Source organism: Mustela erminea, chromosome 17 (assembly GCF_009829155.1).
Source record: "Mustela erminea isolate mMusErm1 chromosome 17, mMusErm1.Pri, whole genome shotgun sequence".
NCBI classification, from domain to species: Eukaryota; Metazoa; Chordata; class Mammalia; order Carnivora; family Mustelidae; genus Mustela; species Mustela erminea.
The window spans coordinates 29,334,042-29,455,838 of record NC_045630.1 but is presented as its reverse complement, the minus strand read 5'-3'; the positions used below and the strand labels follow the sequence as shown (position 1 = coordinate 29,455,838).

The following is a 121,797-nucleotide window of genomic DNA, read 5'->3' as shown; positions in this document are numbered from 1 at the left end:
CATTGGCTTCTCTGGAGCTGTTTTAATTCAGCAGACCCTGGTTTTGCGGGAACCGTACAATTTGGGGGACCCCAGTAAGAAAAAAATACCCCAGGAGTACCTGGTGGCTTAGTTGGTTAAGCTACTGACTCTTGACTCTTGAACTCAGTTCTATTCTTGGTCTCAGGTCCTGAGTTCAAGCCTCTACATTGGAGCCTACTTAAAAAAGAAAAATACTGGGCGCCTGGGTGGTCAGTGGGTTAAAGCTCCTGCCTTCGGCTCAGGTCATGGTCTCAGGGTCCTGGGATTGAGCCCCGCATTGGGCTCTCTGCTCAGTGGGGAGCCTGCTTCTCCCCCTCTCTCTGCCGGCCTCTCTGCCTACTTGTGATCTCTCTCTCTCTCTCTCTCTGTCAAATAAAATCTTTAACTCACTGAGCCACCCAGGAGCCCCTCTAATAAAATCTTAAAAAAGAAAAATACGCCAAATTATGTGCATAAATATACTTAGAATGAGAAATCACAAATGACACTTTGAAAAGTTTAAAAAAAAAAAAGCCACATGCGGGGCACCTGGGTAGCTCATTTGGCTCAGGTCATGATTTTGTTGTCCTGGGATGGAGTCCTGCTTTGGGCTCCCTGCTCAGCAAAGAGTCTGCTTCTCCCTCTGCCCCTCGCCCAGCTCTTGATCTCTCTCTCTGTCTTAGATAAATAAAATCTTTTAAAAATTAAATAATTAAGCCACAAGCATCACACACAACTGTAAAGCATTCATTGACTTCCTGACACACTTCTACAGGGTGTCCAAAAGTCCAGAAATGTAATTATTTTATTCTTTAGAAGATAGAAAATGCCCTTGACAGCATTGCATATATGTACCTGTCTAGACTTTAAGGGCACCATTTATGATAATCTTTCCCACGCTTTTTGGCTGCATACTTTAAATCACCTCTTCCTACAACATTTTGTGATTTTTTTCTACAAAGAAAATAGAGGGGTGCCTGAGTGGCTCAAGTTGTTAAGTGTATACCTTCAACTCAGGTCAGGATCTCCCGGGTCCTGGGATCCCCCGACCCCCCACCCCTCAGGTTCCCTGCTCCGTGGGGAGCCTGTTTTTCCCTCTCCCACTCCCCCTGCTTCTGTTCCCTCTCTTGCTGTGTCTCTCTCTGTCAAATAAATAAATAAAAATCTTAAAAGAAAAAAATTAGAAAGATCAGTGCTCTTTTTAGCATTGTGCTCAAAAGTATTTTATTATTGCTTATGTTTCAGTTTCACAACTCATTGTTATTAGTGTGTACTTTTTTTTAAAGATTTTATTTATTTGGGGCGCCTGGGTGGCTCAGGGGGTTAAAGCCTCTGCCTTCGGCTCAGGTCATGATCTCAGGGTCCTGGGATTGAGCCCCGCATTGGGCTCTCTGCTCAGCAGGCAGCCTGATTCCTCCTCTCTCTATTTGAGATCTCTGCCTATCAAATAAATAAGTAAAATCTTAAAAAAAAAAAAAAAGATTTTATTTATTTGACAGAGAGAGAGAGAGATCACAAGCAGGCAGAGCGGCAGGCAGAGAGAAGGGAAAACAGGCTTTCCACTGAGCAGAGGGCCTGATGCAGGGCTCTATCCCAGGACCCTGAGACCATGACCTGAGCAGAAGGCAGGGGCTTAACCCTCTGAGCCACCCAGGCACTCCTAGTGTGTGTACTTTTTAAAGATTATTGTCAAATTTGGAAAAACCAGTATCAGGTTTCTTTCACAGATGAGCTATGGTATTTTGGGACTGCTTTGGTGGCAATTTTTTGTATGGCTTTTACTTGATCCCTAGTGGTTTTCAGAACAAGATTGGTCTGTTCCCTTAAAACAGGTTCTGATCCATTAGGATGAATAAAACAAGTGACTTCACCTACAGACAGACACACTGACTTTACTCTTGATGCCAGCCATCAAGGATTTTCTATGGACTAGTTTCTCCTTTGCTTTCACATCCTGTCTCCCCCACCACTACCCACGTATTTTATGGGCTGAGCAGCACAGAGCTCTTTTGCCCTCTGGCCCTGCACCTTTGTGACATAGGGAGGGTTGAGTTGGCATAATGGGCAGCAGGTGTACCTCAGAAAGCGTTCCTACACCCACGGACAGTGATGATTTAACAGTACCCGGAAATGACCGCAAAGTGCAGAAATGCTTGCCGCTAAACCCCAGTTAAATGTGTCCCTTACTCTGGGCGCCTGCGTAGCACAGTTGGTTAAGCATCCAACTCCTGGTTTCGGCTCAGGTCCTGATCTCAGAGGCGAGGGTTGGGAGTTGTGGGAGCCCGGTGTTGGGCTCCGCACTGAGTGCTATGTGCTGAGTTGACTTGGAACTCTCCCCACCGGCTCCTCCCTCCCGCTGTGCTCGCTCGCTCTCCAAAATAAGTAAATAAAATCTTAAAAAAAAAAAAAAAAAAAGTATTTCTTAATTGATTTATTGTCCCTTTAGCAAGATCCCAAAGAAGCCCTTGGCCATTCCTTAAGCACCAAACACAGAGGAGTCACAGAAGTCAGAATGCAGAGGGACAGTGTTCTTAAACATCTTACTCTAGAAATTCTTATAGAAACTTTGGATTAGGTGAATATATTGCTGGGATCCTCCAAAGTCCTTGGAAGGAGCTATGTACGTGAGAGCTCTGAAAGGGGTTTCATTAATTTATGGTAAACCTGTTTCTAGTTGTAGGGGGCTTGAAAAATCAGCGTATCCTTTGTACCAAACAATTAAACCTCTTCCTACTAGAGCCATCAAGAACTATCTTGCAGGTAGTTAGTTGCTCTTAGTGAGCTAAAAAAGATTAGGCAATATAACTTCCCTTTACTCATTATGGGAAGTGAGTTCCAGACATTTGCTATAACAAGAGGTCAAACTTTACCGTGCATGCGAATCACCTGAGCGGCTTGTTAAACTGAGAAGGGAGTCAGAAGGGAGGCATTTCTAATAAGCTTCCTGGGCTGCTGCTGTCTGTAGACATTTGGAATAGCAAGAGTCTGGGACACTTTTTTGCACAGTTTTATTGAGATATAAATTGATGCCCAATAAACTGCAAATACTCCGAGTCTACAACGTGATGTGTTTCGACAGACACATCTACCTGTAAGACCACTCACCACGATCAAGATAACATATCCAGCACTCTTTCTATACTTTTCAATAGATGTTTGTTCTAATGTCCTTGTCACAATAGAATCTGACTAGTAGAAAACAATTCAGAGAAACCATCTGTATTTCCCATGCTTCTCTCTTTCATATGTAAAGACACAGAGAGTTAACAAACGGTACTTCCCCAAAACCTTTCAAATATCTTTCCCAGTCTGTTCCTATACAAAAGAGCGTACTTTTCTTCTTTTTAAAGAGATTTCATTTTTAAGTCGTCTCTACATCCAACGTGGGCCTCAAACCCACAACCTCAAGATCAAGAGTTGCGTGCTCTACTGACGAGCCAGCCAGGAGCCCTCTTCTTTTTTTCCTTTCCCTTTTCCCTTCCTGTTTCCTTTTTCTTTCCCTTTCCCTTCCTTTCCTTTCCTTTTTTTTTTTTTTTTTTAAGATTTATTTATTTGAGAAAGAGGGAGGATGAATGGGGAGAGAGGGAGAAGCAGTCTCCCCGCTAAGCAGAAGCCCTACATGCGGGACTCTATCCCGGGTCTCCAGGGTACTTTTCAACCAACTTACTTTGCAGTGTGGATTTCAGCGGAGCTCCATTCATTCAAACACTTGCCAGGTACGTATTACCCTTTCTGAAATGCTTTCGGAAGTTTCCTCCCTAAGGTGACTGCTTCCCTCTGCCCTCCACATTATGTTCATTTTCTCTGTGACATATTATTAGATTTCCAGAGATGGAGTACAATGTCCTGCTTTCTCCGGTGTTAGTCAATAATCGATACATGTTTTGCCATCTGTCTTAGAAATGCAGAATGCCTTCGTAGTGGTTATCATTTTGTGCCCCTGGACTGCAAGTCCCTGGAGGGCAAAGGCTAGGCCTCTGACCTCCCACAGTCCCTAACACAGGATGGGAAAAGGGGTAGGTGCTCAGAACTTTGAACTGAGTGAATGAATTAAGGTCTAATTACACCTGTTCCACCCATACAACACCAGTTCAGCTCAACATGCGGTTAAGGAGTGACTCCGACATGGCATGCTGGGGGAGGTACAAAGGTGAGGGGCTGTGCTTGGTGTCTGAAGCCAAGGAGTTGTGGTCCAGTGGTGGCATTGGTGAGAAGCCCTCTCTTAGGTGTGACCTTGGGCATGTGACTTCACTTCTGCCTCCTGTTCTGTAAACTGGGGATAAGAACAGCACCCACCTCTTAGGCTGTTGAGAAGACGGGATGTGTGAATCCACATAAAGCACTAAGAAAAGGACCCGTCTGGCATGCAGTAGGTAAGCTTTTCAGAAATTTAGGCCACTGCTGTGTGCCATATTCCATTAAAACGCAGAGGAAAGGCTGCATACACTCCAGAGGCTCGCAGGAGGAAGCTGGCCAACTTAGTGTCTTTTCCTTGGCTTGCAAGAGTGGGCACCTACAGTGCTTTGCATGGGAACTGGTGGTTGGCATTTTAAGATCTGGGCCTGGCCTTGGCGCTGGACAACAATGAGGGGGAGGCTGCCGCCTTCAGGAGGGACATGTGGTCTCAAGTTTGCAACAATAGCCCCAGCCCCGCCCTGTCCCCCACCTCCTCCATCCCCATTGTGACAGATACAGTCCTTGCTCTTTATCCTGGGCCCCATAGGAGGTGCTAGGGGTCATTTGACACCAAAGCCATCTATTGCTAGCGCCACCTGCTGCCACTGTAGGCATTTGTGTCTGTGACTCCCTAATATAGGAGATAATGATATCTTGTCCGGAAGGTTTGAGGAGGTCCTTCTATGGATCCCTGTGCATGTTTATATTTGAAGAAGGTAGAAATGACCTTGGAGGGAGAGTGAGTACCGTTCATGAACACCCTGTGGGTTATGAGAACCTGGCATGCTTGCTTAGCCTTGGCCTGAGCAGAAGCTGCAAGGGGAGAAGTGGCACAGGGTGAGCCTCAGGTAGTAGAAGGAGAACCCAGATGAGCGGGGGGGCAGTAAGGGGCTTGGGATGGAAGCTGCTCTTAGCCCAAGATGATGAAATCCTGAGAAGGGGTAGCGTAAGGACATGACAAGGAAGAAATGGATTTCCAAAAGATGTGCGCCAGAGCTCACAGAGCCAGCCAGGGTGGGGGAAGGGAGAGGGACTGAATCTGGCACCTTTTAGGCGTCATGACCTTAGGCCCACTTTCTGGCTCCCTGTCTCTATATCTGTAAGAAGTAGGCATCGTTTCTGCCCTGGTTCCATCACAAGATGTTGATATAGGAATGGCCCTAAAATAATTGTAATCTGTGAAAGTGCTTTAAATACCTGGAAAGATAAGATATGATTCCTGTAGCTGCTGTTACCATGCCTTTCTGACCTTCACATTCGAGACACTATTTTTTTATTAAGATTTTATTTATTTATTTGACAGTGAGAGATCAGAAGCAGGCAGAGCAGAGGCAGAGAGAAAGGGGGAAGCAGGCTCCCTGCTGAGCAGAGAGCCTGATGCGGGACTCACTCCCAGGACCCTGGGATCATGACCAGAGCTGAAGGCAGAGGCTTAACCCACTGAGCCACTCAGGTGCTCCAAAAATATGTATTTTTAAAAACAACCCTCCAGTAATCCCATTACCCAGATGTAACCAACATTAGCCACATGGGGTCCAACCTTCCATTTTCCTGTTTGCAAATGCTAATATCCACAGAATAATATCGATAATTATGACTGAATAGTATCCTCCACTGACAGTAGGACGAGATGAAAAGGCAAAGAGAGGCCCGTGATTCCAAGATCTGTTCCAAAGATGTGGAGACAAATGCTTAAGCTTGGGGGCGGGGGGGAGGGGTGTCCTTTGGCGCCACCTGCCGGCCGGAGGCGGAAGTGCTGCCGCAGGTGAACTCACCTGCTCCTCCTCCCCCTCCACCCCCACCTCCAAGGTGGAGCAGGGGGTGGGGGCATCTGTAGGTGGGGAGCAGCCGCTGTGGCCCCGCCTGGGACTTGCAGAGCCAGAACAAAGGCTGGGGCTCTGGGAGGATCTGCTGACACTGAGCATCATGACACTTCTCTAAATGATGGATGTAAAAACCCAAACTCAATCAGCCCTTCTAGAGGAAAGACCGAATTATCTTCCCTTCCCCTCATTGGAAAATTTAATTTTGGAATTATCATATGGAGAACAAGGGATATGCAGCCAAAAAAAAAAAAAAGGTAGGTAGGAAGAAAAATAAGTATAGAGATGTATCAAGAAGTCAAGTAATATGAATAGTAGTGGTTATTATTACCATGTCATTTTTTTTAAAAGATTTTATTTATTTATTTATGTATTTATTTTAGAGAGAGGGAGAGAGTGTGAGGAGGGGGAGGAGCGGAGGGAGAGGGAGAGAATCTCCAGCAGACTCCCCGCTGAGTGCAGAGTCCAACGTGGGGCTCGAACTCACGAAACCAAGAGTTGGTGGCTCAACTGACTGAGCCACCCAGGTGCCCTTATTACTGTGTCCTTTGAATTTGTCATATCAGCTTTCTCAACATTTGTGATTCATTGGGGTTCCATTTTGCGTTCTAAATATTCATTTTCTAAAATTTATTTTTAAAATTTTATTTATTTATTTGACAGATTTCAAAAGTAGGCAGAGAGGCAGGCAGAGAGAGAGAGAAGGAAGCAGGCTCCCTGCTGAGCAGAGAGCCCATGTGGTACTCGATCCCAGGACCCTGGAATCATGGCCTGGGCTGAAGACAGAGGCTTTAAACCACTGAGCCACCCAGGCGCCCATAAATATTCATTTCTGTACCTTATTTTCTCTTCTTTGTCTTAAAGAACTCCCCTTCCTCCCATCATTGACGAAGCTTCAAGCCCCACGAATTCTGGATGTGCTCACAGGCCTGGCCTGACCCTGGCACAGACAGAAGGTGTCCACTCTATATTTGCTGACCGAAAGGCACGCACATTTCACAGCAAATGCAAGGAAGTTTCAGGAGACCAACTGCAACTAAGAGGAAGAAGTTTCTTAAATTTGAACGGATCCTTGAAGAGGGCCACTAGTAGCTCCTGAACATATACGTGCGAAGAGCTAGTCCAACCCCCTTCTATACATTGTCTTATTTAAGCCTCAGAGTAGCTGTTTGAAATAAGCATCATTGTCCTTATTTAAAGATGAGGAAACCAAAGCACAGAGGTGAAGCACCTGTCAGGTCCTCACCCAGCACTGGTGGAGGGGCCTCCTCGGACAGCCAGGTGTGTCTGGCTCCGAAGCTCCATCAGACATGACCCTGAAGGCCTGCAGGTGCCTTCAGCCCAGCTGGCCTGGGGCCTCTGAGTCTCACTGACTCTGTAGGGCCCTTGCATTTCCTATATAGAATAGGCTTAAAGAGGCGCTGTCAGGCAAGGCCAGCCTGTATCACGGATGGATAATTTGGACACCACAAATCCAGCTTCTCTGTGCTCTGAATATTGCTGCCACAGAGCCAAAGCCTCCTGGAGCTGTCACCCTCCCTCTGCAGGGCAGATCATGAACATTCCTCAAGAGAGTATGTCCTTATAAGACTGGGTTCACAGACAACCCACCCCTGGAACCCCCATCCTGGTAAAAAGGACCCCCCCACAATATTAATGATGGTCAGTTAATTTATTTCACACATATGATGCCTCAAACACTTCACATGCTTTATCTCATTCATTTCTCAAAATCACATTAAGTCGGTATTATGAACCCATTTTACAGAAGAAGAAACAGAGAGTCAGGGAGATCTGCAATAATAAAACATTATTTAACAGAAAGGGAAGGGAGTATAGTATAAGCACGCAAGACTCTAGAGCCAGTCTGCACAATTTGGGGACCTGTTCTCCCACCACCCCAGCTGTGTGATCTTGCGGGTGCTACGCAACCATTCCGTGCTTTATTTCTACAGCTGCAAATGATAAAATAATTCGTATTATTATAAAGGAGGAGCAGCAGAGGGAGAGGGAGCATCAGGCTTCCCACTGAGCAGGGACCCTGATGCTCGATCCCAGGACTCTGAGATCATGACCTGAGCCGACGGCAGACGCCTAACAGACTGAGCCACGTGGGTGTCCTAAGTAAATCTTTTAAAATAATCTTTTAAAAAATGATTTAAGGGGTACCTTGGTGGCTCAGTGGGTTAAAGCCTCTGCCTTTCGGCTCAGGTCATGATCCCAGGGTCCAGGGATTGAGCCCTGCATTGGGCTCTCTGCTCAGCAGGGAGCCTGCTTCCCCTTCTCTCTCTGCCTGACTCTCTGCCTACTTGTGATCTGTCAAAATAAATAAAATCTTTAAACAAAATGATTTAAGATAAACTCTAGGTTTAAAAAAAAAGTCTAGGTTGTTTTTTTTTTTTTTTCTAAGTGTAAAAGTTCCTGTTTGTTATAGAAAATTTCATCAATACAGAATAATGTAAAGAAAACCAGTCACACAGAATTCTGCCTCCCCAAGAGCCATGTTGATATGGGTCCTATTAGTCGTATCTGGTTGTTTCTAACTGTGTGCTCTCCTGGCCAAGCCCAGCAGAGGTTGCTATTGGAGAAACAAAGTCCCCCTCCCATTCCCCTGGCTTTGCCTGGGACTGGCCAGGGGAGGACAACATTCGATTCCAGTCTCTTGGCAAAGGGGTGCAGACAGTCCCTCAAGAGGGTGCCAAGATATAGGCACAGGAATATTTATTACAGCAGTGTTTCAATTTTTTTGAGATCTATTTTATTATTATTATTTTTTTAATTTATTTGAGGTCGAGGAGAGAGCACAAGCAGGCGGAGGGGCAGAGGGAGAGGGAGAAGCAGGCTCCCCGTGGAGCAAGAAGCCCGACGCGGGGCTCGATCCCAGGACCTCGGGATCATGACCCGAGCGTAGGCGGGCACTGAACCCACTCAGCCACCCAGGCACCCCAACTGTGTTTTAAGAGAAAAAAAATTAATAGCAACCAAATTGCCCAGCAATAAGAGACAGGCGGTGCACAAATGGTACCTCCACTCGGTGGAGTTCTAGTAGCTGCTCATAAAGATGTCCTGGTATGGGGACACCCAGCCAGCTCAGTGTGTAGAGCACGCAACTCCTGATCTCCGGGGTGTGAGTTCAAGCCCCATGTTGGGTATAGAGCTCACTTAAAAATAAAATGAAGGAAAAAGAGAAAAGATGCCCCAATATGGAAAGAGCTCAAGAATGTTCCTATGTTACAAAGGCAAAGGGCAGAGTCATGGTCAAAATATGGTTCTTCCGGGTTAGGATATCTACATAGTACGGAAATCAACATATATGCGGTATGTGAGGGAGGCTTTAACCCTTCATTTTCTACCTGTATGAATTTTCTAATTTTTTTTTAAGATTTTTGTTTTATTTATTTGACAGACAGTGATCACAAGTAGGCAGAGAGGCAGACAGAGAGAGAGAGGAGGAAGCAGGCTCTCCGCCAAGCAGAGAGCCTGACGCCGGGTTCGATCCCAGGACCCCAGGATCATGACCAGAGCTGAAGGCAGCGGCTTTAACCCACTGAGCCACCCAGGCACCCCTGAATTTTCTAATCTTATGCAGGGCATTATTTTGTTAAATTTCGTTCAGTCATCGCTGCTCCCAGCATGGGGCTCGAACTTGGGACTCAGATCAGGAGTCCTGTGACTGAGCTGGCCAGGTGTCCCCAGGGCACAATTTTTTTTCAACGTCACAGAGGATTATCTGGGAAGGACGAGGATGGCTATTTTAAAAAATCTTCCTATTGTACATTCTTGTAAAAAAAGATGTGAATCTTCTATTTTTATATTAAAAATAATCTTCTGGGGCACTTGGCAGGCTCGATAGCATGACCCTGGGATCACGACCTGAGCCGAAGGCAGACATTAAACCGATTGAGCCACCCAGGTGCCCTGAACAAGGTTATCTTAAATGGAACCTGTACAGCAATCTTCTTCTTCCCAAAACTCAACCATTTTCACATGTTTATTGGAGATACATCTATTGGCCCCTTACAGGACAGAGCAAGGAGCTGGTGTCAGATTCCCTGGATTATTTCATAGTTAAGTTAGTCATTGGACAAATATTTCTTGAGCACTTATCATATTTTCTGGTGCTGTTGATCTCAACCCTATCGGACCCAAAGCCTCTTCATAAATTGGATCATTTTTAGTATCCCTTTTGCTGTCCGAAAGACAGTCCACAATAAAAGAGCATAGCTACACCATCATTTTCTTAAACGTCTTAAATGTAGCATTAAGTGGAAATGCAGGTAAAGCAACAAAGGTGTGTGCATTGGGCATGACTTCCAGGATATTAGTGAAGAGCTCCAAAGCTTCACCCATACGTGGGACCACCTTGAGATCACTGGCTACAAATGCAGATGGGTAAAGGGATTGCTGTGGGTTGCTGTGGGTGATAAGATTTTCGAAATCATGAACAACTCTAAAAAACCACTTAAAAAAAAAAAGATTTAATTTATTTATTTGTCAGAGAGAGAAATAGAGAGTACAAGCAAGCAGTGTGGCAGGCAGAGGCAGAGAGAGAAGCAGGCTCCCCACTGAGCAAGGAGCCTGACGGGGGACTCGATCCCAGGGCCCTGGGATCAAGACTTGAGCCGAAGGCAGTGGCTTAACCGACTGAGCCACCCAGCGTCCCTAAAAAAATCACTTTATGTGTAGATCCTTCCCTGGAAATATCAGCGTGTATTAAAACTGTGCCAGGCACCTGGGTGGCTCAGATGGTTGGACGTCTGCCTTCAGCTCAGGTCATGATCTCAGGGTCCTGGGATCAAGCCCAGCACCGGGGAGTCTGCTTCTCCCTCTGCCTGCTGCTCCCCCTGCTTGCATTCTCTCTGTCTCTCTCAAATGAATAAATGAAATCTTAAAAATAAATTAGAAATAAATAAAAATAAAAAATAAAACCATGCTGTTTTATTTGTAAAATTTGCTGTTTATTTGTAAAATTCGGGTTCTGCACTCAGATCCTTACAGACTGGCTCTTTGTCTCCAGGACAATCTAGCAGGAAGTGGGAGGTTGGGTGAAGGCTTGGAACCTTGCAGGACAGACCTCCGGTGTCTTCTACCCCACCCATAGATGGATCAGCTCATCATTGTCCCCAAGGCTGAGAAAAACAGAACTGCCTGGAGGGGAGGCACTGCCCGTTAGGAGCTCTGGATCTACGGTGGCCGGTGGCCGGCTGTTGGGAGGTCTCGGGGGCAGGACCTCTGATGACTCGGGACAGCCCCATCACACTGCATATCTTCAAACTGCAGCAGGAAGTCCTGACCCTTAGGAAAAACTGTGGTGTATGAGCTCCAGAGCGGGGACTAGGGGCCTGGCTTTCCAGGTGTCAGACAGCAGGATCCCGGCTGAAGCAGACATCAAGGTGATAATCAAATAAAAATCTCCCTTAAAAAGGACCTTAAAATAACTACCCAGAGTATGCCAGCTATGGCCTCCCCGTGGCACAGAGCTGTGTGCCAGGCTATATCTAGTTATTTAAAAAAACTTTTTTTAAGCGGCCGGGGAAGTGAGGCTATGAAGCTCTTGCGTCTGGGTGTGGAACGCCTATCAGTCAAACCCAGGCGGTGGGAGCAGGCGACATTTTCTTATTCTTTTTACTCCTTATAAATTTTATTTGTTAATCTTTCCTAATATTAATTATCATCTGTGCATCTCCATATATGTTGTATTTCAACAGATAGAAAGTATATACCAGTGAGATAAGCATTAATGAAATTCTACAAATACAAAATGTATACCTATGAGATAAGAGTTAATTCTACAAATATCAATAATGATATGCATCCTTACTAAAGGAATAGCCATTATTCCTTATTCACTTCGCTCTAATATATTTACTTTTTAAGAAATCACAAAATAGTGCATATTTGGAGTAAAAATATACTCACACGGCACCGAAAGATAGAAGGTGAAAAGTAAAATTCCCCTCCCCCACCCCTAAAAGCCCCAGTTCCACTTCCCAGAGCTTAGAGCTTCTCATGCAACCTTTCCTGAAATTTTTTCTGTACATATGTAAATATCCACATGTATATATAGCACAGAGTCTTTTGAAAAACACAGATGTGTTCCTAGTGTACATCCTGTTTGGTAATTTGTTTTCTGCATTTCACAATATCCTGGAGGACTTCTTTCCATGACTCTTTCCAACTTAGAGCTACAGAATTCCTTTTGGCTGGGTCTAGATTTTCTTTCAACCAATGCACCCCCCATTTATTTAACCAGGAAGCAGGCACGCTCTGGAACCTTGGGTGGTGCAGGGCATAGCAAACCCCACAGGTTGAACTCACATGTGCAGGTGTCTCTCCAGCACACCTGGGGAAGGGCGGGGGGCCACGTTCCAGGAGGGAGATCCTGCTGTGTAGTTACCCATTCTCCCCATACAACCTAGGTAAGGGTTTGAGTCATGGAGTTAGAAGGGACCTGGGAGCCCAGTGTCCAAACTACAGGGATGGGAAACCTGGGGCTAAGGGTTGGTGAAGTCACTGCCAGCTACTAGAGGAACCATCCTGGATCCAAAGTCCAAACAGCCCCGTGGATCCACCGACCCTCCCTGTGGCATCATCCTCCCCCGCCACCTGATGCCCCAGCATCCCAACCTTCCCTCAGAGGATTCTCTGCCCTGGGGAGAGGTTTGAAACCATTGGGGAAGCGGGGCTCCTGTGCCCCAAGGAGAAAGGTAGGTGGGGTGGCAAGCAGCCTTTGAGGTCGCTTCTTTGGGGAGTAATCCATCTAACAGATGAATTTTTTTTTTCTTAAAGATTTTATTTATTTATTTGACAGAGCGAGATCACAGTAGGCAGAGAGGCAGGCAGAGAGAGAGAGAGAGGAAAGCAGGCTCTCTGCTGAGCAGAGAGCCCGATGCGGGACTCGATCCCAGGATCTTGAGATCATGAGCTGAGCCGAAGGCAGTGGCTTAACCCACTGAGCCACCCAGGCACCCCAGATGAATTTTTTTTTAACTTTTTTTTTATTTAAGACTTTATTTATTTATTTATCACAGAGAGAGAGCCCGAGTGGGGGCAGAAGCAGGCAGAGGGCGAAGCAGGGTCCCCGCTGAACAAGGAAGTGGACCTGGGACTTGATTCCAGGACTCAGGGATCGTGACATGAGCCGAAGGCAGATGCTTAACCGACCGAGCCACCCAGTCAACCAGTTAATGGTTGCAGAATATTCTATCTTATGAATGTACCCTAATTTGCCCAGCCGGTCTCCTGGGGCTGGCTTATCACCAAATCAGTGGGAGGCTCCAGTTCCCCAGGAGCGTGTGTTTCCGCGCAGCTGTTCTGGGTCCAGGGCAAGCTGAGCGAGGGCAAGAGTGGCCTGGGGAGCCAACCAGCTGCAAATGCGGACCAAGCGCACAGGAGACCATGTGTGCTTACCGGTAGGGTAGATACAAACCCACAGGAGTTGAGAGAAGGGAGAGGCAGAGTTTGCCTTGTTTCATTCTCTTCCTTGACCAATTCCTTTTTTAAAACAGGGCTACTAGGAAATAATCCCATCAGGCCGTTTTGGGTCCTCCGTTGCCTCTTTTCTACTGACCCTCTCTGGTGGGAACCCTAATGGGCCCTGAGAGGGGATCCCAAACCCGTGGCCAGGAGGGACGAGGTGCAGGAATGTGACACTGCGCTGGTGGTCTGCAGTGGGAGGGGCTTCGGCCTGGTTTCGTGGTACACGTGCAGGGCCCTAAGTCTGCTAAGAAGGTTTGTACCTGGGTCTGCGGTGAACCATGCTACTGGTCAGAGCTCAGGAGATCTTAGAGTAAAAGCTTCAAGTCTGATGCCGTAGGGGTTTTCAGCAGTTGGCAAGGTGGCTGCATCTCCCAAGAGAGGGGACAAGGAGGGAGCTGCCCCGACAGTCCAGGGTCAGCTTCAGTCCATCAGAGCCTTGTTGCATGATGTGACACAGGTTTAGGATGTCCCCCAGGACCTGCTACAGAGCCTCACATGTGGAGGGTGGGGGAGATTCTGGAATAGCCTGGAAGGGCAGTGATCCTAGCAACAGGAGGGACCCAGGGCCAGAGAACTCGGTACAAAAGAAAAGCCCACAGGGTATTGGGCTACTGCTGCTCTTTTCCCTCTGTCCCTGAAACTCCAGACACAGCACTCACTCTTTTCCCATGTCCCTTAGCCACGGGGACAGACAGCCTGAGGGCCGCTCTGGGTCAGGAGGTCCCTGCACGGTGTGCTCGAAATGGCCAGACTCTCAAAAGTGACCTCTGTGTTGAAGAAAAAAGGATGGGGGCGCCTGGGTGGCTCCACCCGTTAAGTGTCTGACTCTTGGTTTCAGCTCAGGTCATGATCTCAGGGTCCTGGGATTGAGCCCCATATCAGGCTCTCAGCTCAGCAGGGAGTCTGCTTCCCCCTACCTCTCTGCCTGCCTCTCTGCCTACTTGTGATCTCCGTCTGTCAAATAAAAAAATAAAATCTTTAAAAAGAATAAAATAAAATTACATTCCATTACGTTTGGGGGGTGGGGGGAGATGGAGGGAGTTGGGGATTCTGGCTGAATCAACCCAACAGGCTCCTCACTGAAGACAGGCCAAGGGGGTCGGACATCACCTGGGGACAGTGAAGAATGTTGGGGTCGGACACGGGGGGAGGGAGGGCATGTTCTTGCCAAACCACCCCAGCAGGGTCCTTGCCAAATATGGATGTTATTTTATTATTTTTTAAAAATATTTTATTTATTTATTTGACAGAGAGAGAAATAGCCAGAGGGGGAACAGAAGCTGGGGGAGTGGGAGAGGGAGAAGCAGGTTTCCCGTTGAGCAGGGAGCCTGATGCGGGGCTTGATCCCAGGACCCTGGGATCATGACCTGAGCTGAAGGCAGATGCCCAGCAACTGAGCCACCCAGGCACCCCTTTATTAAAGATTTTATTTATCCATTTGACAGAGAGAGAGAGAGAGAGAGCGAGCGCACAAGCAGGGGGAACGGCAGGCAGAGGGAGAAGGAGAAGCAGACTTCCCACTGAACCAGGAGCCTGATGCAGGACTCGATCCCAGGACCTCAGATCATGACCTGAGCTGAAGGCAGATGCTTTACCGTCTGAGCCACCGAGGAGTACCCCAAAACCGGATTTTACGCAGAAGTACACAGAGGGACTTGGGAGAAGTTTCAGGAGCCTGACTAAAGTTTGGCCAAGCAAAGAATCCTTGTTGCTGTTCCCTTTCTGTGCGCAGGGTCCTGGGGCAAGTCCAGAGGCCCTCGTGGGAGGCGGTGAGACTCTGATGCCAGTGCCCCTCCAAGCCTGTGCTGGGGCAGGAAGGAGGGCTGATGTGGCATCTCCCCAGCAGAGAGAGGAGAGGAGCCAGGCCCCAGGCCCTCCTACAGTGGACCACCTGCGCCGTGATGCGTTCCTGCACCTCCTCCCTCCTGGCCGCTGGTTTGGGGTCCCCTTTCACGGCCCATCGGGGTTCCCACCAAGGAGGGTCAGTAGAAAAGGAGCAATGGAGGACCCAACATGGCCTGATGGGATCATTTCCTTGCAGCCCTGTTTTAAAAAAGGAATTGGGGGATGCCTGGGTGGCTCAGTGGGTTAAAGCCTCTGCCTTCAGCTCAGGTCATGGTCCCAGGGTCCTGGAATCGAGCCCCGAAACAGGCTCTATGCTCAGCAGGGAGCCTGCTTCCCTTCCTCTCTCTGCCTGCCTCTCTGCCTACTTGGGATCTCTGTCTGTCAAATAAATAAATAAGTAAATCTTTATAAATAAATAAATAAATAAGGAATTGGTCAAGGAGGAGAATGAAACCCAGCCGACCAGAGAGCTGGAGGGATTTTGGGGGGATTTCAGGGTGGCCCTGGTCTGCCTTCCCATAGGTGGCTGAGAGGGCACTCAGACACACAGGTTAAGTTTCCGAACCCCTCTCCTTATGCCCCTCACCTAAGACTCCTCATGTGGTGCAAAAGTGCCTTACAATTAGCGAATGGCATAATTCTAGAAATCTGGTCCAGCCCTCCACCAGCCTGCACACTGGAATCAGCCGGGGAACTTTAAAATCTTCTGATGCCAAGGTCTATCCCCAACCCTTGGGGTTCAGCTTTATTCCGTCAGGGGTGCAGCTGGGAGTCGAGGTTTTTAAAATCTTCCTAGGTGAAAGAAATAAAATCTTGCTAGGTGATTGGGGTGTGCAGCCTAGTTGGGGGACTATTCCTCCGCTTGGCTTTCTCCTTTCCCACATGGGGAAACTGAGGCATGGGGGAAGGGAAGTCCTCGTCCAAGGCCCTGCCTTTCTGGCCTCCGCTCCTAGGCCCAGTGTCCTCATCACTTTACCTCAAGGCCCCTCCTCCGAGAAATGACAGGTTTTCGCCCAAGATAAGGGCCCCCAGCTCCCCCACCCCCTCTCGCCCTAGGTGTGGCTGATTGGCATGCTAATTCCCCACCCATCACCCTCTGGGGCTTCACAAGTACCCGGCAGCTGACCACTTCCTCCAGCCTCCTCCTGGGCTTCAAAACTGCGAGAAACTTAATATGGCCCCAAGAAGCTTTCATCCCATCCATGCCTTTCATCTGAGCCTTTTAAAGTGCCGTGAAAAGCTTCAGCTGTCAGAGAACCTCCAGGAAGAAGGTGGGAGGCAGGTACCACTTTGCCCATTTCCCTGCCGGCAAAACTGAGGCTCTGGGGGGAAGCTGTCAGTCGCCCCCGCTGAGCCCCCTACCCCCAGTTCCTCTTGAATACATCAGTTGACAGAAATCTGCAGGGACTCACAGAGACCCCACTGAGTCTTCCAGAAAGAGCCGGTAAAGCCAGGGCTGCTCGTGCACAGACACCATCCCGTGTCCACTCTCTCAGCACCCTGCCTGGGGGCTATGTGACTTACCCCTTACCCTGGCACCCCCAGGAGCCCACAGCCCTCATGCACCCTTTGAGTGGGTCCCAGAGTTCCACACACTCCTGGGGCCCTAGCCACCAGCCCCCGTCCCCTGGAGCTTACGGGCCAGGTGAGCGCCCAGATGGGCCCACCTGGAAAAACACTGCAAAGTCGCCAGGGAGGTGTGACACATACACAAGGTGGGCCCCGGGGAGCCCAGCCAGGCCACGGAGGGTGGGAAGGGGGAATGGGCAGAGCCAAAGAGCATGTCTGGGACCCTCGCCCTCACCCAATGTGCTGCATCACCAATGCCAAGGTCTGGGGAGAGGGTTGTGGGGGGCAACCCTGGGGCCGCATTCTGGAGAGCCTTCATACCCATGCACTGCACGGGTCAGCCAGGGCGTGCACTTGGCCTGACTACACGGCCAGGCAAGCTCTCTCCTAGGGAAGCCCCTGTGCTCCTCGGAGACTCATTTAGCAGAAGAGCAAAGCAAAGCTCAGAGAGGTTAGGGGACCTGCCTGCGCGCTGACAATGGAGAAGGGACTAGAGGGAAGACCCGTGTGACCGTCTGTACCCTTCCTGGTGTGAGGCTGGGGTGGGGGGGCAGTCGGCCTGCACTCATGGAGCATGGCAGAAGCAGAGGCACCCTGGCCCCTGAATGCTTATTCATAAGGAAAGGTTCCCTGAGCCTGGGTGATACACCAGTCACTGGGCTGATGTGGCGGGTGCAGGACAAGCCAGACCCAGCTCCTGCCAGTCCAGAGGGAAGGCGGTTAGGGGAGAGCGGCGCGCAGGCAGGCAGGGGGGCGGGGAGAGGTCCTTTCCAACCCACCCCCCCACCCCCCGCCTGCAGAAGACCCTGACCCGGCCTTGGGGCCAGGACTCCTGTTGGGCAGCCACGCTTCCGTGTGGGACAGAACCCCAAGCCGTCCATCGCAGGCCAGGAGCTTTGGCAACCTCGACCCGGGAGTGGATGGTTGTCCCTTGGGTGAGGCTATGCACAGGTGGAGGCCTCCCTCTCCGGCCCCAGGCTGCGCAACAAACAGAACCGTTTCTGAACAGACTCTGGCGTGCGGCCGAAACAGGGAGAGGGCTTCTGGAGTGCAAGATGGAGGCTGGCCTAACAGCCCAGCTGGCCCCTCCTCAGCCAGCTCTGGACGCCACTCCCAGCGCTCGGATTCCAGGGTCTCATGGATCCTGAGTAAAAGATGTTGGCTCGGCGCCTGGGTGGTTCAGTGGGTAAAAGCCTCTGCCTTCGGCTCAGGTCATGATCCCAGGGTCCTGGAATCAAGCTCCGCATCGCATCGGGCTCTCTGCTCAGCAGGGAGCCTGCTTCCTCCTCTCTCTCTGCCTGCCTCTCTGCCTACTTGTGATCTTTCTCTGTGTCAAATAAATAAATAAAATCTTAAAAAAAAAAAAAAAGATGTCGGCTCGTTAGCAAAGTGAGCCCTCCACTCAGAAGTTTCAAGGTTCAGATCCTCTCTGGCCGTAAGGGCTTTTGGAACACCTTGACATATGGCTAACACACAGGCCGGGCCCAAGGCCCCAGCTTAGACTCCCAGGCCCTGTCTGAAGGGCAGCCCATTCCGGGCCCATCTGCAGAGCTGGCTGGTTTCAGTCCAGCAAGGCGTTCCCTAAACGGGAGTACCTGGGGGCACCCAGGGTTTTCCCCTGGGGCATCCCGCACGTGGCCCCGGTCTTCCCACACTGAGAACACATGCAAAATTATGAGAGTTTGAGTTGCTGCTGTATGAGAAATATAGATGTTTTCTTTATTTTTAACAATTTTATTTATTATTTAAGATTTTATTTATTCATTTGAGGGAGAGGCAGTGAGAGAGGGGCAGAGGTAGAGCGAGACGCAGGCCCCCTGCTGAGCAGAGAGCCTGACGGGGGACTCGATTCTAGGACCCTGAGATCATGACCTGAGCCGAAGGCAGACGCTTAGCAGATTGAACCACCCAGGCGCCCCAAGAAATACGGATATAGATAGATAGATGATAGATAGATAGATAGATTTTTAAAAAAAGATCTTATTCACTCATTTGTCAGAGAGAGAGAGAAAACACAAGCAGCGGGGAGGCAGAGTGAGAAGCAGACTCCCCGCTGAGCAGGGATCCCCGGGATCATGACCTGAGCCGAAGGCAGACACCTAACCTACTGAGCCCCCAGACGTCCTGAAATACAGATATTTTATTTTATTTTTTTAAAAAAGATTTTATTTGGGGCACCTGGGTGGCTCAGTGGGTTAAAGCCTCTGCCTTCGGCTCAGGTTATGATCTCAGGGTCCTGGGATCAAGCCCCACATCGGGCTCTCTGCTCAGCAGGGAGCCTGCTTCCTCCTCTCTCTCTCTCTCTCTGCCTTCTTGTGATCTCTCTCTGTCAAATAAATAAATAAAATCTTAAAAAAGAAAATATTTTATTTATTTGAGAGAGAGAGTGAGAGAGAGAGAGCATGAGAGGGGAGAAGGTCAGCGGGAGAAGCAGACTCCCTGCTGAGCAGGGGGCCCCACGCCAGACTCCATGCCAGGACCCCAGGATCATGACCTGAGCCGGCAGTAGCTTGACCAACAGAGCCCTTCAGGCGCCTAAATGCAGATATTTTAAATGTACTTAATGTAAAGCAAAAGCACGAGGCTCCCTTTCCTCGTCCAGCTCTCCCTCTGCAGGGGAGACCGCCCACGAGGTCTAGACTATGGGCCCTGAAAGGTCTTTGAACGAATCAGTCAAACACACTTTGAGAACCTGTTCCAGATTTGATGCTGTGCAAGGCACAAAATAGTATCATAGCTTCGTGCTCACAAAGAAATTCTTCTCAAGTTCGGTAAACAAGATGTGTTTTTATAGAAACCATGCCCGTGGGACACCTGGGTGGCTCAGTTGGTTGGGCAGCTGCCTTCAGCTCAGGTCATGATCCTGGCATCCTGGGATCGAGTCCCACATTGGGCTCCTTGCTCGGCGGGGAGCCTGCTTCTCCCTCTGCCTCTGCCTGCCATTCTGTCTGCCTGTGCTCTCTCACTCTCTGACAAATAAATGAATAAAATATTAAAAAAAAAATTAAAAAAAAAAAAAAGAAAAAAAGAAACCATGCCCGTGTGGGTTTCTTGTAGGGCTATAGATGTGGAAACGTTACACACCCACACTCAGAAATGGTTTCCTAGGAAAGGACTGATCTGGCTGCCCTCAGACAGATTTCCTCACGGGTCTCTCCTTTCCTCTGTGGTTGCATGGGATTTCCACAGAGAGTGGGACTCACACCAGGAATGGGGCGGGGGGGTTGCGGGCCATGGAGGGCAGGCCCAGGAGAGACTGGGGGTTCACAGCCAGAGGCTTGAACGGGGCCTGCGGAGCAGGTGGGATGTAGAAGCAGCCTGAGTCCTGGGAGGAGGAACCCAGTCCACTTAGCCCAAGTTCAGGAAGGGGAGACCCACGCAGGACCCCGGCACTGAGCAGCGCCTCGTAAGCACCCCTGGGAGGACTGCAGGGGGCAATGTGCAGAACCTACAACAGGTTCTCTGATGGCTGTAAACCAAGGGCAGCCTTGCCTTTTCTGGAAAGTTCCTGGGGTAGGCTTCTCGGCTCCCACCCCAGGGCCAAGCGCAGCAGATGGCATGTTACTCTCGGCATGCCGGGGTGAGGTCAGCACTCAGGGCCTTCGCTGGCCCCACTGCCTTGTCCCCCAGAGTCCCGCACTACTCCTGCCTTTCTGACTTTTCTCTTATGCTCTTCTCTCCAAGGCTTTGTCCCAGCGCACCCAGGCCCTGCCTCTGCCCCCTGTCCAGGGAGCTCGGCCAGCCATGAGCACTCAACCCTGACCCAGTGGCTGGGCTTCATGGGACCTGAACCCACTCCCTGCACTGCCCCTCCTCCAGCCCCAGCCCCAGTGAGGAGCTCCTCCCCTCTCCTCTGCCTGGGTTCCCAAAGCAGCAGACCCCATCTTCCCAGAATGATGTTCTTGTCCTCCCATTCAGTATCCTCTTCCATGTCTTTTTTCTTTTCTTTTTTTTTTTTAAGATTTATTTATTTATTTATTTGACGGACAGAGATCACAAGTAGGCAGAGAGGCAGACAGAGAGAGAAGGAGGGGAAGCAGACTCCCTGCGGAGTAGAGAGCCTGATGCGGGGCTCGATCCCAGGACCCTGAGATCATGACCTGAGCTAAAGGCAGAGGCTTAACCCACTGAGCCACCCAGGCGCCCCTCTCTTCCATGTCTTTCAAAGACACTGACTCTTGCTTCTCTTTTCTTCTCTCTCTCTCTTTTTTCTCAACTTTTCATTCTGGAAAAATCTCAAACATACACAAAAGTGGAGAGAACGGCCCTGATGTTGTCAGTTCATATCCAGTCTTGCTTCTTCTATATTCCCCTGCCCCCAAACGAGGTAACTGTGGAGCAAACCCCAAACCTTGCATTATTTCATCCACCAACATTTCCATGTATCTCTAAACAACAATGAAAATACAGCACAAAATCACTACCATAACTAAAAAAAAAGAACCTTGGTTCCATAATATCATCTCATAGCTAAGGTTGAAATGTCCCAACTGGTCTTAGAAATGAATTTTCCTCAGAGGTGCCTGGCTGGCTCCCTCGGTGAGGCACCTGACTCGGGCACTGGTGATGATCTCAGGGTCCTGGGATGGAGCCCCGCCTCTGCTTCCAGCCCACGCCTGCCTTTGCGCTCAGCAGGAAGTCACTTTGTCCCTCTGCCCACCCCCACCTGCACTCTAGCTTTCTCAAATAATAAGTAAAATTTAAAAAAAAAAAAAAAAAAAAAAGGAAAGGCATTTTTCTTTTTTTTAAGTTATCTCTGTGTCCAACGTGGGGCCTGAATTTACAACTCCAGACGTGGAGAGTCCCATGCTGTCCCGATCAGGCCAGCCAGGTGCCCTGGAAGTGAATTTTCACAGGTGTTTGTTCTCATCAGGATCCAAACACTGTGTCGAGTTTATCTGGCTCTTCGGTCCCTTTTAGTCTACATGGTTCTCTCTCTGTCTTCCTGTGTCTCCAGTTTACTGGGGAAAGCGGCTGGCGTTTGTCCTGAATCTCCCACAGTCTGGTTTTTGTTGATTGCCTTGCTGGGGCACTGGGGGACCTGCTGCCCTTCCCGATACTTCTCTAAAATGGTAATGAGCTCCGGTCACTGGCTGCCATTCTGGTTCTGTGTTCTGGGGAGAACGACTCGTTCATGGGCGGCGATGTGTGCTTCTGCAAGCTCGGAGCTCTAGAGGCCACAGTGATCGTTGCTGGGGCTCATTACGTCATCAGAGGTTGAATATGAGGAGATTCGAACTCTTGCATTCCTTCTCCGTTCATCAGCAGAACACGTCCAGAAGGAGAAACTTTTCTTTATCAAGTTTGTTTACCTTGAGCTACAGTCATACAGAAAAGGCAGGATAAATATTTGCTTTTTTGTTTACCAGTTCTTAGTATACAGGAATTGTTCCCCAGAACTGTTAAGTGTGATAGATTTTTGTTTTTTATAAAAACATTATGAAATAATGGAATACACCCACATGCCCGTGCGAGTGCATATGTGAGCGGGGAGGTGGGCAGAGGGAGAGGGAAAGAGAAAATGCGAGAATCCCAAGCAGGTGCTACACCCAGCACAGAGCCTGATGTGGGACTCGATCCCATAACCCTAAAATCAAGACCTGAGCTGAACCCAAGAGTCAGATGCTTAACTGACAGAGTCCCCCAGGCGCCCAGTTTTAGTATATTGGATGTGTCTCAACCCATTGCTTTCATTATTCTTATTGACGCTCAGATTGTCCTGTTTGGCCAGCGGGAGCCTCTTCAACTTATTTCCCGAGAGGCTAGCTCAGTGGTGTTGAATAGTTTTGTCCTCTGCGGATATGACTGAATAGCCCAGACTCATGTCATGCCTTTGCTGCCCTGGACCTGGAATGAGCCATTTCTCAAAGGAGAATTTTGCCCCCCTTTGCGCTGGAAATGGTTCATAGAGACCACAGTCTGTGAGTGAATAAGTTTAAATAATCCCAGTGTAATCAGCCAGGTTCAACGAAGGGCCCTCTCTGGCAGTTTGTTCAAGTGATACAGCCAAAGGGAAAGTCTCTTTGGGGCATCACAAGGGACGGGTTGAGTCTGGGCCAACACCTGCGCCGTGGAGTCACTGGCTGGGCTCCATGAGGCAGGATGACCACTCACCCAAGAAGCCAGGCTGCTGAACAGAAGGCCTGGTGGTAAGGAGACCCTCCTTATGGTTCTGGAGCCGGGTGCCAGGCACGGAAGTGGCACTGAGAGCAGGTCGAGTGCAATCTGAAGGAGGCCCAAAGTGGAATCATTTCTCGAAAACCGTACATCCTGGTGCAAATTAAAATGGGGTAGTATCTACTTGGGAGTGCCTTCTCTCCTATATCCGCCGAGAGTCTCTGTCTGATGGGACCAACTTAGAGTGGCAGTGTACCCACTCAGATGTTTCTCATCTGCTGTAGGCAATAACACCCAGTGAAAGGAAGTGTTTCAGATATACACACACGCCACTTGCTGGCTGGAACTCCAGGTCCAGAATTGATCTTGGGTTACCCTGGGGATCTGCTAACGCTTTAATGAATTATTTGGGAGTAGAAACGACAGGTGTTGGCAGATCCTATGTTCTGATGGCCTCTCTCTTTACTTGTCCTTGTCCGGTGTGGCCGCCTGCAGGGTAGGTGATGTTCAGTAACTCAGTGTCAGGCTACACCTCGCACAGAGACATTGAACTTTGGAAGCAAAGTTTCACTCTATGGGAAGAGAACAAAATTGTCAAGACAACACAGGGTTTGAGTCCAAGAACCATGTTAAAGAAACCTGCAGCCTCGGGGCACCTGGGTGGCTCAGTGGGTTGAGCCTCTGCCTTTGGCTCAGGTCATGATCTCAGGGTCCTGGAATCGAGCCCCGCGTCGGGCTCTCTGCTCAGTGGGTAGTCTGCTTCCCTCTCTTTCTCTGCCTACTTGTGATCTCTCTCTCTCTGTCAAATAAATAAAATCTTTAATAAAAAAAAAAAAAAAAGAAAGAAAGAAACCTGTAGCCTTGAAAAGCTTTCACCAGCCTGTGTACATTTGAAGAAAGACCATAGCAAGATTTAAAGCAACAATGACCTGTGGCTATGGGGGGCTGCTCAGTATGAAGCTGAGGTCATCATTCTGAGGATCCAGAGTTCTGTGTAAGCAACAGAAAAGGAGAGTGAAGAATTCAAAACTAGTGTATGATTCTGAGTCAACTAAATACCTCCTTGCATCTGCCTATAAGCAATGATCAAAGAAGAGGACTTTGCTGGCCTTGAGCTGGCCTTTCATACCCATCGCCACTGCACACGCTTGGCTGCTTATGTTGCAATTAGTTAACAGGCAATAAAGTAAAAAACAAACACATAGAAAACAAAAAACCAAAACCCAGTTCAGGGGCACTAGCCCCCTGTAAAGCACTCAATAGGCATGTTGCGGATAGAAATAGAGACAAATGTTGGCTGTGAGGGCCAAATATTCTGCTGTTCGATCCGGTCCTTCGTGATCAAGTGTGCGGACACAAACTTGGAAAATCTAGGGTTTTCTCTCTCTCTGAGGTTGAGCTGTTTCTTTAACATCCTCGCTCGTGTGAGTCTGGGTGGTAAGACACTGTCCGGAGGCTTTGGGGAGAAATAACTGAAAGAAGCAAAGAAATTGTGCTTTTCAAAAACTCAACGTGTTGGATTCCCAATCTCTTTCCCGTTGGTTATTGGAATTTATTTGGTGTTAACCGAACAACAAAAGAGGCTGCTTCACCTTTTATCACTTTCCCGGCGCATTAATACCTTTTGGGGGATGTGGACTCTCCATCTCTTGTAACCTCTGCTTCGGAAACTCAGGAGGCTGGGGCTGCAGAGAGAGAGAGGAAAGGAAATCAAAGCCAGGATCAAAGGGGCAAACAGCTTGGGGGCTCTGGGTGGAAGCAGAGCCATCAACTTTCCTTTTCCTGGTTCTCTCGTCAATAAACACCCAGCACAGAGCAAGGGCCAGGTCTCAGGGCAGTGCCGAGGGCCAGACTTGAACAACAAAGCCGGGAAGAGGGTACTTAGCACTTGGAGAGGAAAGGCAGGCATCTGTGATGTTCAGGGGAGCCGGGGACAGGAGCTGTGGTGGGAAATGTTGGGGATACAGAGCAGGACGGTCATCCCAAGTGGCTCCCATCTCCCCGCTGGGGCTGCTCCAAATAATGACACCTTTTTTTTTTTTTAAAGCTTGTTACTTTTTCTACTGAGTCCTTACTGGCCTTCCCTCAGGATACAGAGTGTGTCTCTGAGGACTGTCTTCTGTGTCACCTTGCTCTTCCCCTTCTGTTTCACCGGATGTCACCAAGGGACAAAATGCCAACAAGGACCAAAGCCCTGAGCAAGTCAGGTGGTGAGTGAGCAGAGCCCAGGTGTGGATAAGAACCCCTGATCTCTGCGACCCTGGCCTTTGGCTAACCCTGAACTTCAGTGTGCTATTCTGAAACGGGTAACCTGACTGACTTTGGTACAGGAAAGTACCTCCTGGAGCCTATTAAAAATGTACTTGGGGTGCCTGGTGTATAGTAATACACTGTAGTTGGGCAGTGTATTAAGCGCCTGCCTTTGGCTCAGGTCATGATCCCAGGGTCCTAGGATCAATCTCAAGTGGGGGTGGGTGGGGTTGTCCTTGCTCAGCAAGGAGTCTGCTTCTCCCTCTCTCGATCTCAGTGCTCATTCTCTCTCTCACTCTCTCTATATATACCTAATAAATAACTAAATAAATTTAAAAGCAGTTAGATTTCACAGATTATGTACTTTGGGAAAATAACTCGCCATAATCATTTTTAAAAATATATTTTATTTATTTAGCTGACAGAGATCACAAGTAGGCAGAGAGGCAGGCAGAGAGAGAGAAAGAGAGAGGGGAAGCAGGTTCCCTGCCAAGCAGAGAGCCCGATGTGGGGATTGATCCCAGGACCCTGAGATCATGACCTGAGCTGAAGGCAGAGGCTTAACCCACTGAGACACCCAGGCACCCCGCCATAATCATTTTTTAAAGGATTTTATTTATTTATCTGACAGAGAGAGATCACAAGTAGGCACAGAAAGAGGGGGACTCCCTGATGAGCAGAGAGTCCAGTGTATGGCTCAATCCTAGGACCCTGAGATCATGACCTGAGCCGAAGGCAGAGCGGCTTAACCCACTGAACCACCAGGTGCCCTGCCATAATCATTTTTTTTTAAAGATTTTATTTATTTATTTGACAGACGGAGATCACAAGCAGGCAAAGAGGCAGGCAGAGAGAGAGGAAGGGAAGCAGGCTCCCCGCTGAGCAGAGGGCCCAACGTGGGACTGGATCCCAGGACCCTGGGATCATGACCTGAGCCGAAGGCAGAGGCTTTAACCCGCTGAGCCACCCAGGCGCCCCAATCATTTTTTAAGATGTTGTCAAGGATCGGGCTCTTTCCGTTTTCCATTTGGTAAAACAGGTGCAGAAGAATTCACGAAAATATTCGTTGTATGCTTGCAGCAGGATAACGGAGTAAGGAATCCAGAACCTGGGTTTCGTGGAAACCACTTATGATTTTAGAGGTGTGTCACGCCCCAGAGGAGCGGAAAGTACCTGTGATTTTGAGTGAGTGGACACATCAGAGCTTCTGAAGAGAGCTGTGGAAGCTTAGAGCTTCGTAACCCTGGTCCGAGTTCACCACGGAAATGGGAACTCTGTTCCCAGTGAAACAGTTGTCTCCTTCCAGACATATTACTTGCATTCTCTGCTCCAGCATTGTAATGTTAGTTTTATAAAACCATTCAGATTTTAACAATGTTCCCACTAATATCCTTTTTTCTTTCCTAAGAATCCATCCCAGGGCACCTGGCCTGCAACTCTTGATCTCCCGGTCATGAGTTCCAGCCCACTGGGTGTAGACTTTATTTAACAATAAATAAATAAATAAAAATCCAACCCAGAACACCACATTGGACCAAGTCATCACACATGTGATTAAAAAATCAGAATAAAGCGGCACCAGGGTATAGAAGATAGTCTCCCGCTCTAACTCCTTGCTCGAAGTTGCAATCTTGGGTTTCTGCTGATCCCCACCGAGGTGATGCCCTAGGTATATACATACAAGAACACACAATGAAAGCTTCATATAGAGCACAGGAGGAGAGAAGGGGAGAGGCAGAAATCCTATTCCACTCCAGATGATCAGGAAGCCACAGGCTCTCCAGAAGTCAGGAAGGGTAATGCTAGCTTTGTCTGTCTGCTGGACAGACCTGGCCACACCCCCAAGGGCTGGTGTCTCTTGCCGCCAGGTCAAAAGCAGAAAAAAATGTGTGTGTAGGTGGCTTCATCTACCTGTTGCATCCCCTGACCAGGCATCTCATTTCTCTGGGCGGGTCCATTCCAGGCCTGCGAGGCCCCACTGGGAGCAGGTGCTGCAGAGGCTTGGGGCTGGGATGCAGGACTGCTGGAGGGGTGGGGACAGCCAGAGATTTCCTGTGACTCCTGGCCCTGGGCCATTTCTGGCTTTCTGGCTCACTGGGCCCTCTCTGCTGTTAAACCCCAGCCTCCTTCAGAGGTTGGCCTTCTGGTCCCAGTAGCTTAGCTGCAGCTATGGAACTTGGGTCTGCGTAGATCTGGGCCCATTACCACTGCCTGTGACTGGGACCCTCTTGAGGCCAAGGGGCCTGAAAGACAAAACTGGAGGGAACAGGGGTTTTGCCCTCCCCCCCAGGGTGCAGGGGAACCGAGTGGTGAGCCCAGGAGTCTCAGTGGCTTCAGAGACCTTTGGGCCTCATCTGGATTGTGGAATTAGTCCTGATCTGTAAGACTGGGATGGGGATTCCTACTTCATATGAACACATGTGTAGCATGGCCTTGCCCGGAGACACTTCATAAATGGTTTTGGGGTTGGGGCGCCTGGGTGGCTCAGTCCGTTAAGTGTCCACCTCTGGCTCAGGTCATGATCTTGGGGTCCTGGGATTGAGCCCTGAGTCAGGATTCCTGCCCAGGGGAGACTGTCTCTCCCTCTCCCTCTGCTCCTCTCCCGGCTTGTGCGTGCTCTCTCTCTCTAATAAATAAAATCTTAAAAAAAAGAAAGAAAGAAAAGGTTTTGGGTTAATGAAAGAAGGACGGAGCATAGGAAAATAGAGGGTCTGCCCACCCATCCCGTATGCCCTCTGTCCGAAGACCCCAATGACCCAGCAAAGGAAGAGAGAGGGGAAGGGACCAGGAGGGAGAGAGAGGAGGTGTAGGGGTTGGGAGATGGAGGAGCAGGCTGCCCAGAAGAGCTTTGGGGTTTGAAATAGTTCCTGACAGCTCAGCCACCTTCCAGGAGAAAATCAAGCTCTGAGCTCCTGTCCCCTGCAGACTCTCTGCTTGGACACCGAGGCGGTCCATCCAGGATGGAAACATCCAAGGCCTTTCGGGGTGGTCTTAGACATTCCAGAATGGACAGACAGGCAGGGACAGTGCCCTGAAGGACCCTCCCAACAGAGAGCAAGCTTGCAGGGTCCTAGTGAAGTCGAGGCTCGGGTTCCGGGAGCAGGAAGCCCGGGGCCTTGGGCTCCCCTGGGTGGAGCGGTTCCCACGCAGGCCTCTGCATCTCTCTCCCCACAAAGTGAATTCGGAGGCATCCGGCGCGAGAGGCGCACGGGTTGTGGGGGGCGGGAGGGTCTAGCACCGTGCCTCTCTCACAGTGGGGAACTGGGGTGCCTGCGCTCTCTGACGTTACAGTCGGAGTTGGGGGGAGGCAGAGACGCAAACTAGGGCCACAGCACACACCAATACCAACCGGGTACTTGGAACGGGGCCCCTAGGGCAGAGGCAGGCGGGCGCGGAGACTTCCCAGGTCAGTCGGCTTCCGAGCAAAGCCTGAGCCCCCGGCAGTCACGCGTCTGTAAACGTGGGCAGGCTCGCAGGGCCCAGGAGACCCTCGTTCCTTGGCCTACCGGCATTCCAAAGGGTCCGCACCCTGCCCCCCCCCCCTCCAGGTGAGGTCGCGGCCTCCCTCGGCAGTCCCTTAATCCACACCCCCCTCCCGGTTCAGGATGCGCCGCGGAGGCTCGTGGAGGGCAGGGGCCGGGCTGTTTGACCAACCTGGTACCGGGTCTGGCACGTACCCGGGCGGGGGGGGCGTGCGGGGGGTGCGGGGAGGGGGGAGGAGGGGTCTTAAGTAAACAGCTTCTGAGGACGCGGGCAAGGGTCGCTGTCCCGGCCTTGCGCGCCGACAAGCGGGACGCCCGCCCCGGGATGTGGATTGCGGCCGGCGGGCCGGGCGGGCGGGGGTCGCCGGGGGAGGAGGGGTAGGGGGCGGCCCAAGTTCACGCCTCCTCTCCTCCTGCCGGCGGCGGCGGAAGCGGCAGTTCCCACGGCGTCTGGCGGGGCTGGGGGTGGGTCGGCCCCCCGGGGGGACACGGGCCTCGGCTCGCCCGGCCCTTTGAGCGCGCCGCCGCCCCTCCCCCGGCCCGCGTCCTATAACCCGGGTCCCGCGCCCCTCGGACGGCGCACAGGCTCGCCCAGCGATGGCCGCGTCTCGGTCCCAGCAGCTTGGCTTCGGGGCGGCTCCCGCGCTCCCCGCGCTCCCCGCGCTCCCGCCCGGCCCAGCCGCTGCCCCACCGCCACCCCCGGGCCCCGGGCCCTTCGCCGGCTTCCTGAGCGGCGGTCCAGCGCCCCCCGCGCCCCCCGCAGGCGCGCCCGCCCCGTCGGCGTCGCAGCGCCGCAAGCGCACGTCGTTCAGCGCCGAGCAGCTGCAGCTGCTGGAACTCGTCTTCCGCCGGACCATGTACCCCGACATCCACCTGCGCGAGCGCCTAGCCGCGCTCACTCTGCTCCCCGAGTCTAGGATCCAGGTGAGCCCCGCGCTCGGCGCGCCGCTCCCCGGGCTGCCCACAGAGGGTGGCGTCGCGACCCGTCGCTGGGGCAATCGTGGGGCGGGGGTCGGGGGGGGTGGGGGGGGCGGGCCGCACGCAGCCACTTCCCTCTGTCGGCGTCCCGTATGGTCGGGGCCCTTCCGAGGTCGCCCGCCGGCCCTTGGAGAGAGTCACAAAGACCATCCCGAGCAGGAGGGCGAGAAGGAGTCCTTTTCTGCTTCTTCTGGATCCAGGAAGGGACACATGAGGCACGGTTGGGGCTTCCCACGGGGCGTATGGGGGGGGGGATGGGCTGGTCTCTCGGAGAGGGCAGGGCTGGCTCTCCGGGTTGGCCCCCAGCGCCCCTAAGTCCCTTTTCTTGGCGGGTATTGGGTCTGGAGTTTTGGTTCGAAGGGTCGTAAAGCCTGAAGTGCGTGGGGCTTCTTGTCAGGGTTTGAAAAATCCAGTGCCAGGCATGTTTATTGCCAAGGGATTTAGATCAGAACCCAGGAGCTTGCTCGTGACCACGAGCCTGCCTTTTTGCGCGCAGCGCTCTGTGTCCACGGTTTTAAGTCGGAGCCCTCGCTTTAACACTGGGGGGAGCGGGCTTGTTCTCCTGCGTGCCTGGTGGAGCCCATCTGTGGGCTCCAACCGATGGCGTCGGGGCTTCCTGAGCAGGACGCCCTAGCTATTTGTTGGGAAACGGTGAGCGGAAAAATGTATTTACCAAAGTGAAGTCCGCGGGCAAAAACCCCTTCTCCACTGATTTGACAAGAGACTATATTTCCAGAAATTGACTTTCTTTCTTTTTTAAGATTTTATTATTTATTTGACAGACAGAGATCACAAGTAGGCAGAGAGGCAGGCAGAGAGAGAGGAAGGGAAGCAGGCTCGCTGCGGAGCAGAGAGCTGGACACGGGTCTCTATTCCAGGACCCTGGGATTATGACCTGAGCTAAAGGCAGAGGCTTTAACCCACTGAGCCTCCCAAGAGCCCCCAGAAATTGCCTTTCTAAATTTTCTTTTTTTTTTTTTTAAAAGATTTTATTTATTTATTTGATAAAGAGTACAAGTAGGCAGAGAGGCAGGCGGAGGGGGGGAGCAGGCTCCCTGCTGAGCAGAGCGCCCAGTATGGGGCTCGATCCCAGGACCCTGAGATCATGACCTGAGTGGAAGGCAGAGGCTTTAACCCACTGAGCCACCCAGGTGTCCCGACTTTCTAAATTTTCTTAACTGACTGTCATCTTTAAGCCATCTATCCTCAAATGCTAAGTGCTTCTGTTTCTGCCACCCTACTTTTCCCTGCGGGTATCCCTATATGATGCCCAGGTAGAGGGAGGCGGGTTCCCCATTTTGCAGCTGGGAAAGCCAAGGCATGGAGAGCCAGGGACTCTGAACTCCTGGCCACCGATTGGCCCAAGTGCTTGGGGAAAACGGAGGCTCGCAGCAGGGCAGCAGGGCATATTGGATGGGGACTCGGGAGCGGTGCCGGAGAGTAAGGGACTCCAGCCTGGAGCAGCTTCTCTTCCCTCTTCCAGGTGTGGTTCCAGAACCGGCGGGCCAAGTCCAGGCGACAGAGTGGGAAAGCCTTTCAGCCCTCCGCCAGGCCTGAGCTTTTCCTCCACCCTGCCGTTCAGGGACCCGAAGCAAAATGTCTGAAGCCCCAGCTGCCTCTTGGAGTAGACGTGACCTGCCTGCCCAGTCCCAGCAGGATTGGGGAGGGCACCCCCCACCCGAGCTGCCAAGGTCAGCGCTTCCAAGCCTACTCTCCCCTCTCCGAAGACACTGGTTCCAAGCTGGACTCGTGGGAGGAACACATCTTTTCTGCCTTTGGTGACTCCTGAGGAGTGTGGGTGAAGTCAGGACAAGCTCCGAGGAGGAGCTGAGACTGAAGGCGGGGACATGCATACCAGGAGGCTGTCCCTTCTGGCGAGGGACACAAGCCTGTTCACCTCGGTAAGGGTGTCACCCGCGGCTCTCACCACTGAGGCTCCCTCCCCCGTCTCCTGTGAGCCTTTTACCCCCTCTTCTCCCTCTATGGGCCCCTCCCCAGGAGTCCCACGGCCCTTTGTCCTGGGCGTCTCCAGACCCACACCTCGGGTTCCATCGGGACCCCTGCTCCTTCTGGCGGGTCGCCCACTTCCCTTCCAGACTGCTTCGTCAGAACTCCCTCTCCCCTTCCCAAGAACCAGCAGCCAGGCTCCCTCTCTCCTCACTGCCACTGCCTCAGCTGGCTTCTCGTGCTTCCTCCAAGGCTTGTGACCTTGAACTCATTCAGACTGGGTCCTCAGTCTGCCCCCGAGATTGACCCCTTTTCTGTGAGTGTGGCCTGTCATCTTTACACCCATTCGTAGCTCTGGCGATTCTGCATGCAGATTACTTCTAGAGCACCCCGCCCCCCCGCCAGCTTCTCAGATTTTCACACATCTTTAGAAATCTGTGGTAGCCTCCTGTGGCCGCCAGATGGAAAAAACCTTTCCGTTACCTTCCTGGACAACCAGCGGACATCTCCCGCGACAGAGCAGCCATGCAGATCTTCTTGAGGCCTGTCCCTGAGCAGCCCCCCTCGTCCGTGTTCTCAGACACTCAAGGTCCCGTCCCCCCGAGTCTGAACCCTCCTCTAATCCTGATTTCTTACCTTTTACTCCATTCACTCCCACATTACCCTTAGCACTTGTCATTGTACTTGGTGCAACTTGAATGGGTTATTAAATGCTTTCCACAAACGCTTCGCTGTCATTCTGTTGAAACGCGCGCGGTCGGTCCTTCAGACAGCACGTCGCCCAGCATCTCCCTGCTCCACCTGGGGAAGGTCAGAGTCTCTGCATGTGTGGCCGCCACTGGGCTGAGAGTTTGTTAAATTAGTCGCAGGAGTGTCTGGCTTCCGATTTCTCTCTCCCAACTTATACATTAGAATGTATGCAAATTAGGGTCTAAGTTAGCCTGAGCTCCGTTAAGATCCTGTCTTGATATTCTGAGGGTTTTCAAACTCCGGAGGGCCAAGGGCGACTGTCTTGTGGGGTGGCTGTAGGGGAGGTGTTTCCCCACACAGCCTTTGGAGGAGACCCACAGGAGCAGTGGCTGGGGCCAGGACTCCTCTCCGAAGTTGCTGGAACAGTCTGAGCGCCATGGAATGTCCTCGCGTTTACACAAGCCAGTCACCCTTATTTTTTACCAAGGTGTTATTCAAATGACTTGTATTTTTCAGAGTAGCGAAGGTGTTGTGAGAAGCAGCCGGGAGACAGTTCAGGCTTTATGGCAGACCTGACTTCCGAACCCTTGAGAACAGCCTGGCACCAAGAGGGTAAACATGAGCTGTGGTTATTTGCCCGCGTGCTGCTCTGCACTCCCTTTGCATCGGGACTTGTAGACCTGACCTGCAGACATTCCCACTCACAAGACTGAACACTGGACACTTGGAACTTACAGTCCAGTAAGGGTCATGTGTAGAGGTGAACCTTGCAATGAGATTATTAATTAATAGGATTATCGCACTTACGTATATTTTTCCTAGCGAACACCTACAAAATCTATAAATATTTGGGGTGCTGGGGTTTCTCAGTGGGTTAAGCCTCTGTCTTCAGCTCAGGTCATGATCTCAGGGTCCTGGGATCGAGCCTCGCTTTGGGCCCTCTGCTCGGCGGGGAGCCTGCTTCCCTCTCTCTCTCTGCCTGCCTCTCTGCCTGCTTGGGATCTCTGTCTGTCAAATAAATAAATAAAATCTTAAAAAAAAAATTGGGGGACGCCTGGGTGGCTCAGTTGGTTAAGCAGCTGCCTTTGGCTCAGGTCATGATCCCAGCATTCTGGGATCGAGTCCCGCATCGGGCTCCTTGCTCCACAGGGAGCCTGCTTCTCTCTCTGCCTCTGCTGCCACTCTGTCTGCCTGTGCTCGCTCTCGCTTTCTCTCTCTGACAAATAAATAAATAAAATCTTTAATAAAATAAAATAAAAAAAAATTGGGGGACCCTTCAGAACACTAGTCTGCACCTCTATTGAACTCTTGAGAGACCCTAACTGCTAAATATGTTACAGGCACTGTGTGTTTAATCCTTAGGATGCTGTAGAGGTAGGGGCTATTGTTATTCTAAAGAGCAAGAAACGTTATGGTTTAGATCACAAGTGACTCAAACCTAGGACTCCGTCCACCCACCTCTCCACCAGCATATAATGCCTCCAAGTTGGCTTGGCCTTTTTAGTCAGGACCAGGACCAGTGATCATGCTTAAGGGCAACCCCCCAAAGCAGAATTTCTGCATTCAAGGAATTAGTCTCATCTTGCAAAGCAATTACCATGGAAAACCACAGGTATGCTCTAGTGACACTGGTGTTGCTTTGAGGTCTTTCGAGACTCATTGGTTCACTGCACAAACATTTGCTGCCTATGAACAGGCACTTTATCTGGGCCTGGAAATAAATGGTGAGCCAAGCCAAGAGCAGAGGAGTTAGCAGGTGGGTCAAAGAAGAAATGTAAAATTGCAAATGTTGCATGTGCCATACAGAGAGATATAGGAGGGCCTGGAGACAGCGTGCTGTGGTCAAGGAAAAGCTTCCCTGAGAAACTGACATGGAGGATGGTCAGGAGTTACCAAGGTGAGGAGCGGGACCTGCACATGCAAAGGCCCTGTGGCGGAAGCAGCAGGAGTGAGAAATTGTTAGAGGATGTCAGACCATACATAGCTCTCTGGGTCTTGTGGAAATGTTCTGAATTCGTTCTGAGAGCCCTAAGACCTGAGATGGAGAGATCATGGCCAATTCTGCAGTTTAAGACTATCGCTTCCCCAAGGCTGTGGTTGAGGCGGCAGAGTGGATGCTGCAGAGGTCAGGATGACCGATGACTTCCAGGCTGGTGGAGACAGCGGCCGGTGCCAGCAAAAGAAGTGGTAATGACATAGGCTCAGAAAGTGCCTTGATTCAAGATAAAGAATTTAACAGGCAAATCTTTTGGTAGATTCTCAATGTTAGCAAGTGAATCTGATTTTTGGGACTCAGGGGAAGTAATTCAGAACCAAACTTACGCAGCATGTGGTGTTGATGGCTCTCTTTAGAGCTTGCAAAATGTGCTAGGCGGAGGCAGCATCATTCGGATGAATGTGCAGCTGACCCAAAATGACTAGTTTGAACGACACAGATTTCTTCTTCCCTAAACAGAAGTTCAAATATATTCTCGGGCACAGTTCCTGCCCAAGCACCCCTGCCAAGTCAGTCTTGAGAAACAAAAAAAGAAATGTGAAAAGCGAGACACCTGGGGGCTTAGTTAAGTGTCTGCCTTTGGCTCAGGTCGTGATCCCGGAGTCCCAGGATCGAGTCCAGAATTGGGCTCCTTGCTTGGCAGAGAGCCTGGTTCTCCCTCTGCCCCTCCCCCAGTTCTCTCTCACTCTCTCTGACAAATAAGTACAAATCTTTTTTTTTAAAAAAAAGGGAAAAATGTTTATTCTAGGTAGTATATATTAAAAACCACATCTCAGGATGCCTGAGTGACTCCGTGGGTTAAGCCTCTGCCTTCAGCTCAGGTCATGATCTCAGGGTCCTGGGATCTAGCACTGCATCAGGCTCTCTGCTAAGCAGGGAGCCTTCTTCCCCTTCCCCCTCTGCCTGCCTCTCTGCCTTCTTGTGATCTCTCTGTGTCAAACAAATAAATAAAATCTTTAAAAAACAAAACAAAACAAAAAACCCACCTCTCACTGGGTCTACAGGAAGCCAAGAACTGAGGTATTTTTCCACAGTGATTTGTGGAGATGGAAATAACCCTCCCTTAGAGTCATATTGGATGATATGGTAATTAAAAATGACTTGGTAATTAATCTGTACTGTTTCCCCTAAAAACATAATTCAGTGGAGGGGCACCTGGATGGCTCCATAGGTTAAGTGTCTGTCTTCGGCTCAGATCGTGATCCCAAAGTCCTGGGATGGGGCCCCGTGTTGGGGGTAGCAGGGAGTGTGCTTCTGCCTCTCCTGTCCACCCCCTGCTCCTGCTCTCTCACTCTCTCTCTCAAATAAATAAAATCTTAAAAAAAAAAAAAAAAGAGTAGTATAATTTAGGTTTTAATCTTATAAAAAGTATGGAATTGTTCTTTAAATGCAGAGAGTTTAATACTCATTTTGGAATATTAAAATTGAATAACTTTCTAGATATTATAAACACTATCTGCAAACATGTAAAGGAATGTGAAGAAACAGTTTTCATACTATTTCTTTCTGTTAATATTTTCATTAATGTTTTATTTACTATATATGAAATCTCAATACACACATAACTGATTTCATTCTTTTTTTGTAATAGACTCAACAAACAAGAAATATATTATTCAAGTCACCTGAGTATTTTTCTTTCTACCTTTGATATCTAGATAAATATACACTTTATTTTTTTTAATTTTTTAAAAAAAGATTTTATTTTTATTTGACAGACAGAGATCACAAGTAGGCAGAGAGGCAGGCAGAGAGAGAAGAGGAAGCAGGCTCCCCACTGAGCAGGGAGCCCAACGTGGGGCTTGACAGTGGGGCTCAATCCCATGACCCGAGCTGAAGGCAGAGGCTTTACCCTACTGAGCCACCCAGGCGCCCCGATAAATATACACTTTAAATGTACCTCTCCATCACAGGCTTAGATTGTTTATGCTAATTAAACCCATTAAAGATAGCTTACTTTTTGAGGCAATGCAGAGCTCACCAAGAAAACTAAAATTAAGAAATGTTTGAAGGCCAGAACTTTGGCAAAACTTAAGAAATTTGGGTATGAATTATGCTAATGTAGATTAAAATGATTATTTCCAAAAAAAAAAAATAGTACCTCTCCATAGCACATCCCTAAGAATAATGCTTCTAATGATGTCTTTAAAACCCACAAATATTTTTCAATGAATTTTTCAGATAAAGAAAAATTTCTTCTCGACTTCATTTCCTTTAACCTAGATCTATTAGATTACTCTTTATGGTGCCATTTAAAAGCACTTTTTTATTGATCAAAATTGTATATTTTAGATGAGTTGGAGATAGTCTTAAAAATTTTTATGAACTAAAAAAAATGTGTTTTTTTTAAAGATTTTATTTATTTATCTGAGAGAGAGATAGAGATCACAAGTAGGCAGAGCAGCAGGCAGAGAGGGGGAAAGCAGGCTCCCAGCCGAGCAGAGAGCCCGACGCCAGGCTCGATCCCAGGACCCCGAGACCACAACCTGAGTCGAAGACAGGGGCCTAACCCACCGAGCCACCCAGGCACCCCCCCCAAAATTTTTTTTAATAAACTATTAACATTAACTGAAACACACAAGTTGAGAAATAATATTTAATGATATCCCACTAAAATACAGCTATTAAATATGTAATACATTAAAGCTGCATAAAATATGTTTTCATTGATGTTTATGAATTTATTCTGCCGTTTGTACCTGAAAAGTAATTAAAATTTTAAATTACAAAAAAAATATATATATATAGTTCAGTGGAAATTACAGTTCCTTAGAACTTCAAAAAGAAGGAATACTCATCAAGTTGTATTAATTAAATGACAATGGTAGACAATATTACTTTTCATAGATCAATTTATTTAGAATTACAAATATTAAGAATAAAGGATTTATGCATTTCTTAATTAACATAACAGTTTAGCTAAATATAAACTCTGCACTAAAGTTCTGCAGTGGCACAATACCAACAAAGAATATGGAAGCATTTTTAAAACTATACAAAAATTTCAAATGGAAAATAATCTCGTTTTAGTTTTATTATACATTAACATATAAAAAGTCCCATTTAATGAGACATCTAAAGGAATCAAAGCCACGTCTACAGCTCTATCTTAAACTCCAAATCTGAAAACAATTTTATTATATTTTGACTTTATAATATTCTATATTAAAACAAAGAAAATCCCAAATACACACTTTTTACAAGATTAACATTTTAGGTAGGGTTTTTCCTTTAAAAAACCAAAAAAACAACCAAAAAACCCCACAACCAAATACAAACCTTTTTTTCTGCATTTCACAGCACTGGTTATTATATCTGTTTTCCTTATAAAATCTTTTGACTTTATAAATTGTGTATGGTTAGATTTTAACCAGTTATCTGGTTCAAAAGTTGTGCAAATAAACAAAATATGAAAATAGTGTGTTATCAGTCTTTTTAAATAAGTCTCATAACAATAGCATTTTTTTGCCCTGAATTGACGGGAAAAGTCAGGCCAAATCTACTTGCTGAATTGTAGCATTTTGCAAGTAATTTACTTTTTTCCTGCTCCTTCATTTTCTTTCAACAGACAAACAACAAAGGTTTCTTTTATAAATTATGATAAATTAAAATACTTATTATTATAAAATGATCTCTAGAGCCATGTCACCCTGCAGGTGTCCATCTCGCATACTTGTCAAGGCCGCAGCTCCGTGGCTGTTCCGGTGGCTTCCTGAAACCTGACTTCCCGCCTCCCCGGGGCCCTCTCTTCCAGAAGCCTGGCAGGGTGAGGAGCTGAGGGCCCGTGCCGCAGCCCTCTAGTCGCAGTTCCAAGCAGGAGGCCCATGTCTGCTCGCGCCTGCCCAGGGAAGCAACTGTCTGCGCGTGTTGGCGGAATTCATGCACGTTGAAAAAAGGGTCAGCACACTCTTCCGTGACAGCATCTTTTGTTCAGACAGTTTCGGTTGAAAAATCCTTGCCGATAAACGTGTAACATAAGTGATGCTACTGCAGCAGAATAATAAGGAGAAAAATAAATAGAATGCTGGTCAGCAGTGCTGGTTCAAGAAGCACGATGGTATGTTCCAGTGCCTTCGCTGGAGATGCACAGTTCCCTTGTTTTCCAGCACATGGGTCATTTGGTGTTGGAAGCCGAGGGGAACGGACCGCAGTGTCCTGTGCGGCTGGAGCAGGGAAGACTGCTCCTCAGTCCCTGTTGGTGTCATTGGCGGCAAAGGCGTGCAGGTTTCCCATCTGGCTCAGGCCACTCTGAATGTGTGCAACATGGATTTCGACATTATTCTGAAAGCAACTGAAGAAGAAACACAGTTACATCCCTTATTTCATGATGTTAGGGAAATACTTGTTAAAAAACGAAGAGCTGAATTTTAGTCCAAAAAGCCACTAAGATCAAGCCTCGAGGAAGGAAGGAAGCTCCCCTACCACACCAGCTACACCCGCCCCCCCAGCTGCGGTTGTCATGGGAAGGGCTGCTGGAGGGGGCAAAGGAGCCGTGGGGGTGCCAGCGAGAGTCTGTCTCTCGGGGAAACCCTACTCAGGGGAAATGCCACACCAACCCCAAACCCGAACACTGGGCGTCTCGAGTTCCTTCACATAAACCAAGTCCATGGGAAATGTCTACTCCATCAATAGGCAGGACATAACTGAAAAGCTCTTTGGGAATCTATTTACGGCATAAAAATTATATGAATGCTTCACAAATAGGCATAATTCTTAAAACCTGTACTGGAAATCCCCATGGACTTAGAAAAATGACTGAGGTGCATTTAACAAATTACCTGATATTGGAAGCATCTATCGTACTCTTGATATCATTTAATGAATCTGTAAGGGATTTGAACTCAAAGGAATTCAGGTCTCCTCCTTCTGCCAGACACTGAGGGAAAAAATAATTCAAAATTTAACTGAATTCTAGCCCAAACTCAGACATAAAATACTGACACGATCTGTGTATTTTAACTGCTTAGCCACAAATGAGCGTGTTTGTGTAGGTGTCAAAACGCAGAGAATGGTGTTCTCTGAGATGTACCTTAATTTGTAATAAAATAGCAGTGAGCCTGGAGATTAAGTCTGTCAGATTTTCATTCTCAACACAGGGCTGCCCAGTGGAGGAGTTGGCATGCCGGACAATCTCCTGGGCTTCTTCCTCACACCTCCGCCTCATATCTGTGGGCTGGTCTGCAGGCTGCAGGCCCTGGTCTGGAGCGAGCTGGAAACAGAGGAGTCGAGTGTGAGATGTAGGCTCACCAGGCCAGATGATTTCTGTGGGGTCCTGTCGTGTTTTCAGAGGAGAGGTTTACGAAACTAGCCTTTATAATGAAAATGGGCCTCATTCCTACTTTAGAAATGTTTCTTCTCAAACGGTTTTCTTTTCTGGATTTTATATTTTTAGCAACTTTTAATTCTGATATAATTTCAAACTGCTAAAAAGAAATAGAACAAATAATTCCTGGAAAAATTTTTTTTTTTTTTTAAAGATTTTATTATTTGACAGAGAGAGACACAGTGAGAGAGGGAACACAACCAGGGGGAGTGGGAGAGGGAGAAGCAGGCTTCCCGCTGAGCTGGGAGCCTGATGCAGGACTCGATCCCAGGAGGCCTAGATCATGATCTGAGCCGAAAGCAGACAATTAATGACTGAGCCACCCAGGCGCCCCTCCTAAAAACCTTGTACCCAGATTCACTGTCTGTTTCTGGTTTATTCTGAGTATGATCACTTATCTGGAAGCCCAAGCTGTCCCAGATCTAGTCAGTGGGAATCACGGTTCAGCCAGACTCTTGAACATGCTCCCGTAAGCTGGGGGGCACAGTGAGACAGTCTGGGCTCTGGAATCGGTCTCTTTTTCAAGAAGCCCTGCTTCCTTTGATTGGACAGCACCATTTGGAAACCACGGTCGGGTGCTGGGGTGCTCGCTGCTGTCGGGGTGTGCAGAAGGGCTCTCTCAGCCTGCATGCATGTACACACACAAACACACACCTGCATCTATGTCGTAAAAATAAACTGAAGCACAAAGTCAGACCGATTCTCCTATTTTAACCCAACAGCATGGGGTTCGCTGTAGTCTCCCTGTCTTCGTAACTGTCTTCTCCGGAGGTAAGAGGACAGGCCTCCCTGATTGGCGATACCCAGGTGTCCCATATGCTTTTATTTTATAATCAATATTGTAGGCGCATCTGGGTGGCTCAGTTGCTTAAGCAACTGCCTTCGGCTCAGGTCATGATCCTGGAGTCCTGGGATTGAATCCCACATCGGGCTCCCTGCTCGGCAGAGAGTCTGCTCTCCCTCTGACCTCTCCACTCTCACACACACTCTCACTCTCTCAAATAAATAAATAAATAAAAATTTTTAAAGATTTTATTTATTTATTTGACAGACAGAGACCACGAGTAGGCAGAGAGGCAGGGGCGGGGGAAGCAGGCTCCCCACTGAGCAGAGAGCCCGATGTGGGGCTCGATCCCAGGACCCTGAGATCATGACCGGAGCCGAAGGCAGAGGCCCAATCCACTGAACCACCCAGGCGCCCCAATAAATAAAATTTAAAAAAAAATCAACATCATAGGGATGCCTGGGGGACTCAGTTGGTGAAGCGTCTGCCTTCGGCTCAGGTCTTGATCTCAGGGTCTTGGGATCGAGCCCCATGCTAGGATCCCTGCTAATGGGGGAGTCTTCTTGAGATCCTCTCTCTTACTCTGCCCTCTGCCCCGACTTTCTCTCTCAAATCAGTCAACCAATCAATCTATCCTTAAAAAGTAAAGCAAATCAACACTGTACTTCCCCAAGAGCTTTCTGAAAATCAAGTTGTTTTACTTCATGGGGAAATGAGCCTATCACAAAAGGCCCTGTGGTACATACTGCAATTACACGAGACTGATGGACCACCCACTCGTGTACGTGTCCTCAGCTTTGTTACGTGCTGTCTTGGACTGCTTGAAGGTTTGCCTCTCTTGTGGGTCAGCTGCTAGTCTGAAGGGAGAAAGCTATCCACTAGGGCAACACCTACTGCTATGTAGGTGACAACTACCGGGAAAATAAAAATAAAGGATGATAGATGGCTACAGAAATGAGCAGAATATTCTCAGAGCATAGTCACAGGCAACCACAGTGCATTTGCCTCAGCTCCAGGCAGATGGATCAACAACATGGTCTATGGCAGAACTTCGGGACTCAACTAGGAGGCTAGTGTCAGAAAGAGCCAACCATTGGAGAACCTCGTGTCACAAATGGAGGCGGCTCACAGGAAACATAAAACCTCTGAAAATACAAATGCTGGAGCACCCTAAACTCATCTCAGTCATGTAATTCTTACCTGGTAAGAAAATCAACTGAGGTGAAACCACTGAACTGTCTTCATATATATAATTTTATATAGATGATGACAATTCACAAATAACTCCATGCTCTGCATATTTTAAGTTCAAGAATCCATAGTTCTAATGTAAAGTTTAAAGAAGGAGGAAAAAAAATTGTGTACACAGCCTGATAACTTTGTGAGAAAAAGCAGGTACACACACACATATATATACACACAAGATTAAGGGGGAAATAAACCAAATAGAGCATTTGGGATTGTGGGATTAAGAGTTGAAGAATAATCATTTTTCTTAAATTTTTTTCAAAAGCTATACCCTTGTAATTGAAACAAGGTTTCAGAATTGAGAGCTCTCTGTAAAACACTCTTCGGAACGAGTAAAAATATATGTAAAATATGGTTCTGCTAAAGGACCCAATAGAGATGTTGGCTTTGTTTGAATTTTCTAGCATGTCAAGGTAACAGTATTTAGCTTCCAGCAGAAGAGTAGGGGGAGCGCAGGCCCTCAGGGGAAGTGTCTGCACCTCGCCTACCTCATAGCAGTACTGCTGAACCTTATGCAAAACTTTGTTGAGGTCCTTATTGAGCTGCTCAAGCTCCAGAACGATGGTTGCATATCTCCGCTGAAACTCGATGCCGATGGGCATGGAATAGGATTTCTGCAAGGAAAAAAAATCAGATTTTTAAAAAAGAGTTATTTTAGGGGCGCCTGGGTGGCTCAGTGGGTTAAAGCCTCAGGTCATGATCCCAAGGTCCTGGGATCGAGCCCCGCATTGGGCTCTCTGCTCAGCAGGGAGTCTGCTTCCCCCTTTCTCTCTGCCTGCCTCTCTGCCTACTTGTAATCTCCATCTGTCAAATAAATAAATAAAATCTTAAATAAATAAATAAATAAGAGCTTATTTATTTATCTATTTATTTATGCTCTTATTTATTTATGTATTTATTTATTTACTTATTTTTAAAAGATTCTATTTATTTATTTGACAGATCACAAGTAGGCAGAGAGGCAGGCAGGAAGAGAGAGGAGGAAGCAGGCTCTCCGCGGAGCAGAGAGCCCGATGCGGGGCTCGATCCCAGGACCCTGGGATCATGACCTGAGCTGAAGGCAGAGGCTTCAACGCACTGAGCCACCCAGGTGCCCCAAGAGTTATTTTAAAAAGAGTTATTTATTTATTTGGAAGAGAGAGAGAGAGGGAGAGCATGAGTAGGAGTGGGGGAGAAGCAGACTTCCCTACTGAGCAAGGAGCCTGATGTGGGGCTCGATCCCAGGACTTTGGGATTCTGAGCTGAGCCGAAGGCAGACGCTTAACTGACTGAGCCACCCAGGTGCCCCCAAAATCAGTTTTTTAAGATTTTATTTATTTGACAGACAGAGATCACAAGTAGGCAGAGAAGCAGGCAGAGAGAGAGGGGGAAGCAGGCTCTCTGCTCGGCAGGGAGCCTGCTTCCTCCTCTCTCTGCCTCCCTCTCTGCCTGCTTGTGATCTCTCTCTGTCAAATAAATAAATAAAATCTTAACAACAGGGGCGCCTGGGTGGCTCAGTGGGTTAAGCCGCTGCCTTCGGCTCAGGTCATGATCTCAGGGTCCTGGAATCGAGTCCCACATCGGGCTATCTGCTTAGCAGGGAGCCTGCTTCCTCCTCTCTCTCTCTCTCTCTGCCTGCCTCTCTGCCTACTTGTGATCTCTCTCTGTCAAATAAATAAAATCTTAAAAAAAAAAAAAAAATCTTAACAACAACAACAACAAAAAGTTCTAAAAAAGTTAAACATCTACACCTACCATATGATCCAAGAGAAATGAAAATATTTGTCCATGCAAAGACTTGTACATGAATGTTCAATTTTCTTTGTAATAGCTAAAAAATGTAAACAATTCAAATGTCCTTCAACAGGGGAATGGATAAACAGATTGTGGTATATCCACACAAGGTGGTACTGCTCAGCCATAAGAACAAACTACAAGGGCGCCTGAGTGGCTCAGTGGGTTAAAGCCTCTGCCTTCGGCTCAGGTCATGATCCCAGGCTCCTGGGATCGAGCCCCGCATCGGGCTCTCTGCTCGGTGGGGAGCCTGCTTCCCCTCCTCTCTCTCTGCCTGCCTCTCTCCCTGCTTGTGATCTCTGTCAAGTAAATAAATAAAATCTTAAAAAAAAAAAAAGAACAAACTACAGTATGTTGCATGAACCGTGGAACACACAACTCTGTCGATGAATCGAAATCGTTACACCAAATGAGAGATGCCAGGCCAAAAAAGCATATATACTGTTTGATTCCACTTATGTACAATTCTAGAAAATGCAAACTAGTCGGTGAGGACAGAAGGTAGATGAACGGTTGCCTGGAGGCTGGAGTAGAGGGAAGGATGGATTGTAAAGGGCTTGGAGAAATCTGGTCAGGAGTGGAGAAGACAGAAATACTTGTAACCTAGTATCTGGTGATGGTTTCATGGGTGTATATGTATATATGGGCAAACACATATATATGACCAAACCATACATTTTAAACAGACACAGTTCACTGTACACCAGTTATACCCCCAATGAAGGGGTAGTCATGGGAAAACTCCACCCAGATCAACAGAACAGTGCTAACCCTTCAGAAGCCCCTGTGCATCACCTTACAATCTCTTCTCTCTTCCCTCCAAGGCAACCTTACTAACATCAAGCCTCATGGTATGACTTCTGAAATTTATTTAAAATGCAATCATAGGGGCGCCTGGATGGCTCAGTGGGTTAAAGCCTCTGCCTTCGGCTCGGGTCATGATCCCAGGGTGCTGGGATCAAGCCCCACGTTGGGCTCTCTGCTCGGCGGGGGGACTGCTTCCCCCACTCTCTCTCTGCCTGCCTCTCTGCCTACCTGTGATCTCTGTCTGTCAAATAAATAAATAAAATCTTAAAAAAAAAATAAAATGCAATTATACAGTATATACTTTTGTTCTTAGCTTCTTTCAATTAACATTGTGAAATTCACCCATCCAGTTGTGCACACCCCCAGTCAGTTCCCCTCACTGTGGTATAGTGTTCCTTTGTAGCAATACATCTATCCAGCCATCCTATTGGTTCCATCTATTGTTGGGCAACAGGGCTGCAAATTGTTCTTGGCCAACAGGAATAGTGCTGCTATGACACTCTGTACTTACGTACCCACATGTGTAGCTTTAGTAGACAGAACCAGAGTTCCCCAAAGGGATGGAATAAGAATGTTCTGGCTGGGGCGCCTGGGGGACGCAGTCAGTGAGGCATCTGATTTCTGGTTTCAGCTCAGGTCATGATCTTGGGATGGCAAGATCAAGCCCCACATCAGGCTCCATGCTCAGCACAGAGATAGCTTGGGATTCTCTCTCTCTCCCTCTGCCCCTCCCCAACCCCCTCTCTGAAATAAAGTCTTTACAAAAAAAGTTCTGGCTGCTTCACATATTTTCCTATCTTTGATTTTTTTTTTTTGACACATTACCTTATTTTATTCAAATACCAGTCTGATCACACACAGTCCAAGAACACTCAAATAATAAGGCACATATAAACAGATGTTAAAGATTGGTCTTCAAATATTCTGCCCAATGATGCCATGCTTGCCTATGATCTCACCGACATAAAACCACATCCATACCTTGGTGGTCTCCAAGCCATTCAGCAGAGCTTCAACAACTGTAAGCTGTTCCAAGCTACCAGTTTGAGCATTCCTGACTATTTTTTTCAAGCTCTGATAGCTCTAGGCACCAGGGATCTCAACAGTGGTTGGAGGAAGCATCTCAACCTTCGCATAGCACCAAAATGTGGCCAACTGAGGCTATGAGTAAGTCATAGCAGTGTTCACCAACTCTAGGGCCTTCTCCACAGGTTACAGACAAACTGGGCCAATCTCTGATATTTTAAGTGTTTGAATAGGAGCCACTTGAGAGAATGTGAGTGATATCTCTTTGTGGTATTAATCCGCATTTTCTCTATTACCCACGAGGCTGGGTACCTTATCAAAAATTTTTTGTACATCTGAATATCCTTTTTTTTTTTTTTTTAAAGATTTTATTTATTCATTTGACACAGAGAGATCACAAGTAGGCAGAGAGGCAGGCAGAGAGAGAGAGAGGAGGAAGCAGGCTCCCCGCGGAGCAGAGAACCCGATGCGGGACTCGATCCCAGGACCCTGAGATCATGACCTGAGCCGAAGGCAGCGGCTTAACCCACTGAGCCACCCAGGCGCCCTTTTTTTTTTTTTTTTTTAAAGATTTTATTTATTTGAGAGAGACTGAGTGAGCAAGTGGGGGAGGAGCAAAGGGAGACGAAGACTCTCCACTGAGCAGGGAGCCTGACACGGGGTTCGATCCCAGGACTCCAGGATCACGGTCTGAGTCAAAGGCAGACATCCAACTGACTGAGCCACCCAGGCACCCCTGCCTATCTTTTTCTTATTGACTTACAGTTCTTTATATATTCTGAAGGCAAGCTTTTGATCAATTACATGTGCTTTAAGCATTTCTTTCCATTCTGTGGTTTGCCTTTTATTTTCTCATAGTTATATCTTTTGATGAACAGAGATTTATAATTTTAATGTAGTTCAATGTATTAATCTTTTCCTTTATGGTTACTGTGTTTTATACTCCATTTGTCTCACTTAAAGAGTTCTTACCACCAAGGTTTTTGTTTTTTTGTTTTTTTTACCCCAAGGTCTTAAATTCTCCTACATTATCTTTTAGAAGCTTTATATTTTGCCTTTCACATTTAGATCTAAAATACCAATCATTCCGGGGGCTTGGGGGGACACCTGGCTCTCAGTTGGTAAAGCACGCAACTCTTGACCTCAAGATTATGAGTTTGAACCTCATGTTCGGTGGAGACATTACTAAAAAAAATTAACTCTTAAAAAAAAAATAGGGGTGCCTGGGTGGCTCAGATGTTTGGGTGTCTGCCTTCCGCTCAGGTCATTATCTCAGGGTCCTGGGACCGAGTCCCGCATCAGGCTCCCTGCTCAGCAGGAAGCCTGTTTCCTCCTCTCTCACTGCCTGCCTCTGCCTACTTGTGATCTCTCTCTCTGTCAAATAAATAAATAAAAGCTTTAAAAGAAAATAAAAATATATAAAACCAGTAATTTTTCAGTGAGGTAGGGGGTCGGGATCCCACGCCCACCATACTATTATCCATTGACTCAGTACCATTTCAAAAACCTTTCTTTCCTCATTACTCTGCAGAACCACCTTTGTCATAGATCAAGTGTCTATTCCTGGATACTTCTGAAATCTCATTTTCTAACTACTTATTACTAATACATGGAAATATAACTACTTTTATTAAAAACCGATCTTTAGCAACTTTGCTAAACTAATTCTTATAATTTATCTGCAGATCTTTTAGATTTTCTGGGTACACAACCACATCATCTGTGGTTCACATCATCTATGGTTCACATCATCTGTGAATAAAACAAACTGGTCTTATTTCTTCCTTTCCAATATTTATAGATTTTTTTCCTTTATTACACTGGCTAGAATCTCCAATATGCTATGAAATAGCAATTGTGATTATAGGCTTCCATATGTCATTTTCATTTTGAAAAAGAAAGGGTTTTTTTGTTTATTATTTTTAAAAAGTCAGCTCTATGTCCAATAGGGGCCCAAACTCAGAACCGCGACAGTGAGAGTCACATACTCTACAGGCTGAGCCAGTCGCATGCCCCTCAAGAGAAAATCTGTAACACTTCACTAGTAAGTATAACATTTGCTGTAAGTGTTCTGGTATATAGTGTCAGATTATGGGATCTTAATCTTTTTTTTTTTTTAATTTTATTTATTTATTTGACAGACAGATCACAAGTGGGCAAAGAGGCAGGCAGAGGCAGAGAGAGGGGGAAGCAGGCTCCGCGCTGAGCAGAGAGCCCGATGCGGGGCTCGATCCCAGGACCCCGGGACCATGACCCGAACTGAAGGCAGAGGCTTTAACCCACTGAGCCACCCAGGCACCCCAAGGGATCCTAATCTTAACTATTCCTAGTTTGGTAAGAATATTTATTTTTCCACCAGGAAGGGATGCTTAATTATGTAAGATGGTTTTTCTTCATTTATTGAGATGTTCTTGTGGATTCTCTTTACTCTCTTAAGTTGATAAATGATACTTAAAAATATATTTTTTTAAAGATTTTATTTGTTTGACAGACAGAGATCACAAGTAGACAGAGAGGAGGAAGCAGGCTTCCTGCTGAGCAGAGAGCCTGATGTGGGGTTTGATCCCAGGACCCTGATAACAAGACCTGAGCCGAAGGCAGAGGCTCAACCCACTGAGCCACCCAGGCACGACATACACTTAAATCTTTTTAAATTAATAAATGACTATCTTCAAGAGTCTTTTATCTATCTATCTATCTATTTATCTATTATTTATTTAGAGAGTGAGAAAGCACATGTGAGTGGGGGATAGAGGGAAAGAGAGAGAGGGAATCTCTAGCAGGCTCTGTGCTCAGTGCAGAGTCCAAGCCAGGGCTAGAACCCATAACCCTGAGACCATGACCTGAGCCAAAATCAAAGTTAGCCATTCAACCAAGTAACTGAGCCACCCAGTTGCCCCTAATCCTTTTTCTTATCAACTTCTAAGCTTATTCATACTGTGATCAGAGAACATATTCTGGAGAAGTCTAATCAATCTGACATTTGTTGAAATTTTATTTAGGGACAGCATACAATTAAATTTTATAAATAATCTATGTGAGCTTGAAAATAATACGTATCCTGCAGGTGGTAGGTATGTCAAAGGGATCAAGTTTGTTAACTGTGTTTTTGAAATCTATATCATTAGCAGTTTTTTTAAGTAACATGGATTTTTAAAACATTTTTTTTTATTTTTAAAACATTTTTTATTAAATCTATTTGATTTTTTTTTTTTAAGGAAGCTCTATGCCCAAAATGGGGCTTAAACTCATGACCTCAAGATTAAGAGTTAGCCAGTAAGACTAAGCCCCTCCTTATTAGGTTTTTTTGACTAGGTGTTTTATCTATATAGTGGAAATGTCTTTTTCCTTTGAATTTTGCCAATTTTTGCTTTATGAATTTGGAAGCCATTATTATGTACATATAACTTTGAAATTATTTTGAAATGATACCTTTCATCATTAAGAAGCACACTTCTTTATATCCAATAATATCTGTTGCCCTGAATTTTACTGTCAGGTACTACTATAGCTATCAGACCTTCTATTGCTAGTTTAATACTTGGCACTGCATTCCTTTTCATACATTTAAAATTTTTTTATTTTCAGGATCCTTTAATATTAAATGTATCTCTTGCACACATCATAGAGTTGGGCTTTTGCTTTTCATTCAGTTTGGCAATCTTTGCCTTTTATTCAGAAGATTTAGTCCACTTGTATTTAATATTATTACTGATATATTTAGATTTAAATTGACCATCTTACTATTTCCATTCAATTTGTCCCTGTTTGGTATTATTATTATTTGTTCTTGCCTTTGTCTTTTTAAAGATTGATTGAATATTTTTATTGTTCCATTTCCCTACCCATCTCACCCTGATTAGTTTGGTAGTTATGTATCTTTTACTATTATTTTAACAGGTGCCTCAGAAATTAAAATATACATCCTTGATTTATCATGTCTATATGTACACCACCCACAATAGGCAATTGTTGGACTGTTTTTCTTTTTTTTAAAGAGTTTATTTATTTATTTGACAGACAGAGATCACAAGTAGGTAGAGAGGCAGGCAGAGAGAGCGGGGAAAGCAGGTTCCCTGCTGAGCAGAGAACCCAATGTGGGGCTCAATCCCAGGACCCTACTAAGATCATGACCTGAGCCAAAGGCAGAGGCTTAACCCACTGAGACACTTAGGTGCCCCTGGATTGTATTTTTATTTATTATTATTTTAATAATTTTAAAAAATTTTATTTATTTATTTGACAGAGAGGGAGAGATCACAAGTAGGCAGAGCAGCAGGCAGAGAGAGAGAGGGAAGCAGGCTCCCCACTGAGCAGAGAGCCCAATGCGGGGCTCGATCCCAGGACCCTGGGATCATGACCTGAGCTGAAGGCAGAGGTTCAACCCACTGAGCCACCCAGGTGCCCCTGGATTGTATTTTTAATTCTTTGTATTTTAAATGTCATGAAGTATGATTTTATATAGTATCACTTAGATTAATCCACAGTTATCCTTTTTCTCTTCATCCCTTCCAAAACTTCAAGTTTTTTCTTCCTTATTTATTTATTTGAGAGAAAGTGAGAGAGAGAGAGAGAGAGAGAGCTTTAGCTGAGGGAGACGTGCGGGGAGGGAGAAACAGACTTCCCACTGAGCAGGAAGTCTGACCTGGGATTTAATCCCAGAACACTGGGATCATGACCTGAGCCCAAGGCAGACACTCAACTGACTGGTCTCCCAGGAACCCCTCAAGTTTTTTCTTTTGCTTGAACAAAAACTTTATTTCCTTTAACTATAGGTATTCTTTTTTTTTTTTTTTTAAAGATTTTATTTATTTATATGACAGACACAGATCACAAGTAGGCAGAGAGAGAAGGAGAAGCAGGCTCCCCGCTGAGCAGAGAGCCCGATGCGGGGCTCGATCCCAGGACTCCGGGATCATACCTGAGCCGAAGGCAGAGGCTTTAACCCACTGAGCCACCCAGGCGCCCCTAACTATAGGTATTCTTGAAAAAACTCTATAAATTTATCTTCAAATAGTCCTTATATTACTTTACCTTGAAATTGAATACAGAAATCTAGGTTGGTAATAATTTTGTTTCAGCCCTATGAAGATGTTATTCCATTTTCTGTTCTCTCTGTGGAGAAGTCAGATGTCAAACAAATTCCTGCCCAGTATACATCTGGTTCTGGGAACTTTATTTTTTTATTTATTGTAATTTATTTATTTAAGTAATCTCTACATCCAACGTGGATCTCAAACACATGACCCCATGATCAAAAATTGGACACCGGGGGGCTCAGTCAATTAAGTGCCTGCCTTTGGCTCAGGGTCATGATCCTAGGGTCCTGGGACCAAGTCCCACATCAGATTCCTTGCTTAGCGGGAGACTGCTTCTCCTTCTGACTGCTCTACCTGTTCTACCTGGAGCTCTCCATGCTCCTGCTCTCTCTCTGACAAATAAATAAATAAAATCTTAAAAGGTTAAAAAAAAAAGAATCACATGCTCTACTGAATGAGCCAACCAGGTGCTCCTGGCTCTGGATAGTTTACATATTTTTTTATTTTGTGTATAGTTTTTTGCAGTTTTACTATCACTATGCCTTAGAGTCCTTATCTTTTTATTTATCCCATTGAGATTCACAGGGCTTCTTGAATCTGTGGTCTGTTATTTTTTGACAGTTTGGAATGTTCTCAGTCACTATCTCTTTAAATATTCCTTCTGTCCCATTATCTCTTTTCTCCTTCTCTTACTCCATTAGACATGCTAGACCTCTCATTATGTCCCTCATTTCTCTTCTCTTCTGTATTTTCCATCCATTTTCCCTCTATGCTTCATTCTGTGTATTTTCTGATCTATTTTCAATTACTAGCTCTCTCTTCAACTGTTCCTAATCTGCTGTGGTTATACCTCCCAAATGAGTTAATTTTGATTGCTATAGTTTACTTCCAGAACTTGCATTTGGTACTTTTTGTTGTTTCCAATTCTCTTATAAAATTCTCAATTTTGTCTCATTTCTTTAAACAAATTAAGCACTTAAAATCTATGTCTAAAAAATTCCATTATCTAGAATCTGCCGATTGTTTATACTTTCTTTTGGTTTTATTAGGGTTATCTTGTCTCCTCTTGTGTCTGAGATTTAAAAATCAGTTTCTAGACACTGTATAGTAAGAAGTTTAGAAATAATTTGAGGCCTAGTGTAATGTTATATTCCACTAAGAGGAATACTTACTTCTTGTGGGTCTCAGATTCTATAATCACATCAGTTCCACTTTGGAGATGAGATAATTTGAAGCTGGGCCAACATTGCCTTTTGGCGTTCCAACTCAGAGCATGGAAGGTTTGCCAGCTTCCCCTAACCCTTGATGGTCTCTGGACTCTTAATTTTTGTCCTCTCTCCCCTTGTATACATTTCAGGAATGCCACTCAATTTCTCAGTTACCTTTTCTAGAAGTGTGGAAAACCCCTGAAGAAAAAAGCAATGCTAAATGACAGGTTCCCCCTTCTGAGTTTACTTCTTTTCCCAGATTCTATCCCTGTAATTCTTTAAGACCTAGTTAATGCTTTAGTGTCTACAAGCAGGTTATTTTTATATTTTATTCCAGAGGAAAAAGTTGTTTTCAACTACGTGGATTAGAAAGGTTAACCCAAATTACCTAGTCTACCATTACTAAAAGCAGAAGCCTCAAATTTCCCCCAAATTCCATATTCAAATTCTTTAGAGGAGTGTCTGTTTCTTTCTTTTCAACTTGGGTAAATGTCACATTTACCCAGTTCTGTCACTAGGATGAAAACGGGGAATGAGGAAACTGACACTGAATCAATTCCTTTTAAGTAGTGTACCTCACTTCTGCACTCCTCCATCATATGCGGAACTCTGGGCCGGGAGCCTCTTTAGGGTTCCAACATGTAGACTCTCAGCCATGTTCCATCTCAGCTGTGTTTCAACCAACATGGAAAATTTTTAAAATCCTGCAATCTCCCTGTGACCATTTGCAATCACTTGGAGACGGTACTTGGGATGAATATTTGCCATCCTATAAATCCATAAGCAAGTTATGACTTCCAGTACTATTCAAAAAATTCTTTTTTTAAAACACATTAAAAAATATATTTTATTTATTTATTTGACAGAAAGAGAGATCACAAGGAGGCAGAGTAGGCAGGCAGAGAGAGAGGGGAAATCAGGCTCCCCGCTGAACAGGGAGCCCGGATGTGGGGCTGGATCACAACCTGAGCTGAAGGCAGAGGCTTAACCCACTGAGCCACCCAGGTGCCCCCCCAAAATTTCTTAGTGAATTTTCTACATTAAAAAAGAGAAAACTGATAATTTTCTCCTATGACTAAAATTGACATCTCCATATTTTTGGACTGACTAGATTAATAGAATAGGATATAAAGCACTGTCAAGATAACCCGAATATGCCATCTTATATATTTCCTGATTTATTTATTCTGAATCACTTTTAATAACCTCTGTTAACATGACTCCCTTAGACAAGGCACCAGTGCTAGGGATTCTACATTCATGCAAACTGTCAAAAACCCAGCTCACCCATTAATCCTATCCTGCGGGATGGTCAGTGGCATAATGAGGTCTGGGGTAATGAACTGCATTGCACTGCTAATTTACTTAGCATGTGTTCAGTATAACAAAACATAAAGATAGCAAACTAGGATTTTAAAATAACATTTATCTCATTTATCTCAAGGTTTTCTTCAAAAAAGTATTTTTAATTCCTTAGATATAGAAGTCCCCACCATTTTAAAAGTAGACAAATAAAGAAAAAAGAGAAATATTCTTACCAATTTTTCTGCTTCTGTGTTCATTTCCCTTAATTTTTTGATATGTTCCTTCTTAATCATGAGAATTTTTGACAATTTGGTCTACAGAAAAAGAAAAAGAGATGTTTTGGAATAGAGGTATTTAAGTATAACAACCATCAAATTACCAATCTTCCAATAAGACATTTTAGCATATTTTAGTGTTTCAATATAAATAAATACAGCACATTTTAAAAAATAAAAATCTGACTGGCTAACCAAAAAAGATTTTTTTTTTTTAAAGATTTTATTTATTTGACAGATCACAAGTAGGCAAAGAGGCAGGCAGAGAGAGGAAGGGAAGCAGGCTCCCTGCTGAGCAGAGTCAGATGCGGGGGGCTGGATCCCAGGACCCTGAGATCATGACCTGAGCCAAAGGCAGAGGCTTCAACCCACTGAGCCATCCAGGTACACCTCCATTCTTTTCCCTTTTTTTTTTTTTTTAAAGATTTTATTTATTTGACAGAGAGAGATCACAAGTAGGCAGAGAGGCAGGCAGAGAGAGAGGAGGAAGCAGGCACCCTGCTGAGCAGAGAGCCCGATGTGGGACTCGATCCCAGGACCCTGAGATCATGACCTGAGCCGAAGGCAGCGGCTTAACCCACTGAGCCACCCAGGCGCCCCTTCTTTTCCTTTTTTTAAAGTAATCTCTACACCCAATGTGTAGCTTAAATTCACAACAGAAGATCTAGTGGAATGCTCCCCTGACTGGGCCAGCCAGGTGTCCCTTAGTTATGTTAAAAAAAAAAAAAAAAAAAGAAAAAGAAAAGAAATAAAAGCCCTTATCTCTTAGAGATACATAACAAAATATTTACATATAAATGATACAGTGTCTGGTCTTTGCTTCCAAATAATGCAAGAGGGAGCAAGTAGGTGGAAGTATAGATGAACCAGGACTGGTCAGGAGTTGCTGAGACCGGTTCTAGCTCCATGATAGGTACACAGAGGAGCAGCAAACAATTCTGTCTGCTTTTATGTGCTTAAATTTTCAATAATAAAAAAAACTAAAAATTGGCCTCAGTTGATATAGGCAGAGGGCCTAGTTAGAAAGATATGCCCCACGCCTGGGTTAACAAGAGCAACTGGAGTGTCATAAAACCTTACATATTATAAAAGACAGGTATATGAACTTTTATTTTTATCTCTTCGAGAGCTTAAAATAAAGTAGTGGGGTGTTTTTTGTTTTTTAATAGTGTTTTTTTAAAAATTAATTAATTAATTTGACAGACAGAGATTACAAGTAGGCAGAGAGGCAGGCAGAGAGAGAGAGAGGAAGAAGCAGGCTCCCTGCCGAGCAGAGAGCCCAATACAGGGCTCGATCCCAAGACCCTGGGATCATGACCTGAGCCCAAGGCAGAGGCTTTAACCCACTGAGCCACGAGGCGCCCCATAAAGTAGTATTTTAATTAGGCTTCTTCATACCTAGTTTTTGATGTTAAAAAAGCACTGAACCCAAGTATTTTAACATCAAGAAAAACACCAGTACTTCCGAGGTACTGCAGTAGTGCTCAGCTTCCGGCTCCCTCTGCTGGCGTCTCTCCCTCTCTCCCTCGCTCTCACGTGTGTGTGCACATAGACACACAACCAAATAGGTCATATGAGCTTTGTTTTTACATCTATTACTTAAAGAATTTCTTTAAAAAACAAGTGTCCTCTTTGTGAAGAGGATAAGGCTTGGCTCTGTTCATAATTTCAACCTTTTTTTTGTTGTTGTTAAGAATTTATTTACTTGACAGACAGAGATCACAAATAGGCAGCACAGCCTGCAGAGAGAGATGGGGAAATAGGCTCCCCGCTGAGCAGAGAGCCTGATGCTGGCTGGATCCCACCACCCTGAGATCATGACCTGAGCCAAAGGCAGAGGTTTAACCCACTGAGCCACCCACACACCCCACCCTTTAACTTTTCATATAAAAATATCTTATCTACCTTTGGAAGCCAAAAGGCAAAAGAAAGCACTGCGAGGATAACCAACAACATATGATCAAGGAATACAAAATGCTATACATATGCAATTAAATCATAACACGTTTCCTTAAAACAACATCAATGGCAAGTGGTTTAACACTGAATATTTTAATGGATTATGTTACCAATCTTTTTATTTATGCTCTACCCCAAGCAAATGTAGTTTTTCTTCTCAGAAAAGGAAAAGAAGGGCGCCTGGGTGGCTCAGTTGGTTAACGGTCTGCCTTCGGCTCAGGTCAGGATCTCACGGTCCTGGGATCGAGCCCCAAATCGGGTTCCCTGCTCAGCAGGGAATCTGCTTTTCCCTCCCCCTCTGCCTGCCGTTCTGCCTACTTGTGATCTCTCTCTCTCTCTCTCTTTCAAATAAGTAAATAAATAAAATCTAAAAAAAAAAAAAGGAAAAGAAATCAAACATTATTAGACTATGATTCAAAGTAAATGACTGATTTAATCTAATTTTCAAAGTGAACAGCTCATTCTATTCTCATTCTCTTCCAGTCTATTCAGGAATATTGTTCTACATAATAATTCTACACTTGTTTCAGGTGATGCTTATATTTCTCAGTGTCTACCACTAGTCAGCCAGTCAACGCATTGTAACTGCTCAGTTGACTGATAACTGCAGCACGCACTGAGGTCCCTAATAAAGGCCTTTATACTTACACAAGTTATTAACAGCCAACCACTCAGGTTTGACAGAGCATATGCTATAACGTTAGAGTCCTTAACACAGCAAAATAAGAACCAAACCCAAGAAGAGCTCAACAAAAAAGCCTCTAAGTCTTTTTTGAGTGTTACAACTTTCACTTCCTTAAGGTTACTTTATTTTTATTGATAGTATTATTAGTTAATTAATTAATTAATTTGTTAGAGAGAGAGAGCATGAACGAATGGGAAGAGCAGAGGGAAAGAGAATCTCCAGCAGACTCTCCACTAAGTGCAGAGCCTGATGTAGGGCTTGTTCTCAGAACCCTGAGATCATAAACTGAGCTGAAATCAAGAGTCAGACATTCAACCAACTGAGCCATGCAGGTGCCCTGACTTTTATTTTCAAGCTTTGCTGGAAAGAACAATTTGTGTGTGTGTGTGTATGTGTGTGTATTTATTAAAGCATGAGGACAGGACCCATGGGCAGAAAAAGATGCTGCTTGGAAATAACAGTGTTCTTAAAACCAACACAATGGTTAAAAAAAAAAAAAAAAAAGAAAAAGTAAAAATATTTGGTCATAGAAAGATTTTCTATTTTAATTAACACAAAAGCTGTTCAGTTTTTTTCATAAACAAGCCAAGATACTCAGAGCAATTCTTACCACTTGGATAAGGAATTCTACTGGAAAACCACCTAACGTTTCAGTGTCAGAGCCAGAAATCTTACTTCTCCAAGGCGACTGTCCTAGTAAAGGATCATTATCCTATGGGAATAAAAGGGAATCATTTAACCACTGACTGTTCAAAAGAAAGCATTTTATTTTTAGATAAAAAATAAATCAAATTATAATATTACATTAAAAATCTTACAAATATTTCCAGAGTTGAAGCAACTATTTACTTATATAATAACTGACAACTTATAATAATGTAGCTACCTCCTGAAGTTGCTGTAATAGATGTGTATTTCATAAAAACATAACTCACACTCATAATAATACTTTAAATTATTGACGACATTTAAAAAATATTATTTACCGTAATCGGTGACTGGAGAGGAGGAGTATAATGTAATCGTGGTGGAGTCATAAAGAATCGAGAAGGCCGCTGTTTTTGTCCAAAGGCAGCAATTGGCATCGTCTCATGAGGCTCATTACTCTTTGAGAAAAGAGAAAAGTGCACAGGTCTTGAAGAACTTTACCGACCATCTCAGCTTTATAAACATGACATTGCACCTGGAGATATTCACCACAGAATCTACGATCTTACAAAGGTCAAAGGCCTAAAACATAAGTCAGAGAATGAAAATACTACTTTGCTATCAAAAGGCTAAACTCACAAAACAGAAGAATTAAGAAAAGAAAAAGACCACTGGATCCAAACAGTTAGGAAATGAAATATTAAACAAATATAAAACTGACCACTGGTGCTTCCTGTGTGCTAAAGGCTGGCTCAGTATTACCTAGTGTACTCCCAATCCACTCTTACTTACCGGCCGGGGAGAAATACTTGGGTGATCTCATAAAGCAAATTACATTAATGAGCTGGAAATGCAATTTTCCTTTTTTGAAAGGGGTGGTTGAAAGATTGCATCCTTTATGGAAAAATACTTAAGGTTGGTGTACTTAGCTCTACAGATGTAGTCCAAATTTTCTTTCTCTCCTATTTCTCCTCTCTAAAAAGTATGTTTGAGGAAAGCCTCACAATAAACAGTATTAATTTTTAAAAAGTATGCATCAGAAAAAGAAGATTCTTCTATATTTGCACTAAGAAGATAAAGAAATTATGACTTTTCAAAAGTATTTTATATATTTATTTGGCAGAGAGAGAGAGGACAAGCAGGGGGAGTGGTGGCAGAGGGAGAAGCAAACTCCCTGCTGAGCAGGGAGCCTGATGTAGGGCTCGATCCTGGGACCCTCATGACCTGAGCAACCCAGGTGTCCCAAGAAATTTTGATTTTCAGTTGTAAGGTCATAACTTGATTTTTAAAAATCAAGTTTACAACAAAGAAATTTAAAAAGGGAGGTGACAAGTGAACAATTTTATTTCCATAATTCTTAGTGGCAAACAATTCTATTATAAAAAGTTCATTACTGGGGCACCTGGGTGGCTCAGTCAGTTAAGCATCTGCCTTCGGCTCAGTTCATAATCCCAGGGTTCTGGGATTGAGCCCCACGTCAGGCTCCTTGCTCAACAGCCTGCTTCTCCCTCTCTCTTTGCTGCTCCCCCTGCTTGTGCTCTCTGTCGAATAAATAAATAAAAATCTTTAAAAAATAAAAAGTTTGTTATTAAAGCTCTCGGCCAGCTCAGTAAGTACAGTTTGCAACTCTTGATCTAGGGTTGTAAATTCAACCCCTACATTGGGTGTAGAGATTACTTTAAAATCTTAAAAAAAAAGTTAATTATTCAACTTTTTAAAAACTTTATTACACTGCAGAGTTGTTTGGTTCTTTTTTTTTTTTTTTAAAGATTTTATTTGTTTATTTGACAGACAGAGATTACAAGTAGACAGAGAGGCAGGCAGAGAGAGAGAGAGAGGGAAGCAGGCTCCCCGCTGAGCAGAGAGCCCGACGCGGGACTCGATCCCAGGACCCTGGGATCATGACCTGAGCTGAAGGCAGCGGCTTAACCCACTGAGCCACCCAGGCGCCCAGAGTTGTTTGGTTCTTAAAGTTATTTTGACTTATTAGAAAGGTGCATAACTCTTATGACTTTGCTAAATCAAACATGATTGGGAAATAATGGCCTAGTAGTTTAAAGGACTGATTCAAAAATTCAAAGGATTCGGATTCTGGTCTCAGCCTATCTCTACCAGCTCTAGAGCCTTGAATAAATTACTTAATGTACTATGCCTTAAGTTTCATCATGAAAAAAGTGAGGGTAATTAAAAGCCATCCTGTATAATTCTGAGGATGAAACAGAACAAATCCTAACGTACAAGATGTTACTTCATACTTTTATTTTTATTTATTTTTTTTTATTAAGATTTTATTTATTTGACACAGAGAGAGAGAGAGAGATCGCAAGTAGGGAGAGCGGTAGGCAGAGAGAGAGGAGGAAGCAGGCTCCCTGCTGAGCAGAGAGCCTGATGTGGGGCTCGATCCCAGGACCCTGAGACCATGACCTGAGCTGAAGGCAGAGGCTTAACCCACTGAGCCACCCAGGCGCCCTACTTCATACTTTTAAAATCATTTTGTGAGACGACCAAACTTTAACAACAAAGCTTTGGAATAGAAGTGTCATGCAGCTTATTTTCCAAGGTTATTGAAGGAGGAGGGATCGGCTCTGTCACACTAAAATGCTGTGTGGGTAAGGTACAGCGGAGGGATGTTCACTTCTAGACAATGTTGAAGACTTGAGTAGAGTTCTGGTCCAGGGGCCTAGTAGGCAGGACTGTCAACGCCTAAGGATCTTCCTCCATGACCCGAAGTCTAGAATCTATCACAAAATACAGTCCATAGAAAATTCTATATAACACAGCTTTAAGATTTTTTACATTTTTGAGGCATCTGGCTTGTTTGCAGTCAGTTAAGTGTCTGCCTTCTGCTCAGGTCATGATCCCCGAGTCTTGGGATCAAGCCCTGCATCAGGCTTCCTGTTCAGTGGGGACCCTGCTTCTCCCTCTGCCTACTGCTCCTCATGCTTGTGCTCTCTCTCTCTCTCAAATAAATAAAATCTTAAAAAAAAAAATTTTTTTTTAATTTTCAAAGTAATTTCCACACCCAGCGGGGAGCTCGAACTCATAAGCCCAAGATCAAGAGTCATGTGCTCTACCAACTGAGCCAGACAGGCATCTCAAATAACATATTTAATAGGCAGAAGACACAAGCGTATTATTAAATACTTACAAGAACTTCATAGTCAGGGATGGTATGGGTTCCAAGCCCTGCCCTATCAAAAGTTACTCTGTAAGTAGCATTAAAAGTATCCACAGCATCTATCTGTCCAGTGAAGAGACCATCGTGAACACCACGTAATCGAGCTGGGAAAAGAAACAAAAAGGTATTAAGATATTTGGAAGACACAACAAACTGTCAAATGTAAGACTGCTCCAATCATGTAATTTAAAATGTAGAAAGAGGGCGCCTGGATGGCTCAGTTGGTTAAGCGACTGCCTTCAGCTCAGGTTATGATCCTGGAGTTCTGGGATCGAGTCCTGCATCAGGCTCCCAGCTCTATGGGGAGTCTGGGTCTCCCTCTAACCTTCTCCTTGCTCATGCTGTCTCTCACTCAGACAAATAAATAAAATCTTAAAAAAAAAAAAAGTAGAAAGTATAGTATTATTGTTTATTCTAATTTCAAAAAACACATGTACTTCATTTTAGGTTTAGAGAAACTACAAAATTTTCAAACTGCAACCACAAATGATGATCACAGGGTGCCTAAGTGACTCAGTTGGTTAAACAACTGCCTCCAGCTCAGGTCATGGTCCCAGAGTTCTGGGATTGAGTCCCACGTCGGGCTCCCAGCTCCATGGTGAGTCTGCTTTTCCCTCTGAACTCCCCTCTCATGCTCTCTCTCACTCTGTCTCTCTCTCTCTCAAAATAAATAAACAAAAATCTTAAAAAAAAAAAAAGAAAAGAATCTGCCTTTGGCTCAGGTCATGACCCCAGGGTCCTGGGATAGAGTCCCGAGTTGGGCTCCCTGCTCAGAGGGGAGTCTGCTTCTCTCTCTCCCTCTGGCTGCCGCTCCCCCTGCCTGTGCTGTCAAATAAATAAATAAAATCTTAAAAAAAAAATGATGATCGGGTGCCTGGGTGGCTCAGTCAGTTAAGTGTCTGCCTTCAGCTCAGGTCATGATCCCAGGGTCTTGGGGTCAAGCCCCCCATGTCAAACTCCCTGCCCAACTGGAAATTTGTTCCTCCCTCTGCCTCTGGCCTGTCCCCCATTCATGCTTTCTCCTGTGCTCACTCTCTCTCAAATAAATAAATAAAATCTTAAATAAATAAAAACAAATTTTAAAAAATGATGATCGCTAATTTGATGTATGAATGAAATCATATATCAGGGGAAATTTTATTTTTAAAGATTTAAAGCCACATGGGTACGTAAGGGTAAAATACTTTTAAATCATTGCTTTAAACCTGAAATTGAAGAAAAAAAAAGTCAACAGAAGAACTTTGATTATTATACTCAAGTGAAACACTAGGAACAGTTCAACTACCAAAAAAGACCAGGATGATGTTCAGAAAAGATTAATACACCATGCCTCAGACTGGGATCCTCAGAAAGGCCTGCCTGCAAGGTTGGCATCTGGGACCTTGAATTTCAGGAGTGCTCCCACTGTTCTCATACTAGCAGAGGTGGTGTACTGCACCTCGGCTGTGACTGTCGAAGACAACCACTGCAGGGTTCTGGAAATGGACCAAATGCAAAAAACAATTATGGAAACCGAGGGTTTTGGAGGGGAGGGGGTTGGGGGTTGGGTGAGCCTGGTGGTGGGTATTATGGAGGGCATGTACTGCATGGAGTACTGCGGGTGGTGCATTAACAATGAATTTTGGAACACTGAAAAAATAAAGTGGAAAAAAAAAACCCCAATTACATAACATTTACTGTTAGGGCGTCTGGGTGGCTTAGTTGGTTGGGTATCCAACTCTTGAATTTGGCTCTGGTCATGGTCTCGCGGTTATGGGATCAAGTCCTGCTGTGTCAGGCTCCATGCTCAGCACAGAGTCTGCTTCTCTCCCTCTCCCTCTGCCCTCCCCTCATGCTATCTCTCAAAGAAACAAATACATCTTGAAAGGAAAAAAAAAAAAAGAAATGCTTATTGTTAAAAAGTTGCTAAAGCTTCAGGTAAGGACAGGGGAAGTCAGTGGCCTTTCTGCCTGTGGCTTTTCACATCCTCACCATCACCACTCCCTTGGTTGGTAGGAATCATTTTACTAGTGAATGGCTGTGACTGCCAGAGAGGGCAAACTCAATGCGGACCAATGGGTAATACCTGTAACCCTGCCAGTTAAAAGTGGTAAACTTGACCAGGAGAGAGTAAGAGAAGCTCACAGTTCTGTAAGCCCAAGGTATAGTTCTGGCTGAGGTGAGTGACAGAACAGGGAGATCCTAGAAACTAAAGAGCCATAAAAGGCCAAAAGCTCTCCATAAGTCCCTAGCTCACTGGAAAACTATGTGAATGGGTAGAGAAGATGTTAGCAAGCCTGGTAAAAAGTAAAAGCTAAGGTTCACTTGAAAACTGACAGCAACTTTGTATCCCAACGCATATATGGATCGATCTGAGGCCTTTCTTATTAAGATGCTTGTGTACAACCTCTGCCCAAGTCACTGGTTGGTCACTAAGTTCTATGGACACAGATGCAACTCCTAGGAAGCCAAGCTTAAAAATATAAGAATAAAAAACCTGACCAGAGAATATCAGCAGTTACACAAGACAAGTTATGAAAGCAAACACAACTATCAAAAAATTAGAAGGCAGTGTTACTACGATCATTATCTAAAATGTCAAGTTTTTCTTTTTAAAGATTTTATTTTTATCAGGCTCTCTGCTCAGCGGGGAGCATGCTTCCCTTCCTCTCTCTCTCTGCCTTGTAATCTGTCAAATAAATAAATAAATCTTTTAAAAAAAGATTTTATTTGACAGAGGGATAGAGAGAGAGAGCACAAGTAGACAGAGCATCAGGCAGAGGAAGAGGGAGAAGCAGGCTCTCCACTGAGCAGGGAGCCTGATGTGGGGCTCGATCCCAGTACCCTGGGATCATGATGTGAGCCAAAGGCAGCTGCTTAACCAAGTGAATCATGCAGGTGTCCCTAAAATGTCGTTTCCTACCAAAAATTATTAGACATGTAATGAAATAAAAAAGCAGGATTCTTAATCAGGATAAAAGGGGTATTAGGTAGAAATTGACAGAAATGATAGATTTAGCAAAGACTTCAAAAGTAGATACTAGGGTGCCTGGGTGGCTCAATGGGTTAAGCCTCTGCCTTTGGCTCAGGTCATGATCTCAGGGTCCTGGAATCGAGTCCCGCATTGGGCTCTCCACTTGGCAGGGAGCCTGCTTCCTCCTTTCTCTCTCTCTGTTTTGCCTACTTGTGATCTCTCTCTTTGTCAAATAAATAAATAAAATCTTAAAAAAAAAAAAGTAGATACTATATAAAAAAAGTAGATACTATAAATATGTTCAAAGAATTAAAAGAAAGATGGCAATACTTGATAGGATATCTGGACAAATAGAACCTAGAAAAGAATCAGATGAGAACTCTAGATATAAAGAGGAAATTTGAGATAGTAGAAGAATCACTGAATTTGGTTTCAAATAATGTATTGTAGAAGTCTGGATTATGATCTATTAATCAGAGACCAAGAGAAATTATTCAATCCAAAGAACAGAGAGAAAAAAGATTGGAAGAAAAAGAACAGAGCTTCAGACACCTACAGAAAGATATCAAGCTTCAAACATATTTGTAATGAAAGTCCCAAAAGGCAGAAAGCAGAAAAAATAACTGAAGAACCAATGGCAAAAAATTTCCCATATTCGATTAAAAAATTAATCTACTGGGGCACCTCGGTGGCAAAAGCAAAGGCCTTCAGCTCAGGTCATGAGCCCAGAGTCCTGGGATCGAGCCCCACATTGGGCTCTCTGCTCAGTGGGGAGCCTACTTCCTCCTCTCTCTCTCTGCCTGCCTCTGCCTACTTGTGATCTCTGTCTGTCAAATAAATAAATAAAAAATCTTTAAAAAATAAAAATAAAAAAAAAAATTAATCTACCAAGCCAAGAAGCTCACTGAACATTCAAAGAGCTCAATGAAATACAAAGAGCATCACACCTAAAACATCATAGTGAAATTTCCAAAGTCTAAGGACAGAGAGAGAATACTGAAAGCATCAAGAGAAAAATGACATCACATACAGAACATCAACAATATTAACAGGTACATCTCATCAGAGACAATCTCATCAGAAACAAGGAAGGTCAGAGGGCAGTACAGAAGGTATAAACAATACTCTCAACCATATGTCTAACTCACATATATGGAACACTTGATCCAACACTGAAACAATCCTCTGAAACACACATGGGACATTCTGTAAGACAGACCATCTGCTAGGCTATAAAACAAGTCTCAGTAACTTTTTCTTTTTAAGATTTTACTATTTATCTGTCAGAGAGAGAGAGAGAGAGTGTGTGTGAGTGCAAGTGCCCAAGCAAGGAGGGGAGCAGAGGGAGAAGCAGGGTCCCTGCTCAGCAAGGAGCCTGATGCGGGGCTTGATCCCAGGACTGCAGGATCATGACTTGAGACCAAGGCAGATGCTTGACTGACTGAGCCACTAGATGCCCCTGCAGAGGACATTTACGCCCCTCTTCCACAGATCTATATCTGAAGTGCAAGTCAGGTTCCGCTACTATAACAGGAATATCTATTTGTTCAAGTGATGACTAGCTTCTATTTAGTTTTACTTAAGTGGCTGAAAAACTAAAATATATTTTGGTTTAAACTCCTTTGTCTCTAATGCAGCGCTCTCCTTAACAGTGATTTCTTTCTCTCTCTCTCTTTTTTTAAAAGATTTATTTATTTTAGAGAAAGAGCACACACACCCGAGCGAGAGAGAATCTCAGCAGACTCTGCACTGAGTACACAGCCCAAAGTGGGGCTTGATCCCACCACCATGAGATCATGGCCTGAGCCGAAACCAAGAGTGGCACCCACTGAGCCACCCAGGGGGCCCTTTGACAGTCATTTTCTAAAGATTTTTTTTTTTTTTTTAAAGATTTTATTTATTTACTTGAGAGAGAGACAGTGAGAGAGAGCATGAACGAGGACAAGGTCAGAGAGAGAAGCAGACTCCCCATGGAGCTGGGAGTCTGATGCGGGACTCGATCCCGGGACTCCAGGATCATGACCTGAGCCGAAGGCAGTCGTCCAACCAACTGAGCCACCCAGGCGTCCCGACAGTCATTTTCATATGGGATCACTGTGCTGACAATGCAAAGCTAAAAAATCACCAAAAACAAGAGCAGCAACCTATGTTAGTATACATGATCACTCAGGAAAAAGTAGATTCTAGGTCAGAATGCCAAGTTCAGGAAAATAAGAAAAAACATGTTATTGTGGTTACCAGCATTATCCTATGGCTTCTGAGATCATTTAATAATAAGAAAAAAATTTTCCAATACATCTTTAAGGAGAGTGACCCCATTAGCTGGTTAACCCAGGACAATGTTCATTTACACCTGTTATCCCAGTTCAGTTATTAACAGTACCTCCTCTCACATTCAGAAGTATACCCACTTGGGTGATAAATTACATGGCCACTCTGTTACATTGGATGTTTATAAGGCCAAATGCACAATGCAAGAAAAAGATGCAGTTCTTCTTCCTCTTCTTTTTTTTTCAAAGATTTTATTTATTTATTTAAGAGAGGGGTGCCTGGGTATCAGTTGGTTAAGGATCTGCCTTCGGCTCAGGTCATGATTTTGGAGTCCCAAGATGGAGCCTTGCATTGGGCTCCCTACTCAGCAGGGACTCTGCTTCTCCCTCTGTCCTTCATTTCTCTCTATCAAATAAAATCTTCAAAAGAGAGAGAGCAAGTGCATGCATGAATGGGGGGAGGGCCAGAAGGAGAAGCAGACTCCCCACTGAGCAGGGAGACCAATGCTGGGCTTGATCCCAGCACCCTGGGATCATGACTTGAGCCAAAGGCAGATGCTCAACCGAATGAGCCACCCAGGGGCCCCAAGATGCAGTTCTTTAAGCACAGCAGATGGTTTGCTGGTAATGTGGTGAGTACACCTAATTGCACCCCGAAAGTCTAGAAAGCAATTTTATTACAGACATCAAAGGACAGCTTTAAAGATTATGGGTCAGAGCCTCAGGTATGGGCTACCACTCAGAGTCTGGGTTAACAAGAAACTGTCAAAACTTCTCTTTTATTTATTTTTTATTTTTTATTTGTTTTAAAGATTTGATTTATTTTGACAGAGAGAGACATAGCAAGAAAGGGAACACAAGCACAGGAAGTGGGAGAAGGAGAAGCAGACTCCCCACCGAGTAGAGAGCCCCATGCGGGGCTTGATCCCAAGATCCTGAGATCATGACCTTAGCCGAAGGTAGATGCTTAACGACTGAGCTACCCAGGCACCCCAAAACTGTCAAATCTTAACTCTATTTATTTCTATAAATCATATCTTTCCTGTCTTCGTGATGGTCTCTTTCCCTTTACTCCTTCAACTTAGACAAACTACATTACCTTTGGGACACTTCAGATTCTCACAATTTCTTAACAAACAAATGATTTCAAAATCTTTTTCATACCCTGAGTCCCTGACCTCACAGTTTTAGTTCTAGAGTCATTCGGAGTAATGGACATCTAATGAACAATTTCCTGTCCAGTGTGCTCCACTGTGCTATCTAGACATTTCCCCAAGACTCCTCCACTACTCAGACTTCCCATCACATTGAGCACCTTGGTGTTTGTCAGAACTCCTCAGCTTTTCACTCTGCACTATGAGCCATTCACAAAGCCCAGACACTTTCTACCTGCCTGCTCTGCTCTTACTGCAAAACCTCCAATATGCTTTTAAAATTCATTTTGTTGGGGTGCCTGTGTGGCTCAGTTGTTAAGCGTTTGCCTTTGGCTCAGGTCATGATCCCTGATCCTGGGATCAAGTCCTGAACCGGGCTGTCTGCTGGGCAGGAAGCCTGCTTCTCCCTCTCCCACTCCCCCTGCTTGTGTTCCCTCTCTCGCTGTGTCTCTGTCAAATAAATAAAATCTTTTTAAAAAAATTCATTTTGTTATTGTTTTTGAGGAAAATTTGGTCTACCACTACTTATTTACTAAAAAAATTTTTGCAGTAAGGAAAGTGGAATCTTGTTTGTTTATAGCACTTTTCTTTCTAGGTAAAATTTACATACAATGAAACATATGTAAGTGTATAGTTCTGTAAGTTATGGTAAATATCCATGTAAAACAAACCTTTATCAAGTCATGGAGTATTCCTATCATTCCAGAAAGTTCCTCCTTCCTAATCAATACCTTCTTCAGCAGCAACTACTCCTCTGGTATTTTTCTGCCATGAATCAATTTTGCTCATTCTACAACTTCATAGAAATGAAAACCTAACAATATGCATTCTGTAGCTTTCAGCTTCTTTTGCTCAGGATATTGTCTGAAGTGAATCTACAAGTCAGCAGTTTCTCTTAATTGCCAATTTATATTCCATTATAAGAAAATATTATGTTGGGGCGCCTGGGTGGCTCAGTGGGTTGGGCCTCTGCCTTCAGCTCAGGTCATGATCTCGGGGTCCTGGGATCGAGCCCCGCATCAGGCTCTCTGCTCAGCAGGGAGCCTGCTTCTACCTTTCTCTCTCCACCTGCTTCTCTGCCTACTTATGATCTCTGTCAAATAAATAAATAAAAATTTTAAAAAATATTATCTTATGTCTATCCATTTCCCTGTTGTCGATTCCAGGTTTGGGCTTTAAAATTATGAACAAAGGTGCTGTGAACATTCTAGTATGTAGCCATCCTTCTGTGGACAGCTGTTTTCACTTCTCTTAAGTAAATGCCTTGGAGGAAAACAGCTGGATCAAAGGGCAGGCATAGATTTAATTTTGTAAAACACGCTACACTTTTTTCCAAAGTGGTAGACCATTTCACAATGCCACCAAAAAAGCCCAGGAATTAATGTAGCTCCACACCCTTGACAACATTTGGTGTTACTAGTTGTTTCAGCGTTAGCCATTCTGGGGTGTGTGTAGTGGCACTTCATTGCGCTTTCAATTTACATTTTTCCGATGACTGATGATGTTGAATATTTTCTTATGTGCTTATTTGCAAGTGTCTATTCAAGTGTTTTGTCTCGTTATTTGAACCAGACTTTTTATTATTAACTTATAGAGTTTATATTTTCTAGATATAGGTCATTTTTCAGATATACATTTTGGAAATATTTATTCCCAATATGTCGCCTGCGTATTTATTTTAATGGTAGTTTTCAGTGAGCAAAAGTTTTTAAGTTATACCTAAAAATCATTTGTTATTTTCTTTCTTTCTTTTTTTTTTTTTTAAAGATTTTATTTATTTATTTGACAAAGCAATTACAAGTAGGCAGAGAGGCAGGCAGTGGGGGACGGGGGGAAGCAGGCTTCCTGCTGAGCAGAGAGCCCAATGTGGGGCTAGATCCCAGGACGCTGGGATCATGACCTGAGCCGAAGGCAGAGGTTTTAACCCACTGAGCCACCCAGGCGCTCCAGAAGCCTTATAATTTTAGCTTTCATGTTTAGCCCTTTGGTTCATCTTAGGTATCGCCCTTTTGTGTAGTTTACGGAAGTATCAAGGTTCATACAGATAGCTAATTGCTCCAGCATTGCTGGAATGCCCTTCCTTTCCACTGAGATGCTTTGATGCCTTCAGGAAGTCAATTGTACATATGTGTGGATCCACTTCTGGGTTAGGTTAACCTTTCCATTTCCATATAAACATTAGAATAAGCATATCAATTTCAATTAAAAAATGCTGTCTGCCTCAACTGTCTGCCTCAACAGATCAATCCTGGCAGAACTGGGGTGCCTGGGTGGCTCAGTGGGTTAAGCCGCTGCCTTCGGCTCAGGTCGTGATCTCAGGGTCCTGGGATCGAGTCCCGCATCAGGCTCTCTGCTCAGCTGGGAGCCTGCTTCCTTCTCTCTCTCTCTGCCTGCCTCTCTATCTACTTGTGATTTCTCTCTGTCAAATAAATACATAAAATCTTTAAAAAAAAAAATCCTGGCAGAACTCATTTTTTTTTAAAGATTTTATTTATTTATTTGCCAGAGAGAGAGAGAGAGCACAAGCAGTGGGAGTGGATAAGGGAGAAGGAGAAGCAGACACCCTGCTGAGCAGAAAGCCTGACTTGGGACTCCATTCCAGGAACCCAGGATCAATGTCTGAGCTGAAGACAGACAGTTAACCGACTGAGCCACCCAGGCGTCCGCCATTGGAATTTTCACAGGGACTGCACTGAGTCTATAGATGGCTTTGGGAAGTATGGACAGTTTAATAATATTGAGTATTCCAATCCATAAGTATGAGATTTCTTTCCACTTTTTTGTATCTTCAGTTTCTTTCATCGGTGTCTTATAGTTCTCAGCATATTGATTTTTCACTTCCTTGGTTAAATTTAATCCCAAGTATTTTAGTGTTTTTGATCTCATCATAAATGGGATTCTTTTCTTTTTTCTTTTCTTTTTTTTAATGGGATTGTTTTCTTATTCAAGTTTTTTTTTTTTTAAAGATTTTATTTATTTATTTGCCAGAGAGAGAGAGAGAGAGAGAGAGCGAGCACAGGCAGGCAGAATAGCAGCAGAGGCAAAGGGAGAAGCAGGCTCCCTGCCGAGCAAGGAGCCCGATGTGGGACTTGATCCCAGGATGCTGGCACCATGACCTGAGCTGAAGGCAGCTGCTTAACCAACTGAGCCACCCAGGCATCCCGTCAATAATTTTTTTTTTAAATTTTATTTATTTGACAGACAGAGATCACAAGCAGGCAGAGAGGCAGGCAGAGAGAGAGGAAGGGAAGCAGGCTCTCTGCTGAGCAGAGAGCCTGATGTGGGGCTTGATCCCAGGACCCTGGGAACATGACCTGAGCCAAAGGCAGAGGCTTTAACCCACTGAGCCACCCAGGTGCCCCCTTTTTTTTTTTTTTTTTAAGATTTTATTTATTTGACAGATAGAGAGAGATCACAAGTAGGCAGAGAAAGAGGGGGAAGCAGACTCCCTGCTGAGTAGAAAGCCCGATGTGGGGCTTGATCCCAGGACCCTGAGATCATGACCTGAGCCGAAGGCAGAGGCTAAACCCACCGAGCCACCCAGGTGCCCCTTATTCAAGTATTTTGAACATAAATATATAGAAATGCAATGATTTTTGAATATTGATTTTATATCCTTGCAATAGTTTTGGGGTGGAGTCTTTAGGGTTTTCTCCAGATATAATCATTTCATTTGTAAACAGAGATAATTCTAATTCCTCCTTTCTGATTTGGATGCCTTTACTTCTTTCTCTTGCCCAACTGCTCTGGCTGGGACTTCTAGTACTATGCGGGTGATAATGGTTACCCCTGTCTTATTTCTTATCTTAGAGGGAAAGCTCTTAACAGCTCCTTGTGGGTATGATGTTAGCTGTGGGTTTTTGCTCTAGTTTCTTAAAATGCAAATTTAGACAGTTTTAAAAATATATAAGCATTTTTTCTGATATGAGCATTTAAAACTGTAGGTTTTCCTGTAACTACTGCTTTAGCTGCACCCCACAAATTTTTATGTTGTATTTTTATTATTTTTATATTAGAAGTATTCGCTATTTTCCCTTGAACTTCCTCTTTTTATTTAGGAGTTATTCAGAAGTAGAACATTTAGTTTCCAAATATTTGAGTGTCTTCAGGATTTTATTGTTTTGCTTTCTAATTAAATTCTGCTGTGTTCAGAGAAATTCTATGTGTGATTTCAATCTCTTAAAATGTACTGACATTGCCACCAGATGGTCTATTTTGACAAACAAATCATGTGCATGTGTAAGGAATATGTATTCTATAGTTCTGTGGATTAGTGTTCAAAAATATCAATCGGATCTGGGTGCCTGGATGGCTCAGTTGGTTAAGCTTCTGCCTTCAGCACAGCTCAAGATCTCAGGGTCTCTTTGTCCCTCCTCTCTCTCTCTCTCTCAAATAAATAAATAAAATCTTTAAAAAAATATATCAATTGGATCATCAAAATTGACAGTGTTTCTCAGGTTCTCTGTATTTGTACTGGTTTCTTTTCCTCTTCTCAGTTACTAGTAGAGAGGTGTTAAAATCTACAACTATGACTGCTGATTTGTATATGGCCTCCTTTAGTTGTCTCAGTTTTTGCTTTAAGTATTTTAAAGTTCTGTTATGAAGGACTTATTAATGAATGTATATTAGGATTGTTACATTTTTCTGAATTGACCTTTTTATCATTATCAAATATTCCTTATCTTGCAATCTATTTTGTCTAATATTATAGCCAGTTCAGCTCTCTATGGTCAATATCTGCATGCCTATCTCTTTCACTTTTAAATTTTGCTTTTAAATTATCAATTTGCTTTTAAATTATCAATGCATCCCAGGCATTTCTTTTTTTTTTAAACCTAGTCTGATAATCTCTGCTTTTTCAGTATAGTGCTTAGTTCACTGTCATTTAATAGAATGAAAATAGGACCACACTTGAGTCTACCTTCTTGCTGTTTATTTTCTATCTATGCCATGGTGTTTGTTCCCCTGTACTTTCTTTCCTATTGTCTTTTATTTATTAGAATTTCAAAATTAACTTCTCTGTTGGCTTTCTAGGTATGCTTCTTAGCATTTTTTTAAAAAAGTAGGTCCTGCCTGGGTGGCTCAGTTGGTTAAGCAACTGACCCTTGATTTTGGCTCAGGTCATGATCTCAAACCCCTGTCCGACTCTGTGCTGGGTGTGGAGCCTGTTTGGGATTCTCTCCGTCCTTCTCCCTCTGCCCCTCCCCCTGCTCACTCTCTCTCTCTAAAGAAAAAAAACAAACAAACTCCTACTAGTTCTCAAAGTATAACCCCACACCAGCAGCATCAGTATCACTTGGAATCTTGTTAAAATGCAAATTCTCAGGCCCTACCCCTGACCTTCTGAATTAGAAACTAGGTGGGAGGAAGGGGTCTGGCAATCTGTTTCATCCACCCCTCCAGGTAATTCTGATGCACCCTGAAGGTTTTGAACTTCAATACTCTACAGATCAGAATACCCAATCTTTACCTACTATGGTCTATTCACAGTCAATACTGTATGCTCTCATAACAAATTCAAGAACCTTGCAACACGACTGTTCCATTTTACATATGTGCCATTTTCCGTAGAAAATTTCTTCTCCTCTCTGTAGATCTGAGGTTCCATCTGGTATCATTTCCCTTCAATCTGAAAAATATCTTTTGGCATTACTTTTGGCATATTTTTTTATGTAAAGTCAGCTACCATTCATAAGTTTTCCTCTTATGTAATATGTTGCTTTTCTATGACTGCTTTCAAGATTTTCTTTGTAGTTTTTCTGTATGGTATCTTGGGGCTTTGCAAACATCTGGGTTATCTGGGTTGGGTTCAGAATATCTTGGATCTGTACCTTTTAATTTAATTTTAAAAAATTAAATGTGGGAATATTTTATCCTTTGTCTTCTTCTGTTTGTTTCCCTGTGCCATGTGTCTCTCCTCTCCTTTTAGGAACTCTATACATCTGTGAAATTGCTTAACATTGTCCCAGAGGCCTCTGAGGCTCTACCACAGTTTTTCCCAGTTTTGTCTGCTGCTCTCACAGTGGGATAATGTCTATGGATGTATTCTCAGGTTCACTCACCCTTGCTTTTACTATTTCTGATCTGTTTTGAAGCCCATTAAGAATTTTTCTTTTCAGATACTATACTTTTCACTTCTAAATTTGTTATACCTAAATAATTCCTCTTTATCTCTGAGATTTCTCCACTAATTATGACCACATTTATATTAAGTTCATAACAAACATTTTTTTTTAAAGATTTTATTTATTTTTGACAGAGAGATCACAAGTAGGCAGGGAGGCAGGCAGAGAGAGAAGAGGAAGCAGGCTCTCCCCAGAGCAGAGAGCCCAAAGTGGGGCTCGATCCCAGGACCCTGGAATCATGACCTGAGCGGAAGGCAAAGGCTTTAACCCACTGAGCCACCCAGGCACCCCCATAACAAACATTTTGAAGCCACTGCTAGTTCCAATATCTTAGCCATCTCAGCATCGAATTCTACTGATGGCTTTCTGACTATAGAACCTGTGTTCGTGTTCCTACATAGGTTTAATAATTTTGTATTGCACGCTAGACAGTATGCTGAACTACTTCTGGTAGACAAAAAAATACTGGCAGATTTCTTGGCCCTGCCACGCTTCCTCTTATTATTATTCTGTTTCAGTTATAAACTAAATTTAGACCATCTTTCCTCCATAATGAGGTCTTTGAATTTCATATAATTTTCATGTGTCATAAAATATTATTACTAGGATTTTTTTTCTTCAGCCATGGGTGGCTCAGTCTGTTAAGCATTTGCCTTTGGCTCATGTCATGATCTCAGGGTCCTGGGATTGAGCCCTGAGTTGGGCTCCCTGATCGCAGGGAACCTACTCTCTCTCCTCCCTGCTTGTGCTCTCTAAATAAATAAATAAGTAAAATTTTTAAAATAAAAATGCAAAAATCATTCTTTTTTAAAAAATTATTATTATTATTTTAAGATTTTAACTATTTGAGAGAGAGAGAGAGAAACCAGGAGAAGTGGAGGCTCAGGGGGAGAAGCAGACTCTCTGCTGAGCAGGGAGACCGTGGGACTAGATCCCAGGACTCCAGGATCACAATCCGAGCCGAAGGCAGTCGCTTAACCAACTGAGCCATTCAGTTGGTTTTTTCTTAAAAAAAAAAGAAAGAAAGAAAAAAAAGATTTTATTTATTTGAGAGACAGAGTGTGTGTGCATGAGCATGGAGAGGAGCAGAGGGAGAGGGAGAAGCAGACTCCCCTCTGAGCAGTGAGCCTGATGTGGGCTTGATCCAAGGACCCTGAGAGCATGACCTGAGCCAAAGGCAGATGCTTAACCGACTGAGCCACCCAGGTGCCCCAAACTCTTCTCATATATTTTTTAAAAGATTTTATTTATTTATTTGAGAGAGCAAGTGAGAGAGAGAGTGCAACAAGCAGGGTAAGGGGCAGAGGGAGAAGCAGACTCTCCACCAAGGGGGGAGCCAGACATGGGGCTTTAACCTGGGACTCCAGGATCATGACCTGAGCCAAAGGCAGAGGCTTAACTGAGCAACCCAGGCACACCCTTTTCTCATATCTTGATACATCCTGTCCAACCTATTCTCCATTACAATGAGAATACCTACTTACAGACCCTCCATAAAACTGCCAGTGCTTAAAATTCTGAAACAATTAACTTTTATGTCATTCTATGCATTCGGACACTTCTCTGATTTGTAGTTGTACTACAGACTTTATATCTGTACTTGTTTATATGGTGTTTTATTTTTATTATTATTATTTTTTAAAGATTTTATTTATTTATTTAACAGAGATCATAAGTAGGCAGAGAGGCAGGCGGGGGGAGAGAGGAGCAGGCTCCCCACTGAGCAGAGAGTCTGATGCGGGGCTCAATCTCAGGACACTGAGATCATGACCTGAGCCGAAGGCAGAGGCTTAACCCACTGAGCCACCCAGGTGCCCCTATATGGTGTTCTAGAACTAATGTATTTTTTCAAGTCTACAATCTCCTCCTCACTTAATTTCTTCTTTTTTTTTTTAAATTTTTTATTTATTTATTTGCACAGACAGAGAGATCACAAATAGGCAGAGAGGCAGGCAGAGAGAGAGAGAGAGAGAGGGAAGCAGGCTTTCCGTTGAGCAGAGAGCCCGACGTGGGGCTCCATCCCAGGACCCTGGGATCATGACCTGAGCGGAAGGCAGAGGCCCTAACCCGCTGAGCCACCCAGGTGCCCCTCCTCACTTAATTTCTAATCTCATCCCCAGATTAATTTTATTGACAGAGAGATCATCTATAACTTTTTTTTTAAAGATTTTATTTATTTATTTGATAGACAGAGATCACAAGCAGGCAGAGAGGCAGGCAGAGAGAGAGGAGGAAGCAGGCTCCCTACTGAGCAGAGAGCCCGATGCGGGACTCGATCCCAGGACCCTGAGATCATAACCTGAGCCAAAGGCAGCGGCTTAACCCACTGAGCCACCCAGGCGCCCCCAGAAAATATTCTTTGATAAATCCAACCACTGTTTAATCCCTTTCAGTGCAGTTACTAATCTACCTATTCACTTAACACCTTGTTATATTTCCTGTGTTACAAAAATTGTAATTTTAGTTTACTAAATTATTAAGGCTTAACTTACACTTGAAGTTTTGGTGGTACTTTTCCTTCCACATCATAACTGAACAGAACAGAAAGACTCACATCTATGAGTTGACAGAATTTACACCCTTAAATTAAAATGCTGAGCAAACTACCTACTGAATAATTACTATTCAGTCATTAGAAATGGACTATCCCTAAACCCAAAGAGCACAAAAACAATGGTATTTGTGAGTTAACTGTTTAAGATTGGTTAGAAAAGAAAAGAAATGATGTGAAAGCAAAAGACAGGACAATTTAAAATTTTAGAAATTCAAACAATGTCTAGCCATGCTTATTCCAGTGAATTTTAAGTTTCATCTTTGTGGCAGTTTGCTTTAGTTTACGTTGTAGTAGACATTGCTTTGAACCAGTACGCTTTCTCCCAAGCAGCTTAAAAACCAGATGCCACAGATGAAGAAATAATAACTTCTACAGTACACTGCTATAGAACTATAGTTTAAGCTTTTATTATTTTTTTTTAAGATTTTATTTATTTATTTGACAGACAGAAATCACAAGTAGGCAGAGAGACAGGCGGGGTGTGGCGGTGGGAAGCAGGCTCCCTGCCAAGCAGAGAGCCTGATGTGGGGCTCTATCCCAGAACCCTGAAACCATGACCTGAGCTGAAGGCAGAGGCTTAAACCACTGAGTCACTCAGGCATTCCTAGCTTAAGTTTTTAAAATTTAAAAGCCACTTGTCTAGTGGTTATCTAGCAGTTATCTTGGTGAAAAATTATAGAGCAAAAAAAAAAATTATAGAGCAAAATGGTAATGAGGTTATGTTCACTTACCGGTAACTTTGGTTCCAATAACCAGGGGCAAAGGAATTTCATCTGGGAGATCTTTGAATTGGGAAACATCTGCAACTTTCCTTTGTTGTAAGAGCCTTATTTTCTGTCGTTTCTGTTTTAATGCTGATCTCTCTTCCTCAAAAAATGCAGAAGAACATCTAGAATAAATTATAAAAATCATATAAACTGATAACTATCCTATACAAACACTTGAAATCAGGGGGCCCCTGGTGACAAGTCAGTTGAGCATCTGACTCTTAGTTTTGGCCCAGGTCATGCATGATCTCAGAGTCGTGAGATCAGGGCCCAGGTCAGACTCCGAGCTCGGCAAGGGGTCTACTAAAATTTCTTTCTCCCTCTGCCCCATCGCACACTCACTCACACTCTCTCTCTCTTTAAAGTGAATAAATCTTTAAAAAAAAAAAACAAAACAACCAAAATACAAAACTTGAAATCAGACCACCCATCTCACCATTCCTTCTTTTCCTCTCTTTGGAGTAATATATTTAAGAATGAGTTCTTAGAAATAATAATTGTTTCCCTTCAAAGTAAATTATATATTTTTAAAAATGGGACTTTGCAAGAGTTATAACTTATAGAGTTATAAGCAAATCTACATTATCCTTTCCTACACAGCAGGAGGATTTGTTCACCATTCTTTGACAACACTGCATCTGGATCCCAGGTCTCCTCCTGGGATGAAGTTCAATTATAATATTCTGTTCAGAAGAACATGATATTTTCCCTGTGACCCAGTGAACACACCAATAAAGAACTAAAGATGAGGCTTACTTCTGTGTAAATGTTTAACCATACTTCCTGCCTTAAAGCATAAATACTGAATTTACTCTTATCTTTAGGGCCTATCTTACTTCTATTTTCAAATACTGGGATGAACCAAAGTAACTTTAGCTTCGTGCCACAAAATATATATCTGTAAAACCATCATCACAGACAAGATCATGAACATCTGAAAACATCAATCACTCCCCAAAGTTTCCTTGTGGCACTTTATTATCCTTCCTTCACAATCTTCCCACTCCTATATCTCCACTGCTCAAGCAATCACTAAGTTGCTTTCTGTCATTATAGCTTCTATCTTCTAAAATTTTATATAAACAATATCATCTAGTATGAACTCTTCTGTCAGGCTTCTTTCACTCAGCATAATTATTCTAAGATTAATCCATTTTGTCATATGCATCAGTGGTTCATTCTTTTTATTGGAGAATAGTAACCTTTTCTTTGAATGTGTCATAATTTGTTTACCCATTCTCCTACTGGTGGATATTTGTGTTGTTTCCAGTTTGGGGTCATTACAACAAAGTTGATATGAACATTTCTGTATAGGTTTTTGTATAAATATATGCTTTAATTTCTCTTAACTAAACACCTAGAAATAGAATGGCGAGGTCATATGGTCAGTGCATGTTTAACCTTTTAAGAAACAAAAGAAGCCAAATATTACCAAAGATGATATACAGATGACAAGCCACTTTGATGCTCACCATACTATGTCATTAGGGAAATATAAATAAAGTGAGACATTACTACAAATCTATTAGAATGACCAAAATCTAGAACACAGACAACACCAAATGTTGGCAAGGATGTGGAACAACAGAAACTCTTGTTCATTCTTGTGGGAATGCAAAATAGCGTGGACACCTTGGAAGAGAGTTTGGTGGTTTCTTATAAAACTATACAGTCTTATCATACAAGCCAGCAACCATACTCTTGGTATCTACCCAGATGAGCTAAAAACTTATGTCCACACCAAAACGTTAACATGGATGTTTACACCAGTCTACTCATAACTGGCAAAACTTCGAAGCAACCATGATGTCTCTAGTAAGTGAGTGGATAAAAAAATAGAGGAGTATATTCAGACAATGGAATATTATTCAGCGCTAAAAAGGATGAACTATCAAGCCATGAAAAGATACAGAGGAACCTGAAATGCATATTTCTAAGTGAAAGAGGCCAATCTGAAAAGGCCACATATGGTATGATTCCAACATATGACATTCTGGAAAATGCAAAACCCTGGAGACAGTCAAAATGACCAGCCATTGCCAGGAGTTGGGGCCCTAGGGAGAAAAAGGAATAAGTGGAGCATAAAAGATTATCAGAGCAGTAAAGATACTGTATATGACATTATAATGATAGATCTATGTCATTATACATTTTTCAAAATCTACAGATACAAAACGAAGAGTAAACCCTAATGTAAACCATGGACTTAGGGGATTATGACAAACTGATATAGACTCATCAACTTTCACAATGTATCACTGCGGTGGAACATACCGATAGGGGGAAGGCTGTGCATCTCTGAGGGCAGGGAATATATAAGAAATCTCTCTATCTTTCTCTCAATTTTGTCGTGAACCTAAAATTCTCTAAAAAAAAATTGACTGAGCCACCCAGGCGCCCTTAATCTTGTAAATTTTAGACATTATGGGTTCATTTGCATTTTTCTATTGACCAAATGTTGACTACTTTCTCTAGTATTTACTTGATATCCTTACATCTTTGGTGAAGCATCCATTCAAATCATTTAGCAATTTGTTAATTGGGTTTATACTTTTTTGTATTTTTTTCATTGACATGAAAACGACACCCGGCATTATATTAGTTTCAGGTGTACAACGTAAGGAGCTGACAATTTTTCTACACCATTCAATACTGACCAAATAAATGCAGTCAAAACCTGCCACGAAATGTTATTACAATATTATTGACTATTCCCTATGCTGTGCTTTTTTTTTCATCTCCATGAATTATTCTTTTTTTTTTTTACAATTATTTATTTATTTGACAGAGAGAAAGATCATAAGTAGGCAGAGAGGCAGACAGAGAGAGAGGAGGGAGCAGGCTCCCCACCGAGCAGAGAGCCTAATGTGGGCCTCGATCCCAGGACCCTGAGACCACGACCCGAGCTGAAGGCAGAGGCTTAACCCACTGAGCCACCGAGGCACCCAAATTATTCTTTTTATAACCAGAATTTTATACCTCTTAATTCCCTGTACTTATTTAACCCACCTCCCCTCAGGTAACCACCAGTTTGTGCTCTGTATTTAAGAGGTTTTTTTTAAATTTTTTGTCCTTTTTTTCCATTTTCTTTCTTTTTTTCTTTTTTAAAGATTTTATCTACCTATTTGATAGAGCAAGTGAGATAGCACAAGCAGGGGGACAGTAGAGGGAGAGCGAGAAGCAGGCTCCCTGCTGAGCAGAAAGCCTAATTCAGGGCTCTCCTGGGATCATGACCTGAGTCAAAGGCAGACGCTCAACTGACCGAGCCACCCAGGTGCCCCTTTTCTTCTTCTTTTAGTTTCTATACATGAGTGAATCATATGATTTTGTCTTTCTTTGTCTGACTTATTTCACTCAGCATAATACGCTCAAGATCCATTCCCGTTGTTGCAAATGGCAAGATTTCATTCTTTTTTATGGTAATATCCAGTGTGTGTTTGTGTGTGTGTGTGTGCGCAACACGCCCACATTCTTGTAACATCATCAGCAACGTCATGTGTTAATACAGAAATAAAATATTATCAGTTCAATTAAAAGTTCTCCTTGCATTTCATCACTATCTACAGAAATCATTAAAATTAAATTCTGTTTCTACTTGCCCAAGTCATTTTTTGGATTTGCACCATCTAAAGTGAAAAAGTCTTGGGTACCTGGGTAGCTCAGTCATTAAGCATCTGCCTTCGCCTCAGGTCATGATCTCAGGGTCCTGGGATGAAGCCCCACATTGGGCTCCCTGCTGGGCGGGAGGCCCGCTTCTCCCTCTCCCACTCCCTCTGTGTTCCCTCTCTCACTGTCTCTCTCTGTCAAATAAATAAATAAATAAAATCTTTTTAAAAAAATTTAAAAATAAAGTGAGAAAGTCTTGTACCTGCTTTTACTAGGCAGAGAGACGTTATATGAGAACTAATAATCTAACAGATTCCAAAACTTCACTCAAAAGTCATTATCAGGTTCTCCAATGTGTTAGAAAGCAAGATATCACTGTAAAAGGAAAAGTCATTTCACATGAAAAGTAATTATAAGAAAATAACATATCGGATAGGTTGACTTGATTTTTCTTTCTGGGGTTTTGTTTTTTTGAGATAACCTGTGTTTTTATTTTATTGAGGTATAGTAGACATATAACACTCTATGTAACATTCAGGTGTACAATAGTGTGATTCAGTATTTGTATATATTGTGAAATGACCACTGCACTAAGTCTTGTTAACATCTGACACCATATGTAGTTAGAACATTTTTTTCCTTGGGATGAGAACTTTTAAGACCCACTGTCAGCAATTTTCAAATACATGTTACAGTATTATTAACTGTAGTCATCACACTATCCACTACACTTCAGGACTTACTTTTATAACTGCAAGTCTGTACCTTTTGATCCCCTTCACTTATTTCTCCTACCCCCTTATCCTGTTTTTATATAAAGTAAGACACGCAGTTGTAAGAAGGCTTTTGCAGTGATAAACAGTTTTTAAAAGGATAATAACAATGTAGGGATACCCTGAGAGCCTCATTAAATATTGTTACCTCCTGAAAAACATGGATGTAACCGCCCACATCCACTTATACACGGGGTTTTTTTTTTTGACAAATGCAGTGCGGTACTGTAAACATATCTTCCATTCCTTACAATCTTCTCAATACCATGTTCTATTCTCTAGCTTACTTTATTATAAAAACACAGTATATAATATACATGACATACAAAATATGTGTAACTGTTTATGTTATCAGTAAGGCTTCCAGTCAATAACAAACTACTAGTAGTTAGGTTTTTGGAGAGTCAAAAGTTTTATGTAGATTTCTGACTGCAGGGTTGGCATCCCTAACCCCACACATTGTTAAAGGATCAGCTATATTTTCTAGTGCCCTCTTAAAGTATTTTTTGGGGGCACCTGGGTGGCTCAGTGGGTTAAGCCTCTGCATTCAGCTCAGGTCATTATCTCAGGTTCCTAGGACCGAGCCCCGCATTGGGCTCTCTGCTGAGCAGGGAGCCTGCTTCCCCCTCTCTCTCTGCCTGCCTCTCTGCCGACTTGTGATCTCTGTCAAATAAATAAATAAAATCTTTTTAAAAAATAAATAAATAAAATATTTTATGGAACATAGTGGGCATAGACAATGTAAGAAAATTATATACAAAGCCTGTAATTTGAACAAAAATAGAATTGTATATTTAATTTTAAGACGCATAGATATAAAAAGCACCTACCTGAAAGCTGGTTAACAGGATATATTTAAGATATAATTATTCTGAAAAAGAGTGTCTCAGTACTAGTCTTTGTGATGATGAAAAAGAATCAATGTGGTAATTACACTACAAACTAAATTACTGATTTCATTTTTAATAAAAATATTATTTTTACCTCCGTGGTTTTCCCATAAGTCGCCTGATTTTTCCCCATTCTACTCTTGTTAACTTTCTTGTTTTTAAATTCGGAAAGGATTCCTTCAGACACACACAGAAGTCATTATCACCTTCAAACAGTGGCCTATAAAACAGAAATGGTATTTTAATGGTTAAGACATGATAAGTTACTTCAGGGTCATAAATTTCAAAATATGCTTTCTAATTTTCAGCATTATACTCATCACCAAGTGCCATCTTTCACTTCTGCCCAGAACATATACAAAACAGGCACAAAGGGCGCCTGGGTGGCTCAATGGGTTAAGCCTCTGCCTCTGGCTCAGGTCATGATCTCAGGGTCCTGGGATCAAGCCTCACATCAGGCTCTCTGCTCAGCAGGGAGCCTGCTTCCCCCTCTCTCTCTGCCTGCTGTTCTGCTTCGTTGTGATCTCTTTCTCTCTCTGTCAAATAAATAAATTTTAAAAAGAAAATTAAAAAAAAGAAAACAGGCACAAATTCAAAGCTAAAACTAAAAGTGTTATCTGTGAAACAACCAATGTATACATGTTACTCAAGAAATACTGACTGTGCTGGAGATTCCAGGAGACACTGATTTTTGCTAAATCTCATGTATGAGTACATCCTAGTATATCCTAGCACTGTCCTTATATCCAGTGAGGACAAACAATGTTAGCTACAATTTATTTTTTCCCAAAGGTAATACCAACACCATGGAGTCCTCCTTGAGATTAAATCAATTTTAGAAAACTGTAGGCCTCTCCAGGATTAGGTCATGATCCCAGGGTCCTGGCATTGGGCTCCCTGCTCAAAGGGGAGTCTGCTTCTCCCTCTCCCTCTGCCCCTCCCCTGTCTTGGTGTTCTCTCTCTCTTGCTCTCAAATAAATGACTAAAATCCTTTAAAAAAAAAAAAAAAAGAAAGAAAGAAAGAAAGAGAAAAGAAAGACTATTCTAAAAATTTTACTGAATCATTTGTACCATTAGTAACTGCTTCTCTACCAATATACTAACATTTAAAATCTCAAGATGTAGAGGGGCGCCTGCGTGGCTCAGTGGGTCAAGCAACTGCCTTCAGCTCAGGTCATGATCCCAGGGTCCTGGGATCGAGCCCCACTTCAGGCTCTCTGCTTAGCAGGGGGCCTGCTTCCTCCTCTCTCTCTGTCTGCCTCTCTGCCTACTTGTGATCTCTGTCAAATAAATAAATAAAATCTTTAAAAAAATAAAACACATCTTGTCTAGGGGTGCCTGGGTGGCTTAGTCAGTTAAGCATCCGACTCTTCATTTCAGCTCAGGTTATCCGGGGTCCTGGGATCAAGCTCCGCATCGGGCTCCCTGTTCAGCAGGGAGTCTGCCTCTCCCCCTTCCTCTCTCCCCGCTTATGCTCTAAAATAAATAAATAAATAAATAAATAACTTCAAAAAAATAAAAGGAAAAACCTTTCTTGTTCATTACAAATATGGGAACTCTGTTCTAAAGCCTCTCCACTCCACGGCCTTTGTAAATTATAATACGGATTATATTTTCATTTGAGTTTTCACAAAAATGTATAACCACTTCTGTGAAGGGAGAAGGAGAAAAGCAAACTGTGAGGAATGGATATGGCTCAAAGTAGAATGAAGAAAAAAAAAACGGGGAAGAAAAGAATCAAAACAGACCTACAGAAAACAAAACAGCTTATAATGTTTGAGAATTTCTGGTTCAGGTGACACCCACGACGTAAGCCATGATACGTACTTATCTATATTTGAGTAGAACCATTCATATATGCACCATTTATGTGCTTTGGGAAGCTTGAGGAGGTTACGTAATCGGAAACCAATCTTCTGTGAGGCTTTCTTGTCTGGTGTGGACATTGTTGCTGTAAATTTCTATACAATAAAAAAACAGACATTAATTACAGGTTCATCAGGTAAAAATGAACATCCATAATGTCAAATACATTTGTAAAAAGGTAGATTATCATTAAGTGCTCAAAAAGATACAACAGCATAAATTATTTTGTTATTTAATAAACATTCTGAGTATTTCTTATAAAGGTAAAGCCTCCAGTTTTATAACATATTCTGACAAGGAAGGTGAAATCATTTGCCCCCACCATGTTTACACTGAGATACAATTTCAATTTAAGTACATAGGAAGAAGGTAATTGTGGACTCCTGGGTGCCTCAGTTGGTTAAGCAACTGCCTTCAGCTCAGGTCATGATCCCCGAGTCCTGGGATGGAGTTCCACATTGGGCTCCCAGCTCCACGGGGAGTCTGCTTCTCCCTCTGACCTTCTCCGCTCTCATGCTCTATCTCAAATAGATAAATAAAATCTTAAAAAAAAAAAAAAAAGAAGGTAATTGTGACAGAGAGAGAAAATGCAAACGAACAACCACCAGGCCCAGAAGTTTTCACCAGTGAATTCTGTATCAATCACAGCACCAATGCTATTAAAATGTTTTAATTCAATGAAAAAAAAAAAGAGAGAGCTTCCCAACTTTTTTTTTTTTTTTAAGATTTTATTTATTTATTTGACAGAGAGACAGTGAAAAAGGGAACACAAGCAGGGGGAGTGGGAGAGGGAGAAGCAGGCCTCCTGCCAAGCAGGGAGGCGGATGCCCGGCTGGATCTCTGGACCCTGGGATCATGACCCCAGCAGAAGGCAGACGCTCAACGTCAGCCACCCAGGCACCTCACTTCCCAACTATTTTTATAAAGACAGCATAAGCAGATAAAATCTACCGAAGGATAATAAAAGAAAATGTCAAAAAATATCACTTGTTTGCATGACTTTGTTTTTTAAAGATTTTATTTATTTTTTTGAGAGAGAGAGAGAGAAAGAGAGAACATGAGAGGGGAGGTCAGAGGGAGAAGCAGACCGAGACCACCTGCAGAGCCCGGAGCCCGACAACGGGATCCCAGGACTCTGGGACCCCAAACCGAGCCGAAGGCAGTGGCTCAACAAATTGAGCCACCCAGGTGCCCCCCTCTTTTTTAAAAGATTTTTATTTATTTATTTGACAGACAGAGATCGCAAGTAGGCAGAGAGGCAGGCAGAGAGAGAGGAGGAAGCAGGCTCTCCGCTGAGCAGAGAGCCCAACACAGGGCTTGATCCCAGGAACCTGGGATCATGACCTGAGCCAAAGGCAGAGGCTTTAAACCACTGAGCCACCCAGGTGCCCTTTTATTTATTTATTTTTTAAGATTTTATTTATCTGGAAGAGAGAGACCCCACGAGTCGGGGGCGAGAGGGTGGGAGAGGGAGAAGCAAACTCTGTGCTGAGCAGGGAGCCCAAGGCAGGGCTTAATCCCAGGACCTTGCCATATTATCTAAAACAATATAAAATTCAATGCAATTCCTATGAAAATTACAATTTTTCACAGAAGTAGAACAATCCTAAAATTTGTATGGAAGCACAAAAATCCCAAATACCCAAAGCAATGTTGAAAATGAAGAACAAAGCTGGAGGCATCAAGCTCCCTAATTTCAAACTACATTACAAGCTATAGTAATCAAAATAGTATCATATTAACAAAAGCAGATACACAGATCAATAAAACAGAATAGAGAGCCCAGAAATAAATGCATGCATATGTGGTCAATTAATTTACAACAAAGGAGGCAAGAATATACAATGAAGAAAGGATATCTTTAATAAATGGTGTTGGGAAAACCGGACTGTCACATACAAAAGAATAAAACTAGACAGTATCTTACACTATACACAAAACTATACTAAAGACTTGGGGCCCATGGGTGGATCAGTCAGTTAAGCATCCAACTTTGACTTTGGCTCAGGTCATGATCTCAGGGTCATGAAATCAAGTGCCACGTGGGCTCCTCTCCCTCTCTAAAAATATAAGAAAAAATAAATTAAAAAAAAAAATAGATTAGGGGCACCTGGGTGGCTCAGTGGGGTTAAGCCTCTGCTTCAGCTCAGGTCATGCTCTCAGGGTCCTGGGATCGAGCCCCACATCGGGGGCGGTGGTCTCTCTGCTCAGTGGGAAGCCTGCTTTCCCACACCCCACTCTGCCTGCCTCTCTGCCTACTTGTGATCTTTGTCTGTCAAATAAATAAATAAAATCTTAAAAAAAAAATAGATTAAAGACTTAAATGTTAAGACCTGAAACCATAAAATCTAGGAAAATATGTAAGTGGTTAGCTCCTAGACACTGGTCTTGGTGATGATTTTTTTGACACCAAAAGCAAAGGCATCAAAAAAAAAAAAAAAAAAAGAAAAGAAAAATGAACAAGTGGGGCTACACCAAACTAAAAACCTTCTGCACAGCAGAAGAAACCATCAACAACATGAAAAGGCAATCTACAGAATATGTAAAAATATCTGTGAATTGTAAATTTGACAGTTAGTATCCAAAATATATAAAAACTCATACAACTCAATAGTAAAAAACCAATCCAATTAAAAAATGGGCAAAGTATCTGAAGAGACATCTTCCCAAAGACATACAGATGGCCAACTGGTGCATGAAAAGGTGCTCAGCCACTCATCAGGGAAATGCAAATCCAAAATGGGATATCACCTCATACCTTTCACAATGACTAGAATCAAAAGGTTAAGAAATAACAAGTGTTGGTGCAAATGTGGAAAAAAGGGAACCCTCATGCAGTGTTGGTGGGAATGTAAATTGGTGAGGCCACCGTGGAATACAGTAAGGAGGATCCTCAGATAATTAAAAATAGAACTACCTTATAATTCAATAATTCCACTGCTGGGAATTTATCTGAAGCAAACAAAAACACTAACTTGAGAAGATATCTGCATGCCAATGCTCCTGAAGTATTATTTACAACAGTCAAGACATGGAAGCAACCTAAGTGTTCATTAATGAATGAATGGATAAAGAGGATGTGGTGTATATATACATATACATACATTCACACACACACACACTCTCTCTCTCTCTCTCACACACACACACTAGAATATCATTCAGCTATAAAAAAGGAATGAAACCTTGCTGTTTGCAGTAATATAAATGGGCCGTGAGGGCATTATGCTAAGTGAAATAAGTCAGAGAAAGACAAAAAACCTCCCCTGAAAAACAAAACAGACCAAAGCAAACAAACAACAAAAAAACATACAATACACAATGCAAACTCATAAATACAGAGAGCAGACTGGTGGTTGCTGGGAAGGAAGGAGTAAAATGAGTTGAAAGGGGTCAAAAGGTACAAACTTACAAAGTCATTATGTTGTGGGGATGTAATGCACAGCATGGTGACTACAGTGTATGTTGTATTGCATATTTAAAAGTTGCCAACAGGAGCGTGGGGAGGTGGGGGCTCAGTTGGTGAAGTGTCTGCCTTTGGTTCAGGTCGGGATCCCAGGATCCTGGGATCGAGCCCTGCATTGGGATTCCTGCTCAATGGGGAGCCTTCTTCTCCCTCACCCACTCCCCCAGCTTGTGTTCCTCTCTTGCTGTGTCTCTGTCAAATAAAGAAAATCTTTAAAAAAATAAAAAATAGAAGTTGCTAACAGATTTTAAAGGTTCTTATCATGAGAAAAAAAGTTTGTAACTGTGGTGACAGATGTTAACTATATACTTAATGTGGTCATTTCATCATGTACACAAATATCAAATCATTATGTTGTGTACCTGAAACATATAATGTTCTGTCAATGTTATCTCAAATTTTTAAAAGCTTTTAAAAAAGGTACCGGATAAACATCATCAGAACATCAAAAGAATACAACACAATCAGGTGGAATTTGTGTCCAGAACGAAAGGGTGGTCCAGTATTAGAAAACTACTGAGACTGTCTGTCATTATTAATGAATAAAAACAATAAAAATCATGTGGTCACCTCTACTGGTACTAAAGATACTGGATAAAATTCAATATTCATTAACAAAAACTCAACAGAATTAGACAGAATGACTAAAAATATACAATATGTCAAAAGTTAAATGATACAGTTAAAGCAGTGCCTGGGGTAGGGGAGGCAGGAGAGGAGTTAGTTTATTAGGTAAATGCCTATATTAGAAAAAGACAAGTATCTCAAATAAATAACCTGTTCTTCTTAAGAATAAGAAGCTAGAAAAAAAAGAGCAAAGAAAACCCAATGCAAGTAGAAAGAAGGAAATAAAAATTAAAGCAGAGATAAGTGAAATAGAAAAATAAGAGACAAAATGATGAAAACAAAATTTTTTTTAGGGGCGCCTGGGTAGCTCAGATGGTTAAGTGGCTGCCTTCAGCTCAGATTATGATCCCAGGGTCCTGGGATGGAGCCCCTCATCAGACTCCTTGCTCAGCAGGGAACCTGCTTCTCCCTCTGCCTGCTCCTCCCCCACTTGTGCTCTCTCTTTCAAATAAGTAAATAAAATCCTAAAAAGAAAATTTCTTTTTTTTTTTAAGTTTTATTCATTTATTTGAGAGAGAGAGAGTGCACAGGAGAGAGCAGGGGGAGGGGCAGAGGGAGAGGGACAAGCAGACTCCCTGCTGAGCAGGGAGCCTAAAGCGGGACTCAATCCCAGGACCCCAGGATCATGACCTGAACTGAAGGCAGACATTTAACTGACTGAGCCACCCAGGTGCCAAGAGTTCTTTGAAAATATCAACAAAACTGACAGACCTTTAGCTCTACTGACCAAGAAAACAAAAATAGATGGATACCTTCTTAACCTATAAAATTTATTTCTCCTCATTCCAATCCAAAAGTCATTATCATATTCAATGCTAAAATACTAAAAACACTGTCATTAAAGTGAGGAATGTGACCAAGATGTTGACAATCACTACAATTTTTAACATTGTTTTGATGGAATTATCCAATAAGAAGAATAAAAACTGTAAAGGAGAAAACAAAATCATTATTTCCAGATATGACTGTCCTTGAAAACTCAAGAAAACAGGGGTGCCTGGGTGGCTCAGTCACTAAGCGTCTGCCTTCAGCTCAGGTCAGGATCCCAGGGTCCTGGAATCAAGCTCCGCATTGGGCTCCCTGCTCAGCAGGAAGCCTGCTTCTCCCTCTCCCACTCCCCTGCTTGTGTTCCCTCTCCCAGTATCTCTGTCAAATAAATAAAATCTTAAAAAAAAGAAAAAGAAAAAGAAAACAACCTAGCCATTTAAAATAGTAAGAGAACGGGGGTGCCTGAGTGACTCAGTGGGTTAAGCCTCTGCCTTCGACTCGAGTCATGATCTTAGGGTCCTGGGATTGAGCCCCACATCGGGCTCTCTGCTCAGCAGGGAGCCTGCTTCCCTCTCTCTCTCTGCATGCCTCTCTGCCTACTTGTGATCTCTGTATGACAAATAAAAAAAATAAAATCTTTAAAAAAATGAAATAAAATAGTAAGAGAATTGAATAAAGTGGGCAAATACAAAGTCGACATACAAAAATCAGTATCTTAAAAAAAAAAACCTCTTTTCTCTGTATAAGTAAGAGTTAGTTACAGTAGAACAGAAGATATATCCTGTTTATGAAAGCCAAAATGACAAGCACAAAAGTATCAAAAACCCAGGAATACACTTAATAAATGTTCAAGATCAACATGGGAAAATATTTTGAAGTCCACAGAGGGACAACAAGGCTTGAATTAAACGGAACTAAAACCAGTTCTTAGATAGAGAGTTTCAGTGCTACAACTATGACACACAGCATAAATTTATTCATAATATTAGCACAATGCCAAGAAAAATCCTAACAGGATTTTTTCCTAGCCAAGATGATTCTAAAGTACCTATGGAAAAATAAATGTGCAAGAATACTTAGGAAAGGGCGCCTGGGTGGCTCAGTGGGTTAAGCCTCTGCCTTTGGCTCAGGTGGTGATCTCAGGGTCCTGGGACCGAACCGTGCATTGGGCTCTCTGCTGAGCAGGGAGCCTGCTCCCCCCACCCCCTGACCTGCCTCTCTGTCTACTTGTGATCTCTGTAAAATAAATTAAAAAATAAAAAATAAAATAAAATAAAATAAATAAATAATTTTAAAAAGGATATGTAATAATGTCTTACCAGATGTTAAAACACTACATAAAGTCACATTAAAATAATTTGACACTAGCACATACAGAGACATACTAGACATAGATAGACTCAAAGTCTAGAAATAATCCTAAATACATATAGGAATTTAACTTGTGATACAGGCAGCATTTTAAATCAATGTATAAAGATTACTCACTCAATGTTATCAGGACGACTAAGTAGTCCTGGGGGTGGGAGGTGGGGAGACACACACACACACACACACACAACAAACAAACAAGGTTGCAGTATTACCTCACTCTTAACTCCAAAATAAATTCCAGATGGATTGAAAATTAAAGCGTTAAAAAAAAAAAGAAACTAATTTGAGTGAATTCAAAAAGTACAAATTTTAGACTAGGAAAGATCTTTCTGAGTAAGTATAAACCAAGAAGTCATAAAAGCAAAGACAGTTTTGACCTTAAGTTTTTTTCAATCCTACATGGTAAAAATACAGAAACAAGGTCAAAAGCCAAACTATAAGCTAAAAAAAATTACAACCAATATAAGCAACCAAAGGCCTAATATTCTTAATTATATACAAAACTCTTACAAATGAATAAGAAAATGACCAAGAATCTAACAGAAAATAGGAAAAAAAAAAATCTACAGGAAAGAAATCATTTTTAAACATACATGAACAGTACCTCGACATCACTCATAAATGGAATGCTACCTAGAACCAGGGAGATGTGAATACCAGATTGGCAACAACCTACATGTTTGTTCATATACTGAACTGGCAAGCGTTTGGAAAAATAGACACTATGATGTATTGTTGGCAGAAAGTATAGACCAGGGATGCCTGGGTGGCTCCGTTCGTTGGGAATCTGACTCTTGTCTTCGGCTGGGGTCATGATCTCAGGGTTGTGAGACTGAGGTCCCATAGCAGCCTCTGTGCTCAGCAGGGTGTCCACTTCCCCTATCCCTCTACTCCTCGCCCCCCGCCCCCCCGCTGCCACTTGCCCTAAAATAAATAACTCTTTAAAAATAAATAAATAAAAATAAAGCTGTTAGGACAACAGAAAAAAGGAGACCCAGAGACAGGCTGCAGGTCATCTGTGTGTCAGCCTTCACCTGCCAGCTTTGGGATGGGGAGCAGGTTACTTGCCTCTGTCTGTTTCCTCAGCTGAAAATGGGAAATAAGGCCATAGCCTAGGTCATCAGTTGCCAAAAACTAAATCAAAGTCACATATAGGCAGTGCTTAAAACAGAATCTGGGGGCACCTGGGTGCCTCAGTGGGTTAAAGCCTCTGCCTTCAGCTCAGGTCATGATCCCAGGGTCCTGGGATCGAGCCCCGCACTGGGCTCTCTGCATAGCGGGAAGCCTGCTTCCCTGCCTCTCTGCCTACTTGTGATCTCTGCCTGTCAAATAAATAAATAAATATCTTTAAAATTTAAAAAAAAAGAACCAAAAAACAGAATCTGGCACACACTAAGTACTCAATAAAAGTTGGTTTTTACAATTAGTTAGCTCCAGACAGGGCTCCTTAAAGAAACCCACAGAATACAGCAGATTGGGATTAGAAGGGGAAGGGAACAAGCCACGTCATATAAATGAAGATAGAAAGAAATAGGTATGTTAAAAGAAGAAAAGAGAAAACTCACAGGATATAAAAACTTTTCACATATTTGAAGGAGTCTCATATCATGTTTGTCTTATTTGTATCTGCTCCGTATGGCTGGGAAGCAGAAAGCACTTTGCAAACTAGCTCCAGAAGGAATGATGTGCCTGGGGGAAGGACAGTAGACAGAGATGGGGCAGGATGGGTTCACAGTCATCAAGACCAATTTTCTGTAGGTTTGAAAAATTTCCTAATAAATAGAGGGGAGGGGCGCCTGGGTGGCTCAGTCAGTTAAGCATCTGCTAAGGCTCAGGTCATGATCCCAGGGTCTTGAGATCGAGATCCTACATTGGGCTCCTTGCTCAGAGGGAAGTCTGCTTCTCCCTCTGCCTCAGCCCCTCCCTGCTTGTGCTCACTCACTCGCTCTCTGTGTCAAAGAAATAAATAAAATCTTTAAAATAGGGGCACCTGGGTGGCTCAGTGGGTTAAAGCCTCTGCCTTTGGCTCAGGTCATGATCCCAGGGTCCTGGGATCCAGCCCCGAACTGGGCTCTCTGCTCAGCAGGGAGCCTGCTTCCCCTCTCTCTCTGCCTGCCTCTCTGCCTACTTGTGATCTCTGACTGTCAAATAAATAAATAAATAAAATCTTTTAAAAAAATACAAATAAATAAAATCCAAACTTAAGACATCCAAATTATTCTAATAATACAACACCTCTAAAGTCAATACAAGAAACAGTGGTTATTTATTTAACTATTGCTATAAATATTGCTGGTTATGCCTTTAATTTATTAAGTGCCAAATCCTTGGTACAGAAAAATCACCTTTACTACGACCCCTCCTACTGGATAATTTATACCACTTTTGGAAACAAATGAAAGGGACGTAGGCAATAATTTTATCAGGTATTATAAATTTGACAGGAGAGGGCGCCTGGGTGGCTCAGTGGGTTAATCCTCTGCCTTCAGCTCAGGTCATGATCCCAGGGTCCTGGGATCAAGCCCCACATCAGGCTCTCTTCTCAGCAGGGAGCCTGCTTCCGCCTCTCTCTGCCTGCCTCTCTGCCTACTTGTGATCTCTCTGTCAAATAAATAAATAAAGTCTTTTAAAAAAAGATGTTTTAAAAAAATAAATTTGACATGAGAAAAGTTATACTATTCTTGAAAATAGTATTTTCCTTATAAAATTTTCATCCTTTTCTTTGATTCTCACATGTCCACTATGATATTTTTAAGATGCCAAAAGGGGGGGTTGGCACCTGGGTGGCTCAGTAGGTTAAAGCCTCTGCCTTCAGCTCAGGTCATGATCCCAGGGTCCTGGAATCGAGTCCCGAGTCAGGCTCTCTGCTCAGCAGGGAGCCTGCTTCCTCCTCTCTCTCTGCCTGCCTCTCTGCCTACTTGCGATCGCTGTCAAATAAATAAATAAATAAACCTTAAAAAAAAAAAGCCAAAAGGGGTTAATATCCAAAATATATAAAGAACTTATACAAGTCTAAAATAAATAAATGAATATATTTTTAATTAAAAAAAAAAAAAAAAGGGATGCCTGGGTGGCTTGGCCAGTTAAGCATCTGCCTTCAGCTTGGGTCATCATCTCAGGGTTCTTCTCCCTCTCTCTTTGCCTGCCAATCCAAGGTTTTACCTATTTATTTGAGAGAGAAAATGAGAGAAAGAGAGAGAGCATGAGAGGGGAAAGGTCAGAGGGAGAAGTCAGTCTCCCCACCAAGCAGGGAGCCCAATATGGGACTTGATCCTGGGACTCCAGGACCACGGCCTGAGCCAAAGGCAGTCACCCAACCATATGAGCCACCAGGCACCCTAAAAAAATTTTTTTAAAAAGGGGTTGGGTGCTGTGCTCACTTCAGCAGTACATATACTAAAAAAAAAGGGGGGTGGGTGTTAAAAAAAGGGGTGGGTGGGTGCTGGGTGGTGCAGTCCGTTGGGTGTCCAGCTTTCAGTTTCGGCTCAGGTTGTGCCCTCCTGAGACTGAGCTCTGAATTGGGTTCTGTGCTCAGTGCAGGAGTCTGTTTAAGACTCTTCCTCACCCGGTGTCCCTCCCACCCTCCACACTCTCTTTCTAAAATAAACAGACTTTTTTTTTTTTTTTAATTAAGAAAAAAAAGAACTGGGGCGCTGGGTGGCTCAGTCGTTAAGTGTCTACCTTTGGCTCAGGTCGTGATCTCGGAGTCCTGGGATCAAGTCCCGCAATGGGCTCCCCACTTGGTGGGGAGTCTGTTTCTCCCTTTGCCCTCTCCCCTCCCAGTGCTTGTGTGCTCTCTCAAATAAATAAAACCTTTTTTTCCCCCAAAGATTTTATTTATTTCTTTGACAGACAGAGATCACAAGTAGGAAGACAGTTAGGCAGAGAGAGAGGAAGGAAAGCAGGCTCCCTGCTGAGCAGAGAGCCTGTTGCAGGGCTCGATCCCAGGACCCTGGGATCATGACCTGAGCCGAAGGCAGAGGCTTTAACCCACTGAGCCACCCAGGCGCCCAAATAAATAAAATCTTTAAAAATAAATAAAATGAATCAGAAAACTGGAATTACTTTAAAAATTATTTTAAAAAAGAAGTTATACAAGTCAACACCCCCCCCCAAAAAAGAACAAAAAAAACCAATTGAAAAATAGGCAGAGGATCTGAATTGACACTTTTCCAAAGAAGATCTATAAAGAGCCAACAGACACATGAAAAGATGTTCAACATCACTAATCACTGAGGATATGCAAATTAAAACTATAGTGTTATATTACCTGACACCGGTCAGAATGGCTAAAATAAAAAACACAGGAAATAACAAGTGTTGGCGAGGACATGGAGAAAGGGGAACCCTTGTGCACTGTTGGTGGGAATGTAAACTGGTGTAGCCACTCTGGAAAACAGTATGGAGGTTACTCAAAAAATTAAAAATAGAATTATCTTCTGATTCAATAATCCTACTACTGGTTATTTACTCAAAGAAAACAAAAACATTAATCTGAAAAGACAGATTGCTGTGTTTACTGCAGCATTATTTATAATAGACAAGATATGGAAGCAGCCCAAGTGTCTATCCATAGATAAACGAATGGCATATATGGAATATATCATATACATATACATAATGGAATACGATTCAGCCATAAAAAAGAATGGAATCTTGCCATTTGCAACAACATGGGTAATGTTACAGCGTATGATGACAAATGAAATAAATTAGAAAAAGATAAATACGATTTCACTCATACATGGATTTTAAGAAACAAAGAAAGAAACAAAACAAAACAACCCCAGAGTCTGGAATACAGAAAATTGGTGATTACTAAAGGGAAGATGGTGGGTGGGGGGATAGGTGAACTAGGAGAAGGGAATTAAGAGTACACTTAGCGTGAGGCGCCTGGGTGGCGCAGTCAGTTAAGAGTCCAACTCTTGGTTTTGGCTCAGGTTGTGATCTCAGGGTTATGGGATTGAGCCCCAGAGTCAGGCTCTGTGCTCGGCTCAGAGTCTGCTTGAGATTTTCCCTCTTCCTCTACCCCTATCTACCCTGTTCTCTCTCTCTCTCTCTCTCTAAAATGAATAAATAAATCCTTAAAGAGTACACTTATGATGAGCACTGAATAATGTATAGAACTGTTGAATCATAGCACTGTATACCTGAAACTAACATAACCCTGTGTTCATTTTACTTTAATTCAAAAAAAGTTAAAAAACTAATGAGAGGAAATCAAATAAATTATTCTCTTATTGAAAAAAAAAATGCCAAAAATGAAAAAGAAGATATGACTTTATGCTACACAGTTTCCTCCTTTGGGTAAGTTAGTCTTCAACACACTTTCCTCTGTGATAAAGTAAAATGGTTTTCCCCCCTCTCATTTCCATGCAAAACTCCAAACTGATTCCCTATTGCCAAATCTATCTGCTTAAAGTCCACTCTCCTCCTCATGCTTTAAAAGTGTGCATTTGTAAGACTGAGAACCGGCTTTCTACTCCCGGGAAAAGTCCATCAATAATTAATGGCCTTTCTAGGTGACTAATATAAGAGCTGAGTTGGAGCGGTGGCTTAAGAAAAAGAACTTGTTACTCAAAATATAACAGAATAATAAAAAATAAACTTTATTATGCTGAGCAATTGATCACTTCCTTTCACATGGAACAAAACACTAGCGATACACATACCTGTGGGACCATTGCAACTCTCTGGTTTCTTTTGGGTGACCTTGTATTTATCTGTCTGTCATCTTCATCAGAAAAGAGTCGACTTCGTTTTGAATTTCTGAAAGGCTACAGTAGAAATTTGTTTAATAAAAACATTGAACGCTTTCCATTTTTATTCCAAAATACAATTATATACTTGGGAGACACAGCTAATGCCGGACTATCAGTGGCCTGCAAGGGTAAGGATGGGTAATACAAAGTAAACTACATCCAATACAAACAGATTTACAAAGTAGTACGTATTTATGCAATTTTTTAACAATCAAAACATCTAGCTGATGACTAAATGAAACACCTAGCTAATAATTAAAACTGGAACCCGAGTATTCTTAGCAGCCTTGAATGGTGACGAGAGGAAAACAAGTTCTGGAAATTCCAGTTCTCATGATGTTAGTGCCTGGATTAAGAGCAGTTGGGTGTATCACACACTGTGTTGGCTGCATGGGGCTGGGCGAAGTTACTAGATCACTCTAAAGAGTGACTCTCAATGTATCATAATGTACTAGATACGCTGTCAAAAATTGTTAATCGAATTTCCATCTGTGAGTGACAGTACAAGACACCTGTCATAGGTATTTGGTAAGTGACTGTAGGCCAAACAAGACTGCAGAACCAGTACTAACTTGTTGAAGTACTCAGAGGACATCATACACTAAAGGGTCTGAAAATATGAACAATTTTACAGCCCACCCCAGGATCAGAGGCCTCGTTCAGGCAGAACAACAGAAATAATAGTCGAATCATAACAACATCCTATTTTAAATCCTTCTCCCACTGCCGCAGATGGACTTGCATGCCTAGTCAGAAGGGAGGTAGCTACAGAGGGCTAACAACATATGGGCAGCACCCAACCTGGTCAAGGCTAAGAGGCACTGACCCTTGAAATTAAACCCACCGAGAGTCTAATACTCCAGAGCTCTGAAAGAAGTCCCTTCTGCCCTTCTAACTTACATGTACTTACCCTTGACCTACACAAGATTTTATTATCTCACCACTTATTTATACATCTTTTTGCAGGGACCAGAACCACGTGAATTTTTTTACATAAAGAATAATTTGGAGTTGTTGGGAGGTTTTTTTCTCCAATTTAAAGAAACTGCAATTACTTAACAAATGCTTACTGATGACCAGATTATCAAAAGCTACAGACTGTTTATCTAAGTATGATTGTATACTACACTCAATGGCACTTAAAGACTCAAATGCTTGGAGTCAGGAAGAACCCTGGAAAACTCTTACTGTCCTATAAGAGCTGCACATGTGACAATCATAGAAACAATTTAACTATCATATTCTAAAGAGTAAGAAGAACTAATTCCTTACCATCTCCACAGTGGAGCCCGTATTCCTGCCTTTCCAAACAGGTGTTTTTTGTAAAGAGCTGTACTTTTCATTCCATGTGTTAGATAAGCTTCCCTCTGTAATAAGTAATTATTACTAGTAAGATTTCAGTTTAGTTCAAAGGATTTTATACAATGAATATTGCCTTTTTATTAATAGCAATATATCTAAAATATTTACCAATATGGAAAAAATATACTGACCACAGTAATTTCAGTTTATTACAAATGAAAAATCTCTCCTGTATTTTTTTTTTTTGCCAAACTCTCTATATATAATTTGACAAGGCACTGCATCGTGAAAGTATTAAATTCTCACATTAAAATATGTGTAGTTTCTTTCTTTGTGTTTTTAGTAATTCCTTTATTCTAATTTGCGAAGAAGCTTAAGTACAATCTGATTGAAACAGTGCAGTAGAAAAATGGGAAAAAGCTTCTAACCTTGAATTTAGAGTATATTTCTAAATGTTTCCTGCTTCAGTAAGTGAAACCATAGATATACAAAAATAAAATGTGTGGGTGTTTCTGTTTTCCTTGATCCAAAGAAATGTCTTCAGAGTTGTATGCAACCAGAAAAAATCCAATCAAGTAATTGATTAGACATATTATGAAAATACAGAATGGTAGTTTAGTTTTTATAAAAAGGATATGTTTATATAGAGAAAGACCTAGAAAGCTAGGATGAATACACCCAAGAGAGTTATTTTAATTTCTTCTAGCTGCTTATCAGCATTTCCTAATTTTTTTTCTGTAAGAAATATATCACTTGTATATGTCTTTTTTAAAAAAAGAAATAGTTTTTATATTGGAAGGAAAAGAATAATGGAATACTTTTTCAGATGTTATGTTTTAAATACAAAAGAAAAAAGGTGGGCCAGGATTGATCCTGCTAGGCAAATAAATTAGGGTAGTTCTGGAAGGTAAGTGTCTTCAAGCCAGGACTTGATTTGATAAATCACCAATCCAAAGCACAATACAATAGCTTTCAAAACTAAAAGTACTAGTGAACTTATGAGCATGGCTTGGTTCCAGATTTACTTACTTAGTAGAATCCTGCTCAAGCAAAAATTAAAAACAAACTACAGTAAGAGGGTTGGTCTAAGTTACTTGCAGAAAGAAAGAGCAAGAGCAAGGAACATGTATAACCCTGTTCTCAGGAAAAGAAAAGTACTGCCATTCTTTTATTTCAAGAGACTTGCATTATTATTAGAAAGCAGACTTCCTAAAAATATAAGCTCCTTTTTTTTTTTTTTAAGTAGGCTCCACACCCAGCATGAAGCCCAATGCAGGGCTCGAACTCAGGTCCCTGAGGTTAAGACCTGAGCTGAGGTCAAGAGCCAGGAGCTTAACTGACTGAACCACAAAGGTGCCCCGCTAAAAATATAAACTCTTCAGCAAAAATACAGCTGAGCAGAGCTACTCAATAAATGCTTTCACTCTAGTAAGATGTCTGCAATGTCTAGTTGAAAAGTTCCTGGGGTTTGGGGCACCTGGCTGGCTCATGGGGAGCATGTGACTCTTGACCTCAGGGTGATGAGTTCAAGCCCCATATTCAGTGTGGAGATTACTTAAAAATCTTAAAAAAAAAAAAAAAAAAGTTCTTGGGGTGTCTGACTGACTCAGTTGGTGGAGCGTGCAACTCTTGATCTCCAGGTAGTGAGTTCAAGCCCCACACCCCATACCAGGCATAGAGCTTCTTAAAAAAATTTAAAAAAGAAAAAAGTCTTTAATCAATAGTTCTCAGGGAAAAAAATTCTTAATAATTTCCAACAACCAAGGACCAATTCTCCTAAAACAGCACATGAATTTAAAATTATCACCAGTGAAAACCAATACTTAAAAGCTATACTGAATCCTAATTTAGACAGAAAAGACTGTACCCAAATCAATTTAATGAATTAAGTTTCTAGCTTATGCCATACCTACAGAATCGTGCTATGATCTTACCTTTTAAACTGACAAGGGCTTTTGCTGAAGAGCCTGCAATTAAAACAAATCAATATTATTTCATAATCAATGTGAAAGAAAAAGAACTTGGCTACAGGGTGACCTGTCTAGTTTCAGTGGTGCTGAAGCTGGAGTGACAGTGGTATGCAATCAGAGGTAACCAGAGAGCCATTCAAGCTATTGGCCAGAAGTCCCATTAGGTGAGGAAGAGCTAGAGAGAGAGATCTGGGAGTCTTGTTCAAGTGAGACCAGAGGCCTCTCCAAGAGAGGGCAGAGGGAGAGTAGGCACAGAGAGATTTTGGATCCCCATCCAGTATTCGAGTGCTGAAGAATAAGAGACAGGGACTGACGTTTACTGAACCAAAGTCCAGAAGCAGTAATACAGCAGAGAGAAGAGAAAATAAAAATCATCCATGGGTGCTATAGGTATGAGGTAACAGGTGCCTGGGAAAGTCTAGATGCAGGTGTGTGCAACCCTTCAAGACCCAAGCTGCAAAAGGGAGTTCAGAAGAGCCAGAGGGACTAGCATACTGATGGAGGGGTTCATTGCTTGAAACAAGCCTTAATGTATATTAGAAAAACCAGGAAGCTCCTCAAGCATGCAGAATCTGTATTATTAATAAAGGTCCTCAGGGGTTCTCTTGCAGGTAACCCTCAGGCCCACTCTGAAGACACACTGGGCTATAGGCTCTGGTATGAATAAAGGATGGGATCTATGGGTGAGGAGAAGCAGGAGAAACCAGAGGGAAATACATTTTTATGAGACAGGGAGAGCAATAAACTGAAAATCTTAGAATTGGATATGTATATTGCAAAGAAGTCCAAGTCAATCAAAAAAAAAAAAAAAAAAAAGGATGGTCTCTCTCACTTATATGTGGCATCTTAAAAAACAAACCCAAAACCTGAATTCCTAGATACAGAGAATAGACTGGTGGTTGCCAGAGGTGGGGTTTGGGAGCGTGGGCAAAACGGTAAAAACAGTCAAAAGGTACAAACTTCCGGTTACAAGGTGAATAAATCCCAGAGATGTACCACACAGCCCAGCAACCACAGTTAACAATACTGTATTGTATACATGAAAGGTGCTAAGAAGATAGATCTTAAAAGTGCTCACCATAAGAAAAAAATTGTAACCATGTGTGGTGATGGGTGTTAACTAACCCAGGTGAGGCAATCATTTCACATACATCAAATCATTATGTTGTACACCTAAAACGAATACAATGTTAAATGTCAATTATAGCTCAACAACAACAAAAATTAACAGAAAAATCCTTTCTATGCTCTGAAATAGAAATTATTCACAGAATTGTAGATGAGTGAAATCTCCCTCTTTTAACTTAAAAAAAAAACTGTTTGGAACACTTTTGCTTTTATTATAATCAAATCATTACATATCATTCATTATTTTTAAATTTGTTTTATTTTAGAACCACCTAGTTCTCATCTCATTACTATGATATCCATTAAATTTTGCCAGAATATAATCTAAGATCAGGCAGTGGTTAATGTTATTTGAAAGGTTGGTCATTTACCTGCACTGAGAAAAGACAAATTTTTAAATGGCAAGTTCACAATGTGTAAAATAACTCTAAGGAGCCAATCCATTATGGCACTTCATAAAAACACAAAAATAAATAAATAAAGGATGATTCCAAGGAATAAAGTAAGAAAGAAGAATATGAACTAGGTAAAACATCAAAGAAGACAGATTAATTCTCCTTGGTGTTTAACAGAAGCAGCCACAATTTACAACTCTTATAAGCAGACAACAGGCTTAGAAGAAGCAACGAGAATGTACTGCGGTGCTGGCTATGAAATATTATTATGCCACTCCAATCCCGGAACTTCAGTTGACTTCTCCTCTGCAGGGCAGGATGAGAGGCTTCTGGAACAGACATGCCATAACACCAAAGTCACCTTGCTCTCACTCTAGTCTCTTGCACAGATGTGGAGACCAGGTAACAAGACACCTGACCAGCCTCCAAACAGCATGCTGGTTTAATGACCAGAGGAAGTAGAACTGTGGGACGACATGGTGGAGAGAGGCCATAAAGTCTAGCTAAAAAGCTTCACATAGAACAACACACCTGGGAAGCAGCTAGTGGACAGGGCACATATCCATGTAGCTACCAAGAGAAATATCATTCATTTTAAACAACAACAACAAAAAGATTTATTTGACAGAGAGAGAAATCACAAGCAGGCAGAGAGAGTGGGGGAAGCAGGCCCCCCGATGAGCAGAGCCCAGTGTGGGGCTCGAACCCAGGACCCTGAGACCATGACCTGAGCCAAAGGCACAGGCTTAACCCACTGAGCCACCCAGGTGCCCCGAAATATCATTCATCTTAGAAAGAGTGGTAGCATCCAGTCAATATGGGGAGTGCCAACCACACCCCCGCTCCCAGTCCCTGCTATAGGCACGGGAGATACAACAGCATGAAAAAGAGCCAAAGTCCCATGCCCATAGAATTAAATTCTAGGGAAGGTAGACAAACACACACATCGAGTGATGGTGAGTGCTGCGGAGAGTGGGGAGTAAAGCAGGATAACAGGAAGGTGGGCTGGGAGAGGGAAGACAATTTTGCTAAGAGGTGCTCATGAGTAGGTTCTCTGAAAGGTGATGTTTGAGCAAAGATCTGAAGGAAGGGGTATGAACCTCAAGGATATCCATTCCTTCTCCGTGAAGGCAAGACTCTGTCCTGGGGCTTCTGACCTACCACTTTTAACCGTTTTTCCGAGAGGTGGTATAGCATAGCAGTCAAGAGCACACATGGAGGCTAGCTGTGTTTCAATCTGGGTTCAGCCACTTTTTGCTGGGTTACTTAAGCAATTTACTTCACGTCCCTGTGCTGCTGATTCTTCGTTTGTAAAATGGGGATTATGCAAGTTACCATATGTAAAAGTGCTTGGATAACAATGAGCATAGCACATGGCTAATTTTTAGATCATGCTTATTGCTACCATTACTTTGATCACTCAACAACAACAATGAAGTCCCCACTGAATGCCTGCTACCACACTATTCTAGGGGCTGGGATTACCTGAAGGTTGAGAGACAAAGTCTCTGCTCTCTGATAGTTTATACTCCAGTGGGAAGAGACACACAATAAATGAGTACATGAAAAGATAATGATGCGTGGCCACTGTCATAAAGGAAACAAATGAGGGGATCTCTGAGTGGGGGTGGATTACTTTACACAGGGGAGTGAGGGAAGGGTTCTCTGAGGAAGTCACATTTAAAAAGGACTAGTTTTGAGCGCCTGGGTGGCTCAGTGGGTTAAGCCGCTGCCTTCGGCTCAGGTCATGATCTCAGGGTCCTGGGATCGAGTCCCGTATCGGGCTCTCTGCTCGGCAGGGAGCCTGCTTCCTCCTCTCTCTATCTCTCTGCCTGCCTCTCTGCCTACTTGTGATCTCTCTCTCTGTCAAATAAATAAATAAAATCTTTAAAAAAAATAAAAATAAAAATAAAAAAATAAAAAGGACTAGTTTTGGGGCACCTGCGTGGCTCGGTGGGTTGAGCCTCTGCATTCAGCTTGGGTCATGATCTCAGGGTCCTGGGATCGAGCCCCGCATCGGGCTCTCTGCTCAGTGGGGAGCCCGCTTCCTCCTCTCTCTCTGCCTGCCTCTCTGTCTACTAATGATTTCTGTCTGTCGAGTAAGTAAATAAAACCTTAAAAATAAATAAATAAATAGATAGATAGATAGATAGATAGATAGGACTAGTTTTGAGGCACCCGGGTGGTTCAGTCGTTAAGCATCTGCCTTCGGCTTGGGTCATGATCCCGGGTCCTGGGATCAAGTCCCATATCAGGCTCCCTGTGCAACAGGAAACCTACTTCTCCCTCCACCACTCCCCCTGCTTGTGTTCCCTCTCTTGCTGCCTCTCTCTCTCTGTCAAATAAATAAATAAAATCTTTTAAAAATAAATAAAATAAATAAATGAATAAAAAGGACTAGTGTTAAGGGAGCAGGAGGTCCAAGCAACAAATCTGGGCAGAAGAAATAACAAGTTAAAAAAAAAAAAAAAAAAAAAAGCCCTGAAACAGAATGGTTAGAACATTCAAGGAACAGGGGGAAAGGGTACTGTGTTTAGGGAGTAGCTAGCAAATGAAGAGGGCCATGAAAAAAGGTCAAAGTGAGCCAGGTGTTATGCATGGAACCGGAAATGCAAGCATGAAGCAAAACAGAAAGGTACCTTTTTCAGGAGGCTTCTAGCCAATCACGTGAACAAATGTAAAGCTGCAACTGTGACAGGTGCCTCCAAGGAGTTCCACGGTAGTAGGAAAAGATTTAATAAGAAGATGTAATCTTTGTCACGGACAGAAAATAACTTTCTAAAGAAGCTTAAAATGGGATCGGAAGGATAAGTAGCTGTCAACAGCAAGCGAGGGGAAGGAAGAGGATTCCAGATAATGAGAGCAGCATGTGCAAAGACCTTGCAAAAAAAAAAAGAAGCCAGCCTGGGGAGTACAGGGAAAGAAAAAGGCCAAATTTAGCCCAAAGGGACAGGATGAGAGGAAGAGTGCTACAAACTGAAGCTGGAGAGGTGGAGTGTGGCCAGAGTCCAAAGGCTCTTGTGGCTACGAAAGTGTTCCAAGCAGCAGGATGACATGTACACATTCTGGAAGGATGGCTCCGGCCATGTGTAGGTTGCGGGGTGGGGGCAGGCCGTGGGTGAATGGTGACTGGTGCACAGGAGTGTCACCTGAGCTGGGGCAGGAGATGCTGAGAAGTACGCAGATTCTGACATGGAGAAGGTAAAAGTTACAAGACAAAGTAATGGCTTCAGTATGGGACCTAGAAGAGAGAGGAGGACCCAAGCTATTTAGGTTTCAGTGAACGCACAGTGGAGCTGTTCATTAAGACAGGAACCCCTGGATTATGACATAGGTCTTGAACCCGTGAAGTGTGAAAGGCTGCTAAGGCATCTGAGAGGTGAAACAGGCAAGGGATACTGAGTCCGGGAGCTCAAAGGAAAGGCCTGGGCAGAAGAGAGCCTCCGATACCTCACACACACAATCCCCCTGGTAAGAGTACTTAGTCAACTGATATGAGCACTCAGTGTGCAAATGTGTATCACAAGCTATGCACAGCATCTGGTTCTCAGCAAGTACTCAGATGGTAGCTTTTATTATTGATAATGTTATACTGGCTATTGGCTAATTTATGAGCTAGCCCCTTTGACTAAAACTGGCAGAGGAACACAGCTATTTCCAGTATCAAACTGAAATCACTTTCCTTTTCCAAGACTCTGCTCCAGGTTCATTAGAAATGCCTCTTATCCTACTTTTGATTCAGTATAAATCAAGTATCTAAACATACCCAATATGTATGTAGGTCCGTGTGACCAATGAAGCAAGGTAATTCCTGCTTTCAACATGTTATGGCCAACTGCACAAGACCTACACCACAAAAACACAGGTATACGCCCATATACATCCCAACGGACCAGAGATGTCACAAAGTAATATAAATGTCAGTTATACAGTTTGAGAGTACAGCTGGAATTTGAACCCTACTGTGAGTCCCAAGTCTCTACAAAGAACCACAGTAAGTCCTCAATAACGTTTAACAATGACAAGAGAATATTCCAAATGACAGTTAAAAGAACACCACTTAAAACACCTGTCATCTCAACAGAATGACCACAGTAATCACAATAACAGGTTTAGTGGGTGTGACTTCTAAGCCGTGAGTAAATATCTATTCTAAAGAGAACACAGATTTTAGATGACAAGCACGTTGTTTAGTAGGCCCACCCTTATTTGGGGGCATCTGAAATCAAAATTGTGTTCTCCAAACCAGAAAAAACAAAACTCATGGATGGCCTATGGAGGTGCCCTGTCCAATGCAGTACTAGCCACATATAACCTCGTAAATTTCAACTAATGGAAATAAATAAAATTTAAAATTCTGTTCCTCCGTCACTCTAGCCACATCTGGAAGAGTTCCGCAGCCCCAGGTGCTTCGAGGCTACCCTCCTGGACATTACACAATTGAGTATGTCCCTCGAACAGAAAATCCTACTGCAACTTCATTCTGGTCTAGAACAAATTTGTTTATTTTTTAAAGATTTTATGTATTTTATTTGACAGAGTTTACAAGTAGGCAGAGAGGCAGGCACAGAGAGGAGGAAGCAGGCTCCCTGCAGAGCAGAGAGCCTGATGCCAGGCTCCACCCCAGGACCCTGGAATCAAGATCTGAGCCGAAAGCAGAGACTTTTTAACCCACTGAGCCACCCAGGCGCCCCTGGTCTAGAACAAATTTAAAACGAAAACTCTTTTCACCAGTTTGGTAACTTGAACTTTTCACTTTGTAACACATTAAGGATACATGACCCCACAGAAAAAACAGAGTTGGCTGTATGTATCTCTCATTTTAAGGGTGTCTATCTGCCTCCAGCTTCCACAGTTGGGATTTAGCCATGATTGAGATTTCTGTTCTGTTACACTAAGACTGTCCTAGACGATAGGCACCCATAAATCTAATAGTGAGTGTGGATCAGGACCCTTCTGTAACTAACTCAAATACCTGCCTTCTTCCATACCTCATACAACACTGCAAATTACAGAATTCCGCCCTGCCGTGCGTAAACTACGGAATTGGTGCTTGCACTTACTAAACACGGGTGAATGTGCAGGTCAGAGGCGGCGGGATGAGTAAACACCGTCAAGGCAGGCTATCGCAGGGGTGGGTGTCAGGAAGGGCACCGTGTGACCATGCTGAGATGCTCTCAGCCATGCAGAAAGGTACCCCCGTGATTCTGAAGGCACCAACACACACCAGGAAGTCTACGGGCTGGGGGCTACCTGCACACTGGGGCGCCCAGCCTGGATCTCCCTGGAAAGGTCCACAGCCACCTGTGGTCCCAGGGGAAGGGGCCGGCCCTTTGACACGGAAACACTTCCAGGGGTGGACACACCGGAGGGGGTGGGGGGAGAACAGCGGGGATCCCGAGTGCCTGCAAAGACAGGAGCCACGACAGGACGCGACCCCGGGCCCCGGCAGCCCCACCCTAGCCCCCGCCCCGCGCGGCCCCGGCCGGGCGGGTTACATAACCCTGCCGGGCGTCCCTCCGCGCCGGGCGAGCGGGGCAGGCGGCGCGGACGGCCCCCGCGGTCCCGGGGCCGCTCCTCCCCCACCCGGCCGGGGGCCCGAGTCGGGCCGGGACAGCGGCCCCCGCGTCCGCCGGGCGCGCGCCGGGCCCCCAGGCTTTCGGTTTCCGGCCCCGGCGCTCACACCACCCCAGAAACCAGCACACAGACACCATAACAAAGGCGGCGACGCGGCGGCAACCCCGGGGTGGGAGCACCGGGGGAGCGCGGCGGGGCTGGCAGCCGGCCCGCTCGCCCAGCGGAGGGCACAGCCGCCCGTCCCGGCCGGCGCAGCCCGGGGGCGGGCGGTCGGCAGGAGGCGGGGGGCGCTTTGAGGTGCTACTCACTCTCGTCAGGCAACTGGTCGAGCTCCGCCATCTTGAACGAGCCGCGCCGCTTTTTCAAAGGCTGCCCGCCGCGGTGCATTGTGGGGCGGAGACTGTCTTTGCGAGGGAGGTTCGAATGCGGAGCTCGCTGCCCGCGGCGCCGCGCCGCTGCCGCCGCGGCTGGCTGAGGTGGCTGGGCTCCGCCCGCGGCCGCCGGGGAGGGGGTGCAGCCGGGAGGGTCTGGAGCCGCGCCCCCCGCCCTGGCCCCCGCCCTCCCCCACGCTCCCGGGCCGGCCGCGGGCCGGAGGGAGGCGGAGGAGGCCGCGCTGCCAGGCCCCGCGCCGGAGCGCGCGGGGAGAGCCCGAGGCCCGCCCGGCAGTCCGGGGCTCGCCGCCGCGCTGCGGCTGCGGCGGGGAGGGGATGAGTGGGTGGAGAGGACGCGGGGGCGCGGCGGGCGGAGGCGCGGCGGGCGGGCGGCACCTGTGGGCCGGCCGGCGCTTTTCCGGCGCGCCCGGCCCTCCCCGCCGCGGGGAGCCTGCGGGAGGGCCCCGGCTGGGTCACCGCCTTGGGCCAGTCGGCCGGCCGCCGGGCAGCCGCTGTGCTTGCTGCAGGACCTCGCGGCGGGCGGGGAGGGCACTGCCGGCCCGGAGTCAGCGGCGGGGCGGCGGGTCCCCTGCCCCAGTCAGCCCGGGAGCACCGATGCCAGCTCGTCCCGCTGCGGGAGAGATGGCACCGTCCGTGATGAAGCCACCGTAGCTTGTCAACAGTTTGTGTAACAGTTGCTAGTGAGCCCTGCGCCTTCCCCGCCGGGAATTCAGGGGGTCGCGGGGAGAGTGAGGCCAGGACAAGGCAACACAGGTGAATTCCGGGGACTAGAAGCGCGGTTGCGGCCAGGCTCACCGCTGGGGCTTGCCCAGCCCACTGGAGCCATGGAGCAACCGGGTTCTGTTTTGTACTGTTACTCAGAACCGGGTTCTGAGTAAGAGGGCAGCCAGCTTGCATCTGTGCCCTAACGAAAATGTGGGCCGTGGATTGCGGTGCCCCGAGAGGACGGTCCTGGAGACACGTATGGTTGCTGGCGGAGAAGTTCCTTGGGGTGGGCAGGCGAAAGAGGGGAGACACGTCTGCACCTGCCCAGGCCTGGTTGAATGCAGGTTTGTTTCTCCTCCTTTAAAAAAAAAAAAAAAAAAAGAATCCATTTTAGAGAGCGCGCACCAGCGGGAGGGGCAGAGGGAGAGAATCTCAAGCCGACTCTGCACGGAGTGAAAAGGCCGATGTAGAGCTGGTTGCGGGGCTCGATCTCGGGAGATCACCACCTGAGCCCCACACAGGAGAGAGTCGGGTTTCGCTTAACTTACTGGGCCGCCCAAGGCACCTCGCAGGGTTGTTTCTTAAATCTCAGCGCTTCACATTCTCACATACAAAGTACGAAGAATCACAGCGGATTTTGAGGATTCTATAAATTGGTAAATGGACAGGCCTCATACTAGTTTTGCGCACACGATTTGGCTCAAACGTCCGCTGTTTGCTTCCACCACTTTGCAATGGGGTGGGGGGTGAGGTCTCACTGTTGCCGACAGCTGCAGGCTTCTGCCTGGAAAACTGAGGCCACTTCTGAGGTAGAAAGGGGAGCAGTGTGGTGAAAAGTTCAATTTTACAAAGTAACCCCTACTTCACTAATTTAACCCCTCCCGTGCCGTCTAGACACATTCTGATCTACCTTCCAAGAGGCCAAAAACAATTCATTCCCTGTTGTCAGCAGGTGAGAGTAAGTCTTACCAATTTTGAGAGAAGTTCCAGAAAAGGTCCACTCAGAATGGAAGAATAGAGGGCTGAGGTAAGTCAAGTGTGGCAAAGTAGCCCATGGTCAAAGTATCATTAGACCAAAGCAAACCAGCTTGTGTCCTAATGCAGATTTCACACAGAACAGCTGTTTAAGTAATTTTAGGCTTTTTTTCTGATAATCTGTATTTTATTTTTTGTTGCTTTTTAAACTTAATTTTAAAAAAAATTTCAGTATAGTTAGCACAGTGTAATATTAGGCGTACAACTGAGTGATTCAACACTTCCGTCCATCACCTGGTACTCATCACAGACAGGTGCACTCTTTAATGCCCATCATCTGTTTCCCCCATCCCCCACCCACCTCCTCTGTGGTGACTGTCAGTGTGTTCTCTGGAGTTCAGAATGTTTCTTTTTCTTTTCTTTTTTTTTTTTAAGATTTTATTTATTTATTTGACAGAGAGAGAGATCACAAGTAGGCAGAGAGAGGGGGAAGCAGGCTCCCTGTTGAGTAGAGAGCCCGATTCAGGGCTCAATCCCGAGACCCTGAGATCATGACCTGAGCTGAAGGCAGAGGCTTAACTCACTGAGCCACCCAGGCACCCCTCAGCATCTGTTTCTTGATTTGTCTTTTTTTCTCCTTTGTTTGTTTTGTTTCTTTTTCTATCTTTCTTTTTTAAGATTTTATTTATTTATTTGACAGACACAGCAAGAGAGGAAACACAAGCAGGGGAAGTCGGAGAGGGAGAAGCAAGCTTCCCACCGAGCAGGAACCGGATGGGGGGGGCTCGATCCCAGGACCCTGGGATCATGACCTGAGTTGAAGGCAGACACTTAACCGACTAAACCACCCAGGCGCCTCTTGTTTGTTTCTTAAAGTCCACATAGGAGTGAAAGCATATAGTATTTGTCTTTCTCTGACCGACCTATTTCACTTAGCATAATATGCCCTAGGTCCATCTTTGTTGTTGCAAATGGCAAGATTTCATTCTTTTTTATGGCTGAATAATAATACGCCATATATATATATATATATATATATATGTGTGTGTGTGTGTATGTGTGTGTGTATCACACATGGGAATGGATATATTGTATGGGCTGCTTCCATACTTTGGCTATTGTAGATGCTGCTGTAAACCTTGGGGGTGTATGTGTCCCTTTGAATTAGTGCTCTTGTATTCTTTGGGTAAATACCCAGGAGTGTGATTCGTGAGTGGTAGGCTAGTTCTATTTAAAATTTTTTTTTTTTCTATTTTAACTTTTTGAGGAACCTCCGTACTCTCTTCCACAGTGGCTGCACCAGCTTGCATTCCCACCAGCCACGCACAGCAGTTCCCCTTTCTCCACATCCTGGCCAACACCTGTTGTTTCTTGTCTTGTTGATTTTAGCCATTCTGACAGGCATGAGGTGATCGATCGCTCATTGTGGTTTTGATTTGTGTTTCCCTGATGATGAGTAATGCTGAGCATCTTTTCATGTGTCTGTTAGCCATCTGGATGTCTTCTTTGGAGAAATGTCTGTTCGTGTCTTCTGCCCATTTTAATAGGATTACTTTGGGGTGTCGCGTTCTGTGAGTTCTTTATATATTTTGGATACTAACCCTTTATTCTCTTATTTGCAAATATCTTCTCCCATTCAGTAGCTTGTCTTTTAGTTTTGTTGATCATTTCCTTTCTCTGCAGAAGCTTTTTATTTTGATGAAGCCCCAGTAGTTTATTTTGCTTTTATTTTCCTTGCCTTTGGAGACCTATCTAGAAGAACATTGCTATGGCTGATGTCAGAGACATTACTCCCTGTGTTCTCTTCTAGCAGTTTTATGGTTTCAGGTCTCACAATTAGGTCTTGAATCCATTTTGAGTCTTTTTTTGTGTATGGTGTAGGAAAGTGGTCTAGACTCATTCTTCCACATGTAGCTGCCCAGTTTTCCCAGCACCATTTACTGAAGAGATTGTCTTTTCCCCATCGGATATTCTTTCCTGCTTTGTCGAAGATTAGTTGACCATAGAGTTGTGGGTCCATCCCTGGATTTTCTGTTCTGTTGCACTGATCTCTGTATCTGTTTTTGTGCCAATACCATACTGTCTAGATCACTACAGCTCTGTGATAAAACATGAAGTCCAGAATTGTGATGCCTCCAGCTTTGCTTTTCCAAGATTGCTTCACTCTGTGGGGTCTTTTGTGGTTCCACACAAATTTTGGGATTGTTTGTCCTAGTTCTGTGAAAAATGCTGTTGGTATTTTGATAAGGATTGCAGTAAATGTGTAGATTGCTTTGGGTAGTAGAGACATTTTCCACAGTATTTGTTCTTTTAGTCCATGAGCATGGAGTATCTTTTTTTGTGTCCTCTTCAGTGTCTTTCATCAGTGTTCTATAGTTTTCAGAGTACAGGGCTTTCACCTCTTTGGTTAGGTTTACTCCTAGGTACCTTATTATTTTTGCTGCAGTTGTAAATGGGATTGTTTTCTTCCTTTCTCTTTCTGCTGCTTTTTTATTAGTGTCCAGAAATGCAACAGATTTTTGCATATTGATTTTATATCCTGTGACTTTACTGAATTTATCAACTGAAGCAGTTTTGGGGTAGAGTCTTTCAAGTTTTCTAATAGATTGTTGATAATCTGCATTTTATTTTTTTTTTTTAATTTTTAAAGGTTTTATTTATTTGACAGAGAGAGAGATCACGAGTAGGCAAAGAGGGGAAAACAGGCTCCTGCTGAGCAGAGAGCCTGATGCGGGTGCTCGGTCCCAGGACCCTAAGATCATGACCTGGGCCAAAGGCAGAGGCTTAACCCACAGCACCACCCAGGTGCCCTGATAATCTGCATTTTAAACTAAAACCCTAAATGAGTCTACTCACATGTGGTCTGAAGCCTGAAGCTGTTTCCCAGCCCCATAGCTACCATGTATTAACTGTGAGACTGCAAGCAAGCCACGAAACTATCTTCATTGAGTTCTTTATTGGATATTTATGAGAGAGAGTTTAAGTCATTGGTTACTCGATTCTCCCAACAACCTGAAAACTTGTTCAAGGACAACATCGACCAGGTGAGGGAATCAGGAACCTGAGCCCCTCTCCCTGCCTCATTTCTCCCTCTGTGGTGTGACAGTAACACATCCATCACCAGGCCCTTAAATTGTGTATTCCAATTTAAAATAATATATAAGAGGGCACCTGGATGACTCAGTTGATTAAGCATCTGACTCTTGTTTCCACTCAGGTCATAATCTGGGTTGTGAGAGCGAGCCCTGGGTTGGGAGGGCTCAAGCATGGAGCCTGCTTGAGATGTGCTCTCTCTCTTCCTCCATGCCTCCCTCCCACTCTCCTATTCCCTTTCTTTCAAAAAAAAAAGGGGGGGGGAGGGGAGAGGGAAATCCTCAAATATGCTGCAACGTGGATGAACTTTGAAGACATTCTGCTGAATAAATAATCCAGTCACAAACAGACAAATGCTGTACAGATTTCACTTACATGAGGTACATAGAGTAGTCACATTGATAGGGAGAGAAAATAGAACAGGTTCCCAGGGGTCGTTAGTGTGTGGTGGGTGCTGAGTTTCTGTTTGGAACGATGAAAGGGTTCTGGAGATGGATGGCAGTCGTGGCTGCAGGGCAATGTGAACGTACATAATGCCACCAAACCCCACTCTTAAAACTGGCTAAAACAGGGACACCTGCTGGCTCAGTCAGTGGAATGTGCAACTCGTCGTCTCGGGAGTTGTAAGTTCAAGCCCTATGTTCAGTGTTGAGATGACTAAAATTTTTTTTAAATGGCTAAAATGGTAAATCATATATTATATATATTTTACCACAGTAAAAAAAAAAAATGCCATGTTGCACCAACAGTACACACAGTATGATTCCATTTACACATATATATGTGTAAACTAGAATTTGGAATACACAATTTAAGGGCCTGGTGATGGATGTGTTACTGTCACACCACAGTTGACACTACCCAACAGTAGCTATCCCTGGGTAGTGTCAGTTTTAGTTTCTTTATATCTGCATTTATCACTTCTCTACAGTAAAATTTTTATATATTTTAAAGATTTATTTATTTTTTAAAAGATTTTATTTATTTATTTGACACACAGAGAGAGAAATCACAAGTAGGCAGAGAGGCAGGCAGAGAGAGCGGGAAAGCAGGCTCCCCTCAGAGCAGAGAGCCCGATGCAGGGCTCCATCCCAGGACCCTGAGATCATGACTTGAGCCAAAGGCAGAGGCTTAACCCACCAGACTCCCCAAGATTTATTTATTTTAGAGAGCACAGAAGAGAGGGGTGGATGGGGAATGAGGGAGAGAGGATCTTGAGCAGACTCCCCACTGAGCGTGGAGCCCAAAGCAGGGCTCGATTCCACACGCCTGAGATCACAACCTGAGCCGAAACCAAGAGTCGGATGCCCAACCCACTGCACCACCCAGGCACCGCTAAAATTTTTATTTTATAATAAAAGCAGCTATTTTTTAAAAAACTGTGTCCATATAACAATATTCTTCAGAAAGGAAGTACTAATACTTATTACAACATAGATGAACCTTAAAATCATGCTGAGTGAAAGAAGCCAGTCACAAGAGACCACATATTATATAATTCCTTTTATAGGAAATGTCCAGAATAAGCAAGTAGAGACAGAAAGTAGATCATGGATTGGCTGGGGGCTGGGGCGGGTGTGTGGGATTGCTAAGGGGTATAAGGTTTCTTTTGGGAGTGATGAAAATGTTCTAAAATTGACTGACTGTAGTGATGTTTGCACAGCTCTACTAAAAACCATTGAATAGAAAATTTCAAATAGGTGACACGTGTGGTATATGAATTATATCTCAGTAAAGCTGTTAGAAGACTGTATTTTCAGACTTTTGGGGTTTTGTCTCAATTGGAAAACTTTGCTGTTGTCTTTTGAGATTTGATTTATTTATTTGATAGAAAGCACAAATGGGGATGGCAGGCAGAGGGAGAGGGAGAAGCCGGCTCCCTGCTGCCGAGCAGGGAGCCCAAGGCAGAACTTGATCCCAGGACCCTGGGATTATGACCTGAGCCGAAGGCAGACACCTAGGTGCTCCCATTGAAAACCTTTGGGAGTCACTTTTTACAGAATGCTTTTCTAAGCCACTTAATGAAAATGCAAAGCCAAAGACCTCTGCTGGGCAATTTTTAATGATAACAGCAAACCAAAGACCAAAGAAAAGACAAAACAACATCCAAATGTTTTCCTTCCCACTCTGTCTTTTCGCCAAGCATGCTACTATTTACTATTTTGCAAACTATACTGGAAAGAGAAGCCACCTCTCCCGCTGAAACCAAGTGACTACAGGAAGACGCAAATTGAATTCTTGGCAGGTCCTGTTTCTTTAGAATGACCCCTTGGAGGGTCGTCATCAAATACCTGTTTCTCCTGAGACCGAGGTCAGGTATCCTTTGGTTCAAACAAAATGAAACAAAGCAGAAGGCATCATTAAACCAATTTCAGGGGGCTCCAGTGAGACATAAACCCTGGGCTCACATCCCAGCACGTGAAATCAGCTCCCTGCCCCCTTCCTGTCTTCCCCTTTCCCTGGGTTGTACCCGGAAGGAACTAAACATTGCCTGTTGTATTTCTGATACAACTGAGGCACGAGTTCTAAAGACTACGCTCCGCAGAATTCACTGGTGTCCTGCAGTTGACTTAGGGAGGCCTCTGTTCTTCGGTCTGTGGAACGAATGGAGCCAGAACTGAGGAAGAACAACACTTCCTTGAAGAATAGTAGCAACCTCTTTCACCAGATACCTTGTGTAATGAACTGTGAAAAAGTTATGATAGGTTATCCTATGAGAGGGAAAGTAGAAAGACCTATCCCCACCCCCCCCACACACATGAACAGTCACAGTTCAGAATTTCCCACCTGAACACCGATGAGGGGAGCCCAGGAGACGAGTCTACCCAAGGAGGAGCTCCTCTGTCAGCAGAGCCTTCCAGATGGAAGGAGTGGACGGCTCCATAGAGTGACTTTGAGATTCTCACCCAGAAAAACTGCCCCTTCGGGACCCGTATGCATCCACAGGATGTAAGGAAACACTTGATCAGTGAAGAAACCAAACAAGACAACTCGAGTAGATACTTGGTTTCTGGTGAGCTTACCTTTTCCAGAATGCATCAGGACTCTGCTTCGCTCATGCATACCCCTGTTCACTCCTGAGTGAATAAGGACTGTGTCCGTTAGTCACTGTACCCCCAAGTAGAGCCTTGCTCTCCAGTTAGCAGGTGAGTCAGACAGTCCTCGGTTTATTGTTACAGTAAAATGAGGATTTCTGCCTGGGTTTTTGGCAATTCAGAGCTGAGGGCTTTTGGTAGGTATTTCTAGTGGAATTAAGTAAAACCATGTTGTAATATATTTGATTACCCTCTTATGAGAACCTCTTTCTCTCTGTGCAGGCTCAGGGCCAGGGCTTCTCCAGCCAATCTGCCCAACCGGCCTCTCCAGCAGAACAGCCGGATTCCTGACCACAAGCAGGAAGCTGGAATGGCCATTCTCTTGGTTAAAGGGAGCCACGGGTCAGTTCAGGTGCCCGATGAGGGGAGGGCACGCTGGAGGGCCTGGTTCCCTGGAGGCCATCGGTGACTACCACAGTGCCTTGGACAAGTAAGTGACTTTACCTCTCCAGGCCTCATTCCCTTGTGTTAAATGATAGTTACATCATAACCTACTTGATCAGATTGTAACGCATGTGGAGAGAAATAGCCAGTCCAGCACAAAGCTGGCCGAATGGTCTTAAAATGATCTCCTTAGTCTTTTTGTTAGTTTGTTTTAATTTTTTTTTAAAGATTTTTTATTTATTTGACAGAGAGAGACACAGCGAGAGAGGGAACACAAGCAGGGGAAATGGAAGAGGGAGAAGCAGGCCTCCCCGCCGAGCAGGGAGCCCAACGTGGGGCTTGATCCCAGGACCCTGCGATCATGACCTGAGCCGAAGGCAGACACTTAATGACTGCGCCACCCAGGTGCCCCAGTTTGTTTCAATTTTTTTAAAGATTTATTTATTGGGCGGCCTGGGGGGCTCAGCTGGTTAAGCATCTGCCTTCAGCTCAGATGTTCCCGGAATCCTGGGATCGAGCCCCGTATCGGGCTCCCTGCTCAGCAGGGAGTCAGCTTCTCCCTCTCCCTCTGTCTGCTGCTCCTCTGGATCTCTCTGTCTCTCAAATAAATAACATCTCTTTTTTAAAAAATAAATAATAAAGATTTATTTATGTATTAGCACACACAAGGGATGGACAGAGGGGGAGAGAATCTGAAGGAGACTCCACACTGAGTGTGGAGCCCAGTGTGGGGCTTGATTTCAGGTACCTGAGATCATGACTGGAGCTGAAATCAAGGGTCAGACACTCAGTCAACTGAGCTACCCAGGTGCCCCGAAGGTGGTGAATTTTTAAAAAATGTCTTCCAAAAGAGCAGGATGCAGAATTTATACTTATAGTAGGGTTACACCCAAAACATGTTATATAGAAAACAGACCAGAAAGAAATGTACCAAAATGTTAATAGCAGCTTCCTTTGGTTATTTGGTCATTATTTCGTAATTATTGGTTATTTCTTTTTTCCTTTTTTCTGGCCCATTCACTTTTAAGCCTTAGAGGGCCTGTATGCCTGTGGTAGTGGTTATTTTGCACGTGTGTAATGATGAGTAGTTACCATTTACAGAATGATCATTACCTACTAGTCTCCAGTTAATACTACCTGCACTTTTCTCCCTTATTCTCACAAGCTGCTGAGAGAAGCACTGTGATTATCCCTCATGTTACTAACATTGCAGGTGTTTAGGGAACTTTCCAGGATCACACAGCCAATAAGCTGGTGTCCCTGCTCCAAAATGACAGGGGCAGGCCTAGTCGTCCACAGGAGGAGCACTAAGCTTCACAAAGGTCTCTCAACAAAGCTTCTACATGGTGCCCATTCATTTGCTTAAAAATATAGAAACTGCTAACATTGAAAAGAGTGGCACAAGGATATTGTTAGTTACTCCCACCTTCTTCATACAGTTCTCTGTTTGGATGAAATATGTTGCCTTTTTCAAATTAAAAATAATCACACATCAAATTTGACTGCTTTGATAGTGCACTTGTCTCCAGATCGTGATAGGAATTACTTGGACTGTAACAACTGCCAGGGATCCATGACTGAGAACTCATGTCATCGAGCATCTGTGCGTGTTCTGTGCTCTTGTGAATCCTCTGTACCTGTCAACACCAGGCTCCTCCGGTCCATGGTCCTTTCCAGAATCACTCCAGCGAGTCTGCCAATGTCCCTTCCTCTGCATCCCCAAAACACACTAGCCTCGATCCAACAATTTGCTGTCGATCATATATTGTCCCTGGTTGAGTCCACCCATATTTATTTATCTAAGACATTTATTTTAGAGGGCGAGAGAGCAGGGAAGAGAGAGAGCAAGGGGAGAGTGAGAATCCCACGCAGACTCCCCACCAGCTGGGAGCCAGATGGGCTCAATCTCACGACCCCGAGACCCTGACCTGAGCCCAAACCCAAGTGCTGGGTGCCCAAACCCTCTGGGTGCCCCAAGAGCCTCAACTAATATTTACTATGTGCATCTTAAGTGCAGGATGGAGTGCTCTCCAGGGGCTTCTTGAGAGGAGAGTCTGCCCATTGGTTGCAGGTGTTCTTGAATTCATGGTGTCCCCAGCATGAGCAAACACAGCAAGTATTAATAAGCAACTCTTGGTGTGTTCCCTGCCCCTCCCCCCACCGGTCCTGGAACTTGTTCTTTCTCCTACGACCTCAGCTCTTGGGTTCTAAACCTCCCCCTGGGTCTGTGTCCAGAAGCCGTGCTGCGACTCCATCAATCACCAGCGCTTTTATGTCCTCAAGGTTATTTACTGCCTCCTCCAGCTTCTTGTGTAGGATTCTAGTTCCTCTTCTAAAGCATAATTTCCTCCCAAACTGTGTTTATGGATTTTTGTCTATATTTAGCTTTTGGCTTTTTTTTTTTAAAGATTTTATTTTTTTAGGATTTTATTTATTTATTTGAGAGAGTGGGCACAAGCAGGGGGAGAGGGAGAAGCTGACTTCCCGCCGAGCAGGGAGCCCGACTCAGGCCTTGATCCTGGGACCCTGGGATCATGACCTGAGCCAAAGGCAGACCCATTGGGGCACCTCTAAAGATTTTATTTTTAAGTAATCTCTACACCCAACGTGGGGCTTGAACTCAACCCTGAGATCGAGAGTCCTGTGCTCTACTGACTGAGCCGGGTAGGGCCCTTAGAAAGCTCTTGGCTTTCTATTCCCCTCTCCCCATCTGTTTTCCTCTTGCTCCTCACCTGCTGCTTTTCTCTGGGGGAACATACACAAACTCTGTCTCTCTGTCTCTTTCTCCTCACCCCTCTCTCTCACACAAACACACACACTCTCACAAAACTTTTCTTCCAACAAAGTAAATTTTTCCCTAAAGTCCTTTATATATTGAGAGCTCTTAACTGGCTCTGCTACACCTTCCTAAGTAACAGAATAACCTCACTCAAATGACTTTGAACAATAAAGAAATAGCGTGTCTTCAGGCTGGGGGTCGTGCATTTTGGGCAAGTTACCAGGGACCTGGGTCCCTCCCCTCTCCTCAGCCTGCCTTCCTCAGCGTGGCAGCTTATCCTGGAGAAGGAGCAAGCTCTTCTCACAGTGACTGATGGTGACCTCGTCTACACATCCAGACATCAGAACGTCCGGGGAGGGAGCCACCCTCTTCCACCTCACCTCGGTGAGGACCTCTTTCTGAAGGACCATGGCATACTTCCCCTTAAGCCTCATGGGCCAGGACTGGGTCACATGCTGAGTCCTAACCTGTGTGCCAGCAGAGGAATGGGATCACCACGACTGTGGCAGTCAGTGGTACCAGGTACTGACCACCTACCTCGTGGGTGTGGAGTGGCCTGGGGAGCTTTAAAAACCCTGATGCCTGATGCCCACCTCCTCATGGTCTGCTTCAGTTGGGTGGGGATGTACCCCGGCCATAGGGATTTCAAGAATTCCTAATGTGTAGAGGGGTGGACAAGGGGTGAATAGCAGGGGGGAAAACTGGGGCCAGGGAGGTGGGGAATGACTGTTGGACTGGCAAATAAATAAATAAATAAATAAATCACCTCCCTGAAAGCAAAGTCTGTCCATTCATTCTTTCATTGATTCATTCCTCGTTCAGCGAGCATTTATTGCGTTCTCACAATGTTCAGGAGATGAGAATTAAAGGGCACTATCAGGGAATGCGGAAAACCTATAGGTCACATAAAATAGAAGCAGTACACTCCTCTGGGCAGACCCAATCTCAAGTTGTGGTGCTTGATTAGGGAAGAGCAGGCTGGATTTCAGCCCTGACTGGGCATCCTTGTGGAGTGTACAGACTCATTAACTGTACACGGCGGACTAAAGAATACAAAGACAAACAGAACATGGTCCCTGCCTGCTAGGATCTTCGTCTAAAAGAAACACACAGGAAAGCTTTGGAGAGTCTGTCAAGTTGATCTGAGGTGGCCAAAGTCAGCAGAGGACATCTAAAAGTTGTACCATTAGAATAAATTGTTCACAGCTTTACAGGAGACAAATGCTTTTTATTTGGCTAGTCTAAGTAGCAGAGCAAATGTATGTGCATATTCTCACAGAATGCCATCCGGCTAGCACTAACTCATGATAAAGTTACTTCAGACCTTTTTTCTTTTAGACACACACACATTTTCACAACATTGTGTTACTTTCTTTCCTCTGCAGGAGAGTCCCCTTCGCGTGTGCATTTTTAGCCAAGGAGAACCGGCTGTGCTGTGCACCCCGAGCCAATGAGCCCGGGCATGGGCCTCCTATTGCGTGAGCTCTCCGCCAATGAAAGTCCTGCCTTCTCCTTGGTTGGATGGGTTCTGGAAAGAGGTTCACCGCTCTGTGCTTTCTCTTTCTGCATCTGTTTTGTTTCTGGCAAGTGGTTCTGACCCACAATGGCCGGCGTTGGAAGGAGAGGGGCTGGCCCTGGGTCAAAGTGGAAGTATCCTGTTGGATTGCAACAGAGACTGAAGGGGCCCTTGAGGTAGCCCTCTGGGAAGGGAAGATAGGGGCATAAGGACTGCTTCGGACTCGGTGAAGGAGATCAGAAATGTTGCCGCAGTCCAAGGAGCTGTCAGGAAGGAGTTGTTTACAGCACACCCGTGGCCACAGGGGATGTGGAGAGAAAGGCCCGGCAATCACAGGTTGCTGACGCTGGGAGCACAAGTGGGGACCTCCACTAAGAAGGAGCACTCCCGGAAATGAGTTGCCCGACACTCTTCTTTCTAGGAGTGCTAAACAGGATATGCATGATCTTTTGCTAGCTGATCTTCTCAGACTTAGCAAGAATAAGTATGCTAGTTAACAAGAGTCTGAAGAAAGAGGAGGAGGAGGAGGGCAAGGTGGAGAAGGAGGAGGAGTAAAAGAAGGGCAGAGAAGCTAAGTTTTGACAGGGTTTGAGAGCTGGTGAGGAAATCTGAAAAAGCAGGTCAGCCTCCCAGGCTGGAGCTCGGGCAGCAGATTTTGGCTCAGGACATTACAGCCAAATTTGTTACCAACCAGCTGAGTGACCTTAGGAGGTAGGAAAACCGGGACCATTCAAGCAGTCCTAGTTTGACCAGCGCTCAAGGCACGCTGTGAAAGGGGTGTTTATACAGGCTGGGAGGCGGGGCTAGATCGGGGTCCTTCAACCTTTGGGGTCAGGTGCCCCCGGCGAACCCAAAGAAAGGTAAAGACCCTTCTTTTGCTCTGAAAAACACATGTCCGTGGGTTATTTATGGCAGCACAATAAATCACCCCCAAGAACTTGTATATTCTATAGGTGCTACATGTTGTATTAATTTTCTGTAAGATATATTTTATGAATTATACACACTGTAGTTTATCTCACTGTTTCTGTGGGTCAGGGATTCGGAAGCCACTTAGCTGGGTGCTGCTGGCCCATGATTCTGGGTGATTCAAGGAAAAGGAAGTCATGAACCTGACAGGGGATGCAGAGGCTTTCAATGGGGGTGGCGGGGGGTGGGGGGGACATTTGGGATTTTCACCAAGGAGTGGGTGTGTGTACTCTTGGCATCAGTGAGTGGAGGCCAGGAGCCCCATAATACCCGCTGCAGTGCCCAGGAGAGCCACCCTCTGTCCCTTAGAAAAATTATCCAGCCCCAAATGTTTGTAGTGCCGAGGTTGAGAACCCCGACCCACAGGCCCGACTGAGTCAGGCAGATCTCCTTCTGGGAGGTTTGCTCTTGCGCTGCTGAGGCTGCCGGTGTCTTCACAACCTGGCAGCTGGCTTCCGCAGAGTGAACTAAGACAGAGGCCGGGGAGGCAGCCACACTGCCTTTTAGGCCCGATTTTTCTAGAACCCATTCACGGAATACCATCTGCATTGAAGGGAACACAAATCAGCTCTTACTGTTCGAGGGGAAAATCACCAACGAATTTGTGGGCACATTTAAAATCAACACACTCACAACAGAAGTTTCCATGTCGAAGTTGAGATGGCCCAGATCCCGCGGGCTGTCCGCGGAGGAATCCGTGCGTTAAATACCCTGAGGTCCCGTCCAGCTCCAACAACAGATGTGCTCTCACAACCTGTGATCAGAAAATCCACAAGGACAGGTAACACCGCCAGATCCAAGCCCTGAGGGCATTCCTCCAGCCGTGGCTTGGCCTGGCCTCCTTGCCCCTGCTCTCCCCGCGCCTCCCCGCTGTCTGTGTGCCCCGTCCGAGGTTCTTGCCATTCACTGCCAGGCTCGGTTTCCTTCTACAGCGGAGCAGAGGCGCTGAGCGCCTGACCTTTGCTGATCGATGGCTTGAGGCTTCCAGACGGCCCCCTGGCTGACACGGGGTCAGCAGGCCTGCCCTTGTGGCTAAGAGGTGGTTCTAAGGGTCTGGGCCCACAGCCACTCACCCATCCTCTGATGCTTTATTTCATTTCAACCTGGTAACTTCTTTGCTTTCCATTAAGTTCGAACTGTTTCCAAATTGGTAGTTCCAAGAGGGTTTCTTGGACTAACGAAGAACAGAATATATTTAAATATCTGACTTAGGTGCTTTTCAAGATTTTTTTTTAAAAAGGATTTTATTTATTTATTTGAGAGAGAAAGCACTAGTGGGGGGAGGAGCAGAGGGAGAGGGCGAAGCAGACTCTTTGTTGAGCAAGGAGCCCTACATGGGGCTCGATCCCAGGATCATGGGATCATGATCCGAGCCAAAGGCAGACACTAAACCAGCTGAGCCACTCAGGTGTCCCTCAAGATTTTCTATAAAATCATTTCTTTCTTTCAAAGATTTTAAAGTTATCTCCACACCCAACAGAGGCCTTGAACTCATAACCCTGAGATCAAGTTGCACGCTCCCCTGACAGCCAGCCAGGCACACCCGAAGTCGTCTCTTATTTATTTATTTATTTATTTATCTGTCAGAGAGAGAGAGAGAGCACAGGCAGGCAGAGTGGCAGGCAGAGGCAGAGGCAGAGGGAGAAGCAGGCTCCCTGCCAGGCAAGGAGCTCGATGTGAGCCTTGATCCCAGGATGCTGGGATGATGACCTGAGCCCAAGGCAGCCGCTTAATGGACTGAGCCACCCAGACATCCCCCGAATCATCTCTTGCTAACAATTTTCTCCTCAGACCAGAGAGGGAGGTGCTTCCAGGCTTCGGGGGGTGACAAGGCTTCCTCAGTCTGGTGGTTTGAGAGATCAAAGGGGAAAGCTCTGGAAGAGACTTGGTCACCTGTGCTTGAGCACCTGGGGCAAAATACCAAAGGAGCAGTGGTAATGCACTGGGTCCCGTGTCTTTCTTCCCTGGCCCTGAGGTGGCACCGGGCTGATGTTCCCCAACCTCTGGGTCACCACTGGCCACAGCAGGGGCAGTGGAGACAAGAGATGGGCTCAGGCACCAACGTCCATGTGAGGGGCTGGCAAAGCAGCATGTCCCTGGACAGGCCTCCCTCCACAACTGGAAACAAACGAGGAGTCCACTGCTGGGACACAGGTGCCACCAGTCTCTCACCCCAGGAGTCAAAGCCCCCTGTCCTTGCTGCAGGGCTCAGCCTTGCTCCCCGGGCACACCCAGAGCCCAGTGGGCTCACTGGACACACAGCACTCCTAAAGGGAGACGGCCCAGGTTTTCAGCCACCTTCTTGGGGACACTGAGACTAGGGACTTGTAAGGGGAGGAGGGCTCTGCTGGGAACCCCCATCCTGGACTTCCTGCTGCTCAGCACACCCTTGTCCAGGCCAGGCCGCAGGCTCCTTTCCAGTGCGGGGCCCTCCAGCTGCCTCCTCCCCTCTATGACCCCTGGGGGACTGAGGACTGGCCCATACGCCCCTGCTTCCCTCTTTCTTGCTCCTCTTTTTTTTTTTTTTTAAAGATTTTATTTATTTATCTGACAGACAGAGATCACAAGTAGGCAGAGAGGCAGGCAGAGAGAGAGGAGGAAGCAGGCTCCCTGCTGAACAGGGAGCCCGATGTGGGGCTTGATCCCAGGACCCTGGGATCATGATCTGAGCTGAAGGCAGAGGCTTTAACCCACTGAGCCACCCAGGTGCCCCTTTCTTGCTCCTCTTAAGGGCAAACAAATCCACCCTTCTTTACCGCAGGAGTGTCCGGCTCATCACGATGGTGCAGGAACTGCTGACAGTCAGGGCCTAGATAGGGACATTCCTTCGACCACCCCAGAAGCTTGCCAGGGCTTACAGTGGGGAACCCGTCCTTGCTCAGCTGTCCCTAACCCTAAATCAGACAGAGAGCTCACCGATTCCCTCCTTTTGGGGTTCGCCCAGCTTCCCAG

General features: G+C 44.5%; 2 protein-coding genes, 1 long non-coding RNA gene and 1 pseudogene across 5 annotated transcripts; 2 read left to right on the top strand and 2 right to left on the bottom strand.

The window, feature by feature from the left end:
• The first annotated feature begins 29,338 nt into the window (after positions 1-29,338).
• MIXL1 (Mix paired-like homeobox) lies at positions 29,339-32,381 on the top strand. The gene is made up of 2 exons (XM_032317540.1): positions 29,339-29,665; positions 31,203-32,381. Exons 1-2 carry the CDS (start codon positions 29,339-29,341, stop codon positions 31,506-31,508), a joined length of 633 nt encoding a protein of 210 aa, XP_032173431.1. The 3' UTR covers positions 31,509-32,381.
• Positions 32,382-37,186: 4,805 nt separating this feature from the next.
• LIN9 (lin-9 DREAM MuvB core complex component) lies at positions 37,187-113,288 on the bottom strand. Of its 3 annotated transcripts, XM_032318561.1 has the most exons (16): positions 105,246-105,332; positions 98,916-99,010; positions 97,802-97,834; positions 95,838-95,932; positions 94,476-94,580; positions 82,530-82,663; positions 80,797-80,922; positions 75,398-75,555; positions 59,581-59,714; positions 56,771-56,890; positions 56,395-56,496; positions 53,099-53,179; positions 42,196-42,321; positions 39,382-39,561; positions 39,131-39,228; positions 37,187-38,643 (listed from the first exon to the last, which is right to left on the bottom strand). In XM_032318561.1, exons 2-16 carry the CDS (start codon positions 98,977-98,979, stop codon positions 38,538-38,540), a joined length of 1,662 nt encoding a protein of 553 aa, XP_032174452.1. In that variant the 5' UTR covers positions 98,980-99,010; positions 105,246-105,332; the 3' UTR covers positions 37,187-38,537. The 3 variants fall into 3 exon arrangements, with proteins under 3 accessions (XP_032174452.1, XP_032174453.1, XP_032174454.1); XM_032318562.1 differs by lacking the exons at positions 98,916-99,010; positions 105,246-105,332 and adding an exon at positions 113,126-113,288; XM_032318563.1 differs by lacking the exon at positions 98,916-99,010 and having other exon boundaries at positions 105,246-105,468.
• Positions 45,008-45,679, bottom strand: LOC116576381 (annotated as a pseudogene).
• On the top strand, positions 105,700-118,821 carry LOC116576382. The gene is made up of 3 exons (XR_004280131.1): positions 105,700-106,082; positions 113,420-113,627; positions 117,746-118,821. It is a non-coding gene; the product is annotated as an uncharacterized LOC116576382 (long non-coding RNA).
• The last annotated feature ends 2,976 nt before the right edge of the window (positions 118,822-121,797 follow it).

What these genes read in the sequence shown, in the direction of transcription:
- MIXL1 (XM_032317540.1), top strand. Translation starts at nt 29,339, where the DNA reads ATGGCCGCGTCTCGGTCCCAGCAGCTTGGCTTCGGGGCGGCTCCCGCG. An exon ending in TCCCCGAGTCTAGGATCCAG is followed by an intron (nt 29,666 to 31,202) that starts GTGAGCCCCGCG and finishes TCCCTCTTCCAG; the next exon opens with GTGTGGTTCCAGAACCGGCG.
- LIN9 (XM_032318563.1), bottom strand. Translation starts at nt 105,324, where the DNA reads ATGCACCGCGGCGGGCAGCCTTTGAAAAAGCGGCGCGGCTCGTTCAAG. An exon ending in ACACAGAAGCAGAAAAATTG is followed by an intron (nt 42,322 to 53,098) that starts GTAAGAATATTT and finishes TTTTCCTTGCAG; the next exon opens with AAATCCTATTCCATGCCCAT. An exon ending in ATAGATGCTTCCAATATCAG is followed by an intron (nt 38,644 to 39,130) that starts GTAATTTGTTAA and finishes TTTCTTCTTCAG; the next exon opens with TTGCTTTCAGAATAATGTCG.